Source organism: Lactuca virosa, chromosome 1, assembly GCF_052849685.1.
Source record: "Lactuca virosa cultivar CGN04683 chromosome 1, Lactuca_virosa_CGN04683_v6, whole genome shotgun sequence".
Classification (NCBI taxonomy): Eukaryota; Viridiplantae; Streptophyta; class Magnoliopsida; order Asterales; family Asteraceae; genus Lactuca; species Lactuca virosa.
The window spans coordinates 81,684,660-81,828,838 of NC_136426.1; the positions used below are offsets into that span (position 1 = coordinate 81,684,660).

At 33.9% G+C, this 144,179-nt stretch overlaps 4 protein-coding genes across 11 annotated transcripts; all 4 read left to right on the forward strand.

Annotated features, from left to right (window-relative positions):
- The first annotated feature begins 24,012 nt into the window (after window positions 1–24,012).
- On the forward strand, window positions 24,013–89,232 carry LOC145148867 (putative receptor-like protein kinase At5g39000). 5 transcript variants are annotated; one of them, XM_079075177.1, is made up of 4 exons: window positions 24,013–26,239; window positions 26,385–26,450; window positions 47,226–47,272; window positions 47,391–47,444. In XM_079075177.1, exon 1 carries the CDS (start codon window positions 24,638–24,640, stop codon window positions 25,817–25,819), a length of 1,182 nt encoding a protein of 393 aa, XP_078931303.1. In that variant the 5' UTR covers window positions 24,013–24,637; the 3' UTR covers window positions 25,820–26,239; window positions 26,385–26,450; window positions 47,226–47,272; window positions 47,391–47,444. The 5 variants fall into 5 exon arrangements, with proteins under 5 accessions (XP_078931303.1, XP_078931302.1, XP_078931305.1 ...); XM_079075176.1 differs by lacking the exons at window positions 47,226–47,272; window positions 47,391–47,444 and adding an exon at window positions 89,123–89,232; XM_079075179.1 differs by lacking the exons at window positions 47,226–47,272; window positions 47,391–47,444 and adding an exon at window positions 41,871–41,954.
- A 13,801-nt stretch (window positions 89,233–103,033) lies between these two features.
- On the forward strand, window positions 103,034–109,694 carry LOC145115949 (uncharacterized). The gene is made up of 9 exons (XM_079052313.1): window positions 103,034–103,156; window positions 103,797–104,792; window positions 105,022–105,915; window positions 106,207–106,356; window positions 106,904–107,010; window positions 108,110–108,509; window positions 108,642–108,779; window positions 108,871–108,986; window positions 109,289–109,694. The coding sequence occupies exons 1-9, from the start codon at window positions 103,034–103,036 to the stop codon at window positions 109,692–109,694; spliced, it is 3,330 nt and encodes a 1,109-aa protein (XP_078908439.1).
- A 6,125-nt stretch (window positions 109,695–115,819) lies between these two features.
- On the forward strand, window positions 115,820–123,111 carry LOC145148923 (uncharacterized). Of its 4 annotated transcripts, none has more exons than XM_079075182.1 (9): window positions 115,820–116,861; window positions 117,026–117,076; window positions 117,399–118,400; window positions 118,918–119,802; window positions 120,156–120,303; window positions 120,701–121,835; window positions 121,971–122,018; window positions 122,118–122,233; window positions 122,547–123,111. In XM_079075182.1, the coding sequence occupies exons 1-6, from the start codon at window positions 116,721–116,723 to the stop codon at window positions 120,718–120,720; spliced, it is 2,247 nt and encodes a 748-aa protein (XP_078931308.1). In that variant the 5' UTR covers window positions 115,820–116,720; the 3' UTR covers window positions 120,721–121,835; window positions 121,971–122,018; window positions 122,118–122,233; window positions 122,547–123,111. The 4 variants fall into 4 exon arrangements, with proteins under 4 accessions (XP_078931308.1, XP_078931307.1, XP_078931309.1 ...); XM_079075181.1 differs by having other exon boundaries at window positions 120,701–120,807; window positions 121,474–122,018; XM_079075183.1 differs by having other exon boundaries at window positions 120,701–120,807.
- Window positions 115,932–116,582, forward strand: LOC145115961 (putative receptor-like protein kinase At5g39000). Its single transcript, XM_079052321.1, has one exon. The coding sequence runs from the start codon at window positions 115,932–115,934 to the stop codon at window positions 116,580–116,582; it is 651 nt and encodes a 216-aa protein (XP_078908447.1).
- Window positions 123,112–144,179: the final 21,068 nt, after the last annotated feature.

Genomic DNA, 144,179 nt, shown 5'->3' on the forward strand with positions numbered 1-144,179 from the left:
ATAACGAAGAAGTTATGACCAATCGAAAATCCACGGTAAAACCGGCAAAACATTGTTCAGTCTAAAAAGCGAATTTTCGATAAAAGGATTTTTAGCCTTAACAATCTAAATGAAACTTGTAGAATATGTTAAACCGAGAACGTTCATGAAAAGAACGTCAAAATCTGACTTCGTATGATGAAGTTATTATTTTTCGAAGTTTCGGATTAGCAGTAGACAGCTAAAAATTCGAAATAGAAATCGATCGATATTTAGTCGATGCAACTTAAATGGGAATCGAAGGTCTCGTCAAAAGTAGCACAACGGTAAAAAGACAGACGAAAACGGACATCGGATGAAGAAGTTATGAATTGTTAACGGATTCCCGTCCCGGTCTGTTTAAAATAATAATATTAAAAATAAAGTCAAAATTAGCCGACAAAGTCTAAACGAAAGTCGTAGAGTATGATTTTACCTACGCGTGCATATAAAGAACGTCAAAAACGGAGCTCGTATGCGAAAGTTATGATTTTCGCAAGTTTTTGGCACAAAAATCAAGAAAATATTGAAAACCGGGAAATTTCGCTGAGTCACACTTCGGACACGTCACCTCGCATGCGAGGCTTCCACGTGTCAACCGCTGATAGGTCCGAACCTTCGTGTGGCACTTGCTGATACGACCAAGTCCACGGTCCAATCCCTCTCGGCCACCTTCGCAGGAGACACCCCGCACCTCACCCTCGGACACCCCTCGCATCGTGGCACTCTTCTATTGGACCGAAGCATGTCCCAATCCGAAGCTGCCAGGTCCGAACCGAAGCCTTCGCATGCACCAGGTGTCCGAATCGAGACCATCTCCTCGCCACCTGTCCGAGACACGCGGCAGCCTCCCCTTGCTCCGGATCCGAGGCTTTGGACTATAAATAGCCTGCGAGACCCTCCAGATTTTTACACCTTTTCACCCCATTTTTGGTCCTCTTTCACCCCTTTCACTTCCATAAACTTCGAAACGACCCCCCAAGGCCCCGATATCGTGTCTAAAGCCCAAAGCAAGCCCCGTAGCCCCGGAATTCTCGAGAAGTCATCCTCTCTCCTGTCGAAACTCTGCCCGGTTTGAGCCGGTTTTTCGTCAAACAAACTCTTTTCCGGGAAACGAAACGCTGCCCGAATCACCGCTTATCAAAGTGAGTTCATACCCCTATAATATACCTTTTTAAATGGTTTTATATGCTTTTTAGTGGGGAATACAAGTTTAACACAATATTAAATTGTGTTAATAACTGTATGTGATAATAATCACACAAAGAATTTTCGTATGCTTTTAAGAATTACCAAATACTTTCAAAATAACGTGAAGTCATGTTAAATCCTTAAAGTCATGTAAAAACTCCGTTAAATTCTTTGAAAAATGTTTTATAAACTATTTCAAATTATAAATGCCAAAATCATGTTTATATATGTATAAATATATAAATAAGATTTGAAGGGCTTGGGACTAATGAATTATCCTATATCCTTTTCCTTGTTTGGATGTGGAATTAGGGTTGTATTATTTGTCCGAAGGTCATTTCTTCTTAATTATATATATGTTATACATATATGAGTACAAAAGGTTACTCCTTTTGGTATCACCACCTTTGTATCAGGCTGAGCAAAGGTGTTCATCCATGAGAAACCATGCTAATCAGATAGAACATATAAATTATAATAGGTATAATTTATCATTCAAAACTAAAGATACAAGTATGATTTACAACTGTATACTTTCCAAGGAAATTACCAAAATTCATTCAACTATACCAAGATATGTATAATACCTTTAATATACGAACAACATATTAAAGAAGTAAAGATACATCATACCTAGTTTGCATTAACAAAGGTACGATACAGAGTACCAGGGTTAGCAAACACGTGGTAATGTCAGGTTTGCATTAACAAAGGTATGATATACAGAGTACCAGAGTTAGGAATCACGAGTAATAATACATCATACCGGGTTTGCATTAACAAAGGTACGATATAGAGAGTACCAGAGTTAGCAATCACGGGTTATAATACATTCTGTCGGGTTGGCATTAGCAAAGGTACTATACAGAGTACCCAAGTTAGCAAACTTGAGGTAATAATACATCTTACCGGGTTTGCATTAACCAAGGGTACGATACAAAGTACCAGAGTTAGCATTCATCGGGTAATAACAATAATACATCGGAAATCTCATTGAAACAATAAATTTGTGAGACCCTTCACGGTGTGCTTATCTAAGTACGACCTTTTTAAGTCCTGAACTATTAGCCAGAATCTCTTGTAGGGAGAGCGTGAATTTGTGTATAGATCTATATGGGACTGACAATCTCGCACCTTTACTGTTCGCTACAGTTTGGCCGGCAGGCCTAGGGTGTCAAATATCATACCGTTCCGACGCCTGAAGAATGTCGCCGCAGGCATTTCCGTAATATTAGTATGGTTAATAGGACTCACATGGATAAAACAACGAGTGAATTACAAAGTAATATACTTCTCTTATAACAGTAAGAAAAGTTAATTACATCCCGACCAGATATACCTTCAGTAGTTTTTACTTACAGTAAAAGCTACGTATCATGAAACCATGTATTGTACTTCTGGTTTTGAACATTTAAAACCACAAGGCAGTATTATGGATAATACAATACTCTCCAAGATTAATACTCAGGTTTTTACTATAGAACAGATATAACTAAGAACACTTTTACAAATGAAACGGTTTATGGGATTAAACTACTTTTACAAATGAAACGGTTTATGGGATTAAACCACTTATCAAATGAAACTTAGTCATTCAATCTTTGTAAACTAGTATAACATAAAAGACCTTTAGTGGTTAATTCTATAATTCCTTAGTTATTACATCAGAGTTGTACATAAGTAATATCCGATTGACAGTGAAATGTGTGACTTCGGCCTTACTTCCTATTCCTTGTTTGGTTGTGGGCTTAGGGCAGATACACCCATTTAACTGTCAATTCAATATTATGTTATGTATATTCAGTATAAACTAAGTAATTACAGAGGGAAACTATTGAGGTTATCAGTTAATCACCTCAAGAGATATAGGATTTCCTGGAGAAACCAGTGAACTTATTCAAAGAACTTAGGGTATACTTAACATAACTAAAATACTTATGAACTCACCAGCTTAAATGCTGATCTACTATTTCCAAATAACTTGTATTCTCAGGAATCCAGTAGACAGGTACACTCCCGAAGCTTTTGAGAAGACTACCTAGTACCGTACCGCGACTCTTGTCTTCTGCTGTACCTACTTTAGTATTTGAATATGTAATGTTTAAACACTTATGTAAAACTTATACTTATTAATGAAATGGTTGTTTGTACTTTGATTACTATGTTACATGTGTTGTGATACTTACCTTAAGTCCTCCGCCCCCGAACGTTTCCGCCGTTCTGGTTTGGGGGTGCGACAGGTAAGGACCCAGTCCTTAGTCCTTCGCAGATACTTGAGAATGTTCTTTATCGCAGTCCAGTAAGCCTTGCCAGGGTTCCCTTGATATCTACTGACCATGCTCAAGGCAAAGGCCACATCAGGGCGAGTACAAGTCATAGCATACATGATTGAGCCCACAACGGAAGCATATGGTACATGACTCATCTCAGCAATCTCAGCCTCTATACTCGGACTCTGAGTCTTACTCAGTTTGGCATTACTCTGGATCGGTAACTCTCCTTTCTTGGAATTATGCATGTTGAATCTATTCAGCACCTTCTCCAAGTAGGTACTCTGACTAAGTCTAATTAATCTCTTACTCCTGTCTCTCAATATCCTTATCCCTAGGATATAGGCAGCTTCCCCAAGGTCCTTCGTAGCGAAACACTTCCCAAGTCAGGACTTAACCTCGTGCAAGGTTGGGATGTCATTTCCTATGAGTAGTATGTCATCCACATACAGTAGCAAAAAGCTGACTATACTCCCACTAGCCCTAACATATACGTAGGACTCATCCTCACTCCTCAAAAAGCCAAACTCTTTGACTTTCTCATCGAAGCAAAGATTCCATTTGCGAGGTGCTTGTTTCAACCCATAGATGGATTTCTCAAGCTTACACACCTTATTAGGGTTCTATGTATTGACAAAACCCTCTGGCTGACTCATGTAAACATCCTCAGCCAACTTTCCATTAAGGAAAGCGGTTTTGACATCCATTTGCCATATTTCATAGTCATGAAATGCAGCAATGGCTAACATAACCCTAATAGACTTAATCTTTGCTACTGGTGAAAAGGTCTCATCATAGTCAACTCCAGGAGTTTGAAAATAGCCCTTTGCAACCAGTCTCGCCTTATAAGTGTGTACATTACCATCCATGGCGGTCTTCTTCTTGAAGATCCATTTGCACCCGACTGTCTTACGACCTGATACATTGTCAACCAAGTTCCATACTTGATTGTCATACATGGACTATATCTCGCTGTCCATAGCCTCTTTCCATTTAGCAGCCTCAGGGCCTGCGATGGCTTCCGTGTAGCTGTTAGGTTCATCCATACTTACCAGTGTACTATCACTGATAAGCGTATCACCTTCTACAGTAATATGGAAACCATAGTAATGCTCAGGTGCATTTCTAACTCTCGTGGAACGCCTCAGAGGTACATACTCTTCTGTCGGATCAACAGGAGTTTCCTCCTCAGGTTAATTGCTAGGGTTTGAGGTTCCTTCACCACTTGACTCTTGAATTTCTTCAAGGTCAATTTGCCTCCCACTGTTTCCTTGGCTCATGAATTCTCTCTCGCGAAAGACTCATCTCCTTGCTATAAAGACCACATTATCACTGGGTCTGTAGAAGAGGTAACCAAAGGATCTCTGTGGGTAGCCGATGAAAATATACCTCTCACTTCGAGGTTCAAGCTTATCGTGAGACTCGCGCCTCACAAACAGCCTCACAACCCCAAATCTTGATGTGGTCTAGATTTGGAACTTATCCAGTCCACATATCATGAGGTGTTTTGGCAACCTTCTTTGTAGGGACTAGATTAAGAATATGGGCGGCAGTCTCTAAGGCATACCCCCAGAATGAGATTGGTAGCGAAGCTCGACTCATCATGGAACGAACCATATCCAACAAGGTTCGATTGCTGTGACACCAATCAAGTTTTGGTCAAAAATAAATTGATCAATAATCGTAATTGGGATGAACCAAGTGGTAGATTTTGTAACAAGGTTTCCAAAAACATAAAGAATACTGAAATCCGAGTTATAACGAAGAAGTTATGACCAATCGAAAATCTGCGGTAAAACCGGCAAAACACTGTTCAGTGTAAAAAGTGAATTTTCGATAAAAGGGTTTTTAGCCTTAACAATCTAAATAAAAGTTGTAGATTATGTTAAACCGAGAACGTTCATAAAAAGAACGTAAAAATCTGACTTTGTATGAGGAAGTTATGATTTTTCGAAGTTTCGGTTTAGCAGTAGACAGCTAAAAATTTGAAATATAAATCGATCAATATTTAGCCAACGCAACTTAAACGAGAATCGAAAGTCTCGTCAAAAGTAGCACAACGGTAAAAAGACAGACGAAAACGGACGTCGGATGAAGAAGTTATGAATTTTTAACGGATTCCCGTCCCGGTCTGTTTAAAATAATAATATTAAAAATAATATCAAAACCAGCCGACGAAGTCTAAACGAAAGTCGTAGCGTATGATTTTACCTACGCGTGCATATAAAGAACGTCAAAAACGGAGATCGTATGCAAAAGTTATGAATTTCGCAAGTTTTTGGCACAAAAATCGAGAAATTGTGGATAACCGAGAAATTTCGCATGTCACTCTTCGGACACGTCATCATCACGTGTGAACCTCCACGTGTCCCCTGCTGATAGGACCGAACCTTGCGTGGCACCTTCTGATTGGACCGCAGCCGAGGTCCACTAAGTAGCCGACAGCCTTCGCATCGGACACCCCTCGGATGACCCTTCGCATGCGTGGCCTTCTCCCATTGGACCGAAGTCCGGTCCACTTAGAAACCAACACGCACCTCGTACCGGGTCCGAGCTTCGTAACCGCCTTAGACTTCGGCCTCGTGGCCTTCGCTCCTTCCGACGCGTGTGCTGCTGACTCATCCCTCGCTTCGCCACCTGTCCGATGACTAAGCAGCTTCGGCCGAACCCTCACACCCCTATATAAAGGGTGCGAGCCTTCTCGGATGGAAGGGTTTTTCACCCCATTTTTGGCCCTTTTTCACTCCTCTCACTTCCATAACTTCACAAACAACCCCCAAGGCCCCGGTATCACGTCTAAAGCCCGAAGCAAGCCCCGGAGCCCCGGAATTCTCGAGAAGTCATCCTCTCTCCTGTCAAAACTCTGCCCGGTTTGAGTCGGTTTCTCGTTAAATAAACTCTTTACGGGAAACGAAACGCTGCCTGAATCACCGCTTATCAAAGTGAGTTCATACCCCTATAATTTACCTTTTCAATGGTTTTTAAATACTTTTTAGGGGGGGAATACAAGTTTAACACAATATTAAATTGTGTTAATAACTGTATGTGATAATAATCACACAAAGAATTTTCGTATGCTTTTAAGAATTACCAAATACTTTCAAAATAACGTGAAGCCATGTTAAATCTTTAAAGTCATGTAAAAACTCCGTTAAATTCTTTGAAAAATGTTTTATAAGCTATTTCAAAGTATAAATGCCAAAATCATGTTTATATATGTATAAATATATAAATAAGATTTGAAGGGCTTGGGACTAATGAATTATCCTATATCCTTTTCCTTGTTTGGATGTGGAATTAGGGTTGTATTATTTGTCCGAAGGTCGTTTCCTTCTTAATTATATATATATATATATATATATATATATATATATATATATATATATATATATATATATATTATACATATATGAGTCTAAAAGGTTACTCCTTTTAGTATCATTACCTTTGTATCAGGCTGAGCAAAGGTGATATTCCATGAGAATTCATGCTAATCAGATAAAACATATAAATTATAATAGGTATAATTTATGATTCAAAACTAAATATACAAGTATGATTCATGACTGTATACTTTCCAAGGAAATTATCAAAATACATTCAACTATACCAAGATATGTATAATACCTTTAATATAAAAACAACATATTAAAGAAGTAAGGATACATCATACCTAGTTTGCATTAACAAAGGTACTATACAGAGTACCAGGGTTAGCAAACACGTGGTAATGTCGGGTTTGCATTAGCAAAGGTACTATACAGAGTACCCGAGTTAGCAAGCACGAGGTAATAATACATTCTGCCGGGTTTGCATTAGCAAAGGTACTATACAGAGTACCCGAGTTAGCAAACACGAGGTAATAATTCATAATTCAAGTATACTAGAATACACTGTTTTACAAGAAACCAGGGTTTTGATTCAAAACAAATCAAGGGTTTACACTTATCAAATACATGTTTGGAAAACTAATAATATACTGTCAATCATTATTTCAGAATGATTGGGTTTTCAAAACTAATATACATGTAACGTTTAATATGCTTTTTATGAGACTCTATATTCAGGTTGTTTAATTCATTTTAGACAACATAGGAAAGTCCTGACATTTTAACCAGAATCTCCAGCCGGGGATCGAAACAAGTGTGTGTAGATCTATATCGGGATTGACAACCCCGCACTCAGGCTGCTAGCTACAGTTAGATGAGTGACAATTGTTATCACCAGTTTAAACGCCCACAAAGCGTTTGTTTCAGGCCATCAGTCATAGTATGGTTATAATAAAAACTACTCATTAAAAAGGTATTAACAATACGTTATTGTATAAACAAATAAACGAAAGTACACCTTCAAAGTACCAGTTTATAGAATACAAAATACAATGGTTTAATACAGTTTCCATTAACACCTGGTGGAGCCAGGCACACTCTCAGTTTCAAGTTTTCATGAAGGAATACAAATACAAAACAGTAATACAAAGAGAACGGTTTATGGGATTAAACCGCTTATCCAATGGAACTTAGTCACTCATTCTCGGTAAACTAGTATAACATAAAAGACCTTTAGTGGTTAATTCTATAATTCCTTAGTTGCTACATTAGAGTTATACATAAGTAATGTCCGATTGACTGTGAAATGTGTGACTTCCGCCTTACTTCCTGTTCCTTGTTTGGTTGTGGGCTTAGGGCAGATACACCCATTTAACTGTCAATTCGATATTGTGTTATGTATAATCAGTATAAACTAGGTAATTACAGAGGGAAACTATTGAGGTTATCAATTAATCACCTCAGGAGATATAGGATTTCCTGGAGAAACCAATGAACTTATTCAAAGAACTTAGGGTATACTTAACAGAACTAAAATACTTATGAGCTCACCAGCTTAAATGCTGATCTACTCTTTCCAAATAACTTGTATTCTCAGGAATCCAGTAGACAGGTACACTCCAGAAGCTTTTGAGAAGACTACCTAGTATCGTACTGCGACTCTTGTCTTCTACTGTACCTACTTCAGTGTTTGAATATGTAATGTTTAAACGCTTATGTAAAACTTATACTTATTAATACAATGGATGTTTGTACTTTGATTACTATATTGCATGTGTTGTGATACTTACCTAAAGTCCTCCGCCCCCGAACGTTTCCACCGTTCTGGTTTGGGGGTGCGACAATTGCGCCTCTCAGCCACACCATTCAGCTGTGGTGTCCTAGGAGGTGTCAATTGTGAGACAATCCCACATTCCTTAAGATAGTTAGGGAACTCGATACTAAGATACTCTCCTCCCCGATCGGATCGGAGCATCTTGATGTTCCTGCCCAGTTGATTCTCCACTTCCTGCTTAAACTCTTGAATTTCTTAAAGGTTTCTGACTTATGCTTGATTAAATAGATATATCCATATCTACTATAATCATCAGTAAAAGTCACATAATACCGATTAGCATCCCTTGTGGCAGTTTTGAAGGGTCTACACACATCAGTGTGTATGAGGTCCAACAAACCCTCACCCCTCTCACAAGTACCAATGAAGGGTGACTTTGTCATTTTTCCAAGTAAACAAGACTCGCAACTATCATCTGACTTTAGGTCAAATGATTCCAAAACTCCAGCCTTTTGGAGTTGGCCCATGCGCTTCTTGTTAACATGTCCAAGACGACAATGCCATAAGTATGCTTTATCTAAGCTATTTGAAGAATCAATACACAACACATTATTTCCTAGATTATCTACAACATTCACAGCTTCATATACACCATCACAAGGTAATGCTTTAAAGTAAAATACATCATTGTAATAACATTAATAGCACCATTATCATTATCGAATGAAAAGGAAAACCCTTGTTTTTACAAGCCATGAAAGGAAATAATATTTCTCGCCATTTCAGACGAGTAACAACATTTATTCAAATCTAACATTAACCCATTATTAAGCAATAAAGAATAAACTCCTATCTTGGAAACAGGTGATGCTTTCCTATTCCCCATGATTAAGTTTATCTTCCCGTGCTCCACTTTCTCACTTCTTCTTAGGCCCTGCAAATCAGTATAAATGTGAATACCACAACCTGTATCAAGCACCCAAGAGTTAGTATGCAATGAGTTATTAGACAATATAGTGTAAATACCTACATGGGTGGGTTTAACTTTCCCATCCTTTACATCTTGCAAGTATTTGGGGCAGCTTCGCTTCCAGTGCCCCTTTGCATGGCAGTAGAAGCATTGTGCTTCCTTTGGGTTTGAAGAAGGAGGAATGGAACCTTTCTTGGTTCCACTTGAAGAGGATCCATCAAGAGACTTTCCCTTGGTACCCTTTGAAGGGGTCTTCCTCTTCTTCCCCTTTCCTTGCCCAATTGCCAGGACAGGAACAGTAGTAGGAGTAGGAGTAACAACTGATTTACCTTTAAGTCCACTTTCAGTGGTCCTTAAAAGTCCTTGAATCTTACTTAGTGTGACTTCCTCCTTGTTCATATGATAATTCATATGAAACTGATCATAACTTGGAGGTAAGAAATGGAGAATGATGTCAATCGCCATGTCATCAGGAAAGTCCACATTAAGCTTCAATAATCGGTCCACGAACCTTTGCATTTTCTGCAAGTGACCGGTGAGGGGTTCTCCCTCTTTAATCCTAGCTGTTATCATGGAGGAAATGATTTCATACCTCTCCTGACGAGCACTCTGATGGTACCTATCCATCAGATCCTAGTGCATCTCAAAAGGGTAGAAATCTTTATAGGATTTCTGGAGTTCTGCTGCAATTGTGGCCAACATGATGCAAGACACCTTAGTGGCATCTTTCTCATGGGTAGTATACTAAGCAATCTCCTCAGGACTAGCAGTTGACTCATCGATAACCTTTAGCTCCTTATCGAGGACATAAGCTTTGCCCTCATAGCGAGTAATCATTATGATGTTCCTAATCCATTCATTGAAATAGGAACCATCAAAAGTGATTTTCCCACACAAGTTCATTAGGGAAAAGGAGCCTGTAGGGTTTGAGCCAGTAGCAGTGTTGGAAGACATCTGAAAAGAAAGAAAGATAAGTTTTATTAGATAAAGAATCCTTAATAAGTCACCCAAATGAAGTCAGACAGCGTTTCGCTTCTTAAAAATAATTTCATTCGACGAAACCTAGTATTATTACCACTAGAGTTTAGTCTATTATTCGCCGAGACTAATTAATAGTCTAGCTATTATTACTATTATATAAGCGTTAAACAATACTTATATAACCCATAATAATAGCCCAAGTACTTATTATAAGTTCCTAATAACGCTACTATAATTAAATAAACGATATATTAAAAATAGCGTAGACATAGCTCACTTACAGCGGGTTTTATAGAAAACCGGGCTTTGCTTGGAGCAGCGTTCCCGAGCCGAAAAGCTCTTCTTCTCGGAACCGTCGAGCACTCCGGGGCTTCCGCCTCGTGCTAGGGAGGTTCCCTAGGCTTTTCGGGGGGTTTCGGGGCTAGAGAGAAGTTCTAGAGAGAGAGTAAAGAGAAGAAAGAATGGGAAAGGTGTGAAGAAAATGAGGGTGGGAGAGGTTCTATTTATAGGGTGAAAAATGGCTGAACTTGGTGCCACATGTCACCATCTAGTGGCAAGACTTGGGGAGAAAGCAATGGCCAAGATTGTGCCACATCACCCATTTTCGCACAGCACACTTCCGACTTTTAAAATCCGTAACTTTCACATACGACCTCCGTTTTTGACGTTATTTATATCCACGCGTAGGTAAAAATAAGATCTACAACTTTCATTTTGACTCCGTCGGCTAATTCTCGACCGATCTTAAATTTAACAGTACGAGGAGATTATACTGTTAAATGTCCGCGTAAAATTCATAACTTCTACATACGGACTCCGTTTTTGTCTGTCTTTTTACCGTTGAGTTCCTATTAATGAGATCTTTAATTCTCCTTTAGGTCGCGTAGGCCAAAAACCGCCCCATCTAAAATTCGAGTTTCGGGTCGTGCACTGCTGTGCCAAATCTTAGAAAATTCATAACTTCCTCATACGAAGTCAGATTTGGGCGTACTTTTTTTGTATGTTCTCAGTTTAACGTTTTCTATGACTTTCGTTTAGATCGCTAAGGCTAAAAGTCGCTCTATCGTAAATTCACTATTTACGTCTCCCGGTGCCGTGCCGGTTCTGCCGTAAAACTTCGACGGGTCATAACTTCTTCGTTATAACTCGGATTTCGGCGTTCTTTATATGTACGGAAACCTTGAGACGTATTCTACAACTTGGTTAAGATTATTTATTCTAAATAATATTTTGTCGAAAAGTCGTTTTCGACCCCTATTATCTCTAAATTGACTTGCCCGGATCTACGGGCGTTACAATTATCTCCCCCTTAGGATGATTACGTCCCGGAATCATCAACGAAACAGGGCTCACATGATGACTCCATACGTTATCTCTTCATCCTAAGTCATAACTTTGATGTTTCTTCGAACGAGTATCTAACTCTTAGACTCCTTGACTACAGGCGGTGCTCGATCTTGCATCCGCTCTCTATCTTATGTTAGACTTCCAATCATGATCTTCATGTCACGATCTCGATCTTTATTGGAGACTCCTTATTTAACAAACTTGAGATAAGTTTATTCCTTCGATTATCATAATAGACCGATAGGTCATGTTCTAATGACCTCTCATCGTATGTTGCAATGCTTAGACTCAGGTCTTTTAGATTCAAATTCCGGAACAGACTATACCTTCATTCATGTTCTTATCACATCTTAAAAGGTAGCATTTCTAGCTACAAGCAACTGTCGTGATACATGTACTGATCGCTTTGATTATCTTTCATTTCAATCTTCCGGCTTAAGTCAGATGCTACATCGAACTTGGTTCTCTGAACCTCGTAACATACTCATCATAGTCGGACTCGATTTGATATGAACACTAGGGTCGGAATAACAATCATCTTCTTAGTCATTACCAAAACAATGGTAATGACATACCTGAACAAAACAGAATCAACTACTAGCTTCTCGGTAACCTTTTGACTTTCCCTGATCCAAGCGTGAGTCCTGTGCTTCTGGTAGTATATGCATCTACTACCTTTCACACCTACTCATACTCGTCCCAAGTATTGTCTCGCAGTCCCCAAGTCACCATACAAGAAAATCACATAACAGTTTAACACACCAGATAACAAAACGAAGGCTTTATTATTTCTTGAAACTATTACATAGGTGTTCGAGTTCACCCTATACTATGCCTCTAACAGGTTACATTATATGATACTATCCCTTGGTTACTTCATAACTCGATCTTTGGATATTAAGCCTTCACTCCTGAATCCTTGCATTGTTATCTGCTTCATCAAGGATCATTTAAAATGCTCTCGCCTTTGGCTTTGGCGGCACATTTGGCTTTGTAGCCCCTTCTCTCTTTGGGCAGTCTTGCTTGAAGTGACCTTCCTCGTTACATGCGTAACATACCCTTTTGTTGAATGTACACTCGTTGGCGTAATGCCCATGCTTTCCACACTTGAAACAAGTCACCTTTTCACCGCATGTTCCAGAGTGTTTCTTTTTGCACTTCTCGCACCATCTTGCTTCACTTCCTCTTCCTCCTCCAGACTTCAGGAATTTGGTCTCCTTGTTGGACCTTGAAGATCCTTCAAACTTCCTCTTCTCGCCAACTTCAGCTTTCTCCATACCCTTTTCCCTAATATGAGTCTCAACATTCCTGGCTGCCCAGATGGCGGCTTTCAAAGTGGTTGCTTGCTTGACCATTGGACCAAAGTCCGCTGGTAATCCATGGGCAAACTTGTTGAACTTGGAGAGCTCAGTTGGAACTAGGTAAGGAACAAGCTTCATCTTCTCCGTAAAACTTGCAGCATACTCAGTGACACTCATCCTTCCCTTCTTCAGATTTTGAAACTCATTGTTGATCTCTATGAGATCCTGCTCAGAGCAGTACTGCATTTTTAGTTGCACCACGAAATCTTCCCAAGACATCTTGCTTGCTTCTCCCTTGGGCATCGTGTTAGCTAGTAGCTTCCACCAGCTCAGTACTCCAAACTTTAACAGAGGGATCGCGAGAGCGGTCTTCTGTTTGTTGCTACACTCGCAACTCTCAAACATTGTCTCCATCTCGGAGATCCAGTCCATAACTTCCACCGGTGTTGGGCTTCCAGAAAGACTTGGGGGTTTTGATGCCATGAAATCCTTGTACTTGCATGTACGTCCGTCATTTCCTCCATCCTGATTGTTTCGTCTAACTATCGGTGGGTCGGCTCGACCAACCGTCCCACTGTAGTTCCCTCCTTCTGACTGCCCATCACTGAGCTCGGGCTGTTCAATAGGCACCGTAAGTTCCTCTTGATTTTGTTGAAGTAAACGCCTTGTTTCCTCCATCTGACGATCCAACATCATTTGGATCATCGCTTGTACTCCGGCCACGGTTATTGGCTCAACAGCGGCTACCACAACCGGTATTTGCTCAATCACTGGGGGTTGGTTTCTGTTCCTATTAGCATTCCCGGCTCCACTGCGGGTTCTTTCCATTTTGATCTATGCACCGAATAAGGTGAATCTAGATCTTTATTTAGGATAGTCGTTTAAATCGTCCTTATCACTCCGAAACGTTTACATGTTAGTTCTAATATCGTAGTCGTACGTTTAGAATCCTAAACACATAAGGTTTCCAGATCCGGTCGGCAACAGACCATAGATCCGAACAAATAACAACATATGAGGCATAAATCATTTAGCACATAAAGCATATTAGGCATACTTTCCTAAATAAGCTAGTGCTCACATCTCACAATCATCGCTTAGCATTCTAAGTTTAAGTCTAGAAATAAATCCATATTCCTAGTTCGCTTAAACTAATGCTCTGATACCAACTGTGACATCCCCATTTTCACGGCCAGAAAAGACCGATTTTGTTTATGCTTTATAAAAATCAGAGTACTTCTTTTAATAAAAATCTTGCTGAATTTGTTCCCAGAAAAACATGATAAATACGTTATCAAAGAATTTCCGAAGAAATGTATTTTTATTCATTTTAAAACATTTGGTATGTCATCGTTAATACATAAACATAAGCATAAACAGAACTTACATTCATTTACACTCGTGATCTACATCTCTTTTAAATCTCTCAGTGTAATGTAACTTCATATCGACACCTGTGATACAAATAAACTGAGTGGGTCAGGTTGGGAAACCTGGTGAGTACATAGGGTTTTCAACCCACAATAATATAATTATTATGTTTAAACATTAAACAATCAACCCAATTACCCATCCCCATTATCTTCTTTACTCTTAAGGATCTATCCTAAGAATCAATTATTCCTCGTTCATTCATTCCTAAGGATCATCCTAATGAATCGGCACGAAGTCCATCGTTGTCAATGACACAGCTGTCAAGCACAGCTGCTAGTTCTATCACTTAGGCGCAGCTGCCAGAATTGTGACATTCTATGTGAGGCGCAGCTACCAGTATTGTCCTTCGAGCACAGCTGTTAGGGTTATCTCGTTTATTGACAGTATCGTTTTCGAGAGTCCACTCGCAATGCATGTCAATGGGTTTTTAGAGTACACCGGTGAACACATCGTTCACAACACCTACAGGTTGCGAGCCTGCCAGTGTTCCACTGGACTGTCTAGAATAGTCCGTGGTTGCCATCCATACCCTGCTAGATGACGTGGCCATCATTTGGGAAAGGCTTCTCACATCGTCCACCTCTCACACTTACCTCGTGGTCTATAACACCTCTCAACTCATCATCCAACTCATATTCCTTCGACGAAACCTAGTATTATTACCACTAGAGTTTAGTCTATTATTCGCCGAGACTAATTAATAGTCTAGCTATTATTACTATTATATAAGCGTTAAACAATACTTATATAACCCATAATAATAGCCCAAGTACTTATTATAAGTTCCTAATAACACTACTATAATTAAATAAACGATATATTAAAAATAGCGTAGACGTAGCTCACTTACAGCGGGTTTTATAGAAAACCGGGCTTTGCTTGGAGCAGCGTTCCCGAGCCGAAAAGCTCTTCTTCTCGGAACCGTCGAGCACTCCGGGGCTTCCGCCTCGTGCTAGGGAGGTTCCCTAGGCTTTTCGGGGGGTTTCGGGGCTAGAGAGAGGTTCTAGAGAGAGAGTAAAGAGAAGAAAGAATGGGAAAGGTGTGAAGAAAATGAGGGTGGGAGAGGTTCTATTTATAGGGTGAAAATGGCTGAACTTGGTGCCACATGTCACCATCTAGTGGCAAGACTTGGGGAGAAAGCAATGGCCAAGATTGTGCCACATCACCCATTTTCGCACAACACACTTCCGACTTCTAAAATCCGTAACTTTCACATACGACCTCCGTTTTTGACGTTATTTATATCCACGCGTAGGTAAAAATAAGATCTACAACTTTCATTTTGACTCCGTCGGCTAATTCTCGAACGATCTTAAATTTAACAGTACGAGGAGATTATACTGTTAAATGCCCGCGTAAAATTCATAACTTCTACATACGGACTCCGTTTTCGTCTGTCTTTTTACCGTTGAGTTCCTATTAATGAGATCTTTAATTCTCCTTTAGGTCGCGTAGGCCAAAAACCGCTCCATCTAAAATTCGAGTTTCGGGTCGTGCACTGCTATGCCAAATCTTAGAAAATTCATAACTTCCTCATACGAAGTCAAATTTGGGCGTACTTTTTTTTGTATGTTCTCGGTTTAACGTTTTCTACGACTTTCGGTTAGATCGCTAAGGCTAAAAGTCGCTCTATCGTAAATTCACTATTTACGTCTCCCGGTGCCGTGCCGGTTTTGCCGTAAAACTTCGACGGGTCATAACTTCTTCGTTATAACTCGGATTTCGGCGTTCTTTATATGTACAGAAACCTTGAGACGTATTCTACAACTTGGTTAAGATTATTTATTCTAAATAATATTTTGTCGAAAAGTCGTTTTCGACCCCTATTATCTCTAAATTGACTTGTCCGGATCTACGGGCGTTACACTATGGGTTTTAGCCCAACTTGATAATCCATGGAGCATTAGCCCACTATACAAGTATGAGTGATATACACAATCAACCCATATATTTAATTAGTCTTCTTTTGATCACTTAATTAATTCCAAATTAATTCTTGATCAAAACTAATTAAATAATATTATTAATATATTAGAACTTATAATATATTAATAAACCTTAAGTGTTATTTCTCTCATTTTAGTCTATCCAAATGCATGATGCCATGCAACCCAAATGGACCATGCCGGGTCGGGTCAAGTACATACCAAATATAGTTATGGACTTTGACACTATATCCAACAACATGGTGGCAGCCACCACCTCATGGTGGTGGTGGTGGCTATACTCGATTTTCTGGCCAAACAAACACTATCTACAACCCATCTACGCGATTCTGATTTGTTCAAAGGGCTTAGCCACCCACCTGCTGGCTCGCGACGATGGCAACACTATTTTGCGATGGCAGCCATTACTTCAGGGTGGTGGCGGTGGTTTTTTTGTTGGTTCCCAGTTAAGCAACACGGCGACAGAACGAAAGGAAGAAGAAAAGAACGACGACAACGAACCGTGGCCACCTTTGCGCCTACAGCCGACGACAGCGATATCCCCGACGATGACGACGCCTCAACGATGGTTTTCAGCTTTGACGGCGATGACGAGCAACGACGTAGCGACGGGTAAGCAGCAGCCACAGCGAACACAACACCCTCCGTCGGCAGTGTGACGACAACGACGGCCTCACGATGGTTTTATGGCTCCTAAGCGGTGGTTGGTGGTCTGAGAACGAACGAACTCGTTGATGGCGGCCGGAGGTTGAAGATGGAGAAGGTGGCGGCTGATAATCCCGCTAGGGTTAGGGTTTCGGGGGTTATATACCCGACACCATCCAAATTCATCCCCATAATGACAACTATGGCCCCTCCTTTCATTTTAAGCCCATTATACCCCTGATCCTCTAATTCCTTTCATTTTAAGCCCAACAGTTACCTAACAGCCCCTCCTCAACAAATCCTTTTCAAATTAGATCCGAAATTTACTCTTTAGCCCTTAGCATTCCAAATTCTTTCCAATTTAAGTCCAATGATCGAACTTCAGCCATGTTAACATTTTTAGTTCCTCCTCCTCTCATTCTTTTCAACTTAAATTCCAATAATTACCATGGAGCCCCTGTCTTCATAGATATTTACAACCTAAATCTGGATTTCACACTTTTAACCCCCAATCTCTAAAATTATGACGATTAGCTCCTTGAGACCAACACCTCGCTATATAATTATTGATTTTAGGGCTACTATACTGTAACACCCCGAATTCAGAAGACCTAGAAAGGAAAGGAAATACCTCAAAATCAGAAGACGAATCGTCGAGTAGGTGGGTTGACTCGACGAGTAGAGGCATGAATTGGGCCGCGGGTTAAGTGACCTACTCAACGAGTCAGAGGACTGACTCGACGAGTTGGTCTGGGTTTGGGAAACCCTAAATTCGGACTTGGTGCCCTATTTAAGAATCTCATTCTTATTCCACCAGCCTCATTATCAGCCTCCACTGTCCAGAGCATACACCTCGAAACCCTAGTGCCTCCCATGAGTTTGTAAGCCATTTTTGTGAGATCTTGAGTATTCTTGAAGCTTAGAAGAACAAGAAGGAGGTTGGAGGTTCAAGAAGGAAGAAGTAGATCTAGAAGATACACCCTATTTGCTGCATTTCTTGGTAATCAAGTCTTCATCTTGGCTTATAGTTTCTTAGATCTAATTATGTCCATTTTATGAGAGCTTTGGACCATGGAGCTTGATCTATGTTTCAAGGACGTCCCAAGCATAGACCCTTTCAGATCTGGAGTCCCTAAGAGTGGTTGAGGCATAAAGGTGTAAGCTTTATGCCCTTAGAAAGCCCCATAAGCTTAAAGAGTTATTATGGCCTTTTGGAGCCTTAAAATCCATGCAAGGAAGAAAAGTTTGAGACTTTACATATTCTTTTGGTATTTAAGACCTTGATCTCAGTCCTCCTGCTTTGGATTGGAGTAATAAGGGTTTTTGGACCATAGAGATATGTCTTATGAGCTAGGGTTTTGTCTAAACCCAATAAGCAGGATTAGGAGTGGGTAAAGTTGGAAACTTTACCCTCATGAGATCATTTCTAGCATGTAGACGAAGTTTGGGGTTTGGATCTGAAGTGCAGGGGATTAATCTGTTAAGATGGCCCAATCAGACTGAGGGACTCGGCGAGTCAAATGAGGGACTCGACGAGTCGAAGTGTATTGTCCCGTTTCTGTTCAAGCTAGAACTCGGCGAGTCTGCGAGTTGACTCGGCGAGTTGATTTGATGATCCGCGAGTCTGTTTAGCCAGGGAACTCGGCGAGTCAGGGGTTGACTCGGTGAGTGGGTTCAGGATTTCAGTGTTATGGGTGTTTATACTCGACGAGTTGAATGAGCCACTTGGCGAATTGAGTCAACTTGGAGTGTTGACTTTGACCTTTGACCGTTGACCTTGACTTTGACCTGATTTGACTTCTGAGGGTGTTGAGGTCTAATTGTTATCTTGGGGTATTGATAGTTCGGGGAGTCGAAGGATCAGCACTCCAGGCGATTGTCAGTTAGCAGCCAGTGGAGTATCAGCAAATTTTCAGCAGTGCAAGGTGAGTCTCCTCACTGGGTGCATGGGTCTACGGCCACAATGCTGACCCATTATGTTTATGTTTATTTGTAGTAGGAAGACTCGGGGGTTAGCCCTAGGCACTTATTGTTATATGTTCCGAGTTACGACCCGATGACGGGCGAGGCCCGAGGAAGGTTAGAATGCTAGAGGTCTTTGAGATTCTTGCATGAGTAGGCATGATAGACTCAGGACCGGGGGTCCGATGTCGGGGTAAGCCCGAAGTATGTTAGATGATAGTATGTTTCCGGACCGGGAGTCCGATGCCGGGGGAATCCCGAGGCAGGTTCTTATGTTGTATGTTAGATTATACTTGTTGTCTCTGTGATACTTGTATGTGCCTGGTAGGGAGGTGAGTGTGGGCGAGGTCCCGTATCTCACCACTAGATGAGTATGGATGGGGTTCCATATCTCAATATTAGCAGAGTAGGGGTGAGGCCTGTGATAGGAAGGGAGTGAGTGTGGGCGGGGGCCCGTATCTCACTATTAGCAGGAGTATGGACGGGGTTCCACAACTTCAGTAGCTGACCAGGGGCGGGGCCCTAGTTAGGCGAGGCCTTAGATCGGGGTACAGTTAGAGAGTGTTTATTTATGTACTAGTATGCTATATGATTGTATATATGTGTTTAGCGGGCGAGGCCCGGAGACAGCCGGGACCTAAGAGAGACAGATTTGTATACCGAGCGGGGCTCGATGCCAGGTGGGACATGATGCCAGGCGGGGCCCGATGCCGGGCAAGCCCCGATGCAGCGGGCGGGAGCCCAATACGTAGTTATGTGTTCATGTTTATGCGTATATGGTATGTAGTAGGTTGGGGAACTCACTAAGCTTCGTGCTTACATTTTTTAGTTTTGGTTTCAGGTATTTCTGGTAGCGGGGGGAAGAGCTTGGGGTGATCGCATGACACACACACACACACCAAAGGAGTTTTCGCCTAGGATGTTTACTCTGATAAAATGAACAAGTGTTTTGAAATGATACTCTGATTTGATATAATGACTAATGTTTATGGATGATCGATTTTATAATTATGGCTTGATTAATGATTTAAAAATGAAATTTTCGGACCGTATTTTTGGATGTTTCATATACATTCATTAATTTATTTATTGATTTATTAAACAAACGGGGTGTTACATATTCTTTTATTAATAAGGATGGATTTTTATGATTTTATGGATTATAATATAAAAAGACAAAATATATAAACGGTACCTCTTGTTTACCAAATATCATAACATCAGTATTTGTTAATTTTTTTTTAACAAATAGTCCCTATGGTTTCTAAACTTGCATAGGTTTCTGAAACTTGCACTAATGGTCTCTCAACTACATAAAATTACTTATTTGCCCTTTACTAATTTCCTTTATCTTTTTTCTTAAACTAAATCTAATAATTAAAAATAAGAAAACAAATAAACCCTACCCACCCCACCCCACCCCACCCATCCTACCCCTACCCCCACTTCTTTCTTCCCGTTCTCTCTTTGAATCGCCTTCCTTATCTTTATTATCTCTCAATCGAATATTATACACTCCTCACCTCCCTTTCCACCGTCGAATTCCCTAGTCCATCCCAAAATTGCCACTACATTTGCTTCTCATTATCTTCACCACCACTCCTCACCATAGACGAACTCAACGTCACCACCAACAATTCTAAAATAAACGCTCATTGTCAGTGACAGTGGATCCAATTTCATTACTGCTAATCGGACCACCACTAAACTCTACCATTGCTCACCTTAATCAGTAACACTATCAACCCCAACCTTTTGTCACCTTAATTAGTAACACCGTTTGTTACATGTAAAACATATAACAACCCACCCGCGATTCCCCTGTTCATCATCATCGTCTCGCCACCATCACCATAGGTTCTCTTCACCATCACCATCACCATCACCCTCCGCCATCGTGCAATCGTCGTGATTCGTAATCCCCCACCCAATTTACTAACATATTAGAACTGATTCACTTCCATAATTTTCTGCAATCAAACACCCAATAATGGCTTTTTGCATCTTTTTCTCTTTTTCTGTTTATATCTCCTTCGTTTTGAGCTTTTGTTGATCCCATAAAAAACGTAATGTTTAGATGACTCCATTTTACATTCTAAAACTTCACTCAAAACCCATATGCAACACACCAATTTTCAACTTCACATGGGCACTAACTTCACAACAGTAACATCTACCTGTAACTATACATCTACTACTTTTACAAACTCCTCTTTTTGCCACTCCATTCAATATGACGCCATGTCTATTATAAATGCCCTAATCTCCAAACCAAAATCCAACATCCTTTTTGAGCCAATACTATAGAGCTCATCATGCTTAAGAAAATTAGGGTGAGAATTTGAGACTTAGCAACGAATTGAAAGGAGAGATTAGAGAAATTCATCGACGGTGGTGGTTTTCCCGGGAAGAAGACGAAAAAAGATGGGATGTTGACTAAGGGACTGTTTGTTTTTTCAGAAAAACCACTTCTGACCACTTCTTGCTGCGTCGTGCATCACACGCGCAGCACTTGGCCTTTCACAACTGTTTGTTTTTAGAAGACTTCTAACTTAAAAACTGACGCGCGTGTGTTGCGTGGCGCAACACTGGACCATCCTCTTCAAATCACTTCTCACTTACTTTAAGTTATATTATTCAACTTAGATTTGTTTTAAATTTTTCAACAACATTTTATTATTTTAATAATATTTGAGGGATATTATAAACAATTGGAGTATATTTTATATAATTTCAAATAATTTTAAAACTGGTTGGTAAATTTCATAAAAATATTTTTTGTGTTACATTGTCTATAACCAAATATTAATAAATGATAAAGTTAATCATTAAAATTACCAAATTTATTGAAGTTAACCGGAAAAATAATAATTGTCTTTAAAAATTTAACAAAAATGAACATTTTTTTAGGTAAATTAACAATTTTATTATTGTTATTTAACAAATATTATGTTTAATTATTTTATATAATAATTTTTAAAAATCATATCATCACAATGATCTTTATATTTGATTTGCATATAATTAAACTAAATAAATTTCTTATTTAGATTTATTTTTAAAAATTATATAGTTAATTTCAGTTTATTACAACAGTCTATAAATGTTAAAAAACAACATACTTCTTATTACAGGCTGCAACCATTTGATCCACCTCTTATACTGCAGAGGGTTGCAGTTATGGTCCGCAAACTTCAGCCGTTTTCGCTTTGAAAAACAGACAACACTTAAGAAGACGTGTGAGGGAGAGGAGTGGGATAAGGGGTGATATATAATTTCTTTTCTTTTTATTTGTAATTGATATATTAAAAAATGATAAATAAAATTATAAAGGGTACAGAACTATAGAAGTTATTTTATAAGTGGTAAAGGTCAATTATGCAAGTTTTAAAAAACATAGACAAAAATGCAAAAATGGTCCCTGTGGTTTGTCATTTTTTGTGGATATGGTCCAAACCTTTTGAAAATTGGATTTTTGGTCCTTATTGAGAGGTTTGTGTGTGGAACAGGTCCCTGGAGTTAACCACCGTTTGTTTTTGGCTGTTAAACCCCTCATGTGCATTGCACACGAGGGCATAAATGTCTTTTTACTCGAGAGGAAACAATGGGCATAAATAATCCTATACATCACAATTAAACTGATTATGTGAACAGTTTCTTCAACCCAATACAACACTCAATCAAAACAACACTCAACCACAAACTAACAATGATAAAATCAACAATCCAAACAACCAACAACAATTGAACCCTTACAGTAAAAATTGATTGATTCTTTGTGTTTGTTTGCATCTTCATTACCAGCCAAGAACAAATTGGTTCTCGTTCTCGTGTATACCTGTAACAAAACAAGAAGGAGCTTCATGGAATCCCCCTTTCCCTCCTGACCACACAACAACCCCAACACCGCCAGTTGTCTCCCACAACTCCACCACCATCTTCATTCCATTATTGTGAACGGAAAAGAAAGAGAAGAAACAACTGGATTAAACCCGCCACAACCCTCTCAACCCACCCTCGGCCTCCCTCGTTGTCACAGAACACCACCAAGACCGACGAGACCCCCTGCTACTTCCATTCTTCTTTCTCTCTTCGGTCAAACCAAGCACCACCGGTAGTGGCGGTGTTGTGGTGAACCATCGAGGAGCTACCCCTCTTCCTCATGCCGAAAAACATTGCCCCAAAACACCCCTGATACCGTTGTTCTCCCTCCTTATTTCCTCTTCATTTGCAGTCGAAGAACCTCCACCTGAGCCGAGGTTTGTCGGCAATCAAGAGGGCGATGACCCTCTTAAGTTTCCCTGTGCTCCTAGTCGGCTCTATAGCATCGAACACCCCTAAAATCGGCGTCGATCTGCCCTGTTCCTTCCCCTCTCGTGATGTGCTCGCCGATCGACCCGTTCGTTTTCTCATTCCCGATCAGACGACGATTAAGCCCACAAGGGTCGCCGGAGATCGACGCCCTTCCCTTCCCTCCCCTCGTGATATCAGCCACCACTGGAGCTTCCATCGATGAATTTGGTTCATCTGTTTCCTCTCTAGTAAAAATACATTTATACCCTCGTGTGCAATGCACGTGAGGGGTTTAACAGCCAAAAACAAACGGTGGTTAACTCCAGAGACCTGTTCCACACACAAACCTCTCAATAAGGACCAAAAATCCAATTTTCAAAAGGTTTGGACCATATCTACAAAAAATGACAAACCACAGGGACCATTTTTGCATTTTTGTCAAAAACATATAGACCATTCATAGAAAATAATTAACAATAATGCGTTAGTGACTTCTAGTAAAACTATAAAGACGATTTATATAGTTTTGTCTATTAAAGATAGTTCAAGAAGAGCAAGTTTCAACCGGATCTTTGGGATGATCAGAGAGGAGACGGAGCTCCAAAGTTCCGATGATTGTGGAGTATTCGAGGTTCGGAGGGTTTGAGTAAAGGATTTCGAGAGTTTGGACGGCGGCTGCCGGAGAGGACAAGAGTCACAACAGGTCGGAGGGTTTGGGTATGCCTGAGATGGAGCTGGCCTGAGCGGCGATCAACAGGTCAGAACTGTTCATGGTCGTAGATCTCCGGAGAATTCGGTGCCGGCGGTATCTTGGTTTCCATTGGATTCGGCGGAGATTCAGGCAAGGGGAGAGGTTGGCATTTTCTGGAACAGAGCTAGATTTCCACCAGGGTTCCCGCAAAACGAGATTCCCGCCGCCGATGGCGGCTGGGTTCCAGTATGGTGACTAGGGCTCTGATATTTGGTAAGGAATCGTGATTTATATTATGAAAGATGAACATGATAGGTAGGAAAGGCTAATTACATGGAAAGTTTCTGTAGTGATGGTAACATGGGGATTGGGGAACTGGGGAAGTATAGAAGCAGGTAGGCTGGACTTCTATATACGTTGAACATCCTCTTCGCTTCACAATTTTTGGTTTTTGGTCTGGTTTTTACTTGATAAACACAAACATCATGTCGTCTTCGTCTTCCTACAATCAGTTTATTCACTTACAAATTCCGCTTGAAGAGATACAATCCGCCACCAACAGCTTTTCTGATGAAAATCTCATCAGACGTGGTGGATTTGGAAAGGTTTACAAAGGTCAACTCCTTCGGGATGGTCAACACATCGATATTGTTGCACGGAGGTTAGATCCTGAGTACAGGCAAGGAAAGAAAGAGTTTTTGATGGAGATTACACTGCTTTCGGTTCTCAAGCATGACAATCTCGTCTCTATCATTGGGTATTGTGATGAGAAGGGGGAGAAGATCATCATAAACAAGCATGAGACCCATGGAAGTCTCGACAAATTCCTCAAAGATCCGTCCCTCACATGGATGCACAGATTGGAGATATGTCTCGGTGTTGCGCGTGCATTGAGTTACATTCATTATGATAAGGGACGTGATTTTAGCGTTATACATCGTAATATCAAGAGCTCTAAAATCTTACTAGATGATAACTGGAAACCCAAGTTATCCGGTTTTGAACTTTCCATGAAAAATACAACAGCTAGAAGACACCGGCTTCTCCTTGATCGTTTGAGTGGCACAATAGGGTATATAGACCCAAAATATGAAAAGACAAGACGCCTCACTCACAAGTCGGATGTATACTCGTTTGGGGTTGTATTATTTGAAGTCCTGTGTGGGAGGAGAGCATTCAATAATCCCGAGTGGTTTTCAGCTCAACTGGAAAAACAAGATCTGAAAGAGGAATCGGAGGATACAATGGTTGATCATGAGGGACACTCTCCTAAATTGGCAAAGCAAAGTTCCACAGAGGGCTCAGGGGAAGTTGCTGGAAATATGGTTGTCAGCATGGGACAAAAGGGTCTATCATCATCCAGCATGGGGCAACAACTAAACTTCAGTGCATCAGGAATAAAACAGCCTCCATCAATCAGTGAAATACAGCTTCGATCATCAAGTGAAATGCGGCGTCCATCATTCACAAATTTATCCAGGGGAAACTTTTCAGTAGCATCACGCACGACATCTTATGGCAGCTTAGCAGGTATAAACCAATCAAACAAATCATCAAGAGGAATTCGACCTCTATCAGCCGTAGACATACCGTTGGCATCATCTAGAAACTTTTTAATACCATCACGAACCACATCATTAGGACGCTTAACAGATAAAAACCCATAACACAACAAGTTATACAACTCTCTAGACTCAATGGAGTCTGTAGGGAAGAGTCTGGTAGGTCGAGAAGAAGATGAATCTAACGTCAATACACAACAACGTCCTGCACTAAATCCCCAAGACATGTGCATGTTCACCTTAGCTCCCTCAGCTAGATTCCATTATGAAGAGAGATTTGGGCATCTGTGTATTCCAGAAGAACAGTTATTAGCTCCATTGGCCATATCTCTTTATAAACAGAAAAAACTATATGATCTGATCGATCCTGATCTACGGAAAAAGATGAACCCAAAGTCACTCGATGTCTTTTCAAAAACAGCATTTGATTGCGTGAAGGATCAATGGTCAGACCGCCCTGATATAGATCAAATTGTCATTAGACTTCGAGAAGCGTTGGATCTTCAGTGGAAACATGAAAATCCTGTAAGGCCATTTTCTTCTTTTCCTTTCCCTCTTTTTACTTTGTTTTCTTTTGTCTGTCTATATCATAATAACTTTTATATATATATATATATATATATATATATATATATATTGCTGTTTACAATTTCCATTGAATCGGTTGCAGGTTATATTAAATGAACACTCTCAAGATGCCGCTGAAGTTGAAGGGACATCAATCAATCGCTTGAAGGTAATTAATTATTATATTTTATGTTATTTTGGTTATATACGATATTTTGGTCATATATTCATAGTTGTTAGACTCATTTGACTCGTACTAGTCATGACTCGACTCGCTAGTATGACTCGAAATCTGCGTGACTCGGTGCAAAAATAGCGAGTCAATGCTTGATTCATACCGAATCGTGTCAACTCGTGATTCGATTCGAACGAGACATCTTCCTTTGGGTAAGCTGGTGATATATATATATATATATATATATATATATATATATATATATATATAGAGAGAGAGAGAGAGAGAGAGAGAGAGAGAGAGAGAGAGAGAGAGAGAGAGAGAGACCTGAACAATAATAAAAGGGAGTGAACAAGTGAAAGTAAAGTGACGGGCTGCAAAAAAGGAAATTACATTTTCGAGTCACGAGTTGAGTCCAATCACAAGTTGAGTCACGAGTCGACAACTATGTGTTACCCTAGACTAATTTTAAAATGATATAGAAAATGGCAAAAATAGAAATTGAAAATATTATGTATTTTGTTACTCAAACACAGAGGCTCTTTCATTTAAAATTGCAAAAATAGTCCCCATGGCTTGTCCTTTTCTCTAGACAAAATTGCAAAAATAATCCATATGGTTTCTTATTTTATGTGGCTAAGGTTCAAACCTTTGAAAAGTTGTAGATTTAGTCATTTTCAACAAGTTTTGTTGTGGTTTTGGTCCCTCTTCCGCTAACTTTAACAACTTGATTGTTAACTTTTTTAAAATGGTTGTTTTATTCATAGGGACCATATCTACAACGAAACTACAAGGACCATTTCCACATATTTTCTTTTTAGTTTTCTTGAATTATTATATATTAAAAAAGGTTATTTTTCATACATACTATTTATATATTAATAAGTATTATTTTATAAGATTATTAATTTATTTTAACTAAACTTTTTTAATTTCTTTGTTATTGGATTTTTAATTGGATTATTATATATGAATAAATATTATTTTTAGTGCATAATATTTATATATTAATAAATATTTTTTTTTTTGGATTATTAACTTAGTTTAGATAATTTTTTTATTGGAGTAATTCTTTTTTATCTGATTATTATATATAAAAAAATATTATTTTTAATATATAATATTTATATCTTAATAAATAGGGTAAATTACATGAATGGTCCCTATGGTTTAGGGTAACTTGCCCGTTTGGTCCCTAACTTATTTTTTTAACTCGGAAGGTCCCTACTGTTTGTTTTTGTTACACGGTTGGTCCCTGTCTTACATAAAAAGTTTATTTTTCCCTTGATTTTTTAATTTATTTAAATAAACACACCCTCAACCCCACCCCTCACAATACCTTACCTACCCTACCTTTTTTTCCCTATTTAAATAATTGTCTTTTTACGTAAGGTAGGGATCAAACGCATAACAAAAACAAACAATAGGGACCAAGCGTGTAGCAATAACAAACACTAGGGACCTTCCGAGTTTAAAAAATAAGTTAAGGACCAAACGTGCAAATTACCCCAAACCATAGGGACCATTCGTGTAATTTACTCTAATAAATATTACATTTTTGGGTTATTAATTTCTTTTTTGGTATAATTCTTTTTTATTTGATTTTTACTTTTAATTTATTATTTTCTTTATATAATAAATATTATTTTGTTGGATTATTAGATTATTAGTTTATTTTTAATTTAATATATGCTATTAATTCTTTTTAATTTTATTAGTTCCACCACAAAGTCGTCAGAATACGCAAAAGCGTTGCCTCTCATCATCGAAATTGTCGGGATCACCACAAAACATCTTCATCGAAGGTCGGACAGAAACCCACCAACATTTTCCAACCAACGATGACGATAGTCACATGCGATAACACCATTACCATCACCTGATCACCACTACCACCACTTTTAATGTTTATAAGAGTTTGTTGCACATTGTTTGGGATATGGAGGATTCCAATGGGTTTTTGAGGAGGTTGTCGTAGGTGGCTACTGATGATGTTGGGTGGAAAAAGTTAATAGTGTTTACGTCGAACCTCCGATGAAGGTGTTTGGAGGTGATCTCGACGATCTTCGTTGATGAGAGGAGGTGCTTTTGTGTATTCAGGCGACTTTGTGGTGAAACTAATAAAATTAAAAAGAATTCATATCATACAATAAAAATAAATTAATAATATAGTAAATAATATTTATTATATAAAGAAAATAATAAATTAAAATTAATGTATTATTATTATTATTAGGATATAAATAATATAAGTTAAAAATAATATTTATTAATATATAATAATCCAATGAAAAATAATTACTCCAATAAATAAAATTAACTCAAATAAATTAATAATCTAATATATATATATATATATATATATATATATATATATATATATATATGGTCCTGTAGATCTTGGTATCAGAGCCATGGAATACTATGTGATATTATTTCATTTTATTGTTTATGAGTATATTCAGTAAATTCAAAAATAGTAATAAACAACTGATTAAAAATCAATTAATAGAAGAATATGAAGTACCAAAGAATCTAGATCTTTTTAATAAATGGACAATTCCTGGTATCAACCCTAAATTAATATATGAATTAGGAACCTTTGAAGAACTAGGTTTTATTCAAACTGTTAAAACTACAGAAGAGAATTTAACTATGAATGAAGATGATATGACAGTTCAATTAATAACCCCACAAGATATTGATAGATATAAATATATTTATAATTACTTACATATTGGTTTAGTACAAATTGCTTTTAAACCATTAACATTACAGGGGTTACCTGAAAGCTTTTTAGCAGTCCTTAGGGATGCTAGAAATAAAAATTGGAAACAATCTTTAATGGGTATAATAAAATCTAGTTTATCTCATGGACTGGTATATTTTAATGTTTACCCAAATTTACAACTTTCCTTGTTTGATAAAAATATTTTTCAAGCTCTGACATTAAATGTCAAAACTCATGGTTATAATTATCTATCAGGCTCAGAAGTAATATGTATATGTTATCGTATATATTTTAAACCATTAAAGACTATGAATCCTAAATGTAAGAGAGTTAATAAACCTATAAATGAAACAATTTTGATAGAAAGTAATTTTGATATGTCAAAAATTACAACCAGAAAATCTATAAAATGGGATGAAATAAAATTTCCTCAACACTGGGTTTTAGAAAATAATGTACCACCCACACCTTTAATAAATAATAATATAGAAAGTATTATACAAACTTCTGATCGCGTCGTTACTATTGAGTTTAACAAAGAAACAGAATATGAAAACGATCTAATAAAACGAACAAGATCTGCAAGATCTTCACATTCATACATATCACCACTAGATTATAAGGTAGAAGTCCCTTTTACTCGTGCTTCTGTTGATATTAGAAAGATAAATAATTTAAATATACATGATGATATTGTGTATGAGGCGGAGACATCTACTCCTTCTGAAATGAATTTTACAGTTTAATGGATTTAAAAGAAAAAATAGATTTTAGCCCTGGTTCTCAGACAAGAAAAATTATTTCAGAAGAATTTTATTCAACTAAATGGACATTTTTTAAAGAATGGTTATTTAAAAATTATTCAAAAGAGGAGTTACAAGAAATACAAAATAAATTTTATGAATATTTATCCTCTATAAATCAAATTATACATTTTATTTCTTGGTTTACTTATACTTTTTTACATAATATTCACAACATAGAAAGAGATTATACTCTATCAGGAGACAAGATAATAACAAGTATATTTCCACCTCAAATCCCTTTTACAATCACAAATAACAATGTTACTATAAAATTCTCGGCTTATCAAAAACTTTTTGAAGAAAAGACTCTTATAGTAGATATAAATCATATTAACAGTATGATTCAACAGTTAAATTTTCATAATTTATATTCTATAATATTAGGAGAACAATTAATGAATTTACATAAAAAAATAGAAAAAATAAATAGTCAAAAAGATATAATAATACAGAAAAAAGACAAAGAAAAACAAATAAATGCTACTATTCAACTACCACAAAATATTATTGGTTATAAATTAAAAAAATACGATTATATGCTAGACATTATACAAGAACAAATGAAAAAATTACATATTAATACTATAAATAAAGACTCGGATGATGACTTAGATATAAATGATTCCCAAATAAATAAAATTAATAATTACGACAGTAAATTTGCTAGAAAGCCTGTTCAGAGAATGTATTATTATCCAAGGCCAAGCCCTCAAGATGTCCTACATGAGGAACAAGAATATGAAATTAACAATAGTTATAGTGGTAAAAATGTCTATGAATGAAACTTAGATGGTTATACTGAAAGACAGATATATAATATGATTCATAGAATGTTAATGTATAGTACAATCGCTAAAAATACAGGAAATAGTGATAGACAAGTAGCTAATATGTTAATTGCTGGATTTACTGGCCAATTAAAAGGTTGGTGGGACAACTATGTGGATGAAAAAAATCAACAAGCTATTCTTAATACAGTTAAAATAGAAAATGGGATTACTACTCCTAATGTAGTTTATACCCTTACTTGTACTATAATAGAACATTTCACAGGAAGATGGTCAGACAATTCTAAAAACATTCGTACTCTATTAAACGGATTGTTTTGTAAAACTCTTACATCCTTCAGATGGTATAAGGATACTTTTTTAAGCAGAGTAATGGAGCTCAATGATTGTAATAGTGTTGATTCTTATAAGATCCTATTATTTTATTTTTATCAATAGTTAGTGGAAGTATCATTTCCAGAAAAGGATTTCCTAAAATCATTGTATTGCTGGTCATATTTTTAATTACTGTGAAATTAATAGGTATACAAATATTTTCTGTACAAATTTTTGCATCTGTTAATTTATATCTAATATCCAATTTTGAACCTGATACTTCTCTCAACGTATGTGTTGATTTTTGAAAATATTTAGTAGGTATTATTCCTTTTCGTATGCAGTTTAGATCTGCACCACTATCTATTAAAGCAACAAAATTTCTTTGATAGTTGTAAGTAATAAATAAATTGACTGTGACATGCCATTTTCTAGAGATTACTAGTTCCATGGACTGAAGGAAACTATTATTATTATTATTACTAGTACCAATGTCATGTTTGTTTTGTAGTTTTTCTAATCTATTAATTCGTTGATTGTTTATCAGTTGGTCATTTTTTATTTTAGATATGTCCTGTTTTAATGATTGAATTTCATCTTGTAAATCCTGTACTGTAGGCTTATTAGCACAACTTTTATTTCTTCTTTCTTTTAGCATATCCTGTACGTTTTTCATGGAATAGATCCCTTCTTCTTTAATACTCTGTTCCCTAGTATTCAAATTTTCTATTATTTTTTGCCTTATTTCTGGATCATTAATTTCTCTTAATAAGTTTTCTATATCATTGCTAATCACATTTATGGTTAAATTTTCTTTAAATTGAGACTGGAGTAAGTATAACTGGTGGTCTATGTTACATGAGCATTGTTCTAAATTATCACAATGACATTCATCTTCTTCAGACTTTGAAGAATAATCAGAATGGTAGTCTATTATATTATCAGAATTATTATCTGAAATTTCTTCTTCAGAAGAAGAATTATCAATCAAATTTATTAATTGCAGCTTTATATCTTCACTTAAGTCCATGTTATTAATTTGTTTTTTTATCTTTTTATTTTTGCATTTATTAGCATAGTGCCCTGTTTTTCCACACGAAAAACAAGTAGGGGGTTTTTTATTAATGTTTTCTTTTCTAATAAATTTCTTTTTTATGTGTTTATCTTTTTTGTTAGAATCATTATATTTTCTTTTGTAAAATTTTTTCTTTTGTTGAAAATCTTTTTTCTGTTTTTTCTTACTGCTATTAGTTTCTATTCCGAATTGATCACAAAATTCTCCTAGTTGTCGTTTTTCACTAAGATGATGAGTCTTAATTTGATGGTTAAGTTTTATTTCACTACATAAGGCTAAGCCTTCCTGTATACATGTTCCTATTAATTTTCCATACGTATAATCTTCGTAAGGAATTGTGTTATCTATTCTTAATTGGTTTTTTACTCTTTCAGCAAAAAGATTTGGCAAACCATCTATGGATTTAGATTTCTAATAAACACTATTACAATCATTGAGCTCCATTACTCTGCTTAAAAAAGTATCCTTATACCATCTGAAGGATGTAAGAGTTTTACAAAACAATCCGTTTAATAGAGTACGAATGTTTTCAGAATTGTCTAACCATCTTCCTGTGAAATGTTCTATTATAGTACAAGTAAGGGTATAAACTACATTAGGAGTAGTAATCTTATTTTCTATTTTAACTGTATTAAGAATAACTTGTTGAGTTTTTTCATCCACATAGTTGTCCCACCAACCTTTTAATCTAATATAATAATATTTATTACTATATATATATATATATATATATATATATATATATATATATAAAAATAATATTTATTCTTATATAATAATCCAATTAAAATATCCAATAATAAATAAATTAAAAATAATAATTAAGAAGTTGGTATCAGAGCCATGGAATACTATGTGATGTTACCTCATTTATTTTACTCTTCATGAGTATATTCAGTAGATTCAAAAATAGTAATAAGCAGGTGATTAAAAATCAGTTAATAGAAGAATATGAAGTCCCAAAGAATTTAGACCTTCTTAATAAATGGACAATTCCTAGTATCAACCCTAAATTTATATATGAATTAGGAACTTTTGAAGAATTAGGTTTTATCCAAACTGTTAAAACTACAGAAGAAAATTTAACTATGAATGAAGATGACATGACAGTTCAGTTAATAACTCCACAAGACATAAATAGATATAAACATATTTATAATTATTTGCATATTGGTTTGGTGCAAATTGCTTTTAAACCATTAACACTATAGGGATTACCTGAAAGTTTTTTAGCAGTTCTTAGGGATGCTAGAAATAAAAATTGGAAACAATCTTTAATGGGTATAATAGAATCTAGCTTGTCTCATTGACCGGTATATTTTAATGTCTACCCAAATTTACAGCTTTCTTTATCTGATAAAAATATTTTTCAAGCCTTAACATTAAACGTCAAAACTCATGGTTATAATTATTTACCAGGATCAGAAGTAATATGTATATGTTATCGTATATATTATAAACCATTAAAAACTATGAATCCTAAATGTAAGATAGTTAATAAACCTATAAATGAGACAATTTTAATAGAAAGTAATTTTGATGTGTCAAAAATTACAACTAGAAAAGCTATAAAATGGGAGGAAATAAAATTTCCCCAACACTGGATTTTAGAAAATAATATACCACCTACACCTTTAATAAATAATAATATAGAAAGTATTATACAAACTTCTGATGGCGTTGTTACTATTGAGTTTAACAAAGAAATAGAGTATAATAACGACCTAATAAAACGAACAAGATCTGCAAGATCTTCACATTTATACATATCACCACTAGATTATAACGTAGAAATTCCCTCTACTCGTGCTTCTGTTGATAATAGAAAGATAAACAATTTAAATATACATGATGATATTGTGTATGAAGCGGAGGCATCTACTCCTTCTGAAATGAATTTTACAGTTTAATGGATTTAAAAGAAAAAATAGATTTTAGTCCTGGTTCTCAGGCAAGAAAAATTATTTCAGAAGAATTTTATTCAAATAAATGGATATTTTTTAAAGAATGGTTATTTAAAAATTATTCTAAAGAAGAGTTACAAGAAATACAAAATAGATTTTATGAATATTTATCCTCTATAAATCAAATTATACATTTTATTCCTTGGTTTGCTTATACTTTTTTACATAATATTCACAACATAGAAAGAGATTATACTCTATCGGGAGACAAAATAATAACAAGTATATTTCCACCCCAAGTCCCTTTTACCATTACAAATAACAATGTTACTATAAAATTTTCGGCTTACCAAAAACTTTTTGAAGAAAAGACTCTTACAATAGATGTCAATCATATTAATAGTATGATTCAACAATTAAATTTCCATAATTTATATTCCATAATATTAGGAGAACAGTTAATGGACTTACATAAAAAATTAGAAAATATAAATTCACCCATTAACAATAAAGATATAATAATACAGAAAAAAGATAAAAAACAACAAATAAATGCTACTATTCAACCCCCACCAAATATTACTGGTTATAAACTTAAAAATTATGATTATATGCTAGATATTCTGCAAGAACAAATGAAAAAATTACAAATTAATACTATAAATAAAGACTCAGATAATGATTCAGATAATACTCAAATAAAAAAATTAACAATTATGATAGCAAATTTGCTAGAAAACCTGTTCAAAGATTATATTATTATCCAAGACCGAGCCCCCAAGATGTCCTACATGAGGAACAAGAATATGAAATTAATAATAGTTATAGTGGTAAAAATGTTTACGAATGGAATTTAGATGGTTATACTGAAAGACAAATATATAACATGATTCATAGAATGTTAATGTATAGTACAATTGCTAAAAATACAGGAAATAGTGATAAACAAGTGGCTAATATGTTAATTGCCGGATTTACTGGCCAATTAAAAGGCTGGTGGGACAATTATGTGGATGAAAAAACACAACAAGCTATTCTTAATACAGTTAAAACAGAAAATGGAATAACCACTCCTAATGTAGTTTATACTCTAACTTGTACCATAATAGAACATTTTACAGGAAGATGGTCAGATAATTCTGAAAATATCCGTACTCTATTAAATGGACTATTTTGTAAAACTCTTACATCTTTTCGATGGTATAAGGACACTTTCTTAAGTAGAGTAATGGAACTTAATGATTGTAATAGTGTTTACTGGAAATCCAAATTCATAGATGGTTTACCAAATCTTTTTGCTGAAAGAGTTAAAAACCAACTAAGAATAGATAATACAATTCCTTATGAAGATTATACGTATGGAAAATTGATAGGAACTTGTATACAGGAAGGTTTAGCCTTATGTAGTGAAATAAAACTAAATTACCAAATTAAAACCCAACATCTTAATGAAAAAAGACAATTGGGAGAATTTTGTGATCAATTCGGAATACAAACTAATAACAATAGGCGGAAACAGAAAAAAGAGTTTCAACAGAAGAAAAAATATTATAAGAGAAAACATAGTGATCCTAATAAAAAAGATAAACATATTAAAAAAAGATTTAATAGAAAAGATTATAAAAAACCCCCTACTTGTTTTTCATGCGGGAAAATGGGACATTATGCTAATAAATGCAGGAATAAAAAATAAAAAAACAAATTAATAATATGAATATAAGTGAGGATATAAAAATACAATTAATAAATTTGATAGATAATTCGTCAGATGAAGAGGAGCTCTCAGACGAAGATTCTGATATAAACATAATAGAATATGATTCTGATTATTCGTCAAAATCTGAAGAAATTGAATGTAATTGTGATAATTCAGAACAATGTTCATGTAACATAGACCACCAATTATACCTAATACAGTCTCAATTCAAAGATGAATTAACTATAAATGTAATTAGTAATGATATTGCAAACTTATTAAAAGAAATAAATGATCCAGAAATCAGGCAAAAAATAATAGAAAATCTAAATACTAAGGAACAGAGTACACAAGAAGAAGGGATATATTCCATGAAAAACGTTCATGATATGTTAAAAGAAAGAAGAAATAAAAATTCCGCTAATACGCCTACAGTACAAGATTTACAGCTTGAAATTCAAAACCTAAAACAGGATATATCTAAGATAAAAAATGACCAGCTAATAAGCAATCAAAGAATTAACAAATTAGAAAAATTACAAAATAACCAAGATATTGGTACCAGTAATGACAATTTCCTTCAGTCCATGGAATTGGTAATATCTAGAAAATGGCATGTCACAATTAATTTATTTATTACTTATAATTACCAAAGAAGTTTTGTTGCCCTAATAGATAATGGTGCAGATTTAAATTGTATAAGAGAAGGTTTAATACCTACTAAATATTTTCAAAAATCAACACATACGTTAAGAGAAGTATCAGGTTCTAAATTAGATATTAGATATAAATTAACAGATGCAAAAATTTGTACAGAAAATGTTTGTATACCTATTAATTTCACGGTAATTAAAAATATGAGTAATAATATTATGATCTTAGGAAATCCCTTTTTAGAGATGATATTACCCCTAACTATTGACAAAGATAAAATCATAGGATCTTATAAGAATCAACCCGTTATACTAAATTTTGTCTCGGACCCTTATTCTATCTGGGTCAATGAGTTGAATTTAAAACGAAACCAAATAAATTTTCTGAAAAAAGAAATCAGAAATGTTCAAATAGATGAACAACTAGAACAACCTAAGTTACGGGAAAAAATTAGATTTTTAACAAATCAATTCTCTTTGAAAATATGTAATGATCATCCTAATGCTTTTTGGGAAAGGAAAAAACATATAGTTACACTTCCTTATGAGGAAGACTTTAATGAAAAACAGATTCCTACCAAGGCAAGACCTTGTCAAATGAATTTCGAATACTTAAATATATGTAAAAAAGAAATAACTTCCTTATTAAATAAAAAACTAATACAACCTTCCAAATGTCCATGGTCATGCACTGCCTTTTATGTAAATAAACATTCTGAACAAGAAAGGGGAATACCAAGACTAGTTATAAATTATAAACCCCTTAATAAAGTCTTAAAATGGATCAGGTATCCTATTCCTAATAAAAAGGATTTATTAGACCGATTACATGATTCTTTAATATTTTCAAAATTTGATTTAAAATCAGGATATTGGCAAATACAGATTGATAAGAAAGACAGATATAAAACTGCCTTCAATGTTCCTTTTGGACAATATGAATGGAATGTTATGCCATTTGGCCTAAAAAATGCCCCTTCAGAATTCCAAAATATAATGAATGATATATTTAATCCTTATAGCAATTTCATTATTGTATATATAGATGATATCTTAGTCTTTTCAAAGGATATTCAAGAACATTTTGGTCACTTGCATACTTTTGAAAAAATAATAGTAAACAATGGTTTAGTAATATCACAATCTAAAATGTCCTTATTCCAAACAAAGGTAAGATTTTTAGGACATAATATTGAAAAAGGACAAATTATTCCTATACAAAGAAGTATAGACTTTGCTGCGAAATTTCCAGATGAAATAAAGGATAAAACTCAGCTACAAAGATTCTTAGGTAGCCTAAATTATATATCGCCTTTTTATAAAGATTTATCAGCAGATAGTGCAATTTTATACGACAGATTGAAAAAGAATCCTTGTGCTTGGACTAATGATCATACTCAGGCAGTTAAAAGAATAAAAGACAAAGTTAAAAGTCTACCATGTTTATCTTTAGCTAATCCTAATTGGGAAAAAATAGTAGAAACCGATGCCTCTGAAATAGGGTTTGGAGGAATTTTAAAACAAATCCACCCTAACAGTAAGCAAGAATTCTTAGTCAGATTTCATTCTGGGAAATGGACTCCTAGTCAAAAAAATTATTCTACTACTGCTAAAGAAATTTTGGCATTGGTAAAATGTATTCTCAAATTTCAAGATGATTTATATAATCAACATTTTATTATCAAAACAGATTGTCAGGCAGCTAAATTCATGTTTAATAAAGACTTTAAACATGATGTTTCTAAACAAATGTTTACTAGGTGGCAAGCTACATTAGCATGTTTTGATTTTGAAATACAATATAAAAAAGGAAGTGATAATAGTCTTCCCGATTTTTTAACTAGAGAATTCCTAAATGAGTTATCACCAGCTAAGACAGTTATCACATGAAATTACTAATATAAAAAATTTAATTAATAAGGCAGATGTTGAACTGGCCAACTTAGCAAATGAACCATATTCTAGTAAGACAGGAATTAATTTAAGACTGATAGGATTAAGGATCCAACTCAAGAATCTTGAAAACAAACTCTTATTACTCTTAAATTAACATTTCCATTTGCAGGATGAATCCCAATCGCGGAAGAGGCCATCCTTCATATAGAGGTGGTTATCATAGAGGTCGGGGAAATCCTACGGCTTCAAGCAGTTCTTATAAAACTGGAAATTCATCACAAACAAATGATCAATCTCTTCCAGTTCCTGGAAGCCCATTATATGAGGAGTTTAAAGCATTTTTGGAATCAAAAAGGGAAAATACTCCCACTCTCGCTCAAATGATCACAGATGGTGAAACCATCAACGATAATTTTGAATATAAGGAATCACCTCATAGAGATAATATTATTATTTTGGAACATAAAGATATAATGCTTTATTTTGAGAATAATGACGATCCATGGTTTTTAATGACCAGATACTTGGATACAGCGACATACGCTGGATATTCTTACAAACAAAGATTATATTATGAAAATATTTTGAAAATAACCGGATCAGTTGAATTTTCTCATTTTACATCCGGAGGTAATACCAGTGTTTACAATTTTAGTAAAGCTATTATCAAAAAGATCATATCACCTGAGGAATGGGGTTTAAGTACCCTAAAGGAAAAAGAATTTTTAATCCCTCCTTCAAAAATACCAATGAAATTTACATATTGGGATTATATTGAAAGCTTTCATAAAGCCTTTTTATATGAAAATCATCAGAGAAAGCATACTTGGTTTTTTAAAGTATGTGAAAAGGTTTATAACCAAAACAGAGATATACCAAATTGGTTTACTAATTGGTGGATCTCATACGGCCCGAGTATAGATATCCTCCCTGAGGAACCATTCAGAAAATTATATGGGGAATGGTTACCTGTCTCTCCAAGATACCGAGACCAAGTTATACCCTTGAAATCAGAAGGATTGGAAGTAATATCTTCTATGCATTTTTTCATGGAATTTTCTATTCCTTGGATCTGGAAATGGTCCCCATATGTGGATTATACCCCCTCTAAATTTCCTTCCCTACAAAGGTCATACTTTACCAAATTTTGGCCTAAAATGCTTCAAAAGAATCCAGAAACAAAAACCCTTGATGCTCAGGAAACAATTGATCATATCAATCAACAAATTAAGAAATACCAAGACCAAAAACTCTTTTCGGAAATAGCCTCCTCAACAGCAGTGACCCCCTCAACTCCTCAAAAAGTTGATTTAACCAAAGAGGAAATGATCAAGTCATTCAGATTATATTGTTCTGAATTAAAAGAAAATCTTAAAAGATTTTCAAAACATGATACAGATGAAGGTTCAAATAAAGATATTCAAGATAATATGTCAGTTGATAACCAAAGCCAAGGCCAATCACCATGCTTAGCAGGGGAATCCCAGCCAGATGATGAAGAAGTTCCAGATGGTGAACTCCCAATTGATTGTATAATTGACATGATTGAGGAGTCAATCACGCAAAGAAAGAATCTTTCAAAAAACAAAAAGACATCACCACAATAGACTATAGGTGACAGGTGGATGAACCAAAATAAAAGAAGAATATATTCTTCAAGAATTATTGAAGACAGAGGAAATTACTCGTCAGACATTATTAAAGCCAGAAGAATCAAACAAAAAGTCATTTCTACTTTTCTTAAAAGTTGTCTGCCAATGCTAAATGTAATAATTTAGGTTTTGTTTGTTTTTGAGTCCTCCTGATCTATTTAAGGAGCCTCTACCTTATGTTTTAGGCAGGCTGAAAGCCAATTTTCTCTTTCTTTCTTGTAATCTCTCCTCTGTAAAAAACATCTCTGCAATAAAAGTCTGAATTATATTTGGAGAAGCAAAGTTTTATTACGATACATCAATTTTGGATTCGCCTTTCTGGTCAGTTTACTTTCTTAAACTTAATTCTATTTTCAAGCCTAATACAAGGCTAACTTGATAATATCACATAGTATTATCATGGAAGCAGTATCATGATCGGCAAATCATAAAAAAAAAAAAAAAAAAAAAAAGAGTCTGGAATGGAAAAAGGCAAAGTCGTGTTTTAGCCCGCTTTTGTGGCTACTGTGCCGTTTTAGGGCGTTTTACTCATTGACTCGCCTATCTCACCCAACTCTTTTTGTTTTTATTTTTCAAAGTTCTAAAAATTTTGTTATCTGTTTATGGTCCTGCTTGATTTTGTTATCTGTTTATGGTCCTGCTTGATTTTGGTATCAGAGCCATGGAATACTATGTGATGTTACCTCATTTATTTTACTCTTCATGAGTATATTCAGTAGATTCAAAAATAGTAATAAGCAGGTGATTAAAAATCAGTTAATAGAAGAATATGAAGTCCCAAAGAATTTAGACCTTCTTAATAAATGGACAATTCCTAGTATCAACCCTAAATTTATATATGAATTAGGAACTTTTGAAGAATTAGGTTTTATCCAAACTGTTAAAACTACAAAAGAAAATTTAACTATGAATGAAGATGACATGACAGTTCAGTTAATAACTCCACAAGACATAAATAGATATAAACATATTTATAATTATTTGCATATTGGTTTGGTGCAAATTGCTTTTAAACCATTAACACTACATGGATTACCTGAAAGTTTTTTAGCAGTTCTTAGGGATGCTAGAAATAAAAATTGGAAACAATCTTTAATGGGTATAATAGAATCTAGCTTGTCTCATGGACCGGTATATTTTAATGTCTACCCAAATTTACAGCTTTCTTTATCTGATAAAAATATTTTTCAAGCCTTAACATTAAACGTCAAAACTCATGGTTATAATTATTTACCAGGATCAGAAGTAATATGTATATGTTATCGTATATATTATAAACCTTCCTGTTAAAAACGTTTTTCATGGAATATATTGTATTATATTGATTTTGTTATCTGTTTATAATTACCAAAGAAGTTTTGTTATAATTACAGGTCAAATGATAATACTATGTTTATGGTCCTGCTTGATTTTTAATCACCTGCTTATTACTATTTTTGAATCTACTGAATATACTCATGAAGAGTAAAATAAATGAGGTAACATCACATAGTATTCCATGGCTCTGATACCAAAATCAAGCAGGACCATAAACAGATAACAAAATTTTTAGAACTTTGAAAAATAAAAACAAAAAGAGTTGGGTGAGATAGGCGAGTCAATGAGTAAAACGCCCTAAAACGGCACAGTGGCCACAAAAGCGGGCTAAAACACGACTTTGCCTTTTTCCATTCCAGACTCTTTTTTTTTTTTTTTTTTTTTTTTTTTTTTTTTTATGATTTGCCGATCATGATACTGCTTCCATGATAATACTATGTGATATTATCAAGTTAGCCTTGTATTAGGCTTGAAAATAGAATTAAGTTTAAGAAAGTAAACTGACCAGAAAGGCGAATCCAAAATTGCTGTATCGTAATAAAACTTTGCTTCTCCAAATATAATTCAGACTTTTATTGCAGAGATGTTTTTTACAGAGGAGGGATTACAAGAAAGAAAGAGGAAATTGGCTTTCAGCCTGCCTAAAACATAAGGTAGAGGCTCCTTAAATAGATCAGGAGGACTCAAAAACAAACAAAACCTAAATTATTACATTTAGCATTGGCAGACAACTTTTAAGAAAAGTAGAAATGACTTTTTGTTTGATTCTTCTGGCTTTAATAATGTCTGACGAGTAATTTCCTCTGTCTTCAATAATTCTTGAAGAATATATTCTTCTTTTATTTTGGTCCATCCACCTGTCACCTATAGTCTATTGTGGTGATGTCTTTTTGTTTTTTGAAAGATTCTTTCTTTGCGTGATTGACTCCTCAATCATGTCAATTATACAATCAATTGGGAGTTCACCATCTGGAACTTCTTCATCATCTGGCTGGGATTCCCCTGCTAAGCATGGTGATTGGCCTTGGCTTTGGTTATCAACTGACATATTATCTTGAATATCTTCATTTGAACCTTCATCTGTATCATGTTTTGAAAATCTTTTAAGATTTTCTTTTAATTCAGAACAATATAATCTGAATGACTTGATCATTTCCTCTTTGGTTAAATTAACTTTTTGAGGAGTTGAGGGGGTCACTGCTGTTGAGGAGGCTATTTCCGAAAAGAGTTTTTGGTCTTGGTATTTCTTAATTTGTTGATTGATATGATCAATTGTTTCCTGAGCATTAAGGGTTTTTGTTTCTGGATTCTTTTGAAGCATTTTAGGCCAAAATTTGGTAAAGTATGACCTTTGTAGGGAAGGAAATTTAGAGGGGGTATAATCCACATATGGGGACCATTTCCAGATCCAAGGAATAGAAAATTCCATGAAAAAATGCATAGAAGATATTACTTCCAATCCTTCTGATTTCAAGGGTATAACTTGGTCTCGGTATCTTGGAGAGACAGGTAACCATTCCCCATATAATTTTCTGAATGGTTCCTCAGGGAGGATATCTATACTCGGGCCGTATGAGATCCACCAATTAGTAAACCAATTTGGTATATCTCTGTTTTGGTTATAAACCTTTTCACATACTTTAAAAAACCAAGTATGCTTTCTCTGAGGATTTGCATATAAAAAGGTTTTATGAAAGCTTTCAATATAATCCCAATATGTAAATTTCATTGGTATTTTTGAAGGAGGGATTAAAAATTCTTTTTCCTTTAGGGTACTTAAACCCCATTCCTCAGGTGATATGATCTTTTTGATAATAGCTTTACTAAAATTGTAAACACTGGTATTACCTCCGGATGTAAAATGAGAAAATTCAACTGATCCGGTTATTTTCAAAATATTTTCATAATATAATCTTTGTTTGTAAGAATATCCAGCGTATGTCGCTGTATCCAAGTATCTGGTCATTAAAAACCATGGATCGTCATTATTCTCAAAATAAAGCATTATATCTTTATGTTCCAAAATAATAATATTATCTCTATGAGGTGATTCCTTATATTCAAAATTATCGTTGATGGTTTCACCATCTGTGATCATTTGAGCGAGAGTGGGAGTATTTTCCCTTTTTGATTCCAAAAATGCTTTAAACTCCTCATATAATGGGCTTCCAGGAACTGGAAGAGATTGATCATTTGTTTGTGATGAATTTCCAGTTTTATAAGAACTGCTTGAAGCCGTAGGATTTCCCCGACCTCTATGATAACCACCTCTATATGAAGGATGGCCTCTTCCGCGATTGGGATTCATCCTGCAAATGGAAATGTTAATTTAAGAGTAATAAGAGTTTGTTTTCAAGATTCTTGAGTTGGATCCTTAATCCTATCAGTCTTAAATTAATTCCTGTCTTACTAGAATATGGTTCATTTGCTAAGTTGGCCAGTTCAACATCTGCCTTATTAATTAAATTTTTTATATTAGTAATTTCATGTGATAACTGTCTTAGCTGGTGATAACTCATTTAGGAATTCTCTAGTTAAAAAATCGGGAAGACTATTATCACTTCCTTTTTTATATTGTATTTCAAAATCAAAACATGCTAATGTAGCTTGCCACCTAGTAAACATTTGTTTAGAAACATCATGTTTAAAGTCTTTATTAAACATGAATTTAGCTGCCTGACAATCTGTTTTGATAATAAAATGTTGATTATATAAATCATCTTGAAATTTGAGAATACATTTTACCAATGCCAAAATTTCTTTAGCAGTAGTAGAATAATTTTTTTGACTAGGAGTCCATTTCCCAGAATGAAATCTGACTAAGAATTCTTGCTTACTGTTAGGGTGGATTTGTTTTAAAATTCCTCCAAACCCTATTTCAGAGGCATCGGTTTCTACTATTTTTTCCCAATTAGGATTAGCTAAAGATAAACATGGTAGACTTTTAACTTTGTCTTTTATTCTTTTAACTGCCTGAGTATGATCATTAGTCCAAGCACAAGGATTCTTTTTCAATCTGTCGTATAAAATTGCACTATCTGCTGATAAATCTTTATAAAAAGGCGATATATAATTTAGGCTACCTAAGAATCTTTGTAGCTGAGTTTTATCCTTTATTTCATCTGGAAATTTCGCAGCAAAGTCTATACTTCTTTGTATAGGAATAATTTGTCCTTTTTCAATATTATGTCCTAAAAATCTTACCTTTGTTTGGAATAAGGACATTTTAGATTGTGATATTACTAAACCATTGTTTACTATTATTTTTTCAAAAGTATGCAAGTGACCAAAATGTTCTTGAATATCCTTTGAAAAGACTAAGATATCATCTATATATACAATAATGAAATTGCTATAAGGATTAAATATATCATTCATTATATTTTGGAATTCTGAAGGGGCATTTTTTAGGCCAAATGGCATAACATTCCATTCATATTGTCCAAAAGGAACATTGAAGGCAGTTTTATATCTGTCTTTCTTATCAATCTGTATTTGCCAATATCCTGATTTTAAATCAAATTTTGAAAATATTAAAGAATCATGTAATCGGTCTAATAAATCCTTTTTATTAGGAATAGGATACCTGATCCATTTTAAGACTTTATTAAGGGGTTTATAATTTATAACTAGTCTTGGTATTCCCCTTTCTTGTTCAGAATGTTTATTTACATAAAAGGCAGTGCATGACCATGGACATTTGGAAGGTTGTATTAGTTTTTTATTTAATAAGGAAGTTATTTCTTTTTTACATATATTTAAGTATTCGAAATTCATTTGACAAGGTCTTGCCTTGGTAGGAATCTGTTTTTCATTAAAGTCTTCCTCATAAGGAAGTGTAACTATATGTTTTTTCCTTTCCCAAAAAACATTAGGATGATCATTACATATTTTCAAAGAGAATTGATTTGTTAAAAATCTAATTTTTTCCCGTAACTTAGGTTGTTCTAGTTGTTCATCTATTTGAACATTTCTGATTTCTTCTTTCAGAAAATTTATTTGGTTTCTTTTTAAATTCAACTCATTGACCCAGATATAATAAGGGTCCGAGACAAAATTTAGTATAACGGGTTGATTCTTATAAGATCCTATGATTTTATCTTTGTCAATAGTTAGGGGTAATATCATCTCTAAAAAGGGATTTCCTAAGATCATAGTATTATTACTCATATTTTTAATTACCGTGAAATTAATAGGTATACAAACATTTTCTGTACAAATTTTTGCATCTGTTAATTTATATCTAATATCTAATTTAGAACCTGATACTTCTCTTAACGTATGTGTTGATTTTTGAAAATATTTAGTAGGTATTAAACCTTCTCTTATACAATTTAAATCTGCACCATTATCTATTAGGGCAACAAAACTTCTTTGGTAATTATAAGTAATAAATAAATTAATTGTGACATGCCATTTTCTAGATATTACCAATTCCATGGACTGAAGGAAATTGTCATTACTGGTACCAATATCTTGGTTATTTTGTAATTTTTCTAATTTGTTAATTCTTTGATTGCTTATTAGCTGGTCATTTTTTATCTTAGATATATCCTGTTTTAGGTTTTGAATTTCAAGCTGTAAATCTTGTACTGTAGGCGTATTAGCGGAATTTTTATTTCTTCTTTCTTTTAACATATCATGAACGTTTTTCATGGAATATATCCCTTCTTCTTGTGTACTCTGTTCCTTAGTATTTAGATTTTCTATTATTTTTTGCCTGATTTCTGGATCATTTATTTCTTTTAATAAGTTTGCAATATCATTACTAATTACATTTATAGTTAATTCATCTTTGAATTGAGACTGTATTAGGTATAATTGGTGGTCTATGTTACATGAACATTGTTCTGAATTATCACAATTACATTCAATTTCTTCAGATTTTGACGAATAATCAGAATCATATTCTATTATGTTTATATCAGAATCTTCGTCTGAGAGCTCCTCTTCATCTGACGAATTATCTATCAAATTTATTAATTGTATTTTTATATCCTCACTTATATTCATATTATTAATTTGTTTTTTTATTTTTTATTCCTGCATTTATTAGCATAATGTCCCATTTTCCCGCATGAAAAACAAGTAGGGGGTTTTTTATAATCTTTTCTATTAAATCTTTTTTTAATATGTTTATCTTTTTTATTAGGATCACTATGTTTTCTCTTATAATATTTTTTCTTCTGTTGAAACTCTTTTTTCTGTTTCCGCCTATTGTTATTAGTTTGTATTCCGAATTGATCACAAAATTCTCCCAATTGTCTTTTTTCATTAAGATGTTGGGTTTTAATTTGGTAATTTAGTTTTATTTCACTACATAAGGCTAAACCTTCCTGTATACAAGTTCCTATCAATTTTCCATACGTATAATCTTCATAAGGAATTGTATTATCTATTCTTAGTTGGTTTTTAACTCTTTCAGCAAAAAGATTTGGTAAACCATCTATGAATTTGGATTTCCAGTAAACACTATTACAATCATTAAGTTCCATTACTCTACTTAAGAAAGTGTCCTTATACCATCGAAAAGATGTAAGAGTTTTACAAAATAGTCCATTTAATAGAGTACGGATATTTTCAGAATTATCTGACCATCTTCCTGTAAAATGTTCTATTATGGTACAAGTTAGAGTATAAACTACATTAGGAGTGGTTATTCCATTTTCTGTTTTAACTGTATTAAGAATAGCTTGTTGTGTTTTTTCATCCACATAATTGTCCCACCAGCCTTTTAATTGGCCAGTAAATCCGGCAATTAACATATTAGCCACTTGTTTATCACTATTTCCTGTATTTTTAGCAATTGTACTATACATTAACATTCTATGAATCATGTTATATATTTGTCTTTCAGTATAACCATCTAAATTCCATTCGTAAACATTTTTACCAGTATAACTATTATTAATTTCATATTCTTGTTCCTCATGTAGGACATCTTGGGGGCTCGGTCTTGGATAATAATATAATCTTTGAACAGGTTTTCTAGCAAATTTGCTATCATAATTGTTAATTTTGTTTATTTGAGTATTATCTGAATCATTATCTGAGTCTTTATTTATAGTATTAATTTGTAATTTTTTCATTTGTTCTTGCAGAATATCTAGCATATAATCATAATTTTTAAGTTTATAACCAGTAATATTTGGTGGGGGTTGAATAGTAGCATTTATTTGTTGTTTTTTTATCTTTTTTCTGTATTATTATATCTTTATTGTTAATGGGTGAATTTATATTTTCTAATTTTTTATGTAAGTCCATTAACTGTTCTCCTAATATTATGGAATATAAATTATGGAAATTTAATTGTTGAATCATACTATTAATATGATTGACATCTATTGTAAGAGTCTTTTCTTCAAAAAGTTTTTGGTAAGCCGAAAATTTTATAGTAACATTGTTATTTGTAATGGTAAAAGGGACTTGGGGTGGAAATATACTTGTTATTATTTTGTCTCCCGATAGAGTATAATCTCTTTCTATGTTGTGAATATTATGTAAAAAAGTATAAGCAAACCAAGGAATAAAATGTATAATTTGATTTATAGAGGATAAATATTCATAAAATCTATTTTGTATTTCTTGTAACTCTTCTTTAGAATAATTTTTAAATAACCATTCTTTAAAAAATATCCATTTATTTGAATAAAATTCTTCTGAAATAATTTTTCTTGCCTGAGAACCAGGACTAAAATCTATTTTTTCTTTTAAATCCATTAAACTGTAAAATTCATTTCAGAAGGAGTAGATGCCTCCGCTTCATACACAATATCATTATGTATATTTAAATTGTTTATCTTTCTATTATCAACAGAAGCACGAGTAGAGGGAATTTCTACGTTATAATCTAGTGGTGATATGTATAAATGTGAAGATCTTGCAGATCTTGTTCGTTTTATTAGGTCGTTATTATACTCTATTTCTTTGTTAAACTCAATAGTAACAACGCCATCAGAAGTTTGTATAATACTTTCTATATTATTATTTATTAAAGGTGTAGGTGGTATATTATTTTCTAAAATTCAGTGTTGGGGAAATTTTATTTCCTCCCATTTTATAGCTTTTCTAGTTGTAATTTTTGACACATCAAAATTACTTTCTATTAAAATTGTCTCATTTATAGGTTTATTAACTATCTTACATTTAGGATTCATAGTTTTTAATGGTTTATGTGATGTTAACAGTTTATCGCTCAAATGATAATACTATGTTTATGGTCCTGCTTGATTTTGGTATCAGAGCCATGGAATACTATGTGATGTTACCTCATTTATTTTACTCTTCATGAGTATATTCAGTAGATTCAAAAATAGTAATAAGCAGGTGATTAAAAATCAGTTAATAGAAGAATATGAAGTCCCAAAGAATTTAGACCTTCTTAATAAATGGACAATTCCTAGTATCAACCCTAAATTTATATATGAATTAGGAACTTTTGAAGAATTAGGTTTTATCCAAACTGTTAAAACTACAGAAGAAAATTTAACTATGAATGAAGATGACATGACAGTTCAGTTAATAACTCCACAAGACATAAATAGATATAAACATATTTATAATTATTTGCATATTGGTTTGGTGCAAATTGCTTTTAAACCATTAACACTATAGGGATTACCTGAAAGTTTTTTAGCAGTTCTTAGGGATGCTAGAAATAAAAATTGGAAACAATCTTTAATGGGTATAATAGAATCTAGCTTGTCTCATGGACCGGTATATTTTAATGTCTACCCAAATTTACAGCTTTCTTTATCTGATAAAAATATTTTTCAAGCCTTAACATTAAACGTCAAAACTCATGGTTATAATTATTTACCAGGATCAGAAGTAATATGTATATGTTATCGTATATATTATAAACCATTAAAAACTATGAATCCTAAATGTAAGATAGTTAATAAACCTATAAATGAGACAATTTTAATAGAAAGTAATTTTGATGTGTCAAAAATTACAACTAGAAAAGCTATAAAATGGGAGGAAATAAAATTTCCCCAACACTGGATTTTAGAAAATAATATACCACCTACACCTTTAATAAATAATAATATAGAAAGTATTATACAAACTTCTGATGGCGTTGTTACTATTGAGTTTAACAAAGAAATAGAGTATAATAACGACCTAATAAAACGAACAAGATCTGCAAGATCTTCACATTTATACATATCACCACTAGATTATAACGTAGAAATTCCCTCTACTCGTGCTTCTGTTGATAATAGAAAGATAAACAATTTAAATATACATGATGATATTGTGTATGAAGCGGAGGCATCTACTCCTTCTGAAATGAATTTTACAGTTTAATGGATTTAAAAGAAAAAATAGATTTTAGTCCTGGTTCTCAGGCAAGAAAAATTATTTCAGAAGAATTTTATTCAAATAAATGGATATTTTTTAAAGAATGGTTATTTAAAAATTATTCTAAAGAAGAGTTACAAGAAATACAAAATAGATTTTATGAATATTTATCCTCTATAAATCAAATTATACATTTTATTCCTTGGTTTGCTTATACTTTTTTACATAATATTCACAACATAGAAAGAGATTATACTCTATCGGGAGACAAAATAATAACAAGTATATTTCCACCCCAAGTCCCTTTTACCATTACAAATAACAATGTTACTATAAAATTTTCGGCTTACCAAAAACTTTTTGAAGAAAAGACTCTTACAATAGATGTCAATCATATTAATAGTATGATTCAACAATTAAATTTCCATAATTTATATTCCATAATATTAGGAGAACAGTTAATGGACTTACATAAAAAATTAGAAAATATAAATTCACCCATTAACAATAAAGATATAATAATACAGAAAAAAGATAAAAAAACAACAAATAAATGCTACTATTCAACCCCCACCAAATATTACTGGTTATAAACTTAAAAATTATGATTATATGCTAGATATTCTGCAAGAACAAATGAAAAAATTACAAATTAATACTATAAATAAAGACTCAGATAATGATTCAGATAATACTCAAATAAACAAAATTAACAATTATGATAGCAAATTTGCTAGAAAACCTGTTCAAAGATTATATTATTATCCAAGACCGAGCCCCCAAGATGTCCTACATGAGGAACAAGAATATGAAATTAATAATAGTTATAGTGGTAAAAATGTTTACGAATGGAATTTAGATGGTTATACTGAAAGACAAATATATAACATGATTCATAGAATGTTAATGTATAGTACAATTGCTAAAAATACAGGAAATAGTGATAAACAAGTGGCTAATATGTTAATTGCCGGATTTACTGGCCAATTAAAAGGCTGGTGGGACAATTATGTGGATGAAAAAACACAACAAGCTATTCTTAATACAGTTAAAACAGAAAATGGAATAACCACTCCTAATGTAGTTTATACTCTAACTTGTACCATAATAGAACATTTTACAGGAAGATGGTCAGATAATTCTGAAAATATCCGTACTCTATTAAATGGACTATTTTGTAAAACTCTTACATCTTTTCGATGGTATAAGGACACTTTCTTAAGTAGAGTAATGGAACTTAATGATTGTAATAGTGTTTACTGGAAATCCAAATTCATAGATGGTTTACCAAATCTTTTTGCTGAAAGAGTTAAAAACCAACTAAGAATAGATAATACAATTCCTTATGAAGATTATACGTATGGGAAATTGATAGGAACTTGTATACAGGAAGGTTTAGCCTTATGTAGTGAAATAAAACTAAATTACCAAATTAAAACCCAACATCTTAATGAAAAAAGACAATTGGGAGAATTTTGTGATCAATTCGGAATACAAACTAATAACAATAGGAGGAAACAGAAAAAAGAGTTTCAACAGAAGAAAAAATATTATAAGAGAAAACATAGTGATCCTAATAAAAAAGATAAACATATTAAAAAAAGATTTAATAGAAAAGATTATAAAAAACCCCCTACTTGTTTTTCATGCGGGAAAATGGGACATTATGCTAATAAATACAGGAATAAAAAAATAAAAAAACAAATTAATAATATGAATATAAGTGAGGATATAAAAATACAATTAATAAATTTGATAGATAATTCGTCAGATGAAGAGGAGCTCTCAGACGAAGATTCTGATATAAACATAATAGAATATGATTCTGATTATTCGTCAAAATCTGAAGAAATTGAATGTAATTGTGATAATTCAGAACAATGTTCATGTAACATAGACCACCAATTATACCTAATACAGTCTCAATTCAAAGATGAATTAACTATAAATGTAATTAGTAATGATATTGCAAACTTATTAAAAGAAATAAATGATCCAGAAATCAGGCAAAAAATAATAGAAAATCTAAATACTAAGGAACAGAGTACACAAGAAGAAGAGATATATTCCATGAAAAACGTTCATGATATGTTAAAAGAAAGAAGAAATAAAAATTCCGCTAATACGCCTACAGTACAAGATTTACAGCTTGAAATTCAAAACCTAAAACAGGATATATCTAAGATAAAAAATGACCAGCTAATAAGCAATCAAAGAATTAACAAATTAGAAAAATTACAAAATAACCAAGATATTGGTACCAATAATGACAATTTCCTTCAGTCCATGGAATTGGTAATATCTAGAAAATGGCATGTCACAATTAATTTATTTATTACTTATAATTACCAAAGAAGTTTTGTTGCCCTAATAGATAGTGGTGCAGATTTAAATTGTATAAGAGAAGGTTTAATACCTACTAAATATTTTCAAAAATCAACACATACGTTAAGAGAAGTATCAGGTTCTAAATTAGATATTAGATATAAATTAACAGATGCAAAAATTTGTACAGAAAATGTTTGTATACCTATTAATTTCACGGTAATTAAAAATATGAGTAATAATACTATGATCTTAGGAAATCCCTTTTTAGAGATGATATTACCCCTAACTATTGACAAAGATAAAATCATAGGATCTTATAAGAATCAACCCGTTATACTAAATTTTGTCTCGGACCCTTATTCTATCTGGGTCAATGAGTTGAATTTAAAAAGAAACCAAATAAATTTTCTGAAAGAAGAAATCAGAAATGTTCAAATAGATGAACAACTAGAACAACCTAAGTTACGGGAAAAAATTAGATTTTTAACAAATCAATTCTCTTTGAAAATATGTAATGATCATCCTAATGCTTTTTGGGAAAGGAAAAAACATATAGTTACACTTCCTTATGAGGAAGACTTTAATGAAAAACAGATTCCTACCAAGGCAAGACCTTGTCAAATGAATTTCGAATACTTAAATATATGTAAAAAAGAAATAACTTCCTTATTAAATAAAAAACTAATACAACCTTCCAAATGTCCATGGTCATGCACTGCCTTTTATGTAAATAAACATTCTGAACAAGAAAGGGGAATACCAAGACTAGTTATAAATTATAAACCCCTTAATAAAGTCTTAAAATGGATCAGGTATCCTATTCCTAATAAAAAGGATTTATTAGACCGATTACATGATTCTTTAATATTTTCAAAATTTGATTTAAAATCAGGATATTGGCAAATACAGATTGATAAGAAAGACAGATATAAAACTGCCTTCAATGTTCCTTTTGGACAATATGAATGGAATGTTATGCCATTTGGCCTAAAAAATGCCCCTTCAGAATTCCAAAATATAATGAATGATATATTTAATCCTTATAGCAATTTCATTATTGTATATATAGATGATATCTTAGTCTTTTCAAAGGATATTCAAGAACATTTTGGTCACTTGCATACTTTTGAAAAAATAATAGTAAACAATGGTTTAGTAATATCACAATCTAAAATGTCCTTATTCCAAACAAAGGTAAGATTTTTAGGACATAATATTGAAAAAGGACAAATTATTCCTATACAAAGAAGTATAGACTTTGCTGCGAAATTTCCAGATGAAATAAAGGATAAAACTCAGCTACAAAGATTCTTAGGTAGCCTAAATTATATATCGCCTTTTTATAAAGATTTATCAGCAGATAGTGCAATTTTATACGACAGATTGAAAAAGAATCCTTGTGCTTGGACTAATGATCATACTCAGGCAGTTAAAAGAATAAAAGACAAAGTTAAAAGTCTACCATGTTTATCTTTAGCTAATCCTAATTGGGAAAAAATAGTAGAAACCGATGCCTCTGAAATAGGGTTTGGAGGAATTTTAAAACAAATCCACCCTAACAGTAAGCAAGAATTCTTAGTCAGATTTCATTCTGGGAAATGGACTCCTAGTCAAAAAAATTATTCTACTACTGCTAAAGAAATTTTGGCATTGGTAAAATGTATTCTCAAATTTCAAGATGATTTATATAATCAACATTTTATTATCAAAACAGATTGTCAGGCAGCTAAATTCATGTTTAATAAAGACTTTAAACATGATGTTTCTAAACAAATGTTTACTAGGTGGCAAGCTACATTAGCATGTTTTGATTTTGAAATACAATATAAAAAAGGAAGTGATAATAGTCTTCCCGATTTTTTAACTAGAGAATTCCTAAATGAGTTATCACCAGCTAAGACAGTTATCACATGAAATTACTAATATAAAAAATTTAATTAATAAGGCAGATGTTGAACTGGCCAACTTAGCAAATGAACCATATTCTAGTAAGACAGGAATTAATTTAAGACTGATAGGATTAAGGATCCAACTCAAGAATCTTGAAAACAAACTCTTATTACTCTTAAATTAACATTTCCATTTGCAGGATGAATCCCAATCGCGGAAGAGGCCATCCTTCATATAGAGGTGGTTATCATAGAGGTCGGGGAAATCCTACGGCTTCAAGCAGTTCTTATAAAACTGGAAATTCATCACAAACAAATGATCAATCTCTTCCAGTTCCTGGAAGCCCATTATATGAGGAGTTTAAAGCATTTTTGGAATCAAAAAGGGAAAATACTCCCACTCTCGCTCAAATGATCACAGATGGTGAAACCATCAACGATAATTTTGAATATAAGGAATCACCTCATAGAGATAATATTATTATTTTGGAACATAAAGATATAATGCTTTATTTTGAGAATAATGACGATCCATGGTTTTTAATGACCAGATACTTGGATACAGCGACATACGCTGGATATTCTTACAAACAAAGATTATATTATGAAAATATTTTGAAAATAACCGGATCAGTTGAATTTTCTCATTTTACATCCGGAGGTAATACCAGTGTTTACAATTTTAGTAAAGCTATTATCAAAAAGATCATATCACCTGAGGAATGGGGTTTAAGTACCCTAAAGGAAAAAGAATTTTTAATCCCTCCTTCAAAAATACCAATGAAATTTACATATTGGGATTATATTGAAAGCTTTCATAAAGCCTTTTTATATGAAAATCCTCAGAGAAAGCATACTTGGTTTTTTAAAGTATGTGAAAAGGTTTATAACCAAAACAGAGATATACCAAATTGGTTTACTAATTGGTGGATCTCATACGGCCCGAGTATAGATATCCTCCCTGAGGAACCATTCAGAAAATTATATGGGGAATGGTTACCTGTCTCTCCAAGATACCGAGACCAAGTTATACCCTTGAAATCAGAAGGATTGGAAGTAATATCTTCTATGCATTTTTTCATGGAATTTTCTATTCCTTGGATCTGGAAATGGTCCCCATATGTGGATTATACCCCCTCTAAATTTCCTTCCCTACAAAGGTCATACTTTACCAAATTTTGGCCTAAAATGCTTCAAAAGAATCCAGAAACAAAAACCCTTAATGCTCAGGAAACAATTGATCATATCAATCAACAAATTAAGAAATACCAAGACCAAAAACTCTTTTCGGAAATAGCCTCCTCAACAGCAGTGACCCCCTCAACTCCTCAAAAAGTTAATTTAACCAAAGAGGAAATGATCAAGTCATTCAGATTATATTGTTCTGAATTAAAAGAAAATCTTAAAAGATTTTCAAAACATGATACAGATGAAGGTTCAAATGAAGATATTCAAGATAATATGTCAGTTGATAACCAAAGCCAAGACCAATCACCATGCTTAGCAGGGGAATCCCAGCCAGATGATGAAGAAGTTCCAGATGGTGAACTCCCAATTGATTGTATAATTGACATGATTGAGGAGTCAATCACGCAAAGAAAGAATCTTTCAAAAAACAAAAAGACATCACCACAATAGACTATAGGTGACAGGTGGATGGACCAAAATAAAAGAAGAATATATTCTTCAAGAATTATTGAAGACAGAGGAAATTACTCGTCAGACATTATTAAAGCCAGAAGAATCAAACAAAAAGTCATTTCTACTTTTCTTAAAAGTTGTCTGCCAATGCTAAATGTAATAATTTAGGTTTTGTTTGTTTTTGAGTCCTCCTGATCTATTTAAGGAGCCTCTACCTTATGTTTTAGGCAGGCTGAAAGCCAATTTCCTCTTTCTTTCTTGTAATCCCTCCTCTGTAAAAAACATCTCTGCAATAAAAGTCTGAATTATATTTGGAGAAGCAAAGTTTTATTACGATACAGCAATTTTGGATTCGCCTTTCTGGTCAGTTTACTTTCTTAAACTTAATTCTATTTTCAAGCCTAATGCAAGGCTAACTTGATAATATCACATAGTATTATCATGGAAGCAGTATCATGATCGGCAAATCATAAAAAAAAAAAAAAAAAAAAAAAAAAAAAAAAAAGAGTCTGGAGTGGAAAAAGGCAAAGTCGTGTTTTAGCCCGCTTTTGTGGCCACTGTGCCGTTTTAGGGCGTTTTACTCATTGACTCGCCTATCTCACCCAACTCTTTTTGTTTTTATTTTTCAAAGTTCTAAAAATTTTGTTATCTGTTTATGGTCCTGCTTGATTTTGTTATCTGTTTATGGTCCTGCTTGATTTTGGTATCAGAGCCATGGAATACTATGTGATGTTACCTCATTTATTTTACTCTTCATGAGTATATTCAGTAGATTCAAAAATAGTAATAAGCAGGTGATTAAAAATCAGTTAATAGAAGAATATGAAGTCCCAAAGAATTTAGACCTTCTTAATAAATGGACAATTCCTAGTATCAACCCTAAATTTATATATGAATTAGGAACTTTTGAAGAATTAGGTTTTATCCAAACTGTTAAAACTACAGAAGAAAATTTAACTATGAATGAAGATGACATGACAGTTCAGTTAATAACTCCACAAGACATAAATAGATATAAACATATTTATAATTATTTGCATATTGGTTTGGTGCAAATTGCTTTTAAACCATTAACACTACAGGGATTACCTGAAAGTTTTTTAGCAGTTCTTAGGGATGCTAGAAATAAAAATTGGAAACAATCTTTAATGGGTATAATAGAATCTAGCTTGTCTCATGGACCGGTATATTTTAATGTCTACCCAAATTTACAGCTTTCTTTATCTGATAAAAATATTTTTCAAGCCTTAACATTAAACGTCAAAACTCATGGTTATAATTATTTACCAGGATCAGAAGTAATATGTATATGTTATCGTATATATTATAAACCATTAAAAACTATGAATCCTAAATGTAAGATAGTTAATAAACCTATAAATGAGACAATTTTAATAGAAAGTAATTTTGATGTGTCAAAAATTACAACTAGAAAAGCTATAAAATGGGAGGAAATAAAATTTCCCCAACACTGGATTTTAGAAAATAATATACCACCTACACCTTTAATAAATAATAATATAGAAAGTATTATACAAACTTCTGATGGCGTTGTTACTATTGAGTTTAACAAAGAAATAGAGTATAATAACGACCTAATAAAACGAACAAGATCTGCAAGATCTTCACATTTATACATATCACCACTAGATTATAACGTAGAAATTCCCTCTACTCGTGCTTCTGTTGATAATAGAAAGATAAACAATTTAAATATACATGATGATATTGTGTATGAAGCGGAGGCATCTACTCCTTCTGAAATGAATTTTACAGTTTAATGGATTTAAAAGAAAAAATAGATTTTAGTCCTGGTTCTCAGGCAAGAAAAATTATTTCAGAAGAATTTTATTCAAATAAATGGATATTTTTTAAAGAATGGTTATTTAAAAATTATTCTAAAGAAGAGTTACAAGAAATACAAAATAGATTTTATGAATATTTATCCTCTATAAATCAAATTATACATTTTATTCCTTGGTTTGCTTATACTTTTTTACATAATATTCACAACATAGAAAGAGATTATACTCTATCGGGAGACAAAATAATAACAAGTATATTTCCACCCCAAGTCCCTTTTACCATTACAAATAACAATGTTACTATAAAATTTTCGGCTTACCAAAAACTTTTTGAAGAAAAGACTCTTACAATAGATGTCAATCATATTAATAGTATGATTCAACAATTAAATTTCCATAATTTATATTCCATAATATTAGGAGAACAGTTAATGGACTTACATAAAAAATTAGAAAATATAAATTCACCCATTAACAATAAAGATATAATAATACAGAAAAAAGATAAAAAACAACAAATAAATGCTACTATTCAACCCCCACCAAATATTGCTGGTTATAAACTTAAAAATTATGATTATATGCTAGATATTCTGCAAGAACAAATGAAAAAATTACAAATTAATATTATAAATAAAGACTCAGATAATGATTCAGATAATACTCAAATAAACAAAATTAACAATTATGATAGCAAATTTGCTAGAAAACCTGTTCAAAGATTATATTATTATCCAAGACCGAGCCCCCAAGATGTCCTACATGAGGAACAAGAATATGAAATTAATAATAGTTATAGTGGTAAAAATGTTTACGAATGGAATTTAGATGGTTATACTGAAAGACAAATATATAACATGATTCATAGAATGTTAATGTATAGTACAATTGCTAAAAATACAGGAAATAGTGATAAACAAGTGGCTAATATGTTAATTGCCGGATTTACTGGCCAATTAAAAGGCTGGTGGGACAATTATGTGGATGAAAAAACACAACAAGCTATTCTTAATACAGTTAAAACAGAAAATGGAATAACCACTCCTAATGTAGTTTATACTCTAACTTGTACCATAATAGAACATTTTACAGGAAGATGGTCAGATAATTCTGAAAATATCCGTACTCTATTAAATGGACTATTTTGTAAAACTCTTACATCTTTTCGATGGTATAAGGACACTTTCTTAAGTAGAGTAATGGAACTTAATGATTGTAATAGTGTTTACTGGAAATCCAAATTCATAGATGGTTTATCAAATCTTTTTGCTGAAAGAGTTAAAAACCAACTAAGAATAGATAATACAATTCCTTATGAAGATTATAAGTATGGGAAATTGATAGGAACTTGTATACAGGAAGGTTTAGCCTTATGTAGTGAAATAAAACTAAATTACCAAATTAAAAAACCCCCTACTTGTTTTTCATGCGGGAAAATGGGACATTATGCTAATAAATGCAGGAATAAAAAAAATAAAAAAACAAATTAATAATATGAATATAAGTGAGGATATAAAAATACAATTAATAAATTTGATAGATAATTCGTCAGATAAAGAGGAGCTCTCAGACGAAGATTCTGATATAAACATAATAGAATATGATTCTGATTATTCGTCAAAATCTGAAGAAATTGAATGTAATTGTGATAATTCAGAACAATGTTCATGTAACATAGACCACCAATTATACCTAATACAGTCTCAATTCAAAGATGAATTAACTATAAATGTAATTAGTAATGATATTGCAAACTTATTAAAAGAAATAAATGATCCAGAAATCAGGCAAAAAATAATATAAAATCTAAATACTAAGGAACAGAGTACACAAGAAGAAGGGATATATTCCATGAAAAACGTTCATGATATGTTAAAAGAAAGAAGAAATAAAAATTCCGCTAATACGCCTACAGTACAAGATTTACAGCTTGAAATTCAAAACCTAAAACAGGATATATCTAAGATAAAAAATGACCAGCTAATAAGCAATCAAAGAATTAACAAATTAGAAAAATTACAAAATAACCAAGATATTGGTACCAGTAATGACAATTTCCTTCAGTCCATGGAATTGGTAATATCTAGAAAATGGCATGTCACAATTAATTTATTTATTACTTATAATTACCAAAGAAGTTTTGTTGCCCTAATAGATAGTGGTGCAGATTTAAATTGTATAAGAGAAGGTTTAATACCTACTAAATATTTTCAAAAATCAACACATACGTTAAGAGAAGTATCAGGTTCTAAATTAGATATTAGATATAAATTAACAGATGCAAAAATTTGTACAGAAAATGTTTGTATACCTATTAATTTCACGGTAATTAAAAATATGAGTAATAATACTATGATCTTAGGAAATCCCTTTTTAGAGATGATATTACCCCTAACTATTGACAAAGATAAAATCATAGGATCTTATAAGAATCAACCCGTTATACTAAATTTTGTCTCGGACCCTTATTCTATCTGGGTCAATGAGTTGAATTTAAAACGAAACCAAATAAATTTTCTGAAAAAAGAAATCAGAAATGTTCAAATAGATGAACAACTAGAACAACCTAAGTTACGGGAAAAAATTAGATTTTTAACAAATCAATTCTCTTTGAAAATATGTAATGATCATCCTAATGCTTTTTGGGAAAGGAAAAAACATATAGTTACACTTCCTTATGAGGAAGACTTTAATGAAAAACAGATTCCTACCAAGGCAAGACCTTGTCAAATGAATTTCGAATACTTAAATATATGTAAAAAAGAAATAACTTCCTTATTAAATAAAAAACTAATACAACCTTCCAAATGTCCATGGTCATGCACTGCCTTTTATGTAAATAAACATTCTGAACAAGAAAGGGGAATACCAAGACTAGTTATAAATTATAAACCCCTTAATAAAGTCTTAAAATGGATCAGGTATCCTATTCCTAATAAAAAGGATTTATTAGACCGATTACATGATTCTTTAATATTTTCAAAATTTGATTTAAAATCAGGATATTGGCAAATACAGATTGATAAGAAAGACAGATATAAAACTGCCTTCAATGTTCCTTTTGGACAATATGAATGGAATGTTATGCCATTTGGCCTAAAAAATGCCCCTTCAGAATTCCAAAATATAATGAATGATATATTTAATCCTTATAGCAATTTCATTATTGTATATATAGATGATATCTTAGTCTTTTCAAAGGATATTCAAGAACATTTTGGTCACTTGCATACTTTTGAAAAAATAATAGTAAACAATGGTTTAGTAATATCACAATCTAAAATGTCCTTATTCCAAACAAAGGTAAGATTTTTAGGACATAATATTGAAAAAGGACAAATTATTCCTATACAAAGAAGTATAGACTTTGCTGCGAAATTTCCAGATGAAATAAAGGATAAAACTCAGCTACAAAGATTCTTAGGTAGCCTAAATTATATATCGCCTTTTTATAAAGATTTATCAGCAGATAGTGCAATTTTATACGACAGATTGAAAAAGAATCCTTGTGCTTGGACTAATGATCATACTCAGGCAGTTAAAAGAATAAAAGACAAAGTTAAAAGTCTACCATGTTTATCTTTAGCTAATCCTAATTGGGAAAAAATAGTAGAAACCGATGCCTCTGAAATAGGGTTTGGAGGAATTTTAAAACAAATCCACCCTAACAGTAAGCAAGAATTCTTAGTCAGATTTCATTCTGGGAAATGGACTCCTAGTCAAAAAAATTATTCTACTACTGCTAAAGAAATTTTGGCATTGGTAAAATGTATTCTCAAATTTCAAGATGATTTATATAATCAACATTTTATTATCAAAACAGATTGTCAGGCAGCTAAATTCATGTTTAATAAAGACTTTAAACATGATGTTTCTAAACAAATGTTTACTAGGTGGCAAGCTACATTAGCATGTTTTGATTTTGAAATACAATATAAAAAAGGAAGTGATAATAGTCTTCCCGATTTTTTAACTAGAGAATTCCTAAATGAGTTATCACCAGCTAAGACAGTTATCACATGAAATTACTAATATAAAAAATTTAATTAATAAGGCAGATGTTGAACTGGCCAACTTAGCAAATGAACCATATTCTAGTAAGACAGGAATTAATTTAAGACTGATAGGATTAAGGATCCAACTCAAGAATCTTGAAAACAAACTCTTATTACTCTTAAATTAACATTTCCATTTGCAGGATGAATCCCAATCGCGGAAGAGGCCATCCTTCATATAGAGGTGGTTATCATAGAGGTCGGGGAAATCCTACGGCTTCAAGCAGTTCTTATAAAACTGGAAATTCATCACAAACAAATGATCAATCTCTTCCAGTTCCTGGAAGCCCATTATATGAGGAGTTTAAAGCATTTTTGGAATCAAAAAGGGAAAATACTCCCACTCTCGCTCAAATGATCACAGATGGTGAAACCATCAACGATAATTTTGAATATAAGGAATCACCTCATAGAGATAATATTATTATTTTGGAACATAAAGATATAATGCTTTATTTTGAGAATAATGACGATCCATGGTTTTTAATGACCAGATACTTGGATACAGCGACATACGCTGGATATTCTTACAAACAAAGATTATATTATGAAAATATTTTGAAAATAACCGGATCAGTTGAATTTTCTCATTTTACATCCGGAGGTAATACCAGTGTTTACAATTTTAGTAAAGCTATTATCAAAAAGATCATATCACCTGAGGAATGGGGTTTAAGTACCCTAAAGGAAAAAGAATTTTTAATCCCTCCTTCAAAAATACCAATGAAATTTACATATTGGGATTATATTGAAAGCTTTCATAAAGCCTTTTTATATGAAAATCCTCAGAGAAAGCATACTTGGTTTTTTAAAGTATGTGAAAAGGTTTATAACCAAAACAGAGATATACCAAATTGGTTTACTAATTGGTGGATCTCATACGGCCCGAGTATAGATATCCTCCCTGAGGAACCATTCAGAAAATTATATGGGGAATGGTTACCTGTCTCTCCAAGATACCGAGACCAAGTTATACCCTTGAAATCAGAAGGATTGGAAGTAATATCTTCTATGCATTTTTTCATGGAATTTTCTATTCCTTGGATCTGGAAATGGTCCCCATATGTGGATTATACCCCCTCTAAATTTCCTTCCCTACAAAGGTCATACTTTACCAAATTTTGGCCTAAAATGCTTCAAAAGAATCCAGAAACAAAAACCCTTAATGCTCAGGAAACAATTGATCATATCAATCAACAAATTAAGAAATACCAAGACCAAAAACTCTTTTCGGAAATAGCCTCCTCAACAGCAGTGACCCCCTCAACTCCTCAAAAAGTTAATTTAACCAAAGAGGAAATGATCAAGTCATTCAGATTATATTGTTCTGAATTAAAAGAAAATCTTAAAAGATTTTCAAAACATGATACAGATGAAGGTTCAAATGAAGATATTCAAGATAATATGTCAGTTGATAACCAAAGCCAAGACCAATCACCATGCTTAGCAGGGGAATCCCAGCCAGATGATGAAGAAGTTCCAGATGGTGAACTCCCAATTGATTGTATAATTGACATGATTGAGGAGTCAGTCACGCAAAGAAAGAATCTTTCAAAAAACAAAAAGACATCACCACAATAGACTATAGGTGACAGGTGGATGGACCAAAATAAAAGAAGAATATATTCTTCAAGAATTATTGAAGACAGAGGAAATTACTCGTCAGACATTATTAAAGCCAGAAGAATCAAACAAAAAGTCATTTCTACTTTTCTTAAAAGTTGTCTGCCAATGCTAAATGTAATAATTTAGGTTTTGTTTGTTTTTGAGTCCTCCTGATCTATTTAAGGAGCCTCTACCTTATGTTTTAGGCAGGCTGAAAGCCAATTTCCTCTTTCTTTCTTGTAATCCTTCCTCTGTAAAAAACATCTCTGCAATAAAAGTCTGAATTATATTTGGAGAAGCAAAGTTTTATTACGATACAACAATTTTGGATTCGCCTTTCTGGTCAGTTTACTTTCTTAAACTTAATTCTATTTTCAAGCATAATGCAAGGCTAACTTGATAATATCACATAGTATTATCATGGAAGCAGTATCATAATCGGCAAATCATAAATAAATAAAAAAAAAAAAAAAAAAAGAGTCTGGAATGGAAAAAGGCAAAGTCGTGTTTTAGCCCGCTTTTGTGGCCACTGTGCCGTTTTAGGGCGTTTTACTCATTGACTCGCCTATCTCACCCAACTATTTTTGTTTTTATTTTTCAAAGTTCAAAAAATTTTGTTATCTATTTATGGTCCTGCTTGATTTTGGTATCAAGATTCTTAGGTAGCCTAAATTATATATCGCCTTTTTATAAAGATTTATCAGCAGATAGTGCAATTTTATACGACAGATTGAAAAAGAATCCTTGTGCTTGGACTAATGATCATACTCAGGCAGTTAAAAGAATAAAAGACAAAGTTAAAAGTCTACCATGTTTATCTTTAGCTAATCCTAATTGGGAAAAAATAGTAGAAACCGATGCCTCTGAAATAGGGTTTGGAGGAATTTTAAAACAAATCCACCCTAACAGTAAGCAAGAATTCTTAGTCAGATTTCATTCTGGGAAATGGACTCCTAGTCAAAAAAATTATTCTACTACTGCTAAAGAAATTTTGGCATTGGTAAAATGTATTCTCAAATTTCAAGATGATTTATATAATCAACATTTTATTATCAAAACAGATTGTCAGGCAGCTAAATTCATGTTTAATAAAGACTTTAAACATGATGTTTCTAAACAAATGTTTACTAGGTGGCAAGCTACATTAGCATGTTTTGATTTTGAAATACAATATAAAAAAGGAAGTGATAATAGTCTTCCCGATTTTTTAACTAGAGAATTCCTAAATGAGTTATCACCAGCTAAGACAGTTATCACATGAAATTACTAATATAAAAAATTTAATTAATAAGGCAGATGTTGAACTGGCCAACTTAGCAAATGAACCATATTCTAGTAAGACAGGAATTAATTTAAGACTGATAGGATTAAGGATCCAACTCAAGAATCTTGAAAACAAACTCTTATTACTCTTAAATTAACATTTCCATTTGCAGGATGAATCCCAATCGCGGAAGAGGCCATCCTTCATATAGAGGTGGTTATCATAGAGGTCGGGGAAATCCTACGGCTTCAAGCAGTTCTTATAAAACTGGAAATTCATCACAAACAAATGATCAATCTCTTCCAGTTCCTGGAAGCCCATTATATGAGGAGTTTAAAGCATTTTTGGAATCAAAAAGGGAAAATACTCCCACTCTCGCTTAAATGATCACAGATGGTGAAACCATCAACGATAATTTTGAATATAAGGAATCACCTCATAGAGATAATATTATTATTTTGGAACATAAAGATATAATGCTTTATTTTGAGAATAATGACGATCCATGGTTTTTAATGACCAGATACTTGGATACAGCGACATACGCTGGATATTCTTACAAACAAAGATTATATTATGAAAATATTTTGAAAATAACCGGATCAGTTGAATTTTCTCATTTTACATCCGGAGGTAATACCAGTGTTTACAATTTTAGTAAAGCTATTATCAAAAAGATCATATCACCTGAGGAATGGGGTTTAAGTACCCTAAAGGAAAAAGAATTTTTAATCCCTCCTTCAAAAATACCAATGAAATTTACATATTGGGATTATATTGAAAGCTTTCATAAAGCCTTTTTATATGAAAATCCTCAGAGAAAGCATACTTGGTTTTTTAAAGTATGTGAAAAGGTTTATAACCAAAACAGAGATATACCAAATTGGTTTACTAATTGGTGGATCTCATACGGCCCGAGTATAGATATCCTCCCTGAGGAACCATTCAGAAAATTATATGGGGAATGGTTACCTGTCTCTCCAAGATACCGAGACCAAGTTATACCCTTGAAATCAGAAGGATTGGAAGTAATATCTTCTATGCATTTTTTCATGGAATTTTCTATTCCTTGGATCTGGAAATGGTCCCCATATGTGGATTATACCCCCTCTAAATTTCCTTCCCTACAAAGGTCATACTTTACCAAATTTTGGCCTAAAATGCTTCAAAAGAATCCAGAAACAAAAACCCTTAATGCTCAGGAAACAATTGATCATATCAATCAACAAATTAAGAAATACCAAGACCAAAAACTCTTTTCGGAAATAGCCTCCTCAACAGCAGTGACCCCCTCAACTCCTCAAAAAGTTAATTTAACCAAAGAGGAAATGATCAAGTCATTCAGATTATATTGTTCTGAATTAAAAGAAAATCTTAAAAGATTTTCAAAACATGATACAGATGAAGGTTCAAATGAAGATATTCAAGATAATATGTCAGTTGATAACCAAAGCCAAGACCAATCACCATGCTTAGCAGGGGAATCCCAGCCAGATGATGAAGAAGTTCCAGATGGTGAACTCCCAATTGATTGTATAATTGACATGATTGAGGAGTCAATCACGCAAAGAAAGAATCTTTCAAAAAACAAAAAGACATCACCACAATAGACTATAGGTGACAGGTGGATGGACCAAAATAAAAGAAGAATATATTCTTCAAGAATTATTGAAGACAGAGGAAATTACTCGTCAGACATTATTAAAGCCAGAAGAATCAAACAAAAAGTCATTTCTACTTTTCTTAAAAGTTGTCTGCCAATGCTAAATGTAATAATTTAGGTTTTGTTTGTTTTTGAGTCCTCCTGATCTATTTAAGGAGCCTCTACCTTATGTTTTAGGCAGGCTGAAAGCCAATTTCCTCTTTCTTTCTTGTAATCCCTCCTCTGTAAAAAACATCTCTGCAATAAAAGTCTGAATTATATTTGGAGAAGCAAAGTTTTATTACGATACAGCAATTTTGGATTCGCCTTTCTGGTCAGTTTACTTTCTTAAACTTAATTCTATTTTCAAGCAGAGTTACAAGAAATACAAAATATATTTTATGAATATTTATCCTCTATAAATCAAATTATACATTTTATTCATTGGTTTGCTTATACTTTTTTACATAATATTCACAACATAGAAAGAGATTATACTCTATCGGGAGACAAAATAATAACAAGTATATTTCCACCCCAAGTCCCTTTTACCATTACAAATAACAATGTTACTATAAAATTTTCGGCTTACCAAAAAGTTTTTGAAGAAAAGACTCTTACAATAGATGTCAATCATATTAATAGTATGATTCAACAATTAAATTTCCATAATTTATATTCCATAATATTAGGAGAACAGTTAATGGATGTTCAGTTAATAACTCCACAAGACATAAATAGATATAAACATATTTATAATTATTTGCATATTGGTTTGGTGCAAATTGCTTTTAAACCATTAACACTACAGGGATTACCTGAAAGTTTTTTAGCAGTTCTTAGGGATGCTAGAAATAAAAATTGGAAACAATCTTTAATGGGTATAATAGAATCTAGCGAATTATCTGACCATCTTCCTGTAAAATGTTCTATTATGGTACAAGTTAGAGTATAAACTACATTAGGAGTGGTTATTCCATTTTCTGTTTTAACTGTATTAAGAATAGCTTGTTGTGTTTTTTCATCCACATAATTGTCCCACCAGCCTTTTAATTGGCCAGTAAATCCGGCAATTAACATATTAGCCACTTGTTTATCACTATTTCCTGTATTTTTAGCAATTGTACTATACATTAACATTCTATGAATCATGTTATATATTTGTCTTTCAGTATAACCATCTAAATTCCATTCGTAAACATTTTTACCAGTATAACTATTATTAATTTCATATTCTTGTTCCTCATGTAGGACATCTTGGGGGCTCGGTCTTGGATAATAATATAATCTTTGAACAGGTTTTCTAGCAAATTTGCTATCATAATTGTTAATTTTGTTTATTTGAGTATTATCTGAATCATTATCTGAGTCTTTATTTATAGTATTAATTTGTAATTTTTTCATTTGTTCTTGCAGAATATCTAGCATATAATCATAATTTTTAAGTTTATAACCAGTAATATTTGGTGGGGGTTGAATAGTAGCATTTATTTGTTGTTTTTTATCTTTTTTCTGTATTATTATATCTTTATTGTTAATGGGTGAATTTATATTTTCTAATTTTTTATGTAAGTCCATTAACTGTTCTCCTAATATTATGGAATATAAATTATGGAAATTTAATTGTTGAATCATACTATTAATATGATTGACATCTATTGTAAGAGTCTTTTCTTCAAAATGTTTTTGGTAAGCCGAAAATTTTATAGTAACATTGTTATTTGTAATGGTAAAAGGGACTTGGGGTGGAAATATACTTGTTATTATTTTGTCTCCCGATAGAGTATAATCTCTTTCTATGTTGTGAATATTATGTAAAAAAGTATAAGCAAACCAAGGAATAAAATGTATAATTTGATTTATAGAGGATAAATATTCATAAAATCTATTTTGTATTTCTTGTAACTCTTCTTTAGAATAATTTTTAAATAACCATTCTTTAAAAAATATCCATTTATTTGAATAAAATTCTTCTGAAATAATTTTTCTTGCCTGAGAACCAGGACTAAAATCTATTTTTTCTTTTAAATCCATTAAACTGTAAAATTCATTTCAGAAGGAGTAGATGCCTCCGCTTCATACACAATATCATCATGTATATTTAAATTGTTTATCTTTCTATTATCAACAGAAGCACGAGTAGAGGGAATTTCTACGTTATAATCTAGTGGTGATATGTATAAATGTGAAGATCTTGCAGATCTTGTTCGTTTTATTAGGTCGTTATTATACTCTATTTCTTTGTTAAACTCAATAGTAACAACGCCATCAGAAGTTTGTATAATACTTTCTATATTATTATTTATTAAAGGTGTAGGTGGTATATTATTTTCTAAAATCCAGTGTTGGGGAAATTTTATTTCCTCCCATTTTATAGCTTTTCTAGTTGTAATTTTTGACACATCAAAATTACTTTTTATTAAAATTGTCTCATTTATAGGTTTATTAACTATCTTACATTTAGGATTCATAGTTTTTAATGGTTTATAATATATACGATAACATATACATATTACTTCTGATCCTGGTAAATAATTATAACCATGAGTTTTGACGTTTAATGTTAAGGCTTGAAAAATATTTTTATCAGATAAAGAAAGCTGTAAATTTGGGTAGACATTAAAATATACCGGTCCATGAGACAAGCTAGATTCTATTATACCCATTAAAGATTGTTTCCAATTTTTATTTCTAGCATCCCTAAGAACTGCTAAAAAACTTTCAGGTAATCCCTGTAGTGTTAATGGTTTAAAAGCAATTTGCACCAAACCAATATGCAAATAATTATAAATATGTTTATATCTATTTATGTCTTGTGGAGTTATTAACTGAACTGTCATGTCATCTTCATTCATAGTTAAACTTTCTTCTGTAGTTTTAACAGTTTGGATAAAACCTAATTCTTCAAAAGTTCCTAATTCATATATAAATTTAGGGTTGATACTAGGAATTGTCCATTTATTAAGAAGGTCTAAATTCTTTGGGACTTCATATTCTTCTATTAACTGATTTTTAATCACCTGCTTATTACTATTTTTGAATCTACTGAATATACTCATGAAGAGTAAAATAAATGAGGTAACATCACATAGTATTCCATGGCTCTGATACCAAAATCAAGCAGGACCATAAACAGATAACAAAATCAAGCAGGACCATAAACAGATAACAAAATTTTTAGAACTTTGAAAAATAAAAACAAAAAGAGTTGGGTGAGATAGGCGAGTCAATGAGTAAAACGCCCTAAAACGGCACAGTGGCCACAAAAGCGGGCTAAAACACGACTTTGCCTTTTTCCATTCCAGACTCTTTTTTTTTTTTTTTTTTTTTTTTTTTATGATTTGCCGATCATGATACTGCTTCCATGATAATACTATGTGATATTATCAAGTTAGCCTTGCATTAGGCTTGAAAATAGAATTAAGTTTAAGAAAGTAAACTGACCAGAAAGGCGAATCCAAAATTGCTGTATCGTAATAAAACTTTGCTTCTCCAAATATAATTCAGACTTTTATTGCAGAGATGTTTTTTACAGAGGAGGGATTACAAGAAAGAAAGAGGAAATTGGCTTTCAGCCTGCCTAAAACATAAGGTAGAGGCTCCTTAAATAGATCAGGAGGACTCAAAAACAAACAAAACCTAAATTATTACATTTAGCATTGGCAGACAACTTTTAAGAAAAGTAGAAATGACTTTTTGTTTGATTCTTCTGGCTTTAATAATGTCTGACGAGTAATTTCCTCTGTCTTCAATAATTCTTGAAGAATATATTCTTCTTTTATTTTGGTCCATCCACCTGTCACCTATAGTCTATTGTGGTGATGTCTTTTTGTTTTTTGAAAGATTCTTTCTTTGCGTGATTGACTCCTCAATCATGTCAATTATACAATCAATTGGGAGTTCACCATCTGGAACTTCTTCATCATCTGGCTGGGATTCCCCTGCTAAGCATGGTGATTGGCCTTGGCTTTGGTTATCAACTGACATATTATCTTGAATATCTTCATTTGAACCTTCATCTGTATCATGTTTTGAAAATCTTTTAAGATTTTCTTTTAATTCAGAACAATATAATCTGAATGACTTGATCATTTCCTCTTTGGTTAAATTAACTTTTTGAGGAGTTGAGGGGGTCACTGCTGTTGAGGAGGCTATTTCCGAAAAGAGTTTTTGGTCTTGGTATTTCTTAATTTGTTGATTGATATGATCAACTGTTTCCTGAGCATTAAGGGTTTTTGTTTCTGGATTCTTTTGAAGCATTTTAGGCCAAAATTTGGTAAAGTATGACCTTTGTAGGGAAGGAAATTTAGAGGGGGTATAATCCACATATGGGGACCATTTCCAGATCCAAGGAATAGAAAATTCCATGAAAAAATGCATAGAAGATATTACTTCCAATCCTTCTGATTTCAAGGGTATAACTTGGTCTCGGTATCTTGGAGAGACAGGTAACCATTCCCCATATAATTTTCTGAATGGTTCCTCAGGGAGGATATCTATACTCGGGCCGTATGAGATCCACCAATTAGTAAACCAATTTGGTATATCTCTGTTTTGGTTATAAACCTTTTCACATACTTTAAAAAACCAAGTATGCTTTCTCTGAGGATTTTCATATAAAAAGGCTTTATGAAAGCTTTCAATATAATCCCAATATGTAAATTTCATTGGTATTTTTGAAGGAGGGATTAAAAATTCTTTTTCCTTTAGGGTACTTAAACCCCATTCCTCAGGTGATATGATCTTTTTGATAATAGCTTTACTAAAATTGTAAACACTGGTATTACCTCCGGATGTAAAATGAGAAAATTCAACTGATCCGGTTATTTTCAAAATATTTTCATAATATAATCTTTGTTTGTAAGAATATCCAGCGTATGTCGCTGTATCCAAGTATCTGGTCATTAAAAACCATGGATCGTCATTATTCTCAAAATAAAGCATTATATCTTTATGTTCCAAAATAATAATATTATCTCTATGAGGTGATTCCTTATATTCAAAATTATCGTTGATGGTTTCACCATCTGTGATCATTTGAGCGAGAGTGGGAGTATTTTCCCTTTTTGATTCCAAAAATGCTTTAAACTCCTCATATAATGGGCTTCCAGGAACTGGAAGAGATTGATCATTTGTTTGTGATGAATTTCCAGTTTTATAAGAACTGCTTGAAGCCGTAGGATTTCCCCGACCTCTATGATAACCACCTCTATATGAAGGATGGCCTCTTCCGCGATTGGGATTCATCCTGCAAATGGAAATGTTAATTTAAGAGTAATAAGAGTTTGTTTTCAAGATTCTTGAGTTGGATCCTTAATCCTATCAGTCTTAAATTAATTCCTGTCTTACTAGAATATGGTTCATTTGCTAAGTTGGCCAGTTCAACATCTGCCTTATTAATTAAATTTTTTATATTAGTAATTTCATGTGATAACTGTCTTAGCTGGTGATAACTCATTTAGGAATTCTCTAGTTAAAAAATCGGGAAGACTATTATCACTTCCTTTTTTATATTGTATTTCAAAATCAAAACATGCTAATGTAGCTTGCCACCTAGTAAACATTTGTTTAGAAACATCATGTTTAAAGTCTTTATTAAACATGAATTTAGCTGCCTGACAATCTGTTTTGATAATAAAATGTTGATTATATAAATCATCTTGAAATTTGAGAATACATTTTACCAATGCCAAAATTTCTTTAGCAGTAGTAGAATAATTTTTTTGACTAGGAGTCCATTTCCCAGAATGAAATCTGACTAAGAATTCTTGCTTACTTTTAGGGTGGATTTGTTTTAAAATTCCTCCAAACCCTATTTCAGAGGCATCGGTTTCTACTATTTTTTCCCAATTAGGATTAGCTAAAGATAAACATGGTAGACTTTTAACTTTGTCTTTTATTCTTTTAACTGCCTGAGTATGATCATTAGTCCAAGCACAAGGATTCTTTTTCAATCTGTCGTATAAAATTGCACTATCTGCTGATAAATCTTTATAAAAAGGCGATATATAATTTAGGCTACCTAAGAATCTTTGTAGCTGAGTTTTATCCTTTATTTCATCTGGAAATTTCGCAGCAAAGTCTATACTTCTTTGTATAGGAATAATTTGTCCTTTTTCAATATTATGTCCTAAAAATCTTACCTTTGTTTGGAATAAGGACATTTTAGATTGTGATATTACTAAACCATTGTTTACTATTATTTTTTCAAAAGTATGCAAGTGACCAAAATGTTCTTGAATATCCTTTGAAAAGACTAAGATATCATCTATATATACAATAATGAAATTGCTATAAGGATTAAATATATCATTCATTATATTTTGGAATTCTGAAGGGGCATTTTTTAGGCCAAATGGCATAACATTCCATTCATATTGTCCAAAAGGAACATTGAAGGCAGTTTTATATCTGTCTTTCTTATCAATCTGTATTTGCCAATATCCTGATTTTAAATCAAATTTTGAAAATATTAAAGAATCATGTAATCGGTCTAATAAATCCTTTTTATTAGGAATAGGATACCTGATCCATTTTAAGACTTTATTAAGGGGTTTATAATTTATAACTAGTCTTGGTATTCCCCTTTCTTGTTCAGAATGTTTATTTACATAAAAGGCAGTGCATGACCATGGACATTTGGAAGGTTGTATTAGTTTTTTATTTAATAAGGAAGTTATTTCTTTTTTACATATATTTAAGTATTCGAAATTCATTTGACAAGGTCTTGCCTTGGTAGGAATCTGTTTTTCATTAAAGTCTTCCTCATAAGGAAGTGTAACTATATGTTTTTTCCTTTCCCAAAAAGCATTAGGATGATCATTACATATTTTCAAAGAGAATTGATTTGTTAAAAATCTAATTTTTTCCCGTAACTTAGGTTGTTCTAGTTGTTCATCTATTTGAACATTTCTGATTTCTTCTTTCAGAAAATTTATTTGGTTTCTTTTTAAATTCAACTCATTGACCCAGATAGAATAAGGGTCCGAGACAAAATTTAGTATAACGGGTTGATTCTTATAAGATCCTATGATTTTATCTTTGTCAATAGTTAGGGGTAATATCATCTCTAAAAAGGGATTTCCTAAGATCATAGTATTATTACTCATATTTTTAATTACCGTGAAATTAATAGGTATACAAACATTTTCTGTACAAATTTTTGCATCTGTTAATTTATATCTAATATCTAATTTAGAACCTGATACTTCTCTTAACGTATGTGTTGATTTTTGAAAATATTTAGTAGGTATTAAACCTTCTCTTATACAATTTAAATCTGCACCACTATCTATTAGGGCAACAAAACTTCTTTGGTAATTATAAGTAATAAATAAATTAATTGTGACATGCCATTTTCTAGATATTACCAATTCCATGGACTGAAGGAAATTGTCATTATTGGTACCAATATCTTGGTTATTTTGTAATTTTTCTAATTTGTTAATTCTTTGATTGCTTATTAGCTGGTCATTTTTTATCTTAGATATATCCTGTTTTAGGTTTTGAATTTCAAGCTGTAAATCTTGTACTGTAGGCGTATTAGCGGAATTTTTATTTCTTCTTTCTTTTAACATATCATGAACGTTTTTCATGGAATATATCTCTTCTTCTTGTGTACTCTGTTCCTTAGTATTTAGATTTTCTATTATTTTTTGCCTGATTTCTGGATCATTTATTTCTTTTAATAAGTTTGCAATATCATTACTAATTACATTTATAGTTAATTCATCTTTGAATTGAGACTGTATTAGGTATAATTGGTGGTCTATGTTACATGAACATTGTTCTGAATTATCACAATTACATTCAATTTCTTCAGATTTTGACGAATAATCAGAATCATATTCTATTATGTTTATATCAGAATCTTCGTCTGAGAGCTCCTCTTCATCTGACGAATTATCTATCAAATTTATTAATTGTATTTTTATATCCTCACTTATATTCATATTATTAATTTGTTTTTTTATTTTTTTATTCCTGTATTTATTAGCATAATGTCCCATTTTCCCGCATGAAAAACAAGTAGGGGGTTTTTTATAATCTTTTCTATTAAATCTTTTTTTAATATGTTTATCTTTTTTATTAGGATCACTATGTTTTCTCTTATAATATTTTTTCTTCTGTTGAAACTCTTTTTTCTGTTTCCTCCTATTGTTATTAGTTTGTATTCCGAATTGATCACAAAATTCTCCCAATTGTCTTTTTTCATTAAGATGTTGGGTTTTAATTTGGTAATTTAGTTTTATTTCACTACATAAGGCTAAACCTTCCTGTATACAAGTTCCTATCAATTTCCCATACGTATAATCTTCATAAGGAATTGTATTATCTATTCTTAGTTGGTTTTTAACTCTTTCAGCAAAAAGATTTGGTAAACCATCTATGAATTTGGATTTCCAGTAAACACTATTACAATCATTAAGTTCCATTACTCTACTTAAGAAAGTGTCCTTATACCATCGAAAAGATGTAAGAGTTTTACAAAATAGTCCATTTAATAGAGTACGGATATTTTCAGAATTATCTGACCATCTTCCTGTAAAATGTTCTATTATGGTACAAGTTAGAGTATAAACTACATTAGGAGTGGTTATTCCATTTTCTGTTTTAACTGTATTAAGAATAGCTTGTTGTGTTTTTTCATCCACATAATTGTCCCACCAGCCTTTTAATTGGCCAGTAAATCCGGCAATTAACATATTAGCCACTTGTTTATCACTATTTCCTGTATTTTTAGCAATTGTACTATACATTAACATTCTATGAATCATGTTATATATTTGTCTTTCAGTATAACCATCTAAATTCCATTCGTAAACATTTTTACCACTATAACTATTATTAATTTCATATTCTTGTTCCTCATGTAGGACATCTTGGGGGCTCGGTCTTGGATAATAATATAATCTTTGAACAGGTTTTCTAGCAAATTTGCTATCATAATTGTTAATTTTGTTTATTTGAGTATTATCTGAATCATTATCTGAGTCTTTATTTATAGTATTAATTTGTAATTTTTTCATTTGTTCTTGCAGAATATCTAGCATATAATCATAATTTTTAAGTTTATAACCAGTAATATTTGGTGGGGGTTGAATAGTAGCATTTATTTGTTGTTTTTTATCTTTTTTCTGTATTATTATATCTTTATTGTTAATGGGTGAATTTATATTTTCTAATTTTTTATGTAAGTCCATTAACTATTCTCCTAATATTATGGAATATAAATTATGGAAATTTAATTGTTGAATCATACTATTAATATGATTGACATCTATTGTAAGAGTCTTTTCTTCAAAAAGTTTTTGGTAAGCCGAAAATTTTATAGTAACATTGTTATTTGTAATGGTAAAAGGGACTTGTGGTGGAAATATACTTGTTATTATTTTGTCTCCCGATAGAGTATAATCTCTTTCTATGTTGTGAATATTATGTAAAAAAGTATAAGCAAACCAAGGAATAAAATGTATAATTTGATTTATAGAGGATAAATATTCATAAAATCTATTTTGTATTTCTTGTAACTCTTCTTTAGAATAATTTTTAAATAACCATTCTTTAAAAAATATCCATTTATTTGAATAAAATTCTTCTGAAATAATTTTTCTTGCCTGAGAACCAGGACTAAAATCTATTTTTTCTTTTAAATCCATTAAACTGTAAAATTCATTTCAGAAGGAGTAGATGCCTCCGCTTCATACACAATATCATCATGTATATTTAAATTGTTTATCTTTCTATTATCAACAGAAGCACGAGTAGAGGGAATTTCTACGTTATAATCTAGTGGTGATATGTATAAATGTGAAGATCTTGCAGATCTTGTTCGTTTTATTAGGTCGTTATTATACTCTATTTCTTTGTTAAACTCAATAGTAACAACGCCATCAGAAGTTTGTATAATACTTTCTATATTATTATTTATTAAAGGTGTAGGTGGTATATTATTTTCTAAAATCCAGTGTTGGGGAAATTTTATTTCCTCCCATTTTATAGCTTTTCTAGTTGTAATTTTTGACACATCAAAATTACTTTCTATTAAAATTGTCTCATTTATAGGTTTATTAACTATCTTACATTTAGGATTCATAGTTTTTAATGGTTTATAATATATACGATAACATATACATATTACTTCTGATCCTGGTAAATAATTATAACCATGAGTTTTGACGTTTAATGTTAAGGCTTGAAAAATATTTTTATCAGATAAAGAAAGCTGTAAATTTGGGTAGACATTAAAATATACCGGTCCATGAGACAAGCTAGATTCTATTATACCCATTAAAGATTGTTTCCAATTTTTATTTCTAGCATCCCTAAGAACTGCTAAAAAACTTTCAGGTAATCCCTGTAGTGTTAATGGTTTAAAAGCAATTTGCACCAAACCAATATGCAAATAATTATAAATATGTTTATATCTATTTATGTCTTGTGGAGTTATTAACTGAACTGTCATGTCATCTTCATTCATAGTTAAATTTTCTTCTGTAGTTTTAACAGTTTGGATAAAACCTAATTCTTCAAAAGTTCCTAATTCATATATAAATTTAGGGTTGATACTAGGAATTGTCCATTTATTAAGAAGGTCTAAATTCTTTGGGACTTCATATTCTTCTATTAACTGATTTTTAATCACCTGCTTATTACTATTTTTGAATCTACTGAATATACTCATGAAGAGTAAAATAAATGAGGTAACATCACATAGTATTCCATGGCTCTGATACCAAAATCAAGCAGGACCATAAACAGATAACAAAATCAAGCAGGACCATAAACAGATAACAAAATTTTTAGAACTTTGAAAAATAAAAACAAAAAGAGTTGGGTGAGATAGGCGAGTCAATGAGTAAAACGCCCTAAAACGGCACAGTGGCCACAAAAGCGGGCTAAAACACGACTTTGCCTTTTTCCACTCCAGACTCTTTTTTTTTTTTTTTTTTTTTTTTTTTTTTTTTATGATTTGCCGATCATGATACTGCTTCCATGATAATACTATGTGATATTATCAAGTTAGCCTTGCATTAGGCTTGAAAATAGAATTAAGTTTAAGAAAGTAAACTGACCAGAAAGGCGAATCCAAAATTGCTGTATCGTAATAAAACTTTGCTTCTCCAAATATAATTCAGACTTTTATTGCAGAGATGTTTTTTACAGAGGAGGGATTACAAGAAAGAAAGAGGAAATTGGCTTTCAGCCTGCCTAAAACATAAGGTAGAGGCTCCTTAAATAGATCAGGAGGACTCAAAAACAAACAAAACCTAAATTATTACATTTAGCATTGGCAGACAACTTTTAAGAAAAGTAGAAATGACTTTTTGTTTGATTCTTCTGGCTTTAATAATGTCTGACGAGTAATTTCCTCTGTCTTCAATAATTCTTGAAGAATATATTCTTCTTTTATTTTGGTCCATCCACCTGTCACCTATAGTCTATTGTGGTGATGTCTTTTTGTTTTTTGAAAGATTCTTTCTTTGCGTGATTGACTCCTCAATCATGTCAATTATACAATCAATTGGGAGTTCACCATCTGGAACTTCTTCATCATCTGGCTGGGATTCCCCTGCTAAGCATGGTGATTGGTCTTGGCTTTGGTTATCAACTGACATATTATCTTGAATATCTTCATTTGAACCTTCATCTGTATCATGTTTTGAAAATCTTTTAAGATTTTCTTTTAATTCAGAACAATATAATCTGAATGACTTGATCATTTCCTCTTTGGTTAAATTAACTTTTTGAGGAGTTGAGGGGGTCACTGCTGTTGAGGAGGCTATTTCCGAAAAGAGTTTTTGGTCTTGGTATTTCTTAATTTGTTGATTGATATGATCAATTGTTTCCTGAGCATTAAGGGTTTTTGTTTCTGGATTCTTTTGAAGCATTTTAGGCCAAAATTTGGTAAAGTATGACCTTTGTAGGGAAGGAAATTTAGAGGGGGTATAATCCACATATGGGGACCATTTCCAGATCCAAGGAATAGAAAATTCCATGAAAAAATGCATAGAAGATATTACTTCCAATCCTTCTGATTTCAAGGGTATAACTTGGTCTCGGTATCTTGGAGAGACAGGTAACCATTCCCCATATAATTTTCTGAATGGTTCCTCAGGGAGGATATCTATACTCGGGCCGTATGAGATCCACCAATTAGTAAACCAATTTGGTATATCTCTGTTTTGGTTATAAACCTTTTCACATACTTTAAAAAACCAAGTATGCTTTCTCTGAGGATTTTCATATAAAAAGGCTTTATGAAAGCTTTCAATATAATCCCAATATGTAAATTTCATTGGTATTTTTGAAGGAGGGATTAAAAATTCTTTTTCCTTTAGGGTACTTAAACCCCATTCCTCAGGTGATATGATCTTTTTGATAATAGCTTTACTAAAATTGTAAACACTGGTATTACCTCCGGATGTAAAATGAGAAAATTCAACTGATCCGGTTATTTTCAAAATATTTTCATAATATAATCTTTGTTTGTAAGAATATCCAGCGTATGTCGCTGTATCCAAGTATCTGGTCATTAAAAACCATGGATCGTCATTATTCTCAAAATAAAGCATTATATCTTTATGTTCCAAAATAATAATATTATCTCTATGAGGTGATTCCTTATATTCAAAATTATCGTTGATGGTTTCACCATCTGTGATCATTTGAGCGAGAGTGGGAGTATTTTCCCTTTTTGATTCCAAAAATGCTTTAAACTCCTCATATAATGGGCTTCCAGGAACTGGAAGAGATTGATCATTTGTTTGTGATGAATTTCCAGTTTTATAAGAACTGCTTGAAGCCGTAGGATTTCCCCGACCTCTATGATAACCACCTCTATATGAAGGATGGCCTCTTCCGCGATTGGGATTCATCCTGCAAATGGAAATGTTAATTTAAGAGTAATAAGAGTTTGTTTTCAAGATTCTTGAGTTGGATCCTTAATCCTATCAGTCTTAAATTAATTCCTGTCTTACTAGAATATGGTTCATTTGCTAAGTTGGCCAGTTCAACATCTGCCTTATTAATTAAATTTTTTATATTAGTAATTTCATGTGATAACTGTCTTAGCTGGTGATAACTCATTTAGGAATTCTCTAGTTAAAAAATCGGGAAGACTATTATCACTTCCTTTTTTATATTGTATTTCAAAATCAAAACATGCTAATGTAGCTTGCCACCTAGTAAACATTTGTTTAGAAACATCATGTTTAAAGTCTTTATTAAACATGAATTTAGCTGCCTGACAATCTGTTTTGATAATAAAATGTTGATTATATAAATCATCTTGAAATTTGAGAATACATTTTACCAATGCCAAAATTTCTTTAGCAGTAGTAGAATAATTTTTTTGACTAGGAGTCCATTTCCCAGAATGAAATCTGACTAAGAATTCTTGCTTACTGTTAGGGTGGATTTGTTTTAAAATTCCTCCAAACCCTATTTCAGAGGCATCGGTTTCTACTATTTTTTCCCAATTAGGATTAGCTAAAGATAAACATGGTAGACTTTTAACTTTGTCTTTTATTCTTTTAACTGCCTGAGTATGATCATTAGTCCAAGCACAAGGATTCTTTTTCAATCTGTCGTATAAAATTGCACTATCTGCTGATAAATCTTTATAAAAAGGCGATATATAATTTAGGCTACCTAAGAATCTTTGTAGCTGAGTTTTATCCTTTATTTCATCTGGAAATTTCGCAGCAAAGTCTATACTTCTTTGTATAGGAATAATTTGTCCTTTTTCAATATTATGTCCTAAAAATCTTACCTTTGTTTGGAATAAGGACATTTTAGATTGTGATATTACTAAACCATTGTTTACTATTATTTTTTCAAAAGTATGCAAGTGACCAAAATGTTCTTGAATATCCTTTGAAAAGACTAAGATATCATCTATATATACAATAATGAAATTGCTATAAGGATTAAATATATCATTCATTATATTTTGGAATTCTGAAGGGGCATTTTTTAGGCCAAATGGCATAACATTCCATTCATATTGTCCAAAAGGAACATTGAAGGCAGTTTTATATCTGTCTTTCTTATCAATCTGTATTTGCCAATATCCTGATTTTAAATCAAATTTTGAAAATATTAAAGAATCATGTAATCGGTCTAATAAATCCTTTTTATTAGGAATAGGATACCTGATCCATTTTAAGACTTTATTAAGGGGTTTATAATTTATAACTAGTCTTGGTATTCCCCTTTCTTGTTCAGAATGTTTATTTACATAAAAGGCAGTGCATGACCATGGACATTTGGAAGGTTGTATTAGTTTTTTATTTAATAAGGAAGTTATTTCTTTTTTACATATATTTAAGTATTCGAAATTCATTTGACAAGGTCTTGCCTTGGTAGGAATCTGTTTTTCATTAAAGTCTTCCTCATAAGGAAGTGTAACTATATGTTTTTTCCTTTCCCAAAAAGCATTAGGATGATCATTACATATTTTCAAAGAGAATTGATTTGTTAAAAATCTAATTTTTTCCCGTAACTTAGGTTGTTCTAGTTGTTCATCTATTTGAACATTTCTGATTTCTTCTTTCAGAAAATTTATTTGGTTTCTTTTTAAATTCAACTCATTGACCCAGATAGAATAAGGGTCCGAGACAAAATTTAGTATAACGGGTTGATTCTTATAAGATCCTATGATTTTATCTTTGTCAATAGTTAGGGGTAATATCATCTCTAAAAAGGGATTTCCTAAGATCATAGTATTATTACTCATATTTTTAATTACCGTGAAATTAATAGGTATACAAACATTTTCTGTACAAATTTTTGCATCTGTTAATTTATATCTAATATCTAATTTAGAACCTGATACTTCTCTTAACGTATGTGTTGATTTTTGAAAATATTTAGTAGGTATTAAACCTTCTCTTATACAATTTAAATCTGCACCACTATCTATTAGGGCAACAAAACTTCTTTGGTAATTATAAGTAATAAATAAATTAATTGTGACATGCCATTTTCTAGATATTACCAATTCCATGGACTGAAGGAAATTGTCATTACTGGTACCAATATCTTGGTTATTTTGTAATTTTTCTAATTTGTTAATTCTTTGATTGCTTATTAGCTGGTCATTTTTTATCTTAGATATATCCTGTTTTAGGTTTTGAATTTCAAGCTGTAAATCTTGTACTGTAGGCGTATTAGCGGAATTTTTATTTCTTCTTTCTTTTAACATATCATGAACGTTTTTCATGGAATATATCCCTTCTTCTTGTGTACTCTGTTCCTTAGTATTTAGATTTTCTATTATTTTTTGCCTGATTTCTGGATCATTTATTTCTTTTAATAAGTTTGCAATATCATTACTAATTACATTTATAGTTAATTCATCTTTGAATTGAGACTGTATTAGGTATAATTGGTGGTCTATGTTACATGAACATTGTTCTGAATTATCACAATTACATTCAATTTCTTCAGATTTTGACGAATAATCAGAATCATATTCTATTATGTTTATATCAGAATCTTCGTCTGAGAGCTCCTCTTCATCTGACGAATTATCTATCAAATTTATTAATTGTATTTTTATATCCTCACTTATATTCATATTATTAATTTGTTTTTTTATTTTTTTATTCCTGCATTATTTAGCATAATGTCCCATTTTCCCGCATGAAAAACAAGTAGGGGGTTTTTTATAATCTTTTCTATTAAATCTTTTTTTAATATGTTTATCTTTTTTATTAGGATCACTATGTTTTCTCTTATAATATTTTTTCTTCTGTTGAAACTCTTTTTTCTGTTTCCTCCTATTGTTATTAGTTTCTATTCCGAATTGATCACAAAATTCTCCCAATTGTCTTTTTTCATTAAGATGTTGGGTTTTAATTTGGTAATTTAGTTTTATTTCACTACATAAGGCTAAACCTTCCTGTATACAAGTTCCTATCAATTTCCCATACGTATAATCTTCATAAGGAATTGTATTATCTATTCTTAGTTGGTTTTTAACTCTTTCAGCAAAAAGATTTGGTAAACCATCTATGAATTTGGATTTCCAGTAAACACTATTACAATCATTAAGTTCCATTACTCTACTTAAGAAAGTGTCCTTATACCATCGAAAAGATGTAAGAGTTTTACAAAATAGTCCATTTAATAGAGTACGGATATTTTCAGAATTATCTGACCATCTTCCTGTAAAATGTTCTATTATGGTACAAGTTAGAGTATAAACTACATTAGGAGTGGTTATTCCATTTTCTGTTTTAACTGTATTAAGAATAGCTTGTTGTGTTTTTTCATCCACATAATTGTCCCACCAGCCTTTTAATTGTTTTTCATGCGGGAAAATGGGACATTATGCTAATAAATGCAGGAATAAAAAAATAAAAAAACAAATTAATAATATGAATATAAGTGAGGATATAAAAATACAATTAATAAATTTGATAGATAATTCGTCAGATGAAGAGGAGCTCTCAGACGAAGATTCTGATATAAACATAATAGAATATGATTCTGATTATTCGTCAAAATCTGAAGAAATTGAATGTAATTGTGATAATTCAGAACAATGTTCATGTAACATAGACCACCAATTATACCTAATACAGTCTCAATTCAAAGATGAATTAACTATAAATGTAATTAGTAATGATATTGCAAACTTATTAAAAGAAATAAATGATCCAGAAATCAGGCAAAAAATAATAGAAAATCTAAATACTAAGGAACAGAGTACACAAGAAGAAGGGATATATTCCATGAAAAACGTTCATGATATGTTAAAAGAAAGAAGAAATAAAAATTCCGCTAATACGCCTACAGTACAAGATTTACAGCTTGAAATTCAAAACCTAAAACAGGATATATCTAAGATAAAAAATGACCAGCTACTAAGCAATCAAAGAATTAACAAATTAGAAAAATTACAAAATAACCAAGATATTGGTACCAGTAATGACAATTTCCTTCAGTCCATGGAATTGGTAATATCTAGAAAATGGCATGTCACAATTAATTTATTTATTACTTATAATTACCAAAGAAGTTTTGTTGCCCTAATAGATAGTGGTGCAGATTTAAATTGTATAAGAGAAGGTTTAATACCTACTAAATATTTTCAAAAATCAACACATACGTTAAGAGAAGTATCAGGTTCTAAATTAGATATTAGATATAAATTAACAGATGCAAAAATTTGTACAGAAAATGTTTGTATACCTATTAATTTCACGGTAATTAAAAATATGAGTAATAATACTATGATCTTAGGAAATCCCTTTTTAGAGATGATATTACCCCTAACTATTGACAAAGATAAAATCATAGGATCTTATAAGAATCAACCCGTTATACTAAATTTTGTCTCGGACCCTTATTCTATCTGGGTCAATGAGTTGAATTTAAAAAGAAACCAAATAAATTTTCTGAAAGAAGAAATCAGAAATGTTCAAATAGATGAACAACTAGAACAACCTAAGTTACGGGAAAAAATTAGATTTTTAACAAATCAATTCTCTTTGAAAATATGTAATGATCATCCTAATGCTTTTTGGGAAAGGAAAAAACATATAGTTACACTTCCTTATGAGGAAGACTTTAATGAAAAACAGATTCCTACCAAGGCAAGACCTTGTCAAATGAATTTCGAATACTTAAATATATGTAAAAAAGAAATAACTTCCTTATTAAATAAAAAACTAATACAACCTTCCAAATCTCCATGGTCATGCACTGCCTTTTATGTAAATAAACATTCTGAACAAGAAAGGGGAATACCAAGACTAGTTATAAATTATAAACCCCTTAATAAAGTCTTAAAATGGATCAGGTATCCTATTCCTAATAAAAAGGATTTATTAGACCGATTACATGATTCTTTAATATTTTCAAAATTTGATTTAAAATCAGGATATTGGCAAATACAGATTGATAAGAAAGACAGATATAAAACTGCCTTCAATGTTCCTTTTGGACAATATGAATGGAATGTTATGCCATTTGGCCTAAAAAATGCCCCTTCAGAATTCCAAAATATAATGAATGATATATTTAATCCTTATAGCAATTTCATTATTGTATATATAGATGATATCTTAGTCTTTTCAAAGGATATTCAAGAACATTTTGGTCACTTGCATACTTTTGAAAAAATAATAGTAAACAATGGTTTAGTAATATCACAATCTAAAATGTCCTTATTCCAAACAAAGGTAAGATTTTTAGGACATAATATTGAAAAAGGACAAATTATTCCTATACAAAGAAGTATAGACTTTGCTGCGAAATTTCCAGATGAAATAAAGGATAAAACTCAGCTACAAAGATTCTTAGGTAGCCTAAATTATATATCGCCTTTTTATAAGGATTTATCAGCAGATAGTGCAATTTTATACGACAGATTGAAAAAGAATCCTTGTGTTTGGACTAATGATCATACTCAGGCAGTTAAAAGAATAAAAGACAAAGTTAAAAGTCTACCATGTTTATCTTTAGCTAATCCTAAATGGGAAAAAATAGTAGAAACCGATGCCTCTGAAATAGGGTTTGGAGGAATTTTAAAACAAATCCACCCTAACAGTAAGCAAGAATTCTTAGTCAGATTTCATTCTGGGAAATGGACTCCTAGTCAAAAAAATTATTCTACTACTGCTAAAGAAATTTTGGCATTGGTAAAATGTATTCTCAAATTTCAAGATGATTTATATAATCAACATTTTATTATGAAAACAGATTGTCAGGCAGCTAAATTCATGTTTAATAAAGACTTTAAACATGATGTTTCTAAACAAATGTTTACTAGGTGGCAAGCTACATTAGCATGTTTTGATTTTGAAATACAATATAAAAAAGGAAGTGATAATAGTCTTCCCGATTTTTTAACTAGAGAATTCCTAAATGAGTTATCACCAGCTAAGACAGTTATCACATGAAATTACTAATATAAAAAATTTAATTAATAAGGCAGATGTTGAACTGGCCAACTTAGCAAATGAACCATATTCTAGTAAGACAGGAATTAATTTAAGACTGATAGGATTAAGGATCCAACTCAAGAATCTTGAAAACAAACTCTTATTACTCTTAAATTAACATTTCCATTTGCAGGATGAATCCCAATCGCGGAAGAGGCCATCCTTCATATAGAGGTGGTTATCATAGAGGTCGGGGAAATCCTACGGCTTCAAGCAGTTCTTATAAAACTGGAAATTCATCACAAACAAATGATCAATCTCTTCCAGTTCCTGGAAGCCCATTATATGAGGAGTTTAAAGCATTTTTGGAATCAAAAAGGGAAAATACTCCCACTCTCGCTCAAATGATCACAGATGGTGAAACCATCAACGATAATTTTGAATATAAGGAATCACCTCATAGAGATAATATTATTATTTTGGAACATAAAGATATAATGCTTTATTTTGAGAATAATGACGATCCATGGTTTTTAATGACCAGATACTTGGATACAGCGACATACGCTGGATATTCTTACAAACAAAGATTATATTATGAAAATATTTTGAAAATAACCGGATCAGTTGAATTTTCTCATTTTACATCCGGAGGTAATACCAGTGTTTACAATTTTAGTAAAGCTATTATCAAAAAGATCATATCACCTGAGGAATGGGGTTTAAGTACCCTAAAGGAAAAAGAATTTTTAATCCCTCCTTCAAAAATACCAATGAAATTTACATATTGGGATTATATTGAAAGCTTTCATAAAGCCTTTTTATATGAAAATCCTCAGAGAAAGCATACTTGGTTTTTTAAAGTATGTGAAAAGGTTTATAACCAAAACAGAGATATACCAAATTGGTTTACTAATTGGTGGATCTCATACGGCCCGAGTATAGATATCCTCCCTGAGGAACCATTCAGAAAATTATATGGGGAATGGTTACCTGTCTCTCCAAGATACCGAGACCAAGTTATACCCTTGAAATCAGAAGGATTGGAAGTAATATCTTCTATGCATTTTTTCATGGAATTTTCTATTCCTTGGATCTGGAAATGGTCCCCATATGTGGATTATACCCCCTCTAAATTTCCTTCCCTACAAATGTCATACTTTACCAAATTTTGGCCTAAAATGCTTCAAAAGAATCCAGAAACAAAAACCCTTAATGCTCAGGAAACAATTGATCATATCAATCAACAAATTAAGAAATACCAAGACCAAAAACTCTTTTCGGAAATAGCCTCCTCAACAGCAGTGACCCCCTCAACTCCTCAAAAAGTTAATTTAACCAAAGAGGAAATGATCAAGTCATTCAGATTATATTGTTCTGAATTAAAAGAAAATCTTAAAAGATTTTCAAAACATGATACAGATGAAGGTTCAAATGAAGATATTCAAGATAATATGTCAGTTGATAACCAAAGCCAAGGCCAATCACCATGCTTAGCAGGGGAATCCCAGCCAGATGATGAAGAAGTTCCAGATGGTGAACTCCCAATTGATTGTATAATTGACATGATTGAGGAGTCAATCACGCAAAGAAAGAATCTTTCAAAAAACAAAAAGACATCACCACAATAGACTATAGGTGACAGGTGGATGGACCAAAATAAAAGAAGAATATATTCTTCAAGAATTATTGAAGACAGAGGAAATTACTCGTCAGACATTATTAAAGCCAGAAGAATCAAACAAAAAGTCATTTCTACTTTTCTTAAAAGTTGTCTGCCAATGCTAAATGTAATAATTTAGGTTTTGTTTGTTTTTGAGTCCTCCTGATCTATTTAAGGAGCCTCTACCTTATGTTATAGGCAGGCTGAAAGCCAATTTCCTCTTTCTTTCTTGTAATCTCTCCTCTGTAAAAAACATCTCTGCAATAAAAGTCTGAATTATATTTGGAGAAGCAAAGTTTTATTACGATACAACAATTTTGGATTCGCCTTTCTGGTCAGTTTACTTTCTTAAACTTAATTCTATTTTCAAGCCTAATGCAAGGCTAACTTGATAATATCACATAGTATTATCATGGAAGCAGTATCATGATCGGCAAATCATAAAAAAAAAAAAAAAAAAAAAAAAAAAAAAAAGAGTCTGGAATGGAAAAAGGCAAAGTCGTGTTTTAGCCCGCTTTTGTGGCCACTGTGCCGTTTTAGCGCGTTTTACTCATTGACTCGCCTATCTCACCCAACTCTTTTTGTTTTTATTTTTCAAAGTTCTAAAAATTTTGTTATCTGTTTATGGTCCTGCTTGATTTTGTTATCTGTTTATGGTCCTGCTTGATTTTGGTATCAGAGCCATGGAATACTATGTGATGTTACCTCATTTATTTTACTCTTCATGAGTATATTCAGTAGATTCAAAAATAGTAATAAGCAGGTGATTAAAAATCAGTTAATAGAAGAATATGAAGTCCCAAAGAATTTAGACCTTCTTAATAAATGGACAATTCCTAGTATCAACCCTAAATTTATATATGAATTAGGAACTTTTGAAGAATTAGGTTTTATCCAAACTGTTAAAACTACAGAAGAAAATTTAACTATGAATGAAGATGACATGACAGTTCAGTTAATAACTCCACAAGACATAAATAGATATAAACATATTTATAATTATTTGCATATTGGTTTGGTGCAAATTGCTTTTAAACCATTAACACTACAGGGATTACCTAAAAGTTTTTTAGCAGTTCTTAGGGATGCTAGAAATAAAAATTGGAAACAATCTTTAATGGGTATAATAGAATCTAGCTTGTCTCATGGACCGGTATATTTTAATGTCTACCCAAATTTACAGCTTTCTTTATCTGATAAAAATATTTTTCAAGCCTTAACATTAAACGTCAAAACTCATGGTTATAATTATTTACCAGGATCAGAAGTAATATGTATATGTTATCGTATATATTATAAACCATTAAAAACTATGAATCCTAAATGTAAGATAGTTAATAAACCTATAAATGAGACAATTTTAATAGAAAGTAATTTTGATGTGTCAAAAATTACAACTAGAAAAGCTATAAAATGGGAGGAAATAAAATTTCCCCAACACTGGATTTTAGAAAATAATATACCACCTACACCTTTAATAAATAATAATATAGAAAGTATTATACAAACTTCTGATGGCGTTGTTACTATTGAGTTTAACAAAGAAATAGAGTATAATAACGACCTAATAAAACGAACAAGATCTGCAAGATCTTCACATTTATACATATCACCACTAGATTATAACGTAGAAATTCCCTCTACTCGTGCTTCTGTTGATAATAGAAAGATAAACAATTTAAATATACATGATGATATTGTGTATGAAGCGGAGGCATCTACTCCTTCTGAAATGAATTTTACAGTTTAATGGATTTAAAAGAAAAAATAGATTTTAGTCCTGGTTCTCAGGCAAGAAAAATTATTTCAGAAGAATTTTATTCAAATAAATGGATATTTTTTAAAGAATGGTTATTTAAAAATTATTCTAAAGAAGAGTTACAAGAAATACAAAATAGATTTTATGAATATTTATCCTCTATAAATCAAATTATACATTTTATTCCTTGGTTTGCTTATACTTTTTTACATAATATTCACAACATAGAAAGAGATTATACTCTATCGGGAGACAAAATAATAACAAGTATATTTCCACCCCAAGTCCCTTTTACCATTACAAATAACAATGTTACTATAAAATTTTCGGCTTACAAAAAACTTTTTGAAGAAAAGACTAAGATATCATCTAATAAAAAAATATTTATTAATATATATATTGTATATATTAAAAATAACATTTATTAGTAAATAATAATTTAATAAAAATAAAAAGAAGATATATAGAAATGGTCTTTGTAGTTTGGTTGCAGAAATGGTCCCTGAGGGTAAAATAGTCATTTTAAAAAATTTAACAGCCAAACTGTTAAAAGTTAACGGACGAGGGACCAAAACCACAACAAAACATGTTGAACAGGACCAATTCTACAATTTTTTGAAGGTTTGGACCTTAGCCACATATGAGAAACCATAAGGACTATTTTTACAATTTTTTCTTTTCTCTAGATACAGTCGAACAAGTTTTAAACTTGTAGGTTTGTTCCTTTTGGCCTAGTTTGGTTGTGCAATTGGTCCTCGTTCCAAATTAAAAAGATTATTATATCCCTTCAATCTAATTTATATAATTTTTAACATTTGTTAATATCTATTCACTATTAAAATAAAAAAAGACCTACCCATACCCACTGATATCGCAATAATTATACATATATTTCGAGCGATATTTATGTATTTTTAGCTATATTTTGGTATGATTTAAGATAAAAGGTACTTATAAAGTTTGAAATTCCATTTTACAGCTAAAAATCATTTCTGAAGAAAAAGGAGAAGAAAATGTGCAAAAATCCGCAAAAAGAAGTGAAAGAAATTACACGAAGAAAAACTAGATCAAAAAGTCAAAGAATTCAAAGATAGTCGCGTTGGAAAGACGAGAAAACAAAATAAAAATATAAAAAAAAAGAATTTAAATTAATTAATGAGGTTTAATTAAAATAAATTATTGGGAATTAATTATTTAATTTCTAAATAATTTAGATTAATTAAATTAATTTAATTTAATTTAAATTGGAAAAAGAAAAAAAAATAGAAAAGAAACAAAAATCTAGCCCAAACCCGGAAGCCCAAAGGTCTGATCCGTTCTCGCAGCCCAGATCCGGAAGAACCCGAACCGAATCCGAAAACCGACCCGCAACCATTTCGTCTCACATGAAGATCCGCGCCTTAACCTGGTTTCCGACCCGACCCAGAGCTCCGACCCACTTTGGATCCGCGTGTTTCTTCGTTGGTGACGTCATTTGTGACGTCATAGCACCCGATCCATGCCCAACTCCATACCCGTCCGCCCCGAGAATCCGATCCGTTTCCTCTCACATAAGGTCCGCGTGTCGACCCGATTCCGACCCGATTTCAGACCCAAGTCCGATACGGTACTGCTCAGTGCTAAACGACGTCGTTTTATGCTCCAGATTTGCCAATTCCGATTCCATTCCATTTTTAACCATTTTTTCTCCACTTTTTCCTATTTTAAACCCATTCCTTTCCATCCAATACTCAATAATTCACCACCTTTAAACTTTCCAACCTTTTATTCCCATCTTTTTAATTCTTTTGAATTCTTTTTCATTAGATCCAATCTCAATTTATTTCTTTTTGGTATTTAATTCTCCCAATTTTTACTATAAATACCACCATTTTTCACCAAAAAAAAGGAGGAAAGAAAAGAGAAGACATTGCAATTATGCATTTTGATACACAAATTTCTTCCAACCTTTGAACCAATTTTCTACAATTGGGGATTCAAGAGTCAAAGAGCTAAGGAATTGAAGATTGCAGTGGCATTAGGGACTACATCGGGTTTGTTTTATCGAAATGTTTAACATTCTCAATATGTTTTCTATGTATGTTGTAACTTTAATTATGGGCTAAATTCCCTTTGCTTTCACTTGGATAATGAAACCTTGAAAATATGATTTGATTTATATTATTCGGATATTAATTGTTATTTATTTTATCATGCATATTTGATCATTTATTTTTATACGTTGAATTTTTGTAATTAATTTTCCTATAACTAAGTTAATATTTTTAAAGGATCAATTTAAATATATTATCTTGAATCATAAATTTTTCATGACCATTGATATTTATGACTAGTGATGGACAAAATCCTAGGATTAGGCAAAATAAAATACTAAAAATTTAACATGTATATTTTGTATCGTATGACCAACTTACGATTCCTATTAATTTTACTACCACTAAAATTAATAGTTTGATCAAATGTTTGCATGATACGAATTAATTATTGTTAATAAAATTGTTAATTGCATGACAATTGTTTTTAATTATTTTTATTATCAAAACGGTAAAAAATTAGATCATGATTTTTAACCAATTTTAGAAATCGGTAAATAACTAATAATATCCATTGCACTTAATATAAATCATTCATTACTAAAAGGTGGAATTAAATCTAAGTGAAAGCATCCTTATCATTCTTGATTCTTAAAAACCAATTCTTGTTCTATATTTATTTTTACACTTTAATCGTTAAAATTCTCATTATTTGTCTTGTTACTAAAAATTCCCCCAAGTTACTTATCTTTTAAGTTAATTAGCGACAAATAATCTAAACGTAAATCATACTCGTTTCCCCAAGTGTTCGACATCCGTTCTTACCATTGCTATATTACAACTCAATTAGGTACACTTGCCTAAGTCGTGTAGTAAATTCTAGCATCGGTAATTTCAACCCTATAAATTTAAGACTAGATAAATTTCACATCACCCACCCATCCAGCCCGCCTCTTTCATGACCTCCCTCCCTCCCTTTGTCTTCTTGGGCAACCCCCTCACTGTCTAATATTCTTTGGCGACCTTGTTTTACTCCTTGTTCTCCTCAATCGATTATTATACTCACTTTTGGTAATACATAATTGGGAAAATGACACAAATGCCTTACGAACTTTTTAGGGTTTACCCGTTGAGTCCCTACAGTTTTTGTCGGGCTTTATGGGTCCCTAAACTAGGATACGACCTGTTCTTTCAGTCTCTATCAACCTGTAATAGCCGGTTCAGTGACCTTTTAGACCAAAAAAAAAACTCACATTAGCCAAAAAAATAAGTTTTGGGATCAATTCGTACCAAAAAAATTCTCCTTTTATTCTAAAGTCAATTTACACTCAATTCGTACCCTCCCAAGAAATCGATCGCTACTCTTCTTTTCGTATTCACCCTCGATCGTCACACACACACTCACCGAAGATTACAACCCTCGTCTCCTTCTAATCGATTCTAGATCACAACCCCTTCCACTATTTCCTTTGATTTGATTTCAGCTCTTCAAGGAATTGACCCCTCCTTCCTTCTTCTCTGTTCAAAATCGCACAAGATACCTCTCCTTCTCCATTCGAGTTGTAGGTTTGATGGATGCGAGGTTGAGAAGGATGCGTGGGTTTGATGAGGTTCACAGAGAAAACGAGAGTTAATCTTTTTTTCTTCGATTTACAGGTGATTGGTTATGGTGGCTGACTAGTAGTTTTTGTGGGTTATGGGTGCCCCGATGTTGGCTTATTTCATGAGACAAAGGGGAGGAATAAGGGTGTTTCGATTGGGCTGTTGTGATATAGATTCCATGGTGATTAAGGTGGGTTGTGGTGGTTATAATGGCTGAATAAAATGTTGATGAGCAGTTGGTTCCCAAACTTATTTTTTTGGCTTTATAGGGGCACAATGTGAGTTTTTTTGGTCTAAAAGGTAACCGACTATTACAGATTGACAGGGACTAAAAGAGCATGTCATATCCTAGTTTAGGGACCCATAGAGCCTAACAAAAACTTTAGGGACTCAACGGGTAAACCCTAAAAGTTCGTAGGACATTTGTGTCATTTTCCCAATGTAATTAAAAGACAACAAAATGATGTTTTACTATCATTTTTAATAAAGTTATTAGTTTGAAACATGCAAAGATGTAGTCCCAAATTTTTTTGATTTAATAATAGATAAAATTGTAATTTTCCATATCATCCAAACATTTGAAATAAACCAATGTATCAATTTGTCATAAATCAGAGTAAGACATCATAACAAAATCCCAATGGTGTGTGCATGTGACATCCCCTAATTCACGGTCATTTTAAAAATTTGATTTATGCTTATTTTCAAATCAGAGAATCTTTTTAAAGAAAAATATTGCGGAATTTGTTCCAAGAAAAACATGATAAATATGTTATCAAAGTATTTCCGAAGAAATGTATTTTTATTCATTTTCAAAACATTGGGATGCCATCGTCAATACAGAAACATAAGCATAAACATATTCATTTACACTACTTTAAATCTCTCAGTGTAAAGTAGCTTCATATCGACACCTGTGATACAAATAAACTTGAGTGGGTCAGGTTGGAAAACCTGGTGAGTACATAGAGTTTTCAACCCACATTAATATAATTATGTTTAATCATTAAACAATCAACCCAATTACCCATCCCCATTATCTTCTTTATTTCTTAAGGATCTACCCTAAAAATCATTTATCATCTACTCATTCAGTCCTAAGGAGTAGGCACGAAGTCCATCGTTGCCAATGACACATCTGTCAATATTATCTATTAAGCACAGCTGCCAATATTATCATTTAGGCACTGCTGCCAGAATTGTGATATTCTCTATTAGGCGCAGTTGACAGGGTTATGATGTTCTCTGTTAGGCGCAACTGCCTATACTATCCTTAGAGCGCAGCTGCTAGGATGTTTAGAGTACATCGTAGATCAAAAACATCTACAGGTTGTGGCGCAGCTGCCAATGCTCATCTATAGGGTGCTAGGTCCATTGCGGCCAATGTTCACCTATAGGGCACTATGTCCATACTGCCAATGTTCCTCTATATCAACTTTCATCCGTCATCATTCATCTACCCATGCTTTGCCCAACATATTTTGTAGATATAAAATACATATACAGTTTAAATCATTTAAAACATGTATAAAATCGTTCATCCAACATAGATAGCAGGTATACAGATAATATGCACACATAGCACGTAATTATATAAAATACTTCATATATATGTGTAAGATGAAAGTAACTATGCACTTACTTGTCAAAGTGATGATTCCAAACTCGAACAGCGCTTCGCTTCTAACGATTCTATTTTCCTTCGACGAAACCTAGCATTATTATCGCTAAGTTTTAGTCTAATCTTTATTGCGACTAATTATTAGTCTAGATTCATCATTAACTCAAAGTCTACTTCATGATCTATCAAGTAAGGAACAACCAGGTAGGATCATATCGGAGGTAGGGTCCGTTTGGTATACGAAGTATGCTGTTTTGAAATCCCACTTTAAACACCTCACTAAATCTATGTCTAGACATCATCCCTGTAAGTAGATCAATTAGTATAATGACTTTGAATCATTGATAAATCTTATTTATTGGTTCATAATAATGATATTGTATTTAAACATAAGCTATATTTAAAGTAGGGTAGACATAACTCACTTATATTGGAGTTTAGCGAAGAACCGGACTCTGTGCGGGTAGAACTCCTGAGCCGAAAGCTCTTCTTCTCGGGGCCTTCTGGCGCTCCGGGACTCGCCAATAACTCCTAAGAAAGGCTAGAGAAAAGCCTTGAGGCTTTGGGGTATTTGGGAGAGAAGTTGAGAAAATGTGTGAAGAAAAATGAGGAAAAACACCTCTATTTATAGGCTGTCAGCGCCGAGTATGCTGAGCGTACTCAAGAATTACGCTGAGCATAATGGGTTTTTATGGGTTACGCTAGGTGTACTCAAAATTATGTTGGGCGTAATGTGCCACGTGTCGTGATCTCATGCAAAGCCGTGGGGAAGAAGGTGCGGCTCAGATTGCGCCACGTGTCACTCGCTGGTTACTCTAGAAACTAACTATCTTCTAAAATCCATAATTTTGCATACGAGATCCGTTTTTGACGTTATTTATATCCACGCGTAGGTATTGACAAGATCTATAACTCTCCTTTTGACTCCGTCGGCTAATTCTCGGCCAATTTTAAATTTAACAGTATGAGAAGATTACACTGTTAAATGACAGTGTAGAATTCATAACTTCTACATACGGATTCCGTTATCGTCTGTCTTTTTATCGTTGAGCTCTTATTAATGAGATCTTCAATTCTCATTTAGGTTGCGTTGGCCAAAAATCGATCGATCTAAAATTCGAATTTCAGGCTGTGCACTGCTATGCCAAATGTTAGAAAAATCATAACTTCCTCATACAAAGTCAGATTTGGGCGTTCTTTTTATGTATGTTCTCAGTTTAACGTATACTACAACTTTCATTTAGATCTCTAAGGCTAAATAGTAGTTTGTCAAAAACTCACGTTTTACGATTCCCGGTGTCGTGCCGGTATTGTCGTAAAACTTCGACAGATCATAACTTCTTCGTTATAACTCGGATTTCGGCGTTCTTTATATGTACAGAACCCTTGTGACATATACTATAACTTCGTTAAGATTATTTACTCTAAATAATCTTCTATCAAAAAGTCATTTTTGACGCTCATTGTCTCTAAATTGACTAGCCCGAATTTGCGGACGTTACAGTGCGATGCAGTCATCCCGAGCTCTTCCCCTTGGAACTAGAAGTACCTGAAACATAAACTGAAAACTGTAATCACAAAGCTTAGTGAGTTCCCCCAAAATACCACATACCAAACATACAGTAAATATACAGTGGGCCCCGCCTGGTCATCGAGCTAAGTTCGGAAAGCATATAAACACATACACATGTAATATACATAGCATACAGATAGTCATCGGGCACCGCCCGACATCGGACCTTAGTCCAATAGCATAAAACATAGGTACATGCAAGAGTCACAAAGACAACTAGCATTCTATCAATATAACATAAACATGGGCCGACATTGGTGCCTTCGACCCTCTAAAAATGGTAAGGAAACTCACCTTGAATGCTGAATGATAACTGGATAAATTCCTGCCCCCGGAAATCAGCTCTACACAACCCCTAAGCTGAAACAATGCCATAGATACCGATCAATATTTCAAAACCCCTTAAAGGTCAAACTTGGTCAAAGTCAGTCAAAGTCAACGCTCTGAGTTGACTCAACTCGCCGAGTTATCCTTAAACTCGCTGAGTTCCATCAAACAACAGAATTGCGAAATGTCGATCTAACTCGCCGAGTTGTCCTTCAACTCGCCGAGTTTCCCCTTCTGTCAGTAGGATCGGGAAAACCCAACCCAACTCGCCGAGTTCACCTATGAACTCACCGAGTTCTTCAGTCAGCAAGTCCACTTAATCTGTTAAGTCATTATACTCCAAACTAAAAGCTCTACCATTCAGATCCCAGCTGAAATAACGTCTAGAAGGGTAAAGTTTTCAACTTTACCCTTAAGAATCATCCAAATAGGTTTAAAACTCAAACCCTAAGCTTACGAGGTTAAGGGCTTAATAAAAAAATCACCAAGTCATCAAGATAAAGCTCATAGATGTAGATCTGGACCTTAAAGGCTGAAATGTCACGTAAAGTTTCCAACTTTACTCACATGCAAGGCTACATGAAACTTAAAAGCATAAAAGAGACAATAATAAGGGCTTAATGGATGCATGGAGCCCTTGAGACCATAAAGTTGGCACATTTATGCCACAAGAGCTCCATAGAACCATAGATCTGGAAGGGTTATCTCAATGAGACTTCTAACTCCCATCAAACACTCAATCTCGGCTAAACATGCAAAATAATCCAAAAAGGAGATCTAAGCATAAACTAAGCAAGGTTAAGACTTTATGCCAGAAATGTGCTGGAAATGGAGCAACAAAACCGAGATCTGAAAGCTCCCTCTTGAATCACCAACTTGCACCAAGCTCCTCTTCCTTCCAAGAGCTTCAAACACACCAAAATGCACTCAAAATGGGCTCACAACACTAAAAAATGCTCTACGGTTTCGAGATTAGGTTGAGGGACAATGGAGGCTGGAAATGCGGCCAACACCTGGGGTTAAGGTGCTTAAATAGGGTGCAAAACCCTGAATTTAGAGTTTCATTCCTTGCCGCCAACTCGTCGAGTTGAGGCATCCCAACTCGCCGAGTTGGTCACTAAAATCGCGCGGCCAATCTACATTCCAACACGACGAGTTGGGGCATCCAACTCGTCGAGTTCTTCTTTAAATTCCAATAATTTGAAGGTTAAAATGCATACCAGAAACCAAGTGTTACAATTCTCCACCACTTGTCTCAGACTTCGTACTCGAAGTCCGTTGTCCCAAACAACCCTGGGTAATGCTCCCTAATCTCCTCCTCTGGCTCTCATGTCCATTCCGACCCCTTGCGGTGCAGCCACTTCACCTTCACTAACTGCACAACCTTGTTCCTAAAGGTTTTCGTCTTCCAATCTAATATCGCCACTGGTCTCTCAACGTAGTTCAGACGGTCATCCACCTGAATATCCTCTAAGGGTACAAACGCATAATCATCCACCAAATACTTCAGTAGTTGAGAGACATGGAATGTGCTATGATTCTGGCTGAGCTCGGCTGGAAGATCTAAATGATACGCAACCCGGCCCACCCGAGCCAAAACCCTGAAGGGACCGATATACCTGAGACCTAGCTTCCCCCGCTTCCTGAACCTAATGACACATTTCCAAGGTGACACCTTCAGAAGAACCATATCTTCCACCTGGAACTCCAAATCTGACCGGTGCTTGTCGGCATAGCTCTTATGCCGACTCTGAGCTGTTTGAAGCCTGCTCTGCACCTGCTGAATCATTTCAGCAGTCTTGAGCACCACCTCGGTACTCCCCATGACTCGCTAACCGACCTCACCCCAACAAATTAGGGTCCTACATTTCCTCCCATAGAGCATCTCAAACAGAGGTCGGTCAATGCTAGCGTGATAGCTGTTATACGAAAATGCTGCTAACGGAAGATACGTATCCGAACTCCCACCAAAATCCAATACGCACGCACGAAACATATCCTTAATAGTTTGAATCGTCCGCTCACTCTGCCCATCGGTTTGCAGATGAAAAGTTGTACTGAAATGGAGACGTGCCACCACCTCCCGAATATAAATCTCGGCTAGCTTCTCTGCAGAAATGCTCTCCTGGATCGGAATAAAATGCACGCTCTTGGTCAATTGATCCACGATGATCCAAATAGAATCCACTCTGCGCGCTGTCCTGGGAAGCTTCGTGATGTCTTCCCATTTCCATACGGGAATCTCCAACGGCTGCATCTTGCCGTGAGGTCGCTGATGCTCGGCATTGACTTTCCTGCAAGTCAAGCACCGCTCCACAAACCATGCTATATCCCGCTTCATGCAGGGCCACCAATAATTAGGGTGAAGATCCCGATACATCTTTGTCGCTCCGGGATGAATGGAGAATCTCGACTTGTGAGCCTCCTCCATCAGAACTTGGCGCACACCGCCCCAATAAAATATGGAATCGGCGCCTCACACAATCGTTGTCTAAGAGTCTCAAAAGTTGCCTGCTGCTCAGGCCCCCAATGAAATGTCACCGACTTCTTGGTCAGTCGTGTCAATAGAACAACAATCTTGGAGAAATCCTGGATAAATCTCCAATAATAACCCGCAAAACCAAGATAACTCCGAATCTCAGATGGAGACCTCAGAACCTCCCACTGCATCACGGTCTCGTCCTTGGCCGGATCGACTAGAATACCCTTCTGATTGACAAGGTGCCCCAAGAACTGCACCTCGCGCAACCAGAACTCGTACTTGGAGAACTTTGCAAAAAGTTTCTCCCTCCTCAAAGTCTCCAGCACTTCCCTCAAGTGCTCCTCATGCTGCTCCTGCGTCTTGGAATAAACCAAGATATCATCAATTAAGACTATCACAGACCGATCAAGCATCAGTCTACATACGCGGTTCATGAGATCTATGAACGCGGCAGGAGCATCGGTGAGCCCAAATGGCATCACCACAAACTCATAATGGTCATAACGAGTCCGGAAAGCTGTCTTCTGCACATCGTCGTCCCTAACCCTCATCTGATGCTAGCCCGATCGCAAATCAATTTTGGAAAACCAAGATGCACTATGAAGCTGGTCGAAGAAATCATCGATCCTCGAGAGTGGGTAACGGTTCTTCACCGTTATCTTATTCAACTCCCGGTAGTCAATATACATCCGATAGGATCCGTCCTTCTTCCTCACAAACAAAACCGGGGCTCCCCAAGGCGAACTGTCCATTCTAATGAATCCATTGTCTAACAGCTCCTGCACTTGTGCAGAAAAACTCCTGTATCTCGGGAGGAGCCAACCGATACGGTGCTTTGGCTATCGGAGCCGCACCTGGAATCAAATCGATCCTGAACTCCACCTACCTCTCAGAGGTACCCTAGGATAATCCTCCGGGAACACATCCGGATACTCTCGCGCAATCGGGACATCGTCCACGGTCGCTTTACCCTTATCTCGGGCATCCATAACATAGGCGACAAAACCTGCACAACGCTGATGAAGGTAGCGTCTGACCCTCGCTGCAGAACACATGACCGGCCCACACTGCGGTCTGTCACCCTGAATCACCAACTCTTCTCCACTTGGGGTCCTAACCCGAACCAACTGTTGCTCACAGTCGATCACTGCTCCATTAGGGCTCAACCAATCCATGCCCACGATAACCTTGTTCACATGCAAAGGAATGGGAACCAAATCCACTGGATACTGTTCGTTGAACAACTGAAGAGTACAATCCCGATGAACCCTCGCGACCCTGACCGTCCTATCAGCAGCAATCTCCACATCTAGAGGACGATCGAGCTCTCCTGGAGCTCCAGTAAATCTCTTGCTAAGCACAAGAGATTATAAAAGATTGGGTAGCCCTCGAATCGAATAATAATACCAAGGCAGAGATACCGTTCACGAGGAACGATCCTAAAATAAAACACATAAACATAAGCAACAATTCAATATAAATAAAGAGATTATGAGAAGATACATATCCGTCACAACGTCGGGACCTGCACACGCCTCCTCTGCCGATAGTTGGAATGCCCTGCTCTTCGCCGCTGGCGCATCTGCCTGGCCCTGATGGCCGTTAGTAATCCTCAATGTCGCAGGAGCGGGTGCTGACACCGGTCCTGCCGCAGCCAAATTCAGACAATGGGCCTTCTTGTGGCCCCTCTGATTGCACTGAAAGCAAATCCGATCAAATACTGGAGTGACGGGGGTGGTAGCAGTACAATCTCTGCTGATATGACCAGTCCGACCACACTTGAAGCAGCCAGAACCACCCGCTCTGCACGTTCCCATGTGCACCTTGTCGCACCTACCACATCAGCTACGATTATGTTGGCCTTTCGGCCTGGAATCAGATACCTTGGGCCGCTTGCCCGAACCCTCAACACTCATAGCAGAATCTGGCTTCCTCTTTCTCACCATCTCTAAGTCAATCTCCCTCTCTTTAGCCCTTGCTATCATGTCTTTCAGAGTCTTGCAGCTGGATCGGCTCACAAACTGCCGGATATCGCTCCTCAACATCTCGTGGTACAGGCCTTCTTCATCTCCTTGTCCGTTACATACTGCGGAACCAGAAGGGCCCTCTTCCTGAACATAGCGGTGATCTCGGTCACCGTCTCAGTGGTCTGATGAAGATCCTGAAACTCTCGTGCCAGCTGCTACACCTCGATCACCGGTGCAAACTCGGCTCGGAACCTAGTATAGAAATCACTCCAGGTCATCGAATCAATAACATCACCTCCTACAGCATGCCCTACCTCCTCCTACCAATCACGAGCCCTGTCCTTCAGGAGGCAGAATGCTAGTCTGCCCTTGTCCCCTTCGGGACAACAACTGGTACGGAAGGCGTTGGCAACATCTGCCAACCACCTGCTGCTCACAATGGGGTCCCTAGCCCCATGAGGCCATGATAGTCTTGCGCTCCACAAGCCCGAAACTCCCTGAAGGTCAGAGAGCGCGTCCCAATCAAAGCCACAATCTCAGCACGAAAGACGCTCAATCTCTCATCTAAAATATCCAGGATACCCTCCTTGACCGTGCCAAAGATCACGAGAGTCTGATCAAGGATGTTGGGCGTAATCTCAGACGAGCTGAACTCCCTCGTCTGGTCGTCAAGCTGCCCGGCTCCAGTACCAGAACCTGAACCCTCCCTGGCACCGAAACTGCCCACTGGTCGGCCACGCAATACCACCATACTGAAAATAGACCATAAAACTATCAGAATAAGCATCAATGCCCATATCGGGGAAATCATAACTACACAAGCTCCTTGGCTTCATTACAGCCCTCCTTGAATCGAGTACGGATCATCTGCTTCCAGTAGTACAACCCCATACTACCTTCCACATTTATCCGTACTTTCCTCAAGAAGTTCCTTCACTCAACTAAGTTACTCTATAACCAACAAATCCCTCGCAGCTGGGGATCTCAACACTAAATCTCATCCTAGGTTCTCCTAGGGCATACTCCACACCACTCTCCGCCATCAGCTGCAAAAGGAAATCATGCTAACCATTTCTAATTAGCTCACGAATACAATTACATATTACAAAGTTTAGATAATTCTTTGAATGAGAGGTTTCTCCCTATAACGGTTGGACTCAAACAAAAGCTGTGCAATAGAGCTAAAACTAACCTTCTGAAATTATTTAGTTTTTTAATAATATGTAACTTAGCATATTCACTTACTAGCTAGCCGAGATTAGCAAGAACTCCTAAAAGAACTAAGCAAACAGCATTCGAGCATCAAGTAAACAGAACTGAGCATAACCTAATCAGGCCATCCTATCACGGACTGATCAGTACTAGCATGCAAAATTTATAAGCTCATATAACAGGCATACAAAGGCATCTCTCCTAGATCTTTAGCCCTACTCTAGCATGCGATTCACAATTCACAATTCATATCATATATAAACATACATGGGTATTTTTGGATAACTTGAGCTTGGCTTATTATATGCACCACACCCTTTTCTCATTTAGAAATCCTTTTATAATAAAAATGTTTTGTTTTGAAAATTTCCTCCAAGTCCTTAGTTTGAGTTCAGACACCCGAGAGTGTGCCCGAATCCCTCCAACCAAGGCTCTGATACCAACTTGAAACATCTAAAAATGTAGTCCCAAAAATTTTCGATTTAATAATAGATAAAATAGTAATTTTCCATATCATCCAAACATTTGAAATAAATCAGTGTATCAATTTGTCATAAATCAGAGTAAGACATCATAACAAATCCCAATGGTGTGTGCGATGCAGTCATTCCGAGCTCTTCCCCTTAGAACCAGAAGTACCTGAAACATAAACTGAAAACCGTAAGCACAAAACTTAGTGAGTTCCCCCAAAATACCACATACCAAACAAACAATAAATATGCAGTGGGCCCCGCCCGGTCATCGAGCTGAGCTCGGAAAGCATATAAACACATACACATGTAATATACATAGAATACAAATAGTCATTAGGCTCCGCCCGGCATCGGACCTTGGTCCAATAGCATAAAAACATAGTTACATGCAAGAGTCACGAAGACAACTAGTATTCTATCAATATAACATAAACATGGGCCGACATTGGTGCCTTCGACCCTCTAAAACTGGTAAGGAAACTCACCTCGAATGCTGAATGATAACTGGATAAATCTCGGCCCCCAGAAATCAACTCTACATAACCCCTAAACCGAAACAATCTCATAGATACCGATCAATATTTCAAAACCCCTTAAAGGTCAAACTTGGTCAATGTCAAAGTTAAAGTCAACGCTCCAAGTTGACTCAACTCGCCGAGTTATCCTTAAACTCGCCGAGTTCCATCAAACAACAGAATTGCGAAAGGTCGATCCAACTCGCCGAGTTGTCCTTCAACTCGTCGAGTTTCCCCTTTTGTCAGCAGGATCGGGAAAACCCAGCCCAACTTGCCGAGTTCTTCAGTCAGCAAGGCCACTTAATCTATTAAGTCATTATACTCCAAACTAAAAGCTCTACCATTCAGATCCCAGCTGAAATAACGTCTAGAAGGGTAAAGTTTCCAACTTTACCCTTAAGAACCATCCAAATGGGTTTAAAACTCAAACCTTACAAGGTTAAGGGCTTAATCAAAAATCACCAAATCATCAAGATAAAGCTCATGGATGCAGATCTGGACCTTGAAGGCTGAAAGGTCACTTAAAGTTTTCAACTTTACTCACATGCAAGGCTAGAGGAAACTTAAAAGCTTAAAAGTGACCATAATAAGGGCTTAATGGATGCATGGATCCCTTAAGACCATAAAGTTGGCACCTTTATGCCACAAGAGCTCCATAGAACCATAGATCTGAAAGGGTTATCTCAATGAGAAGCGGAATTGGACGAAGGATCTTTTGTAGTAATGATGGACCTTCATTCCACTTGTCAACACAACCCACCAATGTTTCAATTCAATGATCTTCATCATCCTCAATCCCAACCCAACTATATAACACTGAATGGAAATTCTTTGAAGTTCACCATTCCATTTTTATTACGGGGTATCTCTTCTATCAATACAAGCCCACCAAATCTTTCCATGTCTATTTGACCATCACCACTTTCGTCACTTTCGTCTGATTGACGAAAGATAAAAAGCCATAGAAAATGTTAATGATGGCTATATCGATGGAATTTGTTGAAACTATGTTGAAACCATATCTGGTTTTTCTGAGTTTGAAGATGAACATGATTAAGCAAAGATGAACGAGAAGGAGATGTAAGATGGTGGTGGTCATTGGTGGAATGGAGGTTGTAGAAATCGAACTGTTAGATGGGTGTGGTGATGGTCGTCAAGGAAGGGGAAAGCAGTGGTGGTCATCAATAGAAATGAAGGCAATCATGGAGGTGTCTGTCATTAGATGGAGGTGGTGGCGTAAGTGTGTTGGTGATTGGAGGAGGAGGGAAAGGGGGTGAATTCCGATAAGTAAATGTGTGTGTATATGTAAGGTTAAATGTGGGGTAGGGTGGGTTGGGAGCCTCTTCTTATTTTAAAATAAATAAATATTAGTAAAATATATAAATAAATCAAAATGAAAAAAAAATTGACATATTCAGACACAACCATTTAGGCCAAAAAGACCAAATCTACAACTTTGAAATTTGTTGGATTTGTATAAAAAAAATGACCAACCACATTTATTGTTATTGTTATTGTTATTGCAAATCAATGTATTAATATTGATATTTGAATGTGTATTTTTAAGTTTCAATGACTATAAATATGTATGAATAGTTGTTGATGTTTTAGGGGGGATGATGATATGGAAAATGGATCTATAGTAGAATGTTTAAATGAATGTATTTGTCAATTTAGTTGTTCATGAGTCATTAAAATCAATAGTTGAATTTATAGTTTTAATTAAACTAAGAGCATCCACAAGGGTTAACTACTATTAAATCTTATATATCTTGCAGTGGAAAAACTACTATTAAATCTTATATATCTTATATATCTTGTCCATTAACACTCAATGTTGTCTTGCAGTGGAAAAACTTGGAACACTTGAAGATCAACTTTCATGATATAGAGGTGGCCACCCATAATTTTTCTCAGACACGGTGCATTGGGGAAGGTGGATATGGTAAGGTGTACAAAGCAGAACTCGAACATTTTGATGGAAAAAAATCCTTGGAGATAGAAGGGAATAATACGTGTGATCTGCCAAAGATACGCAGCACTGTAGCTATAAAATGCCTCTTTAAAAGAAACGACACACAAGCTGAGGACGGGTTCTTTGCAGAGATTGAAACACTTACAAGTTGTAAGCATCCCAACATAGTCTCTCTTCTTGGCTTTTGTGATGAAGAAGGTTCTGACCTGATCCTTGTCTATGAGTATGTCTCTAATGGAAGCCTTGATGACCATTTAAGAAGTTATGATAAAATGAATAGTCTTAAATGGGAGCAACGTCTACAAATTTGTCTTGATATTGCACAAGGACTAAATTACCTTCACACTGAACAAAGCATAATACACCGAGACATAAAGAGTGACAACATTCTGTTGGACGATAATTTGGTGGCAAAGATTGCTGACTTTGGGCTCTCCAAATTCGGTCCCATGTCTCAACAGGCCAGTTATCTTGAGACAAATGTTGCAGGTACAATTGTGTACTTGGATCCAGAATATGAGAAGACACGTAAGCTGAAAAAAGCATCAGATATCTATTCATTAGGGGTAGTGTTATTTGAGATCCTGTCTGGGAGGTTGGCCTATGATCATGCTTACATTAAGGAAAATGTCAAGGGGCTTGCTCCCTTTGCCCAGCGACACTTCCAGAATGGAACACTAAAGGATATGCTAGATCCTAAACTAAAGGAAGAATTTGATGAAAACATTTTTACTTTGAGTAAAGGTCCCAATCAAGAATCTTTGGAGACATTTCTAGATATTGCATATCAATGTTTGGCAGAAACTCAAGCACAACGTCCAAAAATTGGAACTGTAGTCGAGAAACTTAAGAATGCATTACAACTTCAAGTAAGTCAAATTTCTCTTCATATACTTATCATTCATGAATTGTCCTCAATTCCTCATTTTCCCATTTGTCCATCCATGCTTAAGGCAGGTCTTTTGTATGCTCCAGATCACAAGTAGTTAAAAGAGATTTTAATATGAATTACTTTTAGTTTCTTTTGAATTTTAGATAATGATTACTTTCAGTTTGTCTTGAGTTTTCATATTGATTGCAATGTTTCATGATTCACAGAAAAACCACAAGGACAACCTCCAAATTTCACTTGAAGACATTAAATTGGCTACAAATAACTTCAGTGGTAAGAATCGCATTGGAAGAGGAGGATTCGGGAGGGTTTACAGAGGAGAAGTTACAAGCGTTGATGGACGTCACACCACTATTGCGGCAAAGCGATTGGACACAGCTGGTGGTCAAGGAGAAATTGAATTTTTAACCGAACTTGAAATTCTTTTGGACTACAAACATAAAAATGTGATTGGTCTTGTAGGCTATTGCAATGAACCACGTGAAAAAATCATTGTTTATGAGTATGCATCAGGAGGAAGTCTTGACTGGCATTTGGGAAACAAGGATCTTACATGGAGGAAACGGCTTGAGATATGCATTGATATTGCACGTGGTTTGGATTTCCTTCATGGGGGTGGTGTAACACAGGAGGTGGTGATGCATAGAGATATGAAGAGCCCAAACATTCTACTAACAGATGATTGGACAGCAAAAATTTCTGATTTTGGGCTTTCCTCAATAACTTCAGTAAATGAGGATGTGATCGACAATGCTTGTGGCACAAAAGGCTATTGTGACCCACAATACCCTGCAGATGGTGTCTTTAAGAAAGCATCCGATATATACTCATTTGGAGTGCTTTTATTTGAGATCTTGTGTGGGAGATTGATGTTCGAAGACGTCAATGGCAGTTTTAAAATTCTAATAGATACATTTAAACGCTACTATAGAAAAGGAAAACTTGATGATATGGTGTTTAAAGGTATAAAGGAACAAATTGCGCCTAAATCATTAACTACTTTTCAAGAATTGGCCTACGAATGTGTACATGATCTACGACAAAAACGACCAACAACAAGTGACGTGCTACTCCGACTTGAGCAAGCACTGGCATTCCAAGTAAGTTTTCATATTCTTTTGAAATTGTCATTATTTCAGTGAATATACATCAATATGCAAATTAAAAGGTATCAAGACTTGAATAAACAAAAAGTTAGTCCATTGATAAACTGTAGTTTTTCATGAATAAGAAAAAAAATCTTATAATAAATAAGAGGATAAGGTTTTGATAACCATTTTTATAGAGATTTCTTTATTTATTTATTTCTGAAAATTATAGTTACAGTATGTAAATGAAGATTTCATAAAATTAAAATACGATTTTTTTTGTTTGACTAATTATATAAACAGGAGGATTATGAAATATGGGCACCCAAATTGCCTCATGACTATGAAGAAATTTTCAAGATGTCAGAAGAATCTGAGTCCTACTTCACTAAAAAGAAAAAGTACCTTCACAACATGCTTTCCGAAGGAATCCTTCTTCAAAATGGCAAAGTGGTAATTAGTCCGTTCTTTCTAAATTTTATTAAAGCCAGTAAATTTTTCTCGATATTCGTTGGTTTATGTAATTTCACTATATCGTATTTGGCCGAAGAAGTGAGTTTTTCAATTTAACATAATTTCAATCACCAAAAAGCCTCAAACTTCAGATCTTATAGTACCCTTGCTCATTTGATTGCAGCTGCTTGCCATGACAAGCTAAAATTTTCTGCTCTTAGAAAAATTAGTTTCATCGATTTATGTTATTTGTCGATCCTTTTGGTCTAAATTAACAGAGACTATGGCGTAAGTGATTTTTTTATGTACATTGCATTGAATAAAATACTCTCTATATAGGCAGAGATACAATCGGTACATCCTTCTAATGAGGAGATAAAATAGGGAAGGATACATATAAATCATAACTAAAATACACTTCGTAAAATACAATAGATTCGGCTAATATAAATGTATCTTTATCTTACAAGGTAGATATAAAGCAACTATTGTGCCTGATTTACACATAACAGGAATTGCGTTTGATTTGTTTTGTTTTGTATAACAGTTGTTTTCACTGGGCAATAATGGAGAAAGAAATGAAATGATATCAGCAAGAAAGTTGTTATACAAACACCGTCGATTACATAAGTGGCCATCTGTTCCGGAATCAAGGTTTTACTACCTTTCTCTCTGTTTGTTTATTTGCATGTGTAAATATTTAACATTGTTAGATGTATTTATTGCTCTCTCATTCTGAATATTAAATTTAGTTACTTTTCCATTACAATATGACAGACTGTTTGTAAAATTAACAATATTAGTTGATACTGTTGATAACCTACATTTTAACTTCCATAATGATTATATATAGTTACATACTTTACTCGGAGGTTCCTCTGTTTTTACATAAAAACTTGTCAAAAATGAAAACTATTTACGTTTACATTCTATTATTGAAGTTAATTAAAGCATGATAAGGCAGTAGATAATTTCTATAGAATGTATTAATTAAGTAGCTTACACAACGAATTGTAACTTAGCGCATCCACAATGCATTGAACTTCATAGAGTTCAACGGATTGCCACATCATTTTTCTACATTACATACTACTCTATCAATTTTTTTCTATAATGCATTGAACTCTATAAAGTTCAATAGAACATTATAAAGCTAATTTATAGTATATATTTATGAATTAGAATACTTTCCTTTTTCCCATTCAAGAGTTAAATGGCAATTGAACTCCAAATCCATTGAATGCCAAGGTTGCCTCTCACAATGGTAGAGTTTCATCCATTAAATGACAACTAGACTTGCCACCTCATTCAAGTCTCTGATTGAACTCACTATTGTGGATGCTCTTATTACCAAACCAACGTTTTTTTTTCCAATTTAGGTTTGATTTTTTAGAACACTCAAAATATATTTAAGTTTTAAGTTCAACCCGGAGCAAGAACCATATTATTTAAAACGGTTTCATTCTGACACACTAAAATATCAACTATGTCATTAATTACATGATATTTGGTGTATTATCAAATTAGATATATATTTGAATGCGGGAATTTCACAACATAACTTTAAAAAAAAAAAAAAAAACCCATCTAAATCAAATAAGAGAAATTTTATGACAAAAGAATCTATGTCATTTATAATTTAAATGTTCATATAAATGTGAATTTGAACTTTAATTTTGTACATTATTGTAATGAATCCATTTATTTGGGTTGCACTTGCACAACATTAGATCCAGTAATAATATTGTGTAAGTGGGGGCATAGAGGCTGTGCCTAATATAGATTTTAATATCTTTCATGAAGTAGCAGAGATGTTAGATATTTCAAATCTAAAGATCCAAATAAAGATAAAAGCTCAGTTTTTATCTCCGGGTGTCAATTATGGTGTTAATCTCGTGTTTAGATTTTGTGGTCCAAGAAAATCTGTAGCTAAACGGATGTATGTGAACCTCAAGTTCAAAAAGGGGGATGAAACCTTACATGCATATTTTGCAACATGGAGAGAAGATGGTTGGGTGATGATTGAACTGTGTCGGTTCTTGAAGAACAAGGAACATACTCACTTTGAGTTTCTGCTAGAGAGCTTCTCAAGATGCTATTGTGGAAGTCGTGCTCTTTATGTTGAAGGCATTGAGTTTCAAGCCATTAACAATGCAAGTTTGAAACTACTATTTAGTTCCCTATTTAGATATTTTGTTTATATCTTGGAACAGAGGAGGATGTATTGACCACATTTTCTGGTTCTAGGTTACACTATCTAACATTATGTTACAATTTTAATACAGGTGAAACATGATGAAATCAAGGGATTTAAGGAAACCCAACAAGTCTTGAAATCAAATTTAAATGTGGACCAGGTGCAACAATTGCCAATGCCAGCTACTTCTGAAAGAGTTGAAAACTATGATGGCGAGGGTGAAAAGGTTCTGTGCATTTCCATCATCTTTTATGTGTAGTAGAATTAAATATATTTCTCAAGATTGTGGTAATAAATTAAGTTGACCTTTATCGCAGTTTCTCACACTAAATGAAATGAACAAAAAGAAGCAGTATATCCTTTCGGGAAAGGAAGCTCTTTCCGAATCTTTGGATGTGAAGCTTTTTAATCTGATACCATCAACAAAGACCAGGTTTTTTTCCCTTTATATTAAGTAACTAATTTTGGTTATGGCTTCTTATTCTAATCACCAAAATTTCGTTATGTATACCATGCATATCCATCATGCATGTGAAGGAAGTTTACTTATGCTCAATTATTCTTACATAAATAGTTGGAAATTTACTCACTTATGAACTAGATTCCGTAATTCAAAATTGTATTCTTGTGTATTGCTGTATAAAATACAAAGTCCAATATCAATATAGTTTTCTATGCTCCTAGAAATATTTATTCACTCTCCAACATGTATCTAATCGCATACCATACATCCAGATTTGAAGATGTGGTTGAGCTCCAACGACAACAAGTGTTTCGTATAAAGTGCAAGATTGAAAGTCAAAGGTTGTCATCAGATACAGAATACGCATGTTACCTTGTGTTCAAGCTCTCAGAAAAATGCCAGGGTTTGCATTGTCCGGTGATAGTACAGGATTTACTCAACCGAAAAAACAAAGAGAAGGGAATTGTTTATTTTAGATCCCCAAGCCCATGTAATGTCAATGATACTGATCGGGTTCCAAAAGAGAGGGAAGATGGATGGATGGAAGTCAATATGTGGAAATTCAACTCAAGTAATGAGATTCGAGATGATTGTGTTTTTATCAATTTGAAACTGATATGTTATGAAGGAACTATGTCCGGCCTCAGTATAAGCAGCATCGAGTTTCGGTCAATGTAATTATGAGACAATGATGTGAGCAAGTAGATACAGCAAAACACAGTGAACATTACAATTGTTTTAGTCTTACATTGATTCTACAATTCGTGTGTTAGGAGTATGACATTTTTCATATCACTGCATGAACTATCCATCTCATCCTTCATCAAGAACTACCTGACTAGTATTCATATACTCCTATATACACCCAATAACAGTAGGATCAAAGTAAATTCGAGTATACTTTGGGCATTTACTGCAATACAATATCAACAAATAACAGTAGGATCAAAGTAAACCATATAACAAATCTGGTATTCCATTACAAAGGATATTTCATTCAGGCATTCCATCAAATGCTTAGTATGCGTGTAAAATTAAGATTTGTTCTAGAAAAGTAAGGAATGACCTTAAATGGAGTGACGGAAATTTATAGACAAAGAAAGTGAGGAAAGAAAGCAATACATACCTTTCACTCTTTCAGATAGTATCTTGTTCGGATTTTTTTTATTGACATGTTAAGGACTCTGCTTCTATTATTGAAATCTATCCAGTTATACATGAGTTGATTTCAATTTCGATGAATTCAAAACGAGTTTGTGTAATCGATTCTTTGGGAAATAATAGGAATAGAATAATCATTAATGTTTTCCATTCCAAGTTCCAGGTTCCGAGTTGCAACTGCCGCTCTGATCGGACACCTGCCGCACTGGCCAATAAGCCCAATCCCTACGTTGGTTTATTCGTGGGCTAGGCCCACTTCGATTCATTTTTTTGGCAGCCCACTATTCATTTGGAAACCCATATCCATTTTGGTTTCTTTGGATTTTTTCTACAATAGATTTTGCAAACATTTTTTCTTTCGGTTTATCTTGGCAAATAATCCTGTTTAAGCTCCCCAAAACTTTTTGCTTTCTAATTTTTGAAAAAAAAAATCTGTTAAGGTAATATTGTTTTTTGTTCTGTACACATATAGTGATTGATGTTTTTTTCTTGCAAAAAACCACAAACTTATCAACTTTGTCCACATTAGGTCCTGATGACATGTTGCAAGTTTCTACCCAAAAGATGGATTATCCGATAATTTTGGCATCTTCAGTGAGATGATTTTTCCAATGATTTTGTTTTTTCAGTCATCTTCTCAAGTGAGCCTCCAGTTTGAAACACTAGTTCACAAACTCTTTATTTCCAACAGTCATCTACCATTCTCTCTCTACTATCTTTTTCCCTCCCTTAAAAACCATCATTGGAAACCTTCTTGACGCCGCCGATCCTTCTCCTGTGCGCATCAAACTTCGCCGTTTCTCTACTACTACCCCTCACCTACAAACCCTCATTGTCAAAACCACCGATTTACTACCTCCATCTGCCTTGCCGAAGACACCTCAATCACTCAAATCCATTCCACCATCGGAGTACAACCCTCTCAATCATTTACACCAACCCTTTGTTAGAATTGTCAATAATTGTCCCGAAAAACATAATCATTGGATATTGGACGGAAAAACAGAAGCGACAAAAAAGCCATATATGCCGAAGCGCCACCTCAGCCACTCAAATCCATTCCACAATGTTACCCTTTTAAGTCATTTTCCCTAAAAAAAATTTGTAATAGTAAACTTAACATAGAATACATCAACATTATAATTTGAAAAACAATAATTTGTATTTAAACAAAATGGAAGATCGAACTAGATTGAGACATTGCAACCTTAACATGTATTGCTAAACAAACAACTAAATCCTGTTTTGGGTACATAATCTCACCTTAAATCTTTGCAAAACCTCAAAATATAAATTTATACATGCTTTTACTTCTTCTCTATCTCAATTAACACCTAATTACATCTATGTCCACAACGAGACTTGAACCCTCAACCTCAAAGAGGGAGGGCACCACCTGATACCGTTAGGCTAGAAGCCCTTTAGTTGAAGTGGGTATTATTTAGTCCTTAAAATACAGAGCCACGAACAAAGTTAAACCTCATGGAAACATCAAACATGTCTAGTGTTGTAGCTACAACATTCTTACTCTTTAATCTTCCTGATGTACTTAAAAACTAATCTAGAATACATTTAAAGACTTTGGATACATTATTGACTCTTACATGGAGAATAATATTAGATGCTAATGGAAAGAAATTCGCTATTTTCCGTTTCACGAAGGTAAACTACCTTTCGTATTGATGGAAAGACTCAACACTATTAAAATGGCAATGTAAAGGTGTTTGCTAACATTGAAAAATTCTACCCATTAAACTATATTTTAACTTTTGTTATCTTTTATAAATATAATTCTTTTACCCATTAAACTAGAGATTAGGTGGAAAAGCAAAGAAAGAGGATTTCTAGTTTCAACAACTTGGTGTTGGAAATTGGTTTTAAACAAATTCTAGAAATAGGGTTTTCCTATTTTTTAACATGAAATTCAAACTGTAAACATTATTAAAATGTATGAATGTTTATATGTTTGTATTCTTGTCGGTGATACCAAAGTTTTGGTATATCACATGTCCAAAACAGATGTAACACTACAAGAATAATGACCATTAGTGGCAACGAGTGTCGCCGCTAAAGGTCCCAAATGTTGTCGTTAATACCTTTAGCAGCGACCCGTCGCCGCTGTTGGCTCGTCGCTAATGCTCCAATTGTCATCGTTAATGTTTACCATCACCATTAATGCCCTGTCGCCACTAATACTATCTGTCACCACTAAAAGTGTCGCCGCTAATTGTAATTTTTTTCTCTTTTTTTAGTTTTTTGAAAACGTTCATTCAATATACAAAACAAACGTTATAAAATTATAAAAACGTTATAAAAGCATATAACCAAAAACACATACATACATACACAAATATATGCATAATACACATACAAAAATACATGCATACATATATAATACATATAAATACATGATACACATACTAATACACAAATACATACATAATACACATACAAACACACATACACACACACATACACATATATATATATATATATATATATATATATATATATATATATATATACATACATACAAGATATACATACAAATACACATACGTATACAAAATATACATTCTACATACAAAAATTAAAATAAACATATACAGAACATGTGGTGGTGTGTAATCCGACGGAGAAGAGTGGTGGTGGACTGGGGGAGGTATTCCGGCAATAGGACCAATTTTTCGGCTAATTCCGACAGACAACAACAAATTCCGACATATCTTCAGCAATCCGGCAAGGAACTGAAACAATCCGACACTATCAATGAGTATGTCACTTGGGGAGAAGATAAAGAATAAGATAAACAGAAAAGAAGTTGTTGTCGGAGTGGTGACAGAGAGAAAAGAGTTCACAGAATAGGGAAGAAGGGAAGAATGAGCTGAAGGGGGTTATATTTGCGAAGGGAATTAGCGGTGATGACTTTTAGCGGTGACATATAGAGTATTAGCGGCGATACATAGAGTATTAGCGGCGACACCTTTGGGGGGGGGGGGGGAATTTTGATGGTCAAATTTTTTGAGTATTATCAGCGACACCTTTGGGGGAAACTTTGGTGGTCAAAATTTTCGAGTATTAGCGTCGATAATATTGGAAAAAGTAAATAAAAGAGTTTAAGGGGTCTGAGTTCATCCCACATGGGTGGGAGAAGGAAAAAGCAGTGGGTTTATAAGTAGAAAGCATTATAAACAATGTAATACTAATAGAACCAATGCCCTTTCAAATGCAAACCAAACTCGGTTGGGTTCACCAAACTTGTGTGCGGGCATGTTACCTGTGGGTACAAATAGTCATCAATCGACTACAATAGTTCAAGGACCTTTTTGTAAATATTTCTTGTGACAAATTGAGATACAACATATGAAACTATTCTCTTTGCTACTCTTCTTCTACCGATACATTTTTCTTGTTGTTTCAAGGTAGATTCTAGGTCTATTATAGGTTCAGTCGGTTGCAAAAAACCAATTCAAGTTGTTGTATCCTAGAAAATAAACACATGATAGTGATCAAATTTGTTTTAAGGATATTACGTTAAACACAGGCCTCAACGGTATTTTGTTTTCCTTGTTTGATTTCGTATATTTTTCTTTTCTAACTCCTGCACTTGGTACATATCCTTATCTAGTCTAGGCTGAACTCAGATTCTTCCCATACCAACCTTGATTTTTTTTTTATAAATTCAGACCACTCAAGCTTCTAAGGCAAATGATTGCCATATCACCGATGTAATTCACACTATATTGTTGATATGAAAGAGAACTAGTTAACCTATCAGATAAGCTAGAAGATGGAATCGACAATGGTAATTTTCTCTCATGTGGTTCATCTAAATTCTTCTAGAACTCAAAAGGATCTTCGTTAGAACTGTTGGAACGAAGAACAATTTTGACGGAAACATCACCAATCCATTTGAATTGAACTATGCATATTGTTGTCATCAGTAAACATGACGATCCAATCTAGTTTCTCTTTTTCTCACAACTCTGAATCATTAAGAATAAATTAAAGTTGGTTCTTGATAACATTTTGAACTGATATTGGATTTTAATTCAAAAAGAAATGGTATGGTTACCTTAAAGACTGTAATTGCATATCAGTTCCAGCTTATGACGAGCACTCCAGAAGATTGTCATCCTCGTCTCGAACCTAATATGCTTGATTTAAAGTTTCTATTTTGCCAACAACATTGTTGTTTCATTGGACGCACCACCAACTTACACCATGATCCATACAACTCCATAGGACAACTTTAGCAATGTGTGAATCAATTCGGTTAAGTGTAAATATTAAAAAGTTCAAACATAAGTTGGAGTGAAGAACATTCAACGATGATCTTTACCATGGTGGTCGTTGGTCTCAGGAAATTTCTGGTGACCAAGAAGAGAGGGAGGAGGTGGTTGTCACGAGAAGGCAATCTCCTTCCGTGATGGGGGAGAGAATGGGTGGTAGGGGTGGATGGCTTAATGGTGGAAAGGCTTGGTGGTGAGAGAAGGGGAGTCGTACCAAAGCCCATTGATGGTAGCAACCTCAGGAACCAAGAACCACACGTGCAACTTTTAAAAACTACATGGATGAGCCATGTCAATAATTTAAAAGTTGGACTAAAACTATAGATAAGTATAAACCATAGGGACCAAACTTTAATTTACTCTATTGTACTAGGGTTGTGCAAAAAACCGCACAAACCCGCCCGCACCGCACCAAACCGCACCGCATAATGCGGTTTAAAATTTCGTGGTGCGGTTTGCGGTTCATCATTTTATCAAACCGCACTATGCGGTGTGGTTTGCGGTTTGTATTTATAAAAATGCGGTTCAAACCGTACCGCACCACATGTTATATATATACTTTTTTTTTTCTTTACTTTGTTATAACTTCAAATCACGATTTAGAAACGATGTATATAAATATATTTCTTACAATAACCAAATATCTATAACGTAACATTAAATCACTATTAGATCAAGATCCCATGGTTTACAAGAATATAACAACTATAACGGCAATATAAAACAATAACAATGATACTTACAAAACTATAGTAGCATGAATCACAATTTATTAAAAACGATTTAACTCGAAAATTGTATTTGTTTTTATAAAATGAAAGCAATCAATTTTTTTAACCCGGTCAGGTTTTTGGTTTTTTGATAGATTTAATGTTGAACAACTCATCAAACCGCACAAACCGCAACTAAACCGCATAAACCGTCCGCATCAAACCGCACCGCATCACGCGGTTTTAAACATCTGTGGTGCGGTTTGCGGTTTCTAAAATATTCAAACCTTATATGCGGTGCGGTTTGCGGTTTTGACTCGAAACCGCACCAAATCGCACCGCGCACACCCCTAATTTGTACTTTATGTAGCAATCTTCATCTCGGGACTCGGAGGACAGTTGGCATTGACCAAATTTGCAATTTAGTCTAAAATAATTGGAATTAAAAATTTAAAATTGCTTTATATATAGATAGGAACCTTCATTTTTATTTTGGTGTTGACTCTACATCTACGGTCGTTGTCGGCGCTGAGCAGCTGATCATATTAAAAAGTTCTGACAACACATTATGTACATCTGGATCTACTCTTACCATCCATTTAAAAAGAAAAAAATATATTCGAGATGGCATTGCCTAAATATTACAATCCATTAAAAAAATTATGATTGTGTTTGGTGAGTATCCTCTTCCTTCACAATTCACATAATTCTTTTTCTTCAACCTCTTTTTTACTTTCATACATAGAAACATCATGTATTATCCACTCGAAGGGATTAACCACTTAGAAATCCCAGTTGAAGATATCCAATCAGCGACCAATGACATGGCGGATGAATATGTGATTAGTTCAAACAAGGAATTTACAACTTACAAAGCGCAGCTTTTTTGGTCTGGACAGCTGATCGATATTGCTGCACAATCATATGATCGACTTGATGCTGATGGAGTATCCATGTTCGAGAACACAGCGTTGATCCTTTCTGGTCTCAAGCATAAAAATATCGTCTCTTTTCTTGGGTATAGTGGGGATCCATATTGGATTTTCATCGTAAGCGAGTATGAGAGCAAAAGAAGTCTCGATGAGCATCTAAGGGAGGCATCAACACTCTCATGGATGGAAAGATTGCAGATATGTGCTGGTATTGCTCATGGATTAAGTTACCTCCATTACGAGGAGGGACGTGATTATAGTGTCATACATTGCAACATCAAAAGCTCTTCAATTCTGCTAGATGACAACTGGGAGCCCAAAATATGTAATTTTGGACATTCAATAAGAACTCCAGTTGCTCATAGGCATCGTCTTCACCACGCTAAACATTCTGGTACGGAAGGATACATGGATGCGATATATGAAGAGACAAGAGGTGTGACCGAAAAGTCGGATGTGTTCTCGTTGTGAGTGGTGCTATTTGAAGTTCGGCTTTGGAAGGAAGCATGGAGTGATGACGAAGATGGGGAGTCGTTAGTTGAATCGGCCAGATCACACTATGAAGAAGAAACTTTGGAGGATTTGATTGATACGGATGTATGGGAAGAAATGGACGAGAAATCAATTAAAATCTTCTCAGAAACAGCATATTCGTGTCTCAAGGAGCAGCGAGCACATCAACCAAGTATGGATCAAATTGTCAGACAACTAGACAAAGCATTGCAACTCCAAATGAAATTCGAAAACCTTGTAAGATCTGTGCTCCTGGAGTTGTCGTTATTGTTTTCTTTGGTTTCATTTCCATTTTTTTAACAGCAAGACTTTTATTAAAAGAAAGAGGAAGATATTTCATTTCCATCTCACAATATTGTTTGTGTTTATATCAAATTGTTTAATTTCTATCCATGTTAAAGGAAGATTCAGGAGGCGAGAGTACTGAAGTTACATCTTTTGACCGGCTGAAGGTAATTATTTTCTTTTAGAGTCTAAGTAATATAAATAATCATTTTTAACCTACTTAAGTATTCAGTGATCAAGTATGTTATCGATTGAATATTTTTTTGATCCATCTTGTACTAATTGTAATTAATTTCTCGTTAATAGTTTTGAAAAATAATGATCATAAAAATGTTAGAAACAATGAAGATGGCCATTCACATTTAAATGATTACACTTTTTTTTAATTAACATTTGTTTATAATATAGATTTACTTCAACAAATCTAATTGATTATCCTCTACAATCTCAATAATTTTTTTCCCTTGACACACATAATTATATATGTAGGGGAAAGATTTCGAACACTTGAAGATTGGACTGAGTGATATAGAGTTTGCCACTGAGAATTTTGCTGAACGTTACTGCATTGGGTCAGGCGGATATGGCAAGGTGTATAAAGCAGTACTTCATCTTGATCAGGGGACAAATTCTTCCACAATAGAAGAGAATAATAAGGATGAATTAATGCGTAAAACTGTGGCTATAAAGCGCATCTTTAGTAGAGGAGACAAACAAGGGGAAGATGGGTTCGTTGCAGAAATTGAAGCACTTACTAGTTGTAAACATCGCAACATAATTTCTCTTCTTGGATTTTGTGTTGAAGGCCCTGAAAGGATCCTTGTCTACGAGCATGCTTCTAATGGAAGTCTGGATGATTATTTAGAAAGCATTGGCAACAGGGCTAACCTTAGCTGGACGCAACGTATAAGAACATGTCTTGGTATTGCACGTGGATTGCACTGCCTTCACAGTGGTAATGACAACAAACAAAACATAATACATCGCGATATCAAGAGTGCCAACATTCTATTAGACGAGAGATGGGAAGCAAAGATTGCGGATTTGGGGCTCTCAAAATTGTACTCTTTGAATGAAAACTCCAGCACTATCAATACCATTCATATTGCTGGAACAGAGGTGTACTTAGATCCAGAATATTGGAGTACTGGTAAGTTGAAAAAAGCAACAGATGTGTACTCTCTTGGAGTAGTTATGTGTGAGATCATGTGTGGAAGGGTGGCCTATGATAAAATTTATATGGCCGAGGATGAGAAAGGACTGGGACCCATCGCAAGACGACACTATGATAAAGGAACACTTAAGGAATTGATAGATCCTGTTCTGAAGCAAGAGAGTGATGAAATCTTTTTTACTCAAAATGAAGGTCTCAGTGAAGAGTCTTTGGCCACATTTTTCGAAATCGTTTATGGATGTTTGGCAGAATCTCAAGCCAAACGTCCAAAAATGGAAGTCGTCATTAAGGAGCTTGAGCAAGCACTGTTTCTTCAAGTAAGTCAGATGCATGTTTTAAACTTATAACCTTTTTTTCTCTTTCTTCGTTACCAACAACAATTTTACATCAATTATGATAATTACATAAAAAAAAAAGTACAAACCTCATGATCGACTCTAGTAAGTATATGCTTTTTTCAAAAAAAAAAAAAAAAAAAAAAAAAAAAAAAAAAAACTCTATTAAGTATATGCAGGTGCATATGTAATGTTTTTTTATGCACCAAATACGCATTTTTTTAATTAAAAACAACCACCCCACATACTACGGTTTAAGAAAAACCGTGTCGCCAAAATTCTAAACCGCATTATCCGTTGTAGTTTGGTGCGGTGTAGGCCGTTTCTATGGTCTGTTTCTGATTTTTTTTTTTTATATCGTAAAGAGCCAGCAAATAATTACATTGTTAATTAGAAGACAATGCAAAAAACGAGACAAATAGAAAAGAAATGTTAAATAAGAATTTTAATTTAATCTTCAATTAGCAACTGGCCGACTGATGAGTGTCATGAAACACAGGAAAACTTCAAGAACAACCTCAAATTTTCACTTGAACACATAAAGTTGGCAACACAAAGCTTCAGTGAGAAGAATATTATTGGTGAAGAAAAATATTGGCATCTATACAGAGGAGAAGTCCCACAAGCTAATGGAAGTAACATCATTATTGCAAAGCGATTTAAGGGTGATACTGGTTTTCTAAAAGAAGAATTTTCCACTGAGTTTATAAATCTTCACGAGTATACACACAAAAATATCATTGGTCTTGTAGGCTATTGTAATGAAATGGATGAAAGAATCATTATTTATGAGAATGCATCTAAAGGAAGACTCAATGGGTATTTGAAAGACCCTAATTTTACATGGAGGAAACGACTTGAGATTTGTGTAGATGCTGCAAGCGGGTTGGATTTTCTTCATGGAGGTAATGTAACAAAAGATGTGGTGGTGCATAGGAGCATCAGAAGCTCTAGTATTCTACTAGATGGTGAATGGAAGGCAAGAATTGGTGATTTTGGGCTTTCCTATGTAAGTTCAAGAGATAACCCAATTTCATTTGACCTCAGGAATACTTCCTGCACAACTCCTGACCCAGAGTATGAGAAGAGCACGGACACGTTAACTAAAGAATCTGATATATATTCATTTGGGGTAGTTTTATTTGAGATCTTGTGTGGGAGTGGGACGTTGTCATTTGTAAAAGAGGTTGATGAGCTAGGGAACTTCCTTAAACACCACTTTCCAGAAGGAAAACTTGTGTTTGAGGGTATAAAGGAACAAATTGTGCCTCAATCATTGACAATATTTCAAGAAATTGTCGTTCAATGCTTACATTACAAGAGAGAAGATCGACCAACAGCAGCCCAAGTGTTGATGCAACTCAAGAAAGCATTGGAATTCCAAGTTAGTTCTTATCTTTGCACTGCATATGTAACAAAAGTATAGTATGTATTCATCAAGGATATCAAATGATATTTATAATATATAAAAGCAAACAAATTGTGGAATCTTAAGAATATTAAACATTTGGTTTCATGGAATATATATGTTCCATGAAACCAAATGTTTAATATTCTTAAAAACATTTCTCGAAAAATGAAATATGAAATCATTTTAACTGTAAGCTATATATGTAGTCGCGTTGGGTTTTCTAATTATAGTTTTTAAAGTAAAATGTATGTTGTTTACATGTCATGATGAAAATGAATATACTAATTAATCAATATTACTTTTTAAATGTTACATCATATATATAGGCAGATTATGAAATGTGGGAGCCCAAACTGCCTAAAGACTACAAAGAAATAATCCTGATGTCAAAAAACTCCGATGTCTACTCTGTCAAAGAAAGAAGATATCTACAATATGCTCTTGAAAGGAATCCTCATTCAAGAGGGCAACGTGGTAGTTGCCTTATTCTCCCATCTCATTCATTTAATGTATTTTGTGTTTCATGTTTGTTTTGTTTTTTACAAAGTGTTACCTGAGTTGATATATGCAGATGGATCCAATCTAGTTCTAGCTAGGGTTTACATTTGTACTTTGCCTATATATAACAGCCGATAGCTAGGGTTTCAATTATACTATACTATCATTTTCAAGCTTGTGAATAAAAATACTGCCTCCTGCCCATGGACTTAGGTCATATCATGTAAAAATTGTGTCTTTGTGTGTGTGATTATTCTTATTTAGTCCTCACACAAAGTTTTAAATTGAAAGACCGTTTTGGTTTATAGTACATGTATTTGCATGCACATATGAGAAATTGGTTTGATTACTTATTTGTTTGTATAACATACAGTGGTTTTCAATTGGAAGTAATGGAAAAAGAGATGAATTGATATCAGCAAGAAAGTTTTCATACAAAAACCGATTGTCACATAAGTGGCGATCTGCAACAAAATCAAGGTTACCCTCTCTGTCTCCCTTCTCGTGCCTATTTTTATGTGTACGTACATCGATGTTAAATGTAATTATAGCTCTCTTATATAATTGTCAATTGATATACTCAGATAGCTTTTAATTTTAAATGTCATGTGTTCACAGGCAAAATAAACTAATAATATCGGTTCATAACCTATTGTGAAGCTAAATTTTGAACTCGCATAATGCATGATAGTTTACATTTTTAGTTTGATGTTGCTCGATATTCACAATATTATAAGCTACAAAAACAGAACATACTACAATATTTACACTCTAAAATTATGAAAGACAAACTGAAGTTTTCGGTAAAGTATAAGAACTGAGTATGTCAATATATTTCTGCAATGCATATGTACAACTTTTACAAATCATCATATACAAATCGCTACGTATAGTACCAAGATGCTTTTGACACAATGTTACCAATCAAAAGATTTCCTCACATTTAGGTTTTTATTTTAAATTTCTTTAGACGCATAGATGTAGAATCAAGAGGACACTCTTTTCAAAATCTTTTATTATTTGAGAAAAAGCTTTTAAATAGTGTTTATCATTGGAGAGGGCACTTCAATCACTTAGTATGTCAGGGCATAGAACAATAGAAGCTATACTAAATTGGAGTACTCTAATATCTTTAAACATATGTAGGTTTCATAAAGTGGCAGAGATGTTAGATATCTCCAATCTAAAGATCCAAATAAAGATAAAGCCTCTTTTTTTTGTCTAAAGATGTCAATTATGGTGTTAATCTCATCTTTAGATTTTGTGGTCCAATAAAATCAAAAGCTAAACGGGTGTATGTGAACCTCAAGTACAAAAACAGGGGCCAAACCTTACATGCATATTTCGCAACATGGAGAGAAGATGATTGGATGATGATTGAATTGTGTCGATTCTTAAATGACAAGGAAGATATTGATTTTGAGTTTCTACTAGAGAGCTTTTCAAAATGCTACTGTGAAAGTGGTGTCATCTATATTGAAGGCATTGAGTTTAGAGCCATTGATTATGCAAGTTTGAAGATACTCTTTAGTTCCCATTCTATACTTTTTTTATTTATACATTGAAACAGAGAAGGATGTATTGACCACATTTCGTGTTCTAGGTTACACTTTCTAACACTATGTCTTAGAATTTTTATACAGGTGAAACATGAAGAAATCAAAGTTGAAAATTATGACGAGGGTGAAAAGGTCATTTGCAGTTCTATTGTCTTCTATGTGTAGTAGAATTAAAAAAAAAAAATTCCTGAGATTTTGCTAATAAATTATATTGACTTCTCTATATGATAGTCATTTAGCGAAAATGAAGTGAGCAAAAAGAAGCATTATATGCTTTCAGCAAAGGAGGCTCTTTATGAATCTTCTAATGTGAAGCTTTTTGATTCAATACCCTCAACCCAGTCAAGGTTTGCTTTTTCTTTTTAATGTAATTTGCATTATGTCTTCCTGTTTTAGACATTAAATATTGATTTGTGTATATTCTAGCCATCACAGCCATGAATGAGCTTTACTGTAAATCTTTTAACCTCATTTTTTTCTTACTTAAACAAATAGTTGGAAATTGTTCATTTTTGAACTAGATTTCCATAACCTGAAATCATATTCTTGTATATTGCTTGATAAACTACCAAGTCCTTATATCGATGTACTTTTTTAACTCCTAAAAATATTATTTTTGTCTCCAAGAAGTACCTAATCCTACACATATCAAATATCCAGATTCCAAGAGGTGATTGAGCTTGCACGACAACAAGTATTCCATATCAAGTGCAAGATTGAAAGTCAAAGGTTGTCACCAGATACAGAATACGCATGTTACCTTGTGTTCAAGCTTTCAGAAAACTGTCACGGGTTGCATTGTCCTGTAATAGTACGAGATGTACTCCAACGCAAAAACAAAGAGAAAGGAATTCTTTATTTTAGATCCCCAACCCCATGTAATGTCAATGACACTAATCGGGTTCCAAAAGAGAGGGAAGATATATGGATGGAGGTCAATGTGTGGCAATTTAACTCAAGTAATCAGCTTCGAGATGATTGTGTTTCTATAAATTTGAAACTGATAAGTTATGAAGGAACTATGTCTGGCCTTATTGTAAGCAGCCTCGAGTTTCGGTCTATTTAAGCTGATATATGAGATAATGATGTCATTTTTACTGTTTCAAGTGCTACAAGTCTACTTGTACATTTTCCACCAAACAATTGTTCATCGTTGTTACAGACAAGCTCAATTACATTGTATGCACTAAATGGCCCTAGTTGAGTATAATGTGTTCTTTTATAATTTGTATATTATATACGCTATATACACCTAATAACACTATAACAGCAGGGTCAAAGTAAAGTAGAGGATACTTTAGGCAATTACTCCATTACAATAGCAACAAATAACAATAGAATCAAAGTACACAAAAAAAACAACGAATGTGACGTTACATTTAAAAAGATATTTTATTCGGGCATTTTATCAAACACTTAATATGCATGTAAAGTTACAGCTTTGTTCAAGTAAATTAAGAAATTAACTTAAATGGAGCGTCGGAAACCTATAGACAATGAATGTGTGGAAAGAAAGCAATACATACCTTTCTGCTGGTATCCTGTTCAGATTTTATGGACATCTTAGCGACTCTGCTTCTACTGTTATCTGTCAACATATACTATTGAATATGATTATCAATCTGTTTTAGATTGATCACTTGGTTGCAATTTGGATGGTTTTTAAAACAAGTTTGTGTAATCGATAAAGGATACAATGGGTAGTCTTGATTCTTTAGGGGAAAAGGAATGAAAAAAAGAACGACGATATTGTGAGCAATAAAAAAAACACACGTTTTCAAATAATCTGAGTTAATAAAACAAAAACAGACTAACATTTTCTCATCGAAGTGTCTAAATGCTTTTTGAGTTTTTGTTCCTTCCAGTGTACCAAACAACACCCTAACAATTGAAAATCGACAGAGGTGGTTACGCAAACTAATGAAAGTCATTAAAGTAAATTAGACGATCCGAAGTCCCTCTCTGGTTTGGGTACCTGCAGCAGTGCCGCACTGCCCAAGAGGGCGCACGCAAAGCTGCTTCAGTAGTGGGCTAGGCCTACTTCCATCCATCTATTGGCAGCCCATATGAAATTGTGAACGGGGTCATAAACCCATATCCGTTTTGGTTTCTGGACGCGTCACTGTACTTATTCTAAAAACTAAGTTAAACGTGGAAAATATAAATTAAATACATATAAATTAATAGGTGTCATTGTTTTAGGTGGAATTTTAATAAAAAATGTTAGTTAGATTTAATTTTAGAGCTTTTGAACCAAACTTATTAAATAAAAATATTTAATATTTATATTAGAGTAATTTGGTTTTTTAATACAGTAATTTTTAACATAAATGATACATGTGATCTTTGTTTTATCATAATATGATACGACTTCTTGATTAATACATGTTGTGTAGTAACTTTATGAACTGACTTTGTTCGGTGTACCAACCCTCATGGAGGCTCATATGGCAATTTTCATATTGGTAGTGTAAAACCAAAAGCAACAATAAGTTATTATATGTATCAAAAACGTTAAATTTTGCAAAAAAATTCGATAAACATTTCAATTAAAATGTATTGCCATAACCATAAACATCAAATTCAGACATTGAAATTTGGTCGATTTCTAAAGTATTTTTTCCTTATAAAAATTAAAATTAAAATATGATTTTTCAGACTATACCTAATCACTTATACATATCTTCCAATCAAAGATTTATTAAAAAAAAAAAAAAAAAAAAAAAAAAAAAAAAAAAACATGTTATGAACAAAAATATAATATCAGTTTCATAATTTGCCAAAAGGTTAACACTAACAAATAATAATGAACTTTCACAAATCTTGCATTTTGGTCACTACATATAGCTAACAAATGAAATTTAGTTTAAAGGATTGATTCAAGAAGTGCATTCATGACTTCTTATAGCTGCATTTGGGAAAATGCTAAGACATACGGAGATATAAGGGAACGGTCTGTGAGGCTACGATTGGTTTTTGGAGGGCAATACAAATTAAAAATCCTTAGCACATATATTTCCTCTAGTAGATTGATTACTTTTTTATGACCTCTCAACGGGAATATAATAATAACAGGTAATAAGAACAGAATAGATGCAAGAAATTGGAGAATAAGAAGAAGAAAAAAGTAAAGAAAGAACCTGGAAAAAAGAATTGGAGAAGAAGACCGCTGAAGAAGAACACTGTAAATGAAACATCCCAAAAATACAGTCCAAAAATTTAGTTTTAAATCATTAAAGAAAAACCCATAACTCATAAAAACAACCTAATAAAATCACATGTCGTGTATCTCAAATCATCATAACAAAATACTGTATCAGAATCATGTGTCAAAATATCAGAGTGAAAACATCCCAGGCTAAACAAATGGTGTGTGCACTGCAATCATCCCGAGCTCTTCCCTTTGCTACCGAAAGTACCTGAAACCAAAAATGAAAACTGTAAGCACGAAGCTTAGTGAGTCTCCCCAAATTACCACATACCATGCAAATAACACATAAGATCATATATTGGGCCTTGCCCACTGCATCGGGCCCTGCTCGGCATCAGACGAATCTGGCATCAGGCCCCGCCCGGCATCTGGTATACATATAACATAGCAACAAGCATATAACACATAAACATAAACATAAACATATAAAGCTTCATCGGGCTTGCCCCGGCATCGGACCGAAGTCCGAAACACATAACACATGACATATAAGCTAAACCGTCATCGGGCTTGCCCCGACATCGGACCGAAGTCCGGAACACATAACACATAACATATAAGCTAAACCTTCCTCGGGCTTGCCCCGACATCGAACCAAAATCCGGAACACATAAACAAGTACATGCAAGAATCACGAAGACATCAAGCATACAAACATTCCTCGGGCTTGTCCCGACATCGAACCGAAGTCCGGAACATATAAGCTACATCGGGCTAACCCCGGCATCGGGCCTAAGCCCGGCATATACTAACTTACATAAATGGGCCAGCATTGGTGCCTTCGACCCGTTCCTACTGGAGGAAAACTCACCTCACACTGATGAAGTCCCGCGGACAAAACCCTAGCTACTGGATGACAGATTCCCAAGTATGTCAACATCAAAATAACACCCAATTAATAATTGGGTTCCAACATATAACCATAAGTCCATGCTTGGGGTAAAAGACTATTTTACCCCTAACTTAGCTTGATTCAAGCCCAAGGCCCAATCCAAAGGCCCAAAAGTCTAATAATGAACCAAGATTCAACTGTGGCCCAATTTTCCAAATTGGGCCCAAACCTTTACATGGTCTTATTCTAAGGCCCAACCATTTAGTCCAGTCCAACATTTGGCATTTCTAATGGCCCAATATCTCATAATCATGAAGGCTCAATTATGGCCCACCTATGGCCTAATTTTCCCAATTGGGACCAAGCCTGTCCAATGTGCCTTATCATAAAGCCCAATCCAATATTCTAGTCCATATGCTTGTTCTTGGATGGCCCATCAATAGCCCAATCACCAAAGCCCAATAAAAAGGCCCAACTCAAGGCCCAAGTGAAATTAGAGTTTTCACATAAAATAACGATTAGGGTTAAGTGTTTCTTACTTAACCCTTTAAGGACTTAATCCATTAAGTCCATCAATCTACTAGGTAAATCACATGGTGTGGTCGGGCTGAATACATAATCCAATTCCAATGGCTCAAAATGTGGGCCCCGATAAGTCCAAGTCAATAATTCCAAATTTAGGGTTTTCTAAACCCTAATTAGGGTTTCCAACCCAATCACAGCCCAATTAGGCCCAAAAGCTAAGTCTTAGACCAATTAGGGTTTCATTGGGCCCACTAGGATTTCATAAGTCGGGCACCACCCATTACCACCTCGGGTAGTGGTGGTCAACGGCGGCTCACGGCGACGGCTACCACCTTACGGTGGTGGTTATGGTTCTAGTCCATTTTGTCCAAGCATCCCAAAGCAACTAAACGCAAGCAAAAGCACAACCTTGAGCTGGTATATATGTATGGTATGTGGTATTTTGGGGAACTCACTAAGCTTCATGCTTACGGTTTTCAGTTTATGTTTCAGGTACTTTCGGATCGAAAGGGAAGAGCTCAGGATGATCGCATTGCACGCACCATATTGTTCTGCTTTTTATTTGGCTCTGATTTATTTGGATGATTTTGACATACTCTGATTTCACTATCATTTTATGAAAACGTTTTGGATGATAGTTTTATTATTATAAAAATTGAAATTTTTAGTCTTAAATTTTGGGACGTTACAAGTTGGTATCAGAGCCTTGGTTTGAGGGATTCAGGCATACTCTCGGGGTGTCTGAACTCAAAATGAGGATTTGGTAGATTTTTTCAAAAAGGAAATGTTTTATAAAAAGAGTTTTCTAATAAAAGAAAGGGGTGTCGTGCATGCAATCAACCGATCTCAAGTAAAGTTTCCTAAAATACCCATACATGTTTTATGATATGCCTTGATTTGTGGATCTATGAATTGCATGATAGATTAGGGCTCAGGATCTGCTCAGGATTGCATGATAGAATGCTAGGAGAGATGCATTTGCATGCATGTTGTATGAGCTTGTAGACTTGCATGCTAGTACTGATCAGTCAGTGATAGGATGGCCTGTTTATGTTATCATTGTTTCTAATTACTCGATGATCGAATGTTGCTTGCTTTGTGATTTTAGGGGTTCCCATTAACTTCATCTAACTAGTAAACGAACATGCTAAGTTACATATTATTGAGACTAGATATTTTTAGAAGGTTATGTTTTAACTCTATTGTGCAGCTCTTGTTTGAGTCCAACCGTTGTAGTGTGAGACATTTCATTCGAAGAATTATATGGTGTCGGTAATATGTAATTGTATTTGTAAGCTAGTTAGAGGGTGTTAGGGGGAGTTCCTTTTGCAGTTGATGGTAGGGAGTAGTGTGGTGGTTGTCCTAGGATGACCTAGGAGGTGATTCACTATTGAGAGCCTTGTAATATTGAGAATTGTTGGGTGGATAAGGAAGTGACTAGGAGGACTCGGGGCGACCCTTGAGGAAAGTACGGATAGATGCGGAAGGTAGTATTGACATGTACCACTGGAAGAAGATGATCCGTACTTGAGTCAAGGAAAGTCGCGATGATACTAGGAAGCTTGTAGATTATGGGATTCCTCGATTTATATGTATTTATGTGTTCCTAATGGTTTGAATGGTCTATTTTCAGTATGGTGGTCACTCGAGGAGGATTTGGTAGTGGTTCTGGTGTTGATGAGGGTTCGGGCTCTGGGGTTGGACATATAGATGATCAGATGTGGGAGTTCATTTCATCGGAGATTACCCGCAACATTCTTGACCAAACTCATGTGATCTTCGGTACGCTCAATGAGGATATTCTGGAGATTTTGGATGAGCGCTTGGGCGCTTTTTGTTCTGAGATGATGGCGATGGTGGGAGCCCACTCTTTGAATTTTCGCGAGTTCCGGACATGTGGGGCTCTGAAGTTCTTTAGGAAGAAGAACCCGATTGCGAGCAGGCGTTGGTTGGAAAACATTGGGAACGCCTTCCGATCTAGTCTTTGTCCTAAAGAGGCGAAGGTCAGACTTGCATCCTGTCTTCTGAAAGACAGAGCTAGAGACTGGTGGGAAGAGGTTGGACACGCCTTAAGAGGTGAGACAATAGAGTCCTTGAATTGGGAGGACTTTGTGATGAGGTTTCAGGCCGAGTTTGCACCTGTGATTGAGGCCTAACAGTTGGCGAGGGAGTTTCAGGACCTTCGCCAGACTACTGAGATGGTGGCGGAGATCACTACTATATTCTGTGAGAGGGCGTTAATGCTTCCGCAATATGTGGCGGACGAGGAGATGAAGAAGGCGATGTACCATGAGATGTTGAGGAGCGATATTCGACAGTTCATTAGCCAATCCAGTTGCAAGACACCGGAGGATATAATAGTGCGCGTTAGGGAGAGGGAGATTGACTTGGAGATGGAGAGGAAAAAGAAGCCAGATTAGGTTCAGGTTTCAGAGGGTTCGGGTAAGAAGCCCAAGGTATTTGATTTGAGATCAAAAGGCTAGCAGGGACGGGGCCGCTTGTGGCAAGTGCGGAAAGACGCACGACGGAGCTTGCAATGGTGGTGGTGGTTCAAGCTGCTATAAGTACGACAAGATTGGGCATTTTAGTCGGGACTGCACAACCACGACCCAGGGATCTAGCCTGATTTGCTTCCATTGCAATTAGAGGGGCCATAAAAGGACAATTTTCTGAGTCTTGCAGCGGAAGGACATGTTGCAGCTCCCGCTTCGGTGACCTTGAGGATCACAGATGTAACATCCCAAAATTTAAGACCAAAAATTTATGGGGAACTCAATAAGCTTTGTGCTTACGGTTTTTAGTTTATGTTTAAGGTACTTCCGATTTGAAAGGGAAGGGTTCAAGTTGATCGTATTGCACACACAATGATTTTCCGCTTTATTGACTCTGATGTACTTTTGGGGTGTTTATTGATACTCTCTGCATACTTCATGGTTTTGTCAAACACGTTTGGTTGATGATTTATTTAATATAAAAACAAAAACAAAAAATTTGGTTCTAAGTTTTGGACGTTACAAACATGTTCTTAATGAAAAGAACTATTTAAGTTGGGAATTATCCGTGTTCATATTCTTTTAGAGTATTTGGAAGACAAAAAAATATTTTTGAAAGAGAAATTAAATATCTTCATACTTTTTCTTCCTATTTTTCTCGCTATCAATATGAAATGATAACAAGTGACACATTTTGATAATAATAATAATATTTTAAAACGTATGTCATGATTTCACATTGTTAAGAAGATAAATAGAAAGAAAAATAAAAAGATATTTAATTTCTCTTTTTGAAAACAACTTTTTACTACCTTAAAAAAGTTTTCAAAAAAGTCACATAAAAAGAATTTTCAAAAGGGATAATGTCATAAAAAGCCTTAAGTTTGGCAGAAAATGTCGGTTTTACCCTTCGGTAGATTTTTTGTTCGTTTATACCGCAAACTTGTCATTTTTTTACCGGTTTTGCCCTTTTTACCTGCAATAGCAGGTTTCCAGGTTACCATGAATTATTTTTTGCGAAAAAACCCTTAAGTTTACAAATATTTTGCAAAAAAACCCTTAAGATTATAAACATATAAAATATAAATATATATTCAAATTTGGATAAAACTAAATAATTTTTTTTAAAAATTAAATGTCAAAAGTTTATATCAAAACTAATATAAGTTTTATTGAACTTATATTATGAAACTAAAATTGAAACATATTTTTAGCTTTACATATGGTAAATTTTATATTGGTTTGATATAAACCTTTTATATTTAAATTTTAAAAAAGTTACATAGTTTTATTAAAATTTGAATATATTTCTTAATTAATACTTCAACTTTTCAAAGCAAAATTAAAAACGTCTGATAGTTAATAATTAAGTATGCTAAAATAGTTAAACATATGAATAATATAACATCAATTACATTCAATTAATTTTTTTAAAAGGAAAAAAAAATATTTTATATGTTTAAAAGGTTTGTATTTCAGAAATAATAATGTATCATATTTTTTATATGTTAAAATACATAATAATATTATCATATATTTTTTATAAAAATATTATAAACATTTTAAACATAAAAAATAAACATAATCATTTTAAACATATAAAATATAAATATATTTGTCTAATTTATTATATAAATATATTTACTTTTATAAAAAAATATGATAGTTTATTATTTCTAAAATACAAACATTTTAAACATATAAAATATTTTTATTTTCCTTTTTAAAAAATTAATTGAATGTAACTAATGTCATATTATTCATATGTTTAACTGTTTTAACATAGTTAATTATTAGCTAACAGACGTTTTTTTAATGTTTCTTTGAAAAATTTAAGTATTAATTAATAAATATATTCAAATTTTGATAAAACTAGGTAACTTTTTTAAAATTTAAATATAAAAACTTTATATCGAACCAATATAAAATTTACCGTACGTAAAGCTAAAAATATGTTTCAGTAGAAAACTATTTAGTTTTGTATCAAATTTTGAATATATATTTATAATTTATATGTTTATAATCTTAAGGGTTTTTTTGCAAAATATTTGTAAACTTAAGGGTTTTTTCGCAAAAAAATAATTCATGGTAACCTGGAAACCTGCTATTGCAGGTAAAAAGGGCAAAACCGACAAAAAAATGACAAGTTTGCGGTATAAACAAACAAAAAATCTGCCGAAGGGTAAAACCGACATTTTCTGCCAAACTTAAGGCTTTTTATGACATTATCCCTTTTCAAAAAGTCACACTCTTCTTATTTTTATAAGATGATTATAAGTTTGTCTAAACTTTTTTAAAAATTGCTTATCAAGTTATAATTTCTTGCTATTATATAAATGCATGTCCAACTCCCCACACTATAGTCCATGCAAAACTCATTTTTACACTGAACATAACATTATATATAGTGTTGATGAATATTATAACACTAAATATAGTGTTATATTATAACACTAAATATAATTTTATATTATTCGTCAACGCTATCTTTCACACTATTAAAGTTGGATAAACTATAATATACCTTGAATATATTTTTTTAGTGTTAAGTATAATGTAATTGGTTGGAGAGAATTTAGTGGTTGTATTAATTTTTTACACTATAATTATAAAGTTAAAGTTAGCGTAAAAGATAATGTAAAGGGAATAAAAATGTTAGAGATGGTCTAAAATTAGTCCCAACACCTTTTTAGAAATTATTTTTTTATAACCCATGACTAAAAAAAATTGTTTGAGTTAAATAAGTAATCCAAACACAAGTACGACAAATCTTATTTTTGAACCTTATTCGGAAATTGGAGATCAACTTCAAAAATTTGGATTTTTGAATGTGAAGTTATATTTTAAACTGGCCTTTTGGAGGATGATGGGCATACCAATAAGCTACAACTAAGAAAAAGGAGTCAATACGGGTAAACGCAAAGGCAGCGATTTGACGTACGCCCGCCAGAAACAACCGCGTTTGGTGCCCTCAACGGAGGCGAGGGTAGCGTCGGCGACCCAACGTTGGTCGGAATAAGTTTTGATATTGTGGAGTTCACGGAGATCAAACTTCAATTGGATTTTACCACTGGGAAGACCAGTGGGGCGGCGGAGCTCGAAACTCTGATTGTTGTCGAGTCTTCGAGGTGTCGGAGGGTTTTGTGAAGAATTTCGATAGTTTGGACGGCGGCGGCCAGAGAGGACAGTCGCAACAGGTCGGATGGTTTGGGTATGCCTGTGATGGATGTTAGGAACCGGACCGGGTACACGCAGCGGAAACACACTATCACACACACACAAACTCACGAAAATAAAGCAAGAAGAACACAAGGATTTTACGTGGTTCGGATTCGGTGCAAATCCTACATCCACGGGCTGCAACTAGAGAATTTTATTAAAACTCACAAGATTACAATTGGCTTGACACTCTACACTTGATGTTCTCTCAAGTTTTTGCACACAAAATATGCAAAACATACATGCATATATATAGGTGAGAGAGCCGCAATTTGCACATGAAATTGAGTCGTCGTAACAATAGTACTCAAATGTGAAAGCCGCAAATGTTGAGTCGTCGTGACAATAGTACTCAAATGTGAAAGCCGCAAATGTTGACGTTGAATTTCCTTCCATTCACATTAGCCGTCCAACAATTGATTCTTTTATTTCACATGCATAGCCACATGTTTTCAACCTTTCATATTTTACCTAACAATCTCCCACTTGAAAGTTTGAACAACATGGTCCGTCTCTGTCATCCAACTCCAGTAATCTTAAAACAACCAAGTCTTCCAAGCCTCCAGTTCCTAAGAACAAGCTAAACTTAGTCCCATTTCTCTAATTGCAGCCGCCCCTCATCTTCAAGTACTAGAAGGGACAGTTGAAGCTCCCACTAGCTCCAACTCAGTCGTGGCTAATCCCACCACCGACTCATCCTCTGTCTCAACCGGTTTGGACACTCCACCAGATCCAGAGATACACCGAGGACCACTAACACTCTCCCAACTTTGCAAACTTTCAACAGGAGAGACTTTTTCAGTCTTAGTCTTCAAAAAACCCAACGGCTCTTTGTAACTGTACCCGAAACACACCTCGTGCTCCCACTGTCACAGAATCTCCTGAATGGTTTAGAATTTCTGACTCGTTCAGCTAACATCCCCTTGGCTCCAGAATTCATGTTTGCAAAATGAACTCTCTTAGCCGTAGATTTAGCGAACCAGATTTTGTCTTGCTTAACAGGGACAGTCATACTTCCCTCAGCAGATACCTCAACCATATACAATGACCCACACTTCATACCATGAGCAATCACTAGATTATCATTGATCACCCTCCATTTACCACCACCAAACCTTACTTCCAGTCCTTGTTTATCCAGCTGACCAACAGAAATCAATTTCTTCTTCAGCTCCGGAATCACCCTGACATCCTTCAGGCTCCATGTAGTTCCCAATGAAGTAACCAAATCAATATCTCCCATGCCCGTTACCTGAAGCATCTCGTCATTTGCCAAACGTACCTTTCCAAAATCTCCTTCTTTTAGATTCACCATCGTTTCCCCGTTGTCCATGGCGTGAAACGAAGCCCCTGAATCCATGACCCAAGAGTCTACAGAACTTTCCATACTGAGTATCAATGCATCATCCTCAGACACACTCTCAGCACCGGCAATGTTCAATTCTTTCTTTGGACATTGACTCTTAACATGTCCCACCTCCTGGCAGTTCCAGCATTTCACATTCTTCAAAGTTCTAGAAGAACGTTTTCCCCGACTCCCACTGCTTCCACTATTCCTGCTATTCCCTCTACCTCTTCCGACATTTAATAAATCAGAAGAGGAAGATCCACCTTGATTCTTGCGTCTGATATCCTCGCCTAGAACCAAATCTCTAATCCCTTCAAAAGTCATACCACTGGTCCCCACGGAACTCGTAACATCAGTAACTGTTCCGGACCAGCTATCAGGTAGAGAAGCTAGTATCAGTGATGCTTGAGTCTCGTTATCAAATTTAATTCCCACAGATGATAATCGGGACAGAATTGAATTTAGATTGTTAATGTGAACCGTAACTGAGCCTTCCTCATTCATCCTTGTAGTGAACAACTCTTTCATCAAGAACACCTTGTTAGCCGCCGATGGTTTCTCATACATATTTGACAGAGCCTCCATCATACCACGCGCCGTGGTTTCATTCATGATGTTGAAAGCAACGCTCTTCGTCAATGACAATGTAATAACCGCCTTGGCTTTCTTGTCCTTTGAGTTCCACGCATCTTCAAAAGCTTTTTCCATTTTCTCCTGTTTGTCTCCGAGTACCATGTCCAAGTCTTTCTGACATAGCAATGCTTCTAATTGCATTTTCCACCAGCTATAATCAGAACCGTTGAACTTTTCGATTATAATCTTGTCTTCAGCCATTACGACAAACAAGATACAAATCAGGTACACTCGTGCGTGATAAAAAAAACGATCGTACCCTCCAAAACCTTGCTAACCAAGCTCTGATACCAGTTGTTAGGAACCGGACCGGGTACACGCAGCGGAAACACACTATCACACACACACAAACTCACGAAAATAAAGCAAGAAGAACACAAGGATTTTACGTGGTTCGGATTCGGTGCAAATCCTACATCCACGGGCTGCAACTAGAGAATTTTATTAAAACTCACAAGATTACAATTGGCTTGACACTCTACACTTGATGTTCTCTCAAGTTTTTGCACACAAAATATGCAAAACATACATGCATATATATAGGTGAGAGAGCCGCAATTTGCACATGAAATTGAGTCGTCGTAACAATAGTACTCAAATGTGAAAGCCGCAAATGTTGAGTCGTCGTGACAATAGTACTCAAATGTGAAAGCCGCAAATGTTGACGTTGAATTTCCTTCCATTCACATTAGCCGTCCAACAATTGATTCTTTTATTTCACATGCATAGCCACATGTTTTCAACCTTTCATATTTTACCTAACAATGGAGTTGGTCTGAGCGGCGATCAGCAGGTCTAAACTATTCTTGGTCGTATATCTCCGGCAGTATCTAGCTTTCTAGTGGATTCCGGAGAATTTCAGGCTAGGGGAGGTCGGCGCATTCTGGAACAGAGGCGGGAGTGCGATCTTGAGACAGAGCAAGATTTCGGCTATGGCGATGGCGGCTGGGTTTCCGATATGGTGAACAGGGCTCTGATATTTGGTAAGGAATCGTGATTTGTAGTATGAATGATGTTCATGATAGGCGAATGCTGAAGTCGGAAAGGCTAATTAATTACCTGGGGAGTTTCTGTACAGATGGTAACATCGGAAAGTAGAGAAGGAGGTAGGCTGCCCTTATATATACATTGAACATCCTCTACCCTTCACATATCGATAAACAAAAACACAAACACCATGTCGTCTTCATCTTCCTACAAACAGTTTGCTCACTTACAAATCCCATTTGAAGAGATACTATCCGCCACCAACAACTTTTCTGATGAAAATCTCATCAGACGAGGTAGATTTGGACAGGCTTACAGAGGAAAGCTCTTGTGGCACGGTGAATGGATCGATATTGTTGCACGAAGGTTAGATACGACATACTGGAAAGGAAAGAAAGAGTTTTGGATGGAGGTTTCGATGCTTTCCACACTTAAGCATGACAACCTCGTCTCTATTGTTGGGTTTTATTACGATCAGGAGGGTGAGAAGATTATCATAAACAAGCATGAGACCCATGGAAGTCTCGACAAATATCTCAAAGACCCAACCCTCACATGGATGCCAAGATTAGAAATATGTGTTGGAATTGCACGTGCAATAAGTTACATCCATTATGATAAGGAACGTGATTTTAGCGTCTTACATCGTAATATCAAAAGCTCCAAGATTTTACTAGATGACAAATGGAAACCTAAGTTATCTGGTTTTGAACTTTCAATGAAAATTACAGCGGCTCGAAGGCATCGACTTTTCCATGATTCTCCTAGTGGCACGTTAGGGTACATAGACCCAAGATATGTCAAGACTGGAGGTTTAACTCACAAGTCAGATGTGTACTCGTTTGGGGTTGTATTATTTGAAGTCATGTGTGGGAGGACAGGATTCAATCATCCTGATTGGTTTCTATTTCAATTGGCCAAACAACATCCAAAAGATGAATCACAGGATGTTTTGGGGAAATTGGATCAGATCATCGAGCATGACGGGTATTTATTCGATGTGAACATTGAGGAATATCATTCTATAGAGGGATTTGAGTACTTGGATATTCCAAATGAAGAGTTCTTAGCTCCCATAGCCAGAGTCCACTATGAAAAGAGAAAACTAGATGATATGATTGATCCGGATCTATTGAAACAAATGGACCCTCAGTCGTTTCACCTTTTCTCGGGAATAGCATATTGCTGCATAAAGGAGCAACGATCAACACGACCAGATATTCATCAAGTCGTCATACGACTTGAGAAAGCCTTGGATCTTCAACGGGAACATGATGAAACTGTAACGCCATCTTTTTTCTTAATTTCCCTTTCCCCCTTATGCTTTTGATTTTGTTTGTTTTTTTTTTTTTATCTGTCTCATTAATTTCAAGCTACATATTCATGCTGTTATTTTCCGTTGATTTGGTTGCAGCTGAATTTAAAGGAATACACAGAAGATGAAGATGCGTCGACCAATCACTTGAAGGTAATTAGTTCTTTCAGTCTGAGGTTATTTTGGTAAATAAAGGTTATATCCTACATTATTTTGAAGCCCAACAAAAGAGTTTCAATGATTTGTTTTTTTTTTTAAAAAAAAAAAAAAAACTTCATTCTCATCCTTGCTAGCCTATATAGGGTGGGTGTAACACTCTCTTTTTAATATAAACCCAATGCTGCAGCAGAAAAACCTCAGGCACTTAGAGATCTCACTAACTGATATAGAGAAGGCCACCAATAATTTTGACAAAGCATACCTCATTGGGGAAGGCACATATGGTGAAGTTTACAAAGCAGAACTTGACCATTTCGATAACAAAGATCTATTGTCATTAGAAGAGAATCCAAAGATACGCAGCACTGTAGCTATAAAACGCATAATTATTAGAGAAGACAGCCAAGGAGAAGAAGGATTCCATGCAGAAATTGAAATGCTGACTACTTGTAAGCATCCCAACATAATCTCTCTTCTTGGATTTTGCCAGGAAGGTCGTCATATGATACTTGTCTATGAGCATGCTTCTAATGGAAGCCTTGATAATTACTTGGGAAGCAGTGCTAAGTTGACTAATCTTAGTTGGGTGCAACGTATAAATATCTGCATTGATATTGCTCGTGGATTAAATTACCTTCACACCAAGATAGAGGATGATCGAAGGATAATACACCGAGACATAAAAAGCTATAACATTTTGTTAACTGAGAATTGGGAGACAAAGATTGCTGACTTTGGGCTTTCCCGATTCCGCCCTGAGAATCAACAACCAAACAAGACTCTATATACACAGACTCTTGCAGGCACAGAACTTTATTTTGATCCTGAATACATTAAAACGGGTAAGTTGAAAAATGAATCAGATATTTACTCTTTCGGAGTTGTTTTATTTGAGATCCTGTCTGGGAGGTTCGCCAATGATGCAATTTACACCGAGGAAAGTAGCAATGGGATTGCAGCTGTTGCACGACGACACTTCAATGAAGGAACAATAAGGGACATGGTAGATGCTAGGTTAATTGAAGAAACTCATCTAAACATGTTCTCTCCAAATAAAGGACCCGATCAAGATTCCTTGTATGCATTTTCAACAGTCGCATATCAATGTGTGGCTGAATCTCAAGCTGAGCGTCCAACAGCAGGTGTGATTGTCAAGAAACTTAAGGAAGCGTTATCTTTTCAAGTAAGTTAAAATTTAGAATTGTTCTTACGTGTAGATTTTATCCTTATTAGAACGTGTGTGTGTGTGTGTATTGTTAACCAAAAACTTAACATGAAGTTTAGATAAGAATTTTAGCTTATTTATGAATTATTAAGTAGATCCAGTTTTTAATGATTCACAGGAAAATATCAAGGATCAACTCAAATTTTCAGTTGAGGACATAGAATTGGCCACACAAAACTTCAGTGATAGCAATTTGATTGGTGAAGGAGGATATATTAGGTAAGGTATACAAAGGAGAAATTACGCATGCTAATGGACATAATACCCCCATTGCTGCAAAGCGGTTGTATAAAGGGCGTGGTCAGAAATCACAATATTTGATGGAGCTTCAAGCTGTTTTGGAGTATAAACACGAGAACATCATTAGTGTTGTAGGCTATTGCAACGAAATGGATGATTGTTTATGAGTACGCGTCTAGAGGAAGTCTCGATAAGCACTTGAACGATGATGGTCTTAAGTGGATGAAACGACTCAAGATTTCCATCGATGTTGCATGCGGTTTGCATTTCCTTCATGGAGGTGGTCGAACACAGGAGATGGTGATACATAGGAACATCAAAAGTTCCAATATTCTAATAGGTGATGATTGGAAAGCAAAAATTTCTGATTTTGGGCTTTCCTTAATAAGTCCAATAAATAAGGATATGGACTTTGTCATAGATGATGCTGTGGGCACACCCGTCTATATTGACCCACTCTACGCAGAATTGGGATTCTTAACGAAAGAGTCTGATATATACTCATTCGGTGTGGTTTTATTTGATATCTTGTGTGGGAGATTGATTTCTGAATTCAGCAATGGCGATTTTCGTGATCTATCCAGTTTGATTAAAAGCCGCTATAAAGAAGGAACACTTGATGAGATGGTGTTTGAATGTATAAAGCAACAAGCTGTACAGGAATCGTTGGCTACATTTCAAGCGATTGCCTACCAGTGCTTACACAGTGAAAGAGAAAAACGACCGACAACAAGTCAGGTGCTACTACAACTAAAGAAAGCATTGGAACTCCAAGTAAGTTTTTATATTCATAGAAATTTTTTTTATATTAATTAACATATGCCACATATACAAATAGGAAGGTACCAATAACTAAAGCAAAAGCTTACAGAATCTTTGACAAATATTAAATAATAGTTTTTAAGTGAATAATCATGGAGAAAAATGCTTTTTCAATAAATAAGGTGGATAATATTTTTGAAAAATCTATTATTTGTTTTTGAAAATAAAAAATTAGTAGAATGTCTAAACAAAAATGATTTCACACAAGGGCAAAGGCAAATAAGTATGTTTGTGCATTATTGTACAGGAGGATTATGAAATATGGGAGCCAAAATTCAGTGGCGAAGCTACCTTTATACTAAGGGTGTCCATGGACACCCCTAATTTTGGAAATTTATCTATGAAATATATGATAGTTTTCAAGTGGACACCTGTGAAGAATATATATTGGACACCCGTGAAGAATATATATTGGACACCTGTTGTGACACAAAGCAAATTGAAATTTTGAACAATCTAGATTTTTTTTATGTAGGTTAATTAATACCGAGTTATTAGGAGGTCATAAGATAATTACCAAAAAAAATTCTATTGATACCATAATCATCTTTTAACAGTTCAATCTTCGTCATATTTAAAAGAAATAAACATCATGGAAAATTCAAACTTCCTAATATTAAAAGAAATAAACGATGAAAAAGAAATATAAAAAAAGAGTGAATAAGAGGAAAACCCCAAAAATACAAACAAGATAGAAATTGTGGACGTCCTTCCCATCTCCGACTCCTCCCATAGGCGCGCCACAAGATCCTCCTTTCGATTTCCGGCGGCCGTATATTGATAGACGGCACCAACGACCTGATTCTCAACACGCTTAGACTCCCGATTTCTTCATCTTGAGGTATGGCAGTATGGTCTCTCTCTCCTTTGCTATTTACTGTGTAATGTATATAAAGCAAAAACAATATTAATTAGGTTTATATGAAAAAGTCTAGTCTAGGAAATCGAAAGTTACTAACCATAGCCTAGGTATTATAAACAGCAGAAAATCATTAGTTTTGAGCAAAAGCAATATACATTTACTGTGGGCTGCATCACTAGATTTGCATTTTGGACTAGACTGTAAACAATTTTTCATTTGATTCTTCTATATATTATCCTTTGTATGGTTAATTTGGTCATTTACTTAGTTTATATGATTAATTTATGAATTATTGTATAGTGTATATATTAAGAAATATATGTTAATAATATTAGAAACGATATATTGATAAATTGTATTCTAGAACTCGTCGTGCACAATGGTAAACATTTACTAATAATTTTAGTATATGTTGGTATTAAAGTTAATAATATATATATATATATATATATATATATATATATATATATATATATATATATATATATATATATATATATATATATATAGATACCATTTTTCATACAGTTAAATTTTAGTTAAATTTTTCTTACAGTTAAAAGACATAGAATTTCATATTAAAATACAAATTAATTTCATATTAAAATACAAATAGTTTTGCTTTTAGATAACGTATTTGCTTGTAACGTATTTTAATACTAGCTCTTATGAACTGTCTAACATCATGAATATGATTATTGTTTAAAATCGTACCTAGATTATTAGGTTTGTAAGAATCCTTGAGATTTTGCTCAGAATTATTTATAGATTCTTGGATTTGTTGTATTCTTACAAGAATATCTTTATTAGGAATACAATTCATCAAGATTTTGTTAGACATATTTAAATAATTCAAGCATGAATTTGATTAATTTGATTATTAAAAACGACTACTATTTTAACAAATATTTCAAATCTTGTAGAATTAATGGTTAGAACAACTCGAAATGAAATTATCATGGAGAAATAGAAGCAATACAACAATTGAATAAAATATTTTAGATAATACCTTCTTGAATTAAGCTTGAATTACAATCAGTACATACATCTGGAGAAAGAATTATCTGAAAATCTAGAGACTTTGAACATCTGCTAGTAGAAAGAGAGACTCTTGGAGATTTTTTAGACATAGAATGAACATTTTTTAGAGAATAAATATTTTTGCCTGCTTTCTTCTACTAACACATGATGTCTATTTATATTGCTTTTGAAGTCTTCAAAACCTTGAAATCTTGTAGTGAAATCTTGCCGTAAGATTCAATGGCCAATCAATTATTTTAAAGTGGTTGTCACTTTCATCTTTTGAAGAAATTGTCGTTTGTAATCAATAAATATCACATTTTGATAAAGCATGTCTTCATAGAGCATCTTCTAAAGTTTTTTGTCTTCATATTATCCATCATAGAGCATCTTGTAAAGTTTTTTGTCTTCATATAATTATTGATGATGAGAACAAATAATTTTGATAATAAATTTGATAATATTTGTTTTGTTTTATACACTATAAATACATATAGTGTATAATCACACAGTATATACACACTCGAATTTGAAAATAATGAATTTGATAAATAGAAGAAACGAAATACCCTACATTGAAGGTATTACACCAAATTTAATGATAAGAATTTTAATTTCTTATTCTTCATAAGGATCATCAAAAGGGTCTTGAGCGTCTTGAAATAAACCATTCTTTATAGATTTTGGAGAATCATCAGAAACTGATGGAGTTTGGCGAATTTCTTGAAGTAAGTTTTGAAGTTCTTCAGGAGAAGAGGTAGCAGCATCTTTAATTCTTGAAATTAAATCCACATCACTTTGAGGAAGACTTTTGATAAAAGTGGCTTCAACCTCCGGTTTTTGAATATATATTTCTTGATAATATTTAATTACTGCTTGTTCACTGGCTTGAGAAATCTTCATTTTATCCCACCATTTTGAGCGAAATTGTCGATTAAGCCAGGGAGGAGAGGTATCCTTTGCTTCTTGATAATGAAAAGTCCAAGACATTATCCATGGAACTCTGAATATCATAGTGAATTGTAGCATATATTCAAATTCTGGAATTTGTTGAATAAACAAGTCCTTAAATTTGAGATATCCATCGTAAATTTCTTTTGGTAAACAATTTGGAAGAATTCCCATATATTTATACCAATTGATAAACCATCTTGGGTATTCACAATTGAAGTTTAAATCAAAGAAGATAAACCATGAGTGTGAATAATTTCGAATAAAGAACGCCTTAGTCCAGGCATCTTGATAATCATAGTAAGAAAATATGGGATAAGCAGGATAACTTATAAGAGGTTTTTCAGAATGAAGGTTTGGAACCCAACTTTCTGGAGAAATGATTTTGATGATGTGAGCTTTGCTAAAATCAATGTTTCCTTCTTTTGAATTAGAACGATAAACAAAATTGACCGAACCAGACTCTTGCAAAATAGCTTGATAATATTCTCGAGTTTTATATGAATCAATATAAAAGGTTTTCCCTTGACCAAAAAGATGATTTGTAAGAATATGAAAACCTTGATGTAACTTATGGATTTGAAAATCTTCAAGAATTTGAACTCTTAAGAAATTTGGATTAAGAACATAAGGAGTTTTTGTAGGAGGGCTAGGAGTCACAGAATTTTGAGTTTGAGGAGTAAAAGGTCTTACAAAAGGGCTTATCGTGTTTGTTGAAGTAACTTTTGGAGTAACAAGTTTTGATTGAAGGATATTAGAATAAAGTTGTGAATTCTTAGAAGTAGGGGTTAAAGGAGAAAAACGATTTTGATTTTGAAATGGAACAAGCTTTTGATAGGCGGGTTTCTTGTCATCATGTTTGGAAGAGGACGATGAACTCATTTTCCCTGCAAAAATTCTCGAGAAAGAAAGTCTGGGAAGCGAATTATTTTCGCCTTTTATGAATTCTATTTCGAAATCAAAGTTTCCTAAAAGGGCTTGCCATCGAGCAAAAATTTGTTTGGAAATAATATTTTTCACATCCTTTTCTAAAATAGTTTTTGCAGATTGACAATCTATTCTTAATAAAAAACTTTTCATAAATAAATCATCTTCAAATTTTTTAATACATAAAACAATGCTTAAAATTTCTTTTTTGACAGTTGAATAATTTTTTTGTGTATCATTCCATGCACCAGAGTAATATCGAACCAATTGTTCTTCTTTTGAGTTAACAAATTTTTGTTTTAGAATTCCTCCGAATCCAATATCACTAGCATCGGTTTCAACTATGATATTGGCATTTGGATGAGGTAAATTTAAACATGGCAAAGTAGGAACCTTTTGTTTTATATATTTAATTATATCTGTATGTTTTTGAGTCCATGGTTCAGGATTATCTTTTAATCTGTTATAAAGTGGTTTACATATAATCCCTAAATCTTTGAAAAAATCATGGATATAATTTAAGCATCCTAAAAATCTTTGAAGTTGCTTTTTATCCTTAATTTCATCAGGAAATTTAGTAGAAAATTACAAACTTCTTGTAATAGGTCTAATAGTATTTTTGACAATATCATGCCCTAAAAAACGAATTTCATCTTTAAATAAATGCATTTTTGCTGCAGAGACAGCTAAACCATTTTGATAAATTAAATCATAAAATTGATTCAAATGTTTGAAATGTTGATCAATTGATTTTGAAAAAATTAGGACATCGTCAATATAAGCAATAGCAAAACTACTTATAGGAATTATGATATCATTCATAATATTTTGGAATTCAGAAGGGGCATTTTTTAATCCAAAAGGCATTACATTCCATTCAAAATGCCCGAAGGGAACATTAAAACCAGTTTTGTATTTATCTTCCTCATGAAGTTGTATTTGCCAAAATCCTGATTTCATATCAAACTTTGAAAATATATTTGAATCATAAAGTTTTTTTAGCAAGTCTCGTTTATTAGGAATAGGATAACGAATCCATTCTAAAACTTTGTTTAAAGGTTTATAATTGATAACTAGTCTTGGTGATCCTCTTTCTAATTCTGCGGCATTCATAACATAAAATGTTGAACAAGACCATGGTGATTTAGAATGTCTTATAAGTTTTTTATTTATTAAATCTTGAATTTCATTTTTACAATGACTTTCTAGTTCACTATTCATGTGAATGGCTCTAGATTTTGAAGGAATATCCTTTTCATCAAAATTATTTATATACGGTAATTTTACAATATGTTGTTTTCTATTCCAAAAGGCATTAGGAATATTAGAACAGACATTTTTTTCAAATTTTAATTTTAAACCTATTATTTTATTTTGAATATTATTGTCATTTAATTGATTAGTTATTCGAACATTATTTATTTCGTTAATAAGATATTTAGCTTGTTGTGTTTTATAATTAAGGACATTAATGGTTGAATATAGAGGAGGTTCACAAAATTTAAATATAATTTCTTTTCCAAAA

Excerpts from the sequence above, each read along its gene's own strand:
- LOC145148867 (XM_079075176.1), top strand. The coding sequence starts at position 24,638 with ATGTCGTCTTCGTCTTCCTACAATCAGTTTATTCACTTACAAATTCCG.
- LOC145115949 (XM_079052313.1), top strand. The coding sequence starts at position 103,034 with ATGGTGGTGGTCATTGGTGGAATGGAGGTTGTAGAAATCGAACTGTTA. Across the intron at positions 104,793-105,021 it reads AGAATGCATTACAACTTCAA|AAAAACCACAAGGACAACCT; the intron begins GTAAGTCAAATT and ends CATGATTCACAG. Across the intron at positions 107,011-108,109 it reads CCATCTGTTCCGGAATCAAG|TGGGGGCATAGAGGCTGTGC; the intron begins GTTTTACTACCT and ends ATATTGTGTAAG.
- LOC145115961 (XM_079052321.1), top strand. The coding sequence starts at position 115,932 with ATGTATTATCCACTCGAAGGGATTAACCACTTAGAAATCCCAGTTGAA.
- LOC145148923 (XM_079075180.1), top strand. The coding sequence starts at position 116,721 with ATGGACGAGAAATCAATTAAAATCTTCTCAGAAACAGCATATTCGTGT. Across the intron at positions 117,077-117,398 it reads CATCTTTTGACCGGCTGAAG|GGGAAAGATTTCGAACACTT; the intron begins GTAATTATTTTC and ends TTATATATGTAG. Across the intron at positions 120,304-120,700 it reads TCATTCAAGAGGGCAACGTG|TGGTTTTCAATTGGAAGTAA; the intron begins GTAGTTGCCTTA and ends TATAACATACAG.